General features: G+C 40.9%; 4 protein-coding genes, 2 long non-coding RNA genes and 1 pseudogene across 10 annotated transcripts in view; 3 read left to right on the forward strand and 4 right to left on the reverse strand.

Moving 5' to 3' along the window:
• The first annotated feature begins 4,666 nt into the window (after positions 1 to 4,666).
• Positions 4,667 to 6,409, forward strand: LOC143735455 (uncharacterized). Its single transcript, XM_077225631.1, has 4 exons — positions 4,667 to 4,848; positions 5,153 to 5,473; positions 5,575 to 5,991; positions 6,148 to 6,409. Exons 1-4 carry the CDS (start codon positions 4,806 to 4,808, stop codon positions 6,315 to 6,317), a joined length of 951 nt encoding a protein of 316 aa, XP_077081746.1. The 5' UTR covers positions 4,667 to 4,805; the 3' UTR covers positions 6,318 to 6,409.
• A 14,761-nt stretch (positions 6,410 to 21,170) lies between these two features.
• Positions 21,171 to 23,880, reverse strand: LOC143735478 (uncharacterized). 4 transcript variants are annotated; one of them, XM_077225677.1, is made up of 3 exons: positions 23,732 to 23,880; positions 22,735 to 22,922; positions 21,171 to 22,221 (listed from the first exon to the last, which is right to left on the reverse strand). In XM_077225677.1, exons 2-3 carry the CDS (start codon positions 22,787 to 22,789, stop codon positions 21,527 to 21,529), a joined length of 750 nt encoding a protein of 249 aa, XP_077081792.1. In that variant the 5' UTR covers positions 22,790 to 22,922; positions 23,732 to 23,880; the 3' UTR covers positions 21,171 to 21,526. The 4 variants fall into 4 exon arrangements, with proteins under 4 accessions (XP_077081792.1, XP_077081794.1, XP_077081791.1 ...); XM_077225679.1 differs by having other exon boundaries at positions 22,735 to 22,925; XM_077225676.1 differs by having other exon boundaries at positions 23,675 to 23,880.
• Positions 23,881 to 49,894: 26,014 nt separating this feature from the next.
• LOC143735498 (uncharacterized) lies at positions 49,895 to 77,870 on the reverse strand (annotated as a pseudogene). The gene is made up of 4 exons (XR_013203187.1): positions 77,649 to 77,870; positions 75,071 to 75,221; positions 58,215 to 59,135; positions 49,895 to 50,958 (listed from the first exon to the last, which is right to left on the reverse strand). The product of XR_013203187.1 is annotated as an uncharacterized LOC143735498 (transcript).
• Positions 77,871 to 79,631: 1,761 nt separating this feature from the next.
• LOC143735517 (uncharacterized) lies at positions 79,632 to 80,074 on the reverse strand. The gene is made up of 3 exons (XR_013203208.1): positions 80,035 to 80,074; positions 79,845 to 79,909; positions 79,632 to 79,763 (listed from the first exon to the last, which is right to left on the reverse strand). It is a non-coding gene; the product is annotated as an uncharacterized LOC143735517 (long non-coding RNA).
• Positions 80,075 to 92,970: 12,896 nt separating this feature from the next.
• Positions 92,971 to 105,542, forward strand: LOC143735522 (uncharacterized). The gene is made up of 7 exons (XM_077225711.1): positions 92,971 to 93,216; positions 93,341 to 93,396; positions 103,949 to 104,019; positions 104,187 to 104,290; positions 104,361 to 104,450; positions 104,667 to 105,018; positions 105,218 to 105,542. Exons 1-7 carry the CDS (start codon positions 92,971 to 92,973, stop codon positions 105,397 to 105,399), a joined length of 1,101 nt encoding a protein of 366 aa, XP_077081826.1. The 3' UTR covers positions 105,400 to 105,542.
• A 225-nt stretch (positions 105,543 to 105,767) lies between these two features.
• Positions 105,768 to 144,179, reverse strand: part of LOC143735414 (insulin receptor-like) — a 50,169-nt gene continuing 11,757 nt past the window's right edge. Inside the window, exons 3-8 of the mRNA XM_077225536.1 lie at positions 131,662 to 131,983; positions 123,205 to 123,347; positions 121,020 to 121,164; positions 120,605 to 120,819; positions 120,398 to 120,524; positions 105,768 to 106,567 (exon numbers count right to left, since the gene is read on the reverse strand). Coding sequence (XP_077081651.1) covers positions 106,291 to 106,567; positions 120,398 to 120,524; positions 120,605 to 120,819; positions 121,020 to 121,164; positions 123,205 to 123,347; positions 131,662 to 131,983 — 1,229 coding nt within the window. The 3' untranslated portion in view covers positions 105,768 to 106,290. The remainder of the gene's footprint in view (positions 106,568 to 120,397; positions 120,525 to 120,604; positions 120,820 to 121,019; positions 121,165 to 123,204; positions 123,348 to 131,661; positions 131,984 to 144,179) is intronic.
• LOC143735500 (uncharacterized) lies at positions 116,604 to 118,789 on the forward strand. The gene is made up of 4 exons (XR_013203188.1): positions 116,604 to 116,817; positions 117,371 to 117,438; positions 117,610 to 117,933; positions 118,218 to 118,789. It is a non-coding gene; the product is annotated as an uncharacterized LOC143735500 (long non-coding RNA).

Here is a 144,179-nt window from a genome sequence, read left to right on the forward strand (position 1 = left end):
ATGTTAACAACCAAGCATATCCTCGCGCAAGTACGCCCAGGAGATTGGTTTCTCTCAGTGGATCTGAAAGATGCTTACTTTCACATTCCAATAGCGCCTCATCACAGGCCGTTTCTGAGATTCGCTTTCGAGGGACAGTCGTACCAGTACACAGTACTTCCGTTCGGCCTGTCCCTGGCTCCCCGTACATTCACGAAATGTATGGATGCAGCACTTTCCCCCCTAAGGCGAAGGGGAGTGCGAATACTGAATTATCTCGACGATTGGCTGATTCTAGCACAATCAGAGAGTCAGTTAATAACACACAGATCTTGGATTATCAGCCATTTAGAATGCCTGGGTCTAAGAATCAATTTTGCAAAAAGCATACTATCTCCCAGCCAGAGGATTTCTTTCCTGGGAATAGTTCTAGACTCGATGCAAATGACAGCGCGTCTCTCATCAGAGCGCGCGCTCACCATCCGGCGCCTTGCAACATCATTCAGGGCGGGCGCGCTCGCCCCCGTCAAGCGGTTTCAGAGGATGCTCGGTCTCATGGCCTCAGCATCGGCCGTACTCCAGCTAGGATTGTTGCATATGCGCCCTCTCCAACGCTGGCTCAAGAGCCGCGTCCCTACTCACGCGTGGCGTTCGGGCCACCTTTTAATCAGAGCGAACCACGGCTGTATAAAAGCCCTGACGCACTGGAAAGCCGCCGACTGGTACCAGTCAGGCGTGAGTCTGGGTGTGAACACAAGGAGAAAGATGATAACGACAGATGCCTCCAAAATAGGTTGGGGGGCCCTTTACGAGGGCAGGCCTGTCTCCGGCTTTTGGTCAAACCCGGAGAAGCGCCTACACATAAACTGTCTGGAAATGAAAGCGGTCGCTTTGGCTCTCAGAGCCCTGCTCCCACAGCTGAGAAACGAACACGTCTTGGTCCGAACGGACAACATGACGGTAGTATCGTACATAAATCGCCAGGGTGGACTCAGGTCGAGCTCCATGCATTCAATGGCCAGGAGACTCATTTTATGGTCCCAGCACAACTTGCGCTCGCTGAGAGCAGCGCATGTGCCAGGTGCCCTGAACCAGGGGGCGGACATGCTATCCAGAGACAAAATTCTCCCAGGAGAATGGGCTCTCAACCCGCTGACGATTCACTGGTTATGGAAAACTTTTGGCAAAGCGGAGATCGACCTCTTCGCCTCCAAGGAGAACGCGCACTGCCCTCTTTTCTTCACGAAAAGCATGGATGCGCTCGCCCAGAGCTGGCCGAGCCGTCCCTTATATGCCTTTCCCCCGATCGCGATGCTACCGCAGGTCATCAGTCGGGTCAGAGAGGAGAAAGACGCAGTGCTGCTGATAGCCCCACTCTGGAAGAACCAAACATGGTTTCCAGATCTGATGCAAATGCAATCTGCACCACGGCCGATTCCACTGAGGCCAGACCTCCTCAGTCAGGCCAACGGGATGATATTTCATCCCCGCCCCGATCTGTGGGCCCTTCATGCATGGCCCCTCAACGGGTTCCCAGGAACCTCACGAGCGGAGCACTAAAAACCATCGCTGAGGCGCGGGCGCCCTCCACGAGACGCTTATATGCCCAGAAATGGAAAGTGTTCAGTGTCTGGTGTAATGCCAAGGGCCTGAACCCTGAAACATGCGAGATTACGAACGTACTCGCTTTTCTACAAGGGCTTCTGGAGGCGGGCCGCGCCCCCTCCACGCTCAAAGTATATGTGGCGGCCATCACAGCATCACACGACCCTGTAATGGAACGTCCATTGGGAAGAAACGACCTAATTATTCGTTTCCTAAGGGGCGCTAGGAGGATGAACCCTTCACGCCCCCCCTCAGTGCCGATCTGGGACCTAGCTACTGTCCTAGACGCTCTTAAAGGGCCTCCGTTCGAACCACTCCGAACCGTGCACCTTAAACAGCTCTCGCTCAAGACTGCGCTCTTGCTGGCACTCGCCTCGGTCAAGAGAGTGGGCGACCTGCACGCGCTTTCGACAAGCGCTGCCTGCCTAGAATTCGGACCTAACGACTGCAGGGTCGTCCTTAGACCGAAACATGGGTATATTCCTAAAGTGCTCACCACTCCCTTCAGAGCACAGGTTATCTCCCTAACTGCGCTATCGTCCCCAGCAGACGAACACGACGCTAATCTACTCTGCCCCGTTAGGGCTCTCAGAGTGTATTTGGAGCGTTCTGCCCTATTCAGACAGACAGAACAACTGTTTGTATGCTTTGGCGGCCGTACGAAAGGTTCCGCCGTTTCAAAGCAGAGAATCTCTCACTGGATAGTTGAAGCTATAGCGCTGGCTTATGAAGCTAAGGGACTTCAATGCCCCTGGGGAGTCAAAGCACACTCCACCAGGAGTGTGGCTTCTTCCTGGGCATGGTCGAGCGGGATACCGATCGAGGATATTTGTGCGGCGGCAGGCTGGGCCTCACCGTCCACATTTATCAGGTTCTACAACCTACAGGTCCCGACACTGCATTCCAATGTACTATCAGCATGATGCTAGTTGAACTACGAGTTCGTATCTAGATTATGTATGTGCTTGTGTCACACTGAGCGCCTTCTAGCCGCTCTGTATTCTTTCCCACATATAAAGCTCGCCTCTGCCGGCTAGTTGGATGATAACTTTGCTTTTTTAGCTCAGGCACCTGCCTCTGGCTATCATAAGGCGAAGTTCAGCACGCACGGCGTTTTGCATGGTGTTCCCATAGCGTAAGCTACTTACGCAATAGGAGAGACCTCTCGAAAGGGAACGACTCGGTTACTAACGTAACCTCGGTTCCCTGAGAGGAGGGAACGAGTATTGCGTAAGCTGCCGTGCTTGTGCTTGGTTAGTTCGCTTCAGTCGTTTTAACCTAAAGAACTCTCATGACGGGGCGCCCAATATATAGCTCTTGGCCACGCCCATCTTGGCGGGCTCTGACGCGCGCGGGCGCGAAGCGCGCTCATTGGTCGCGCATTCAGAGTCGCCCCGTCATTGGTTCGAGCAAGTTGCCGCAGCACAGCCAATGACCGAGCTGCCTTCGTTCATTGCTGTCAGCTGTGCAGCTGCAATGCGTTTTACATAAAGACTTCAATATTCTCGAGAAAAGGAGTTTTCCCATAGCGTAAGCTACTTACGCAATACTCGTTCCCTCCTCTCAGGGAACCGAGGTTACGTTAGTAACCGAGTCGTTTTCTTCTGTGTGCACATACATTTGCATGCCGTGAAATGCTAATTTATTGTGTTAACTAAGAATTTACGTGGCATCGGTTTTCACAAGTATCCCTAGCCTACCTATTTGGTAGGTACCTGTGCTACAGGAAACGTAAAACATCCGACACGGGACAGCTCGCCTGTTTGAAATCTGCAACACTGCACCATTTTACAAACACTCCCCATTTTACTTCGTAAAGACGCCTGGTGGAATAGAATTTTAATAGTATTTTCGCATCGTGGCTGTGGTGGCAGGAACATGTGTATGTAACCCCTCCACCCGGGTCCCACTCGACCCGCTCCGAGCGGGCCTCGAACCCGGGTATCCGGCATGAGAGTCAGGCGCTCTAACAAGGAGGCTAAAGACTGCAGCCTCTAGCATCTGTCGCTAGAGAGCCTTTTGAGATCAGAGGAGTGAGGTTTACTCACAAACGCGCGCTCCTTTGGGCTCATGCGGACGCATCGAGTTTAAACAAGGCTTTACGCTTTAGCCAGCTCAGCCACAGTAACAGCTCATATTTAGCCAGCTAAACTTTTACTGCCCTGTTAGAAAAAATATAGTTGCATAGTTTCATGTGGTTCTTCTCCCTCGCTGTATTATGGGTTTGCTATGTGGGGGGAAATGACACAATCAGCTGATTACTATTATTATATTATATATTAAGACCCTTGATCCTCACCTGACTATGGCTTTGTAAACTTTATCCATGATGTGGTTTATAATGGACTGTGGTACAGAAACAGTGACAATGTTACACACTCTTGGCTTACTCTGGCTATTCTCTGCTGTCTCAGAAGACGATATGTTTGTCCAGTTTCAGGCACCGTAGCTTCTTCGAAAGGGAGGGGTGAGCAGTGGGCTGAGCCCTTAGTGCAACTCGCAACCGAACCGCTAGATGTCGCTAAAAATCACACACTGCACCTTTAAGTTTCATTCGTTTGGATGTTGTCTCAAGGACAGCTCTGAAATATCATGAATATTTCAGGAACTACATATATTGTAACACCTGTGACTGTGAAGACAGGTGTTGAGCTGGGAGTGGCAGCATTTCTTGCAGTGTAGCAAACGTAGTTCTACAAAGAAAAAATATATACTATATTATTCCCATTTTTAATGTAAAATATAAAATCTAACATTTCTGGGGAGTTGGCCATTGATAATATGCATGAGGAGGAGGAACACATTTATATATCTCAACCAACTTAAACTTTGACAACTTTCTTCTTTTTCAATCTCCGTATCTCTCAAATTATCAAATGAAATCTAGTGCAACATTGGTTAATTTCACCATGGTGAAATGAGCCAATAGTGATAGTAACACAGTAATAGTAGTAACACAAGACCTTTTTTTGTTGTTTTTGAAAGTTGCTCAGAACAAGAAGTGGTTACTTTCAGTTGCAGTTTGTGAGTGATATTGATGATAACCTGAGATTAAACCTTCAGTCTGATTATACTCTGCAAATCAGAGACTGTTGCGAACCTAATTCTTCTAATCTTGTTGTAATTTTCAGTGGAAACCTTCTCATAACAGTAAGAGGGTTATCAGATATATTTCTGTGCTCTTCTGAATCTACTAAACTCTACCAGTCAGTCTTTCAAAAATGTTTCAGTGGAGCTTGTTGATTTGTTTTATATGTGTCCATGGTGAGTGTATTTTTAAATTATTATTAGTTATTCTGCTTCTAATACATTCGTTTTGCAAGTGCATTGATGAATCTCTTGGCTATCTGGAATCTCTCTTTGCTTTCATGCTATCTAGAATTTGTGTTCTCAGATTTATGTACATGCAGTGAAAAATTAGGGTTACTAAAATCATATTAATTCTGGAAATAACAATCAAACAATTACTGTTGATGAATACTTCCTTTTTAAACATTTTAAATGTTTTTATCCATCGACTCTCATGGCTCTCAATCCACAATTGTATTTACACTTTTTATATTAACAGATGTGGAAGCGGATGGAATAAAGATAATATCGGTGATGGAGGGAGATTCTGTCACTCTACACACTGATGTTACTAGCATACAGAGAAATGATCACATAACATGGAAGTTTGGATCTGATAAATCATGTATTGCTGAAGTCTATGAATACAGTATTCATACGTTTCCTGGTTCTGATGGGAGATTCAGAGACCGACTGAAACTGCATCCGACTGGATCTCTGACCATCACAAACACGAGACTCAGTGACGCTGGATATTATACAGTGTCTATCAGCAGCTCCAGAAGAACTTTGCGGGAGATATTCATGGTTATTGTAGATGGTGAGTTAAATATCACTGCCACATTGTCTTTTAACCTTTATTTGCCTTACTTTCATAAATGTTGTTGTCTCTTTCAATTGTTGATTTTTGTTTGAAAGCAGCTGTGTCAACACCTGTCATCATCACTGCAATCACACAAAACGAGGAGAGTGAAACTCCGAGTGATCGGGGCGAGTCTCACCTCATCGAGCTTCCCTCATCTTACAGATCTTTTCCAGCTCCTCTGCCTGTACCTGAGATTATCAGTAACTCTTCACAATGTTCATCATCATCTGGATCATCGGTGTCCAAATGTTCACTGGTGTGTTCAGTGTTGAATGTGAGTGATGTGACTCTCTCCTGGTACAAAGGAATCAGTGTATTGTCCAGCATCAGTGTGTGTGATCTCAGCATCAGTCTCTCTCTACCTCTGGATGTGGAATATCAGGATAACAACACTTACAGCTGTGTGATCAACAATACCTTCAGCAACCAGACCACACATCTGGACATCGGTGAACTCTTTCAACTATGTTCAGGTATATCAATGCATGTAATATGGCAGTGAAAACACCATAAAAATACATTTTCTAATAATATTTTAACATATTTTGCTTTTGGTGCAAGCATATTACGACCATTTATGAGGTATTGAGCGCACTAATGGTTGAGTGTTTTTATTTTTCTTCTCTCAGACTCTGTCCAGTGTTGTAGTTTTACTGAAGCTGTGATCCGATTGGTCCTCTGTGTTCTGGTGGGTGTGGCTACTGTTGCTGTATTGGTTGATCATTTCAGATCCATGAAAGTTGAACAGAAAATGAGGAAACGGACAGAGAACAGTCAATCACCATCAGTTCCTCAATGAATTATCATATATTCTACTTAATTAAACCTTACCAATGATACACTGTGAGTAGGTGTTGAGAGTTTTTCTGTATGCTTTGCAAATCAATGTCAATTTACAAATCATCATATTATATCAATAAAGTTCAAAACACTATTATATTTTGAAGTATTAGTTGGATTTTTTTGTGCTGTATGGAGAAATGTATATTGTAGTAATTGTGTTAAAAATGTCTTATTCTTTACCCCTCAACTGTATACGGGCAACCGAAATTTACTTCAAAATATTACTATTAAATCCTAATTTAATCATGACAAACTATATATCGTTGGAAAGGTCTAAGACTCCTTAATAGATATTTTAGCGCTGTTTTTTTTTTTTAAATTTTTTTATGAACAGTAATATATGCATTTATGACAAGAGTGCACCTCAAAAAATCGACTCATTACAGGAGTTTTTGATCTTTGTCACAAAGTCAACGCACACACTTTTAATAATTGAAACTTTGGTTTTGAATGCTAAAAGTTCATAATAAAATATAATCTAGTATTTGTCAATAAAAAAAGATACAATTATATTTTAAAAAGTAAAGTAAAAAGTCCTCTAAAAAGTATAATATATATATATATATATATCATTATTTTATTATTATTACATCACATATTTTAGACGTTATCATAAATTAGGTATCATTTCAAAGCTTACGAACTCAGAATTCATCCTGTAAAAACCGTTTTGAAATTGGATATTGCGTTACCATAGAAACGGTATTTTTTATTAGGCCCCTCCCCTTTTGGGCATCATCTTTCATAATTTATTATCAAAAATGTTCTAATCTTGACAAAACACATATTGTCAGAAAGGTCTGAGTCTCAAGGTTCCATATTTAGTGACAGAAGTGATATTTGGATAGAAATGTATTAATTTGTTATGGCAGAATGCATACAATTAAATTCAATGGAATGCATTGGCACCCGGTGGCTATTTTTGGTATAACGCCTAAACAAAATCTCATGGGAATTTCAATTTTTGTGATATCAACTTTAAATTTGGAACACAACTTGGTTAGATATATAGCTTTCATTTTATAGTAATTTTATAGTAGAAAATATTTTGTAAAATATTTATTTTATATTTAAAAAAATATTAATAAAGTATATTTGATTTACTGTAAATTTTAACTTCCATAACTTTTTCATACTTTCATTTTTTGAAGTGCTTTCACTTCAGTAATAATCTGCTGATTGTTGTCTTTAAAACAAGACCAAACTTAGGTCTATATTCCAAAGCATTCTTGAATTACAACCATTTAGGTTTGTATAGTGCATTTTAATGTCAATTATCAAAAGGGGGGCTGACAGTTAAAGGGTTAAAGCATATCTTCCTCCTCATTGTGGTTTCCAAGGCATCTGGAATGTTATAAATAAATAATTGAAACAATCAGAAAGCTTGGGGTAGGTAAGATTTTTAATGTTTTTAAAAGAAGTCTCTTCTGCTCACGAAGGCTGCATTTATTTGATTAAAAATACAAAACAAACCCAGTAATATTGTGAAATAATATTTCAATGTAAATCAGCTGTTTTCTATGTGGATGTACAGTAAAGTGTAGTTTATTCCTGTGATCAAAGCTGAATTTTTAGCATCATTACTCAAGTCTTCAGTGTCACATGCTCCTTCAGAAATCATTCTAATATGATGATTTGATGCTCAAGAAACATTTATTATGATTATTATTATGATTATTATTATTATTATTAGCTTTCGGGCACTTTTGGGGCCCTTAACGTGCTCGGAAACTCTCGAAAACCGGAAACCGGGCTCGAACTCGAAAACCGGGCATGGCAGGGGGGCTTGATAGCGCATTTCAGTTTCAGGCTCCATTGTCCTGTATGTTATTTGATACTTTAACCATGTTATTCCACAGCTCTTTTACTTCAGTAAATTCAGTTTTAATGAATTTAATATTCATTAATCCTAAATGACGAATCAAGAATAAACACCAACCTATTTGCTCTTTAATATCTTCATCTTCCATTCTGCAGGGTTCTGGATCACTCATGTTCTCCGTGTTCAACTGTCTTCTTCACTTGATGGGATTAATCCAGCATTTATAGGTGAACTGCTGTGGGAGGCGCTTCAAGTTCTGTGGTAGGAACAGCAGATCTGCTAAAATAAAAAAATAATCAGTCGGCAAACTGTGGTTCCCTTTCGAACGGTCACTTCGTATTGCGTAGCTATACGCAGTGGGGAAACTCCTTTTCCTCGATTTACTGAAGCCTTTATGTAAAGCGCATTTGCAGCTGCACAGCTAGAACATGAGCGTCTGGCTCGCTCATAGGCTGCGCTGCGGCAACTGCACATCCAATGGCGCAGGCGCCTCTGACGTGCAACCAATGAGATCACTCTGCGTCATACACGTCAGAGCCCGCCAAGGGGGCGTGACCTCAGTCTATAATAGTCCCCGAATTCGCCATTATAGCAGATTTTACTCCTTCAGCGACAAACTTCACGTCTCTGACCATTTATTGAGCCTTCGCCGTCGAACAAGCCTTCAGCCTGAGCGAGCTACAGTTCAGCAGACTACACATCTCAACCGTGTTTCTCCTGACGCCGTCTCTCCTGTGGCTATCCGGCGATATCCTTTTCAATATCTGTTTATTATGTGTTTATATCTGTATCAGCGTTGTTCCATATGCCTCGTGTTATGCGAGGCCTACGAACACGCGAGCTGCATTTCATGCCTGGGACTCTACCACGCAGAGAATGCACTCTCTGTCGGCGGATGTGCGGCCTGCGCGTGCATGCCTATCTCCGTGCTGCGAACTCGGCTAACGTTAGCTCTCTCTCGAGACGGCGGCGCCGCATCACCCGCGCTCCCTTCTCCGGCCCTACTTCAGCCGAGGAAGAAGAAGCGCCGCAGCCAACGGCATCCAGAGAGCACGGACGTTTGTGAATGCACGCCGGCCACGTCCCCGCGTGCTTCACTCACTCCAGCTCAGTCATCTCCGGTCCCGTTCGAGGGAGATCAGCGCCCCCCCACCACCACGTGGCGGGCCTCGTCTCTTTCGGCGGACCCAGCGAGGCAGGACTAACTCCGACGCTGAAATGCTTCGGATCCTAACACAGGCCGTCGCGGACCTCGAGCTCGAGTGGAACTAACCGTGCTAGCTGGCGCCGACCAGCAAAGCCCGCGAAACAGGCCTCTCAGCCCCGCCCTGCGGCTGATGCCGAACGCTTCCCGCCAAAGCCGTCCTAGCACGCAAAGGAAAGAGAGGGCACGTGTCCCGCGCTTGCCGGACCACCCTCAAAGAAGCCAGCAAAACTTCCCACAGCCCCCTGTACAGTTCAGGCGGCTGGGGATTTTATTATTGTAAACAGGCCCGCAGCAGTGAGCGCGTCTTTGCAAACAAACGCCGTTTTCACGGCGACCCAAATAAAGCACACGAGCACAACACATGGGTTCACGGTCCCCCTTCACTAGGCGGCCCCTCCCTTGTTGTAACACTGACTTCCCCACACGCAAATGCTTGTGCAGTCAGTCCAACATTCAATGTGTGCACAAATCACAATATATGGGTTCACGGTCCCCCTTCACTAGGCGGCCCCTCCCCTGTTTTAACACTGACTTCCCCACACGCAAATGCTTGTGCAGTCAGTCCAACATTCAATGTGTGCACAAATCACAATATATGGGTTCACGGTCCCCCTTCACTAGGCGGCCCCTCCCCTGTTGTAACACTGACTTCCCCACGCGCAAATGCTTGTACAGTCAGTCCAACACTCAATGTGTGCAAAAATCACAATATAAGGGCATCAGGTCCCCCTATGTTAGGCGGCCCGTCCCAATCAGTGTGTCAAGCCCTAGCCACACGGGTTATAGCCTGGCAAGCTATCCCCGATGTGTCGAGTTGAGTTATAAACGCTATAAAGCGAGGCAACTCGCTCCAATTCGCTCGCAGACCCCCAAAGTTTCAGGCGGTTCTCGAGACTTCGGTGAGAAGCAACGTGGGTCACATGCTTCGCACCGATGTACAGAATTCATTAGCAAAAGGGGTGATAGAATTAGTCCCCCCTGAGCTAAAACATACGGGTTTTTACAGCCGCTATTTTCTAATTCCGAAAAATGACGGCGGCCTCAGACCCACTCTAGATCTGAGACATTTGAACAAAGCTCTCATGAGACGGCCGTTCAAAATGTTAGCTATCAGTTTCACAAGCACAACACATGGGTTCACGGTTCCCCTTCACTAGGCGGTCCCTCCCCTGTTGTAACACTGACTTCCCCACACGCAAATGCTTGTGCAGTCAGTCCAACATTCAATGTGTGCACAAATCACAATATATGGGTTCACGGTCCCCCTTCACTAGGTGGCCCCTCCCCCGTTGTAACACTGACTTCCCCACACGCAAATGCTTGTACAGTCAGTCCAATACTCAATGTGTGCACAAATCACAATATAAGGGTATCAGGTCCCCCTACGTTAGGCGACCAGCCCCAATCAGTGTGTCAAGCCCTAGCCACACGGGTTCTAGCCTGGCAAGCCATCCCCGATGTGTCGAGTTGGGTCATAAACACTATAAAGCGAGGTTACTCGCTCCAATTCGCTCGCAGACCCCCGGAATTTCAGGCGGTTCTCGAGACTTCGGTGAGAAGCAACGTGGGTCACGTGCTTCGCACCGAAGTACAAAATCTATTAGCAAAAGGGGCGATAGAATTAGTCCCCCCCGCGCTAAAAAATATGGGTTTTTACAGCCGCTATTTTCTGATTCCGAAAAAAGACGGCGGTCTCAGACCCATTCTAGATTTGAGACATTTGAACAAAGCTCTCATGAGACGGCCGTTCAAATTGTTAACTATCAAACATATCCTCGCGCAAGTGCGCCCGGGGGATTGGTTTGTCACAATGGATCTGAAAGATGCTTACTTTCACATTCAAATAAATCCTCGTCACAGGCCATTCTTGAGATTCGCCTTCGAGGGCCGGGCTTATCAATACACCGTTCTGCCGATCGGTCTATCGTTGGCACCCCGTACATTCACGAAGTGTATGGATGCAGCGCTTTCTCCTCTGAGATTTCAGGGAGTGCGCATGTTAAATTATCTCGACGACTGGCTGGTGCGGGCACAGTCGAGAATCGAGCTATTAGCTCACAGGGATTTGATTCTCGGCCATCTAAAATGCCTGGGTTTCACAATCAATGTTTCAAAAAGCAAACTAACCCCCAGCCAGAGCATGATCTTTCTGGGCACAGTTTTAGACTCGAGAGCTATGACAGCGTGACTCACACAGAGCGCGCGCTCTCGGTGCGAGCGCTTGCAGGCACTTTCAGATTGCGCGAGCGCGCGCCACTGAAGAAATTTCAGAAACTGCTTGGTCTCATGGCAGCAGCATCGCCAGTACTCCGCATGGGATTACTGCGCATGCGCCCGATGCAGCATTGGCTGAAACGCTGTGTGCCAACTCATGCATGGCAGTCAGGCAGCTTGCGCGTTATGGTGAATCACGGTTGTTTAAGAACCCTGATTCCCTGGCGGGCTCAGAACTGGCACCACGAGGGGGTGACAATGGGAACAATTTCCAGGAGGAAAGTGGTTCTTACAGATGCGTCCAACCTGGGTTGGGGAGCGCTGCACGAGGGCATGCCTGCATCCGGCCTCTGGTCGAGCACGGAGCAGAGCTTAAATATCAACTGTCTGGAGATGAAAGCAGTTGGGTTGGCCCTGAAGGCATTTCTGTCGAACCTCAGAGGTCACTACGTCTTAGTCCGCACAGACAATACGTCAGTGGTGGCCTACATGAATCGCCAGGGGGGCATCAGGTCAGGGAACCTGCATGCGATGGCGAGAGACCTCCTCTATATGGGCACAAACCAACCTGAGCTCTCTGAGAGCAGCGCATATCCCGGGCGTCCAGAATGTGGGCGCGAATATGCTTTCATGGGACAACACTCCCCTCGGCGAGTGGTCCCTGAACCCACAGACGGTCAGTCTAATATGGAAGGTGTTTGGCGAGGCCGAAATCGACCTTTTCGCCTCGAGAATCAACACCCACTGCAAATTGTTCTTCTCGAAGAACAGGGACGCGCTGGCCCATGTCTGGCCCAAACGTCCCTTTTATGCCTTTCCCCCCCCCGTCTCGATGATTCCACAAGTCATCAAACGGGTCAGAGAGAGCGGGTGCCCAGTCCTTCTGGTGGCCCCTCTCTGGAAAACCAGATCGTGGTTCCCGGAACTAGTTCAGTTATCGGACACAATCCCATGGCCTGTCCCACTGAGGAAAGACCTCCTCACACAGGTGAACGGGACATTGTGGCATCCGAGACCCGATTTATGGGCCCTTCATGTTTGGCCCCTCAACGGGTACCCAAGGACCTTCCTGAGAAGGTTTTAAGCACTATATCTGAAGCCAGGGCCCCGTCGACTCGGCGCCTGTATGCTTCAAAATGCTCAGGTTTTTCCAGCTGGTGCTCGAAAAATCAGGCTGACCCAGAGTCATGTGTGATATCAGTGGTTCACTCATTCTTACAGGAGCTGCTGGACGCGGGTTGCTCCCCGTCCACGCTCAAAGTGTATGTGGCAGCCATAGCAGCACATCATGTTCTGACGGCTGGCCAGTCACTGGGAAGAAACGACCTGGTCGTAAGATTCCTGAAAGGTGCGAGGAGAATGAACCCCTCCAGGCCTCCGTCTGTGCCGCCTCTGGACCTCTCCACGGTCCTGGGGGCTCTGAAAGGTCCGCCTTTCGAACCGCTCCAATCGGTTGATCTAAAAACCCTCTCGCTGAAGACCGCTCTCCTTATGGCGTTGGCATCTATCAAACGAGTGGGAGATCTGCAGGCGCTCTCTGTGAGCCCTGCATGTTTGGAGTTGGGTCCAGATGACTCCAGAGTCATCCTCAAGCCCAGACATGGTTACGTTCCTAAAGTGCTCTCAACACTGTTCAGAGCACAGGTGGTGACATTATCAGCCCTCCCTCCTTCTGCAGAGGATGGAGAGGTTAATCTTCTCTGCCCTGTCTGAGCGCTGAGAATCTATCGGGAGCTTTCTGCGTCTTTTAGACAATCAGAACAGCTTTTTGTCTGCTTTGGTGGTAGATCCAAGGGGGATCCAGTCACTAAGCAAAGACTGTCTAGATGGATAGTGGATGCTATTTCTATGGCTTATTCCGCAGCGGGTCAAGTTTGCCCTATAGGTATCAAGGCCCATACGACCAGAGGTATGTCTCGTCATGGGCTTGGTCATCTGGCATTCCCATTAGTGATATTTGTGATGCGGCCGGCTGGTCCTCGCCTTCCACATTTATGAGTTTCTATAATAGGGAAGTGCCTTGCCTGCAGGCGAAGGTGCTTTCGGTATGATTAAGACCCGTCGGTGGCTGGTCTTGTCATATATTACTGTGCACTATCAAATTCACATATATATATAAAACCCGCTGCTGGCTGGTTGTATTCATGCATAAACCCGCTGTTGCCGGTTATATTTACATATATATAAAACCCGCTTTGGCCGGTTATATGACATATATAAAACCCGCTTTTGCCGGTTATATTCCATACATATATAAAACCTGCTTTGGCCGGTTATAATTTCATATATAAACCCACTTGACTGGTTATATGTTCATATACCAATAACCCCGACAGTGTCTGGGTTCATTGGTGTAGTATGTTGGGTTATTTCTAACTGATGTGTACTATTTTAGACCTGACGGTGTCTGGTCTATTTATACATAATTATGCGGTTATGGCTTGTTCTGTATGCTCAGGGGCCTGAGTTGCAGTGGCAGCCAGTTACTCAGTGCGGCGTTTTGCATGGCGTCCCCACTGCGTATAGCTACGCAATACGAAGTGACCGTTCGAAAGGGAACTACTCGGTTACTCACGTAACCTCAGTTCCCTGAGTTAGGGAACGAGTATTGCGTAGCCAGCCGCACTATAGTAACATGGCAAGTTGTCGCTTCAGTCGTTAAACCTGCTATAATGGCGAATTCGGGGACTATTATAGACTGAGGTCACGCCCCCTTGGCGGGCTCTGACGTGTATGACGCAGAGTGATCTCATTGGTTGCACGTCAGAGGCGCCTGCGCCATTGGATGTGCAGTTGCCGCAGCGCAGCCTATGAGCGAGCCAGACGCTCATGTTCTAGCTGTGCAGCTGCAAATGCGCTTTACATAAAGGCTTCAGTAAATCGAGGAAAAGGAGTTTCCCCACTGCGTATAGCTACGCAATACTCGTTCCCTAACTCAGGGAACTGAGGTTACGTGAGTAACCGAGTAGTTTTCGTTATTGCACACATTTTAATCATTCAATGTTTTCTTTTTTCATAGATGGATAAAGTTTCAAATAAAGTTATTTTATCTGTCATATGAACAAATGGACAAAGAAATAGAAAAATGGAAATAAATAGGGCCGAGCATAATTAAAAGATTCCATTTTCAAATATAAAAAAATATCAATAATACATAAAAATAAAACAGAAGAATAAATAAATATTTGAGCAACAAATAACACGCCAATTCGGTTCGACTTCATTTAGCTTAGTTTTTGTTAGATTTGTGTTGTTTTTGCATGAAATATAGAGTGAATTGAAATTATTTTTAAAGAGATAGCCTATGTTGTCGATTTCAAAAGTGATAATTTGTGTCAGTAGGCCTACCGATGAAATGAGCTTTAAGTGGCAGTTTACATGTGATTGAACTTGAAGACATCAGCATAATGAATGAGAATGAGGTGAAAAAACAGGAGCTGTGTTACATGAAATCAGCAGCTCTGTTACTGAAACAAGCCTTACACGATCAACAGCACAGTTCTGACTTTATTATAAGTGATTTTGGTATAAAAAGATTATTTGAGTCATATTTTTAAAGTATACAAAACTACTAAACTAATACTAAATGCAAACCTGCCACTAAATGATTATTCAGCTTGCAAACATCAGAAACGACGCAATGAAAACAATGCAGAAATGACCCGTGTGAGTATATAGCTACCGTGTGTTTTATGGTAAATGTTGCGGTGCAGTACAGACAATGCCCCATCTACTGGAGTGTAAAAACGCCCCTCAGTGCAGCGCCCAGGACCTGGCTGAACCGACCACATCAGCTGTGATCTGCGCCAGATATTGGCAGAACGACATTTGAGATTGCAACGGACTCGAAGAAGATGGTAAATGTACGAAACTCTGTAAACTGCACAATTTACCTCAGAAGACTAGCGAGCGGGCTGGAGTATAACGACAAAAACAATTACACAAAGAACAAAATAGTAATGATTGCACGCTGAGCAGTAAAAAAAAGTTTGTTTCGCCAGGTGTCGATGGTGACGTCACAATACATTGATGATCTTCAGCAACAGAGGAACTTGATTACTGGCTGGCTATGGTCAGTAAACTGGATAACTGAAGGTCGGGACCTTTATTGAACCATACGTGCATTTATTATACTTTATTAGTAGTTTATTAATAGAAGAGGTTTGACTTAAGATATTTAGAATAGGACAATGCAGTTTCTATATTCAAATATTAACTTGCATGCACGTACTGTTCAAGCGCATGCGCTGTTTGGTCCATCATTTAACGCCTTAATTTAACAATAGCAGGTTCATTAAACTGGGGTCTGAGCTCAGACATGCAGTTTAATCTGCTGATATGTGTATAAAGGGCTTCTCACAACAACAAACCACCATTATAATGAGAAAAACAGGGTGTAGGCTAACGAAGCATCAATCCGATTTTCTCCAGACAGCAATTGGTCAATGTAAACTTCATGCGTACTGTTCTGAACATGCCATTTGAACCGATAAATAAATATAAAGGCAACCATATGAGAAGTCTGTTCTAGAAGTGATGTAGCCTATTAGAAGACCTGTTTTGAGCTATTTGATATGATTGTGAATACATTCGTACATAATTATGTGAAGCCAATAGAACATAAGACCTTTTTGGCTTCTAACCACTGCATTCAAGAAAGTAAAACGTGCTTTTACTGCCACTCAGTGGACAAAACCGAGGGTCCATTTGAACAGACACTTTCATATTTCCTCTACATCTGTTTTCTCCACTGTGAATTTATATTGCTGTTATGTCATCCAGTAGCAACACTGTACCACCAAACATCTTCAGACTGCTTTAGAAGCTCTTCGGCACTGAACTATGATAAAGCTCGGGACACGGAGGGTGAAAATGAGAGAATGCAGAAGATTAGATGAGTTAACAAAACAAAAACACTTCGAAAAAGCTTGATGTTGGTGCAGATGCTATGCAAAGATGCAAATTTGTCAATTTTTGCAAACCAAATACTGATCCTGTAGAAGTTAGCATGACTTAATGAGAGAGCAATATGTTAAGTTAATTTGTATTGAATCACAATAATGTCTAATCGCACTAATTGCCATCCTATTTGCTGTATTATCTATGTTTTTCAAACACGAATAATTGAGAACATGAATCTCGTCGCGTGTGCGAAGTCAGAATCGCAACACACTCCTTCCAACTCCCAGAGTTATCCTTCCCGTCCAGATCCAATGCTAACAAATCTTTAAATTACTATTAGTATTATTTGAAGTTAACATTATAAAATACGTAGACCTACACCACAAAACTAGTTGAGGAATAATTCTTTAAAATTGAGCAATTCCGGGACGTAATCATTTGCAGTCAAAACTTGAAATATACATTATCAGAAAATGCATTTAATTCCAATATATTGAAATGTCTGTTTATATATCCATACTCCCTTAATAAAGGAGTCCAGACATTAGAAAGATATCTGTATACACATGCATTTTATATTTAATATGGGAAATAAACATGCGTGACACAAAAAATATTTAACTTTTAGTCCAAATATTTTTAATAGGCTACTTCTGTGAATTAGGCTACACTGCGAAAACCAAAAGTAAAACCCACACCGGATGAAGAAGGTTTGGCTGTCCACAGAACATAAAATATTCATTTAATTTAATTTTTCTTGTTCGCATTTATGAGGAAAAAACAGTGTTACGCGGAGGTGACCGCTCCGTAAAAGCGGCACTAAAAGACTGCTTTAAAACTTCCACAGAGACATCAAACAGATGCACAAAGCCTTTCTTTAAAGTGAATTTCGATTTGTATTAATTGTATCTAAATTTGAATCAATGTTTCATCAACCAATTGCCTGGATTTAAAAAATAAAAGAAGTAATTATAGCAGACGGACATCACGGCACGGAGGCGCCGGTGCGTGAACTGGGGCTAGTCTCATAAAATGAACCGAAACTTAACGTATAAGGTAGGCTAGCCTACTTGCCTCATAGACATGTCTACTTTTAAACAGAACAATTCATAACAAAAGTAAACAGACAGCTCTCTGTTTATGTAATCCGTATGAAATGTGCATTTCTCTCCGGCGCGTTCACTAGGCTGCTGAGATATATCCAGCTGCAGACCCGCAGCACCACCAGTTTCAGAACCCCAGTGCCAGAACCCCAGCGCCAGAACCGGAAGTGAGGGAGGGGCGGAATTATTTACAATGACACAAGCATGGTTATTTTTGCAAGTATTTAAAAATATTAAAAATTGTTGCACCTTTTAAATAATATTTAGGGTATGTTTTTATTACACAGTGAGTCACTGCTCGTTGTATGAACTATAACTGGTATGTGACAAATAAAGAGCAAGACAGTGCTCGTGTTGTTTGAAGACGTGAGAGTGCGCGCGCGCGGCCGGGGCTCTCTCTCTCTCTCTGCTCGTTAAGCGCCCTGTCATGCGCAGCAGTCATTCTATTCCGCCAAAAAGCAACGATCTGACGGGTTTTAGAAGATTTAATACAACCTGAAACTAAAAAACAGGCCCGACCTCTATTTGAGACCGGACTTACCCAGACCTGCAGCCACACCAGGCGTGTAAAGAGACAATCGTCTATTTGGGACTCGGCTATTATTTGAAGTACGGTACATTTTTATGGTTTCTTTTAAAACAATGCCGGATTTTCTCTCTCTTTTTAGATTTTTGACATTATTTTACATAAAGAAAAATGCATGCTGCACATGTTCTTGTGAAATAAAGTATATTTTATATAAAATGACCATAAGTTTCAAGCATTATTTTCACGATCAGGAAGTAACTCTCATAATACAATAAAACGGATAACTATATAGAATTATATTACACAAAATCAATGTTTTAAATGCTTATTGTACTATACCTTAATGTATCATTATAATAGGTATAAAGTATGACATTTCGTGTGTAATAATGACGTTTCGTGTCTAAGCAAATTACGCTCCAAAACGTTAGGTGGCGTTACTCGGTTTAGAACGTAAGCTCCGCCCCTCACTTCCGGTCCTGGCGCTGGTGTTAGAACGTAAGCTCCGCCCCTTACTTCCGGTTCTGGCGCCGGGGTTCTGAAACTGGTGGTGCTGCGGGTCTGCAGCTGGATACTATTGGAGATGCTGCGAAGATCGCGAGTCAGCATCGTCAACTTCATCTTTGCAGCCGACACTAACATATTCAATCATTACTTTTGCCGGTTCTTTGAGACAGCTTTTAGGTGCTTTATTGGCAGCGCCACCCTTACATGTTACATGAACGCGTCACCACATCACCGCAGCGGTGACCGCAATATACATTATAGTCTTTGTTCTTCTATAGCAAATTATAATATATTGCACTTTCAGGGAGACATGGGCCAATATAACACATTCAGCCAGTTGGAACATGCAGAAATACACACCAGCATAGGCCTGTTTAGTACGCAGGATGTGACCGCATTCCTACACGTATTCAATGCAATTCAATGTGGAAGTAATCCAAGCATATATATATATACAGTGCACATGGTGGGCAAAAGCAGTGATTGGTGGATTGAGTCTTACTGTGACAGTAATTGATGTGAATAGCATGGACCGATGGAAACACATTGTATTACAATCTCTACCACAAGTAGAGACACCATTGATGGTCTTGTAGGAACTACTTTCTTCCAATAACTCATGAACCATTTTATTTTCATTACATCCACAATGAGTTATTTTATCTTCATGGCATTTAGGGTGAGATGGTTGTCACTGAGCACTCAACTATTATAGATCTGCTAATTTGTTTTAAATACAAGACAAACAACAAGCAGAAAACAACTTATAAAAGTATAGTTAAAAAAAGTGCCTTAAAAAATTGATCACTTTTTTTTAACCCACTGAATTCTCAGAGATTTAATGTTTAAAGTTATATGGTTGGAACAACATTGGTGTGCAACCTACAGGCTGTTAAATGAGCAGTGTTCATTTCATCTGGGCAAACCCATGTGGGGCCCACATGGAAACCATGGACAAAAATGGCTGGGTCCCAGTTAGATAGCCCAGGTCAAACCCATGTGGGCCCCACATGGCTGTGCTGGCTGGGTCTCCTCATACTTGTACCAGTGATGCTTGATTCCACTTCCTGCGTCCTGCACAGATATCAACAACTCAACTGGGTTGTAGTGTAGGTTGCCAGGCTGTGGTCACATATGGATTGAATGTAGGATGTTTCATACAAGTTGGCAACTGGACAACCTTGGAATATGGCACCGTTGACGTACGCTCCAGCAGCCAATAGGGCGTCTATGTATTTATTATGTCTATGCTCAAGCTGCTCAAAATTCAGACGAAGTATCTGGGGCGGCATTGCGGCAAAGGCAATTATGAGCGAGGATACACAGGCATAGATATCCATAATAAAGGCTAGATGTCTTTCGGCGGAGCATCTATCGTCATCACCATTGGCAATCTTGTCACAGGCAAGCTTTCTGATGGGCTCTGTGGTACCTGATGTAAGATGAGTGATCAGCACGAACAAAAATAGTCTTATTTCGTTGAAATCTTGACGGATTTACAAACAGTTTGGTTTCTTACAAACGTTATTAATGTGGATATAATTCTGGATGATTATTTATTTATACACTTATTATTCATAAGTATACAGTGTGATAACTACATCTCTGACGTTTATAACAAACCAAACCGTTTGAAAATCGGTAGGAAATTGTGCAAGTTATGGTCATTTAAAAAGTGCATGCACCATTAAAACACAATGTTACGAGTGAGCGAGCTGCCTGTGGCAAGATGGCCGCCAGGTGCGGACGTCGACCTCCATTGGCCAGCAGCGCAGACGAGACATCTAGCCTTTATTATGGATATCTATGTACACAGAAGAGATTTATTGACTAAACGTGACGCACATACCTACAAATTCTCCTCCCCCTTCACATCAGTCACATTAATTTTAATTTACTTTACCCTTGCAGTTTATATAAACCACACATCTCGCATATTTCAACAGGGTATCTTGCTTAATTATTATTTATTATGAATTTCTTAAATAACCAAACTAATAAGGGCAGATCCTTTGAGCGCTGCTGATGACGCTGTGTGAAGCTCGAGTGATCAAGTATTCCAATGTATATAAAAAAAGCTTTAATTCGATTCCTCCATCCTCATTTTCTTTCCTTGCAGCCTTCCCTCGTATCCTACAGGGGTGGAGCTGAGAGAGAGGAAAAGAAGCAAAGAAAGGAAATGAGGATGTAAAAATAAGAATCACTCCAAACACTGAAATAATCATCCACACCAACATACACAATAAAACACAAATTCGGTCAGGTCTTAACATTCTAATGAATTCAACATTAGTTCCTTATATTATTGCCTGCTGTGCTAAATGTATTCCGGTCAGAAAATGCACAAAGAGTACAAAATTGAATTGAGAACTAATATAGGATTTACTTACCTGGAAATCCTTTGCCTGGACTACCGTTTTTAATGTAGAAATTACATTTGTTTTTTTTTCTGTAGCACACAGCAAAGAAACAACAGCTCAAGTGAGTGAGGGTTTAAGTAGTAACATAATATTCGTGAGCCGGTCAAAAACATGGCAAATTTTATTTGCTAAAGCTAAAACATTGATAAGTCAACATTACAGTTATTAAAAGATTTTAATAATAATAAAAAAAAATTGTTTCCATGAAAATTGAGTATATTACACAGGCAGCTAAAAGCACAAGGAATTTACAACAGTGTTCTCAGTGTTTTAACAATTGATCACTGACTGTTGATCCCTATGTACCTATGTGCCTTACGTGATCATTAAGGGCTTCTTTTCATGTGAAACTCTTCCCGCACTGATCACATCCACGGCTTCTCTCCAGTGCGGATCCTATTATGTTTTTTTCAGGTTTCCTGACTGGCTGAATCTCTTGTCACACTTGTCCCACAATCAAATCACATGTGATTCTTCACACCACTGTGTATTTTCTGGTGTAATTTTAAACCACTCAGTTTGCTAAAACTCTTCCCACACAAAGAACACATGTGAGGCTTCTCCTTTGTATGAACTTTCAGGTGGCTCTTCAGGGATGATTCTGAAAAATAAGTTTTCCCACACTGATCACAGTAAAACGATCTGTCTCCAGAATGAAAACGTAGATGTGATTTAAGACTCAATCCACGTTTAAAACTCTTCCCACACTGATCACATGTATGTGGTTTCTCTCCAGTGTGGATCTTCATGTGTCCTTTAAGGTTTCCTTTTTGTGTGAAACTCTTCCCACACTGATCACATGTGTGCGGCTTCTCTCCAGTGTGGATTCTTAAGTGTTCTTTAAAGTGATTTTTCTGTGCAAAACTCTTCCCACACTGATCACATGTGTGCGGCCTCTCGCCCGTGTGGATCTTCATGTGTTCTTTAAGGGTTCCTTTTATTCTGAAACTCTTTCCACATTGATCACATGTGTGCGGTCTCTCTCCACTATGAACTGTCATGTGAAGTTTAAGACTTGATTTATATTGGAATCTCTTTCCACACTGAGGGCAAGAATTTTTGGCTCTCTTCAAAGTTTTTTCTCCCATTGTGACATGACGATGTTTCTCATCTCCTTCAATCAGTTCTTCACTCTCCTCATTCTGTTCAATAAAGCCTAAAATGAATTAAAACAAAGTTTTATTTTCATTCATCCATTCTCCAAACCAGTTATTAGAGCCGTGAGGGAGTTTATTTACTGTTTATCCTTAAAAAATTAAAAAGAAATGTCATTAAAAAAAACTACTGTAACACCAGAACATAGACAACTGCAATATTATATATATAGGCAAAAATCTCATGTTTCTGACACAATCTCTCAGATATTTTAAAAAAATTATTTTGAAATGATCCCATTATAAGCATTAGTCAATTGAATCCAGTCTCCGCTTTTACAAAAAATGTAGAAGTGTATCAGTAACTTGTTTATGACAGTTAAAACTTTATTTAGTACCTTTGTTGGAAAATAAAAGATAGAAAAGAACATTTCAGTTTCAGGCTCCAGTGTCCTGTATATTATTTGATACTTTAACCATGTTATTATTCACAGCACTTGTGACTTTTCTGACTACAAGTATGATGAATTTAACATTCATTCATTATTAATGACGAATCAAGAATAAACACTAACCTCTTTTTTCTTCAGTATCTTCACCTTCCATTCTGCAGGGTTCTGGATCACTCATGTTCTCTATGTTCAACTGTCTTCTTCACTTGATGGGAATATTCCAGCATTTATATGTGAACTGCATGTGGGAGGAGCTTCACTGTTGAATTGCTGTGGGAGGAGCTTCAAGTTCTGTGGTAGAAACAGCAGATCTGCTAATACAAAAATGATCAGTTTAGCAAACTGATGTTTTCATTATTGCACACATTTTAATCATTCAATGTTTTGTTTACATTTTCATAGATGGATACAATTACAATACAAATAAAGTTATTTTATCTGTCACATAAACAAATGGACAAAGAAATAGAAAATTCGAAATAAAAAAAACATAATTAAAAGATTTCATTTTCAAATATAAAAATATACCAATAATACATTAAAATAAAACAAAAGGACAAATAAAGTTGTAAGCAACAAATAACACACCAATTCAGTTCAGCTTCATTTATAGCTTAGTTTTCGTTCGTTGGTTTTTAGATTTGTGTTGTATATGAAAGATGGTTTATTACAGACTGAAATGAAATGATTTTAAAGTGATATCCTATCTTGTCGATTTCAAAAGTGATAATGGTGTAGTTTATGTCAGTAGCCTACTGATGAAATGAGCTGATGAAAGTGGCAGTTTACATGTGATTAAAGACATCAGAATAATGAATGAGGTGAAAAAAAACAACTATTGACATGAAATCAGCAGCTCTGTTAAATGACACTCCAGATCTGACTTTATCATAGGCCTAAGTGATTTTGGTAAAAACAGATTATTTTAGTCATATTTTTAAACAACACAAACCTACTAAACTAATACTAAATGCAAACCTGCCACTAAATTATTATTCAACTTGACACATCAGAAACGACGTAATAAAAACAATGCAGAAATGACTCGTGTGAGTAGGCCTACCGTGTGTTTTATGGTAGCCTAAGTAGCCTACGAAACTCTGTAAACCGCTCAACTCACATCAGAAGACTTGAATCGCTGAATCAGAACGACAAAAACAATAACACAAAAACAAAATAACCAGTAGACTAATGACTGCACGCTGAAGCGACCGCTGCCAGCGTGTAGAAAAAAAAAGTTGGTTTCGCCAGGTGTCGGTGATGACGTCACAACACTTAATGATCTTCAGCAACAGAGGAACTTGATTACAAGTTAAGTTATTCTGGCTATGGTCAGTAAAGTGAATAACTGCTAATTTTGGGGACCTTTATTGAACCATACTTGAATGTATTATGATAACAGAAGAGGTTTGACCTAAGATTTAGAATAGGAATGCAGTTTCTATATTCAAAGTTTAATTTGCACGCAATGTTCAAGCGCATGCGCTGTTTGGTCCATCATTTAACGCCATTAAATTTAACAATAGCAGGTTCATTAAACTGGGGTCTGAGCTCAGACATGGAGTTTAATCTGCTGATGTATCGCGGGGTGTATAGTGTATAGAGGACTTCTCACAACCACAAACAACCATTGTAATGAGAACAACGGGGTGTGACGAAGCATCTATCAAAAGAATTTTCTCCTTTCTGCCTCTGTCTCCAGACAGCAATTTGTCAATGTAAACTTCATGCTTATTTTTCTGAACATGCCATTTGAACCGTTAAATAAATATAAAGGCAACCATAGGGGCCTGTTCTAGAAGAGATGTAGCCTAGATAGACGACCTGTTTTGAGCTATTTGATATGACTGTGAACACATTCATACATGTGAAGCCAATTGAACATTATTTTAAGACCCTTTTGGCTTCTAACCCCAGCACTCAAGAAAGTAAAACGTGCTTTTACTGCCACTCAGTGGACAAAACCGAGTACCCATTTGAACAGAAACTTACATAGTTCTTCTACATACTGCATACATACATAGTTGGCTTCACTGAGAGACACCTATGTGTCCCTGAGCAAGACACTTAACCCCTAGTTGCTCCAGAGGCGTGCGACCTCTGACACACTGTAAAAAAATCCGTAAAAATCCGGTACAATGTAGGCTACCATATAAATGTGAAGGATTTTTCCGTATTTGTATTTTACAGGTCTTTTACCCGTATTTTAAATCACGTGTTGCATTGTGGCAACAAAAACCTGGCGGCGCGAAAAGTTTAAGACGCAACCGCCGTTACACATGCAGATGACCGCGCCCAAAGCCGCTTTTTAAAGTCGATTTCGGGATTGTGGATGCCATTCCGACACTTCTGTGGTAAAACCCGAAAATTATGTTTTGCTATTTGATTCTAAAAGTCAAATTAGCCATTAACGTTATGTTATTTAACCCCTTAACGCCTGAATTTATATAACTGTATATAAAAAAAAATGTTGTATGTGTGTTTTTGCCTTTAAGTAGATGGTAAATAATGTTGAGATTATCAATTTCACTTTTGCACAACAAATAAATCAAAATTTTGGTATGTTGCAAATTTGCAACAGCGGGCATAATGGTCAATTTGGGGTCAATTTGGTATGTTGCAAATTTGCAACAGCGGGCATAATGGTCAATAATAAGATATATTAGACAATATTATTAATCTATTTCCACAATATTTCAGTTCTGTCGGGCATATGTCCACGCAGAATCTGTTCCTGCAAAACTTCTCAGAGAGCCTTGGAGATTTTATTCTAATAAATATTAGGGATCATTAGAAACATGCTTTCAAATATCAATAAGAGTGTATTAACTCGATGGAACTTGTTTTAATCTGCACAGAAAATACAACAAAATGTTAGATGTTTCTACGCATCCGCAGTGAGTGCATCACCAACATAACACCACAAAACCACAGGACTGTGAAAGTAACACACACTGGACGGTTGCAGTAATGAGAGTCATTGGCTGAACCTGCTCTTCCTCCACTAAACTTTATAGAGACTCAACTAAAGTGATACTAGTCAGTCTTATACAATGCCCATGTGGACTGTCATCTTGTTTTTCATCTGTGTCCATGGTAAGTTATTTAATATTACATTTACCATTAGTTATTTTGCTGTACTCTGTTAAGAGTTTTATCCTGATGAAAGTCACTCTGCTATATTTACAACTTGTTGCGATTAAAGAGGAAATAGAAACTGCTGTTTAACCACCAACCTCATTTGAATGTGTTCCAGATGCTAAAACAGATTAAATGATTCCAGTATCAGTGATGGAGGGAGATTATATCACTCTGAACTCTGGTGTTTCTGAAACACTTAGATCTGATTATATTCTGTGGTGTTTTGGACCTTCAGAGACTCGTATTGCTGACATTAATGATCAGATCATCACTATATATGACCAAAGCGTGAGATTCAAAGACAAACTGGAGCTTGACAGTCAAACGGGATCTCTCACCATAAAGAACATCAGAACCACAATCTCTGGACTTTATAAACTAACTGTTCTCAGCCAACGAGGGGTTTCACACAAAACATTCAGTTACTGTATTTGGTAAGTGAAATATACCTCCTCAATCACATTTTTGGTTTTATTTATCTTTCAGAGGGAAACTATTCTGGAAATGTGATGCAGTTAGTTCACTCACTCATTAATGTTACATGTGGTTTTACACTTTGGTGGTTCCTTCATCTTCCTTTTGTTTGTTTTCTTTTAAGCACCTGTTTCAACACCTGTCCTAAAGACAATCCCACAAGTTAGCCATGATCCAGGTGAGTCTCATAGCATTCAAGCATGAAGATTATTTATTTTAAAGGGGTCATCGGATGCAAAATTCACTTTTATATGGACTCGGCGCTTGACGCACTGGACTCGGCTGGGCTCACGTGAAGCTCGGGCTCGGCTGGGCAGACGAGAGTCGCGGGTTCGGAAGACAGAAACTCAGGCATGTCGGTCTCGGCGGGAAGAAGCTCAGGCATGTCGTGAAAAGCGGGCTCGACTCGGCTCACGTGAAGCGCGGGTTCGGCTGAGCAGACGTGAAGCGCGGGCTTGTGGAGCGGGGTCTCGGCAGGGCTGGAGTGATGCGCGGGCGCGACCTGGCTGACGTGAAGCGCAGGCTCTCGCAGCTTCTCCTCCACGCCCATGGTAAACGAAGAGCCGCTCCACAACAGGGCCAGGTCGATATACCACTCTAAAGACCCGTGCGAATCAGGTTCGGGCATCAGAGACCGGAGTGGTTCCGATAATCCCGCGCGGAAGAAGATCAAGCACTCTGTGCTCATTTGCGCAAGATGTGCCAGCTCGAGGAATTCTGCGACATAATCCTCGATGGCGCGATTCTCTTGGCGAAGACGGATGATCTGGACATCAGGACTCCAGGTAGGCATGGCTGCTGGATCTAGGTTCGGTGAGTTCTTCTGAAACGTGGTACGGTTGAAGTAGAGATGAGGCTTGATCCAAGTGCAGCACACGCTTTATTTAACAAACTCCAAACTTGACAAGGACTCAGACAGGGAACAGGACTCAGGAACAAAACAACCAACATGAACGCTACACATTAAACAAGAACTCACATAGACAAGACTGAACCACAGGGCTTAAATAATCAGAGACAAACGAGCAGACAGGATAACAAGGGGGCGTGGAAAATAGGAAACCGACTCGGTTACTAACGTAACCTCGGTTCCCTGAGAGGAGGGAACGAGTATTGCGTAAGTAGCTTACGCTATGGGAAAACTCCTTTTCTCGAGAATATTGAAGTCTTTATGTAAAACGCATTGCAGCTGCACAGCTGGCAGCAATGAACGAAGGCAGCTCGGTCATTGGCTGTGCTGCGGCAACTTGCTCGAACCAATGACGGGGCGACTCTGAATGCGCGACCAATGAGCGCGCTTCGCGCCCGCGCGCGTCAGAGCCCGCCAAGATGGGCGTGGCTAAGAGCTATATATTGGGCGCCCCGTCATGAGAGTTCTTTAGGTTAAAACGACTGAAGCGAACTAACCAAGCACAAGCACGGCAGCTTACGCAATACTCGTTCCCTCCTCTCAGGGAACCGAGGTTAAGTTAGTAACCGAGTCGTTCCCTTTCGAGAGGTCTCTCCTATTGCGTAAGTAGCTTACGCTATGGGAACACCATGCAAAACGCCGTGCGTGCTGAACTTCGCCTTATGATAGCCAGAGGCAGGTGTCTGAGCTAAAAAAGCAAAGTTATCATCCAACTAGCCGGCAGAGGCGAGCTTTATATGTGGGAAAGAATACAGAGCGGCTAGAAGGCGCTCAGTGTGACACAAGCACATACATAATCTAGATACGAACTCGTAGTTCAACTAGCATCATGCTGATAGTACATTGGAATGCAGTGTCGGGACCTGTAGGTTGTAGAACCTGATAAATGTGGACGGTGAGGCCCAGCCTGCCGGCGCACAAATATCCTCGATCGGTATCCCGCTCGACCATGCCCAGGAAGAAGCCACACTCCTGGTGGAGTGTGCTTTGACTCCCCAGGGGCATTGAAGTCCCTTAGCTTCATAAGCCAGCGCTATAGCTTCAACTATCCAGTGAGAGATTCTCTGCTTTGAAACGGCGGAACCTTTCGTACGGCCGCCAAAGCATACAAACAGTTGTTCTGTCTGTCTGAATAGGGCAGAACGCTCCAAATACACTCTGAGAGCCCTAACGGGGCAGAGTAGATTAGCGTCGTGTTCGTCTGCTGGGGACGATAGCGCAGTTAGGGAGATAACCTGTGCTCTGAAGGGAGTGGTGAGCACTTTAGGAATATACCCATGTTTCGGTCTAAGGACGACCCTGCAGTCGTTAGGTCCGAATTCTAGGCAGGCAGCGCTTGTCGAAAGCGCGTGCAGGTCGCCCACTCTCTTGACCGAGGCGAGTGCCAGCAAGAGCGCAGTCTTGAGCGAGAGCTGTTTAAGGTGCACGGTTCGGAGTGGTTCGAACGGAGGCCCTTTAAGAGCGTCTAGGACAGTAGCTAGGTCCCAGATCGGCACTGAGGGGGGGCGTGAAGGGTTCATCCTCCTAGCGCCCCTTAGGAAACGAATAATTGGGTCGTTTCTTCCCAATGGACGTTCCATTACAGGGTCGTGTGATGCTGTGATGGCCGCCACATATACTTTGAGCGTGGAGGGGGCGCGGCCCGCCTCCAGAAGCCCTTGTAGAAAAGCGAGTACGTTCGTAATCTCGCATGTTTCAGGGTTCAGGCCCTTGGCATTACACCAGACACTGAACATTTTCCATTTCTGGGCATATAAGCGTCTCGTGGAGGGCGCCCGCGCCTCAGCGATGGTTTTTAGTGCTCCGCTCGTGAGGTTCCTGGGAACCCGTTGAGGGGCCATGCATGAAGGGCCCACAGATCGGGGCGGGGATGAAATATCATCCCGTTGGCCTGACTGAGGAGGTCTGGCCTCAGTGGAATCGGCCGTGGTGCAGATTGCATTTGCATCAGATCTGGAAACCATGTTTGGTTCTTCCAGAGTGGGGCTATCAGCAGCACTGCGTTTTTCTCCTCTCTGACCCGACTGATGACCTGCGGTAGCATCGCGATCGGGGGAAAGGCATATAAGGGACGCTCGGCCAGCTCTGGGCGAGCGCATCCATGCTTTTCGTGAAGAAAAGAGGGCAGTGCGCGTTCTCCTTGGAGGCGAAGAGGTCGATCTCCGCTTTGCCAAAGGTTTTCCATAACCAGTGAATCGTCAGCGGGTTGAGAGCCCATTCTCCTGGGAGAATTTTGTCTCTGGATAGCATGTCCGCCCCCTGGTTCAGGGCACCTGGCACATGCGCTGCTCTCAGCGAGCGCAAGTTGTGCTGGGACCATAAAATGAGTCTCCTGGCCATTGAATGCATGGAGCTCGACCTGAGTCCACCCTGGCGATTTATGTACGATACTACCGTCATGTTGTCCGTTCGGACCAAGACGTGTTCGTTTCTCAGCTGTGGGAGCAGGGCTCTGAGAGCCAAAGCGACCACTTTCATTTCCAGACAGTTTATGTGTAGGCGCTTCTCCGGGTTTGACCAAAAGCCGGAGACAGGCCTGCCCTCGTAAAGGGCCCCCCAACCTATTTTGGAGGCATCTGTCGTTATCATCTTTCTCCTTGTGTTCACACCCAGACTCACGCCTGACTGGTACCAGTCGGCGGCTTTCCAGTGCGTCAGGGCTTTTATACAGCCGTGGTTCGCTCTGATTAAAAGGTGGCCCGAACGCCACGCGTGAGTAGGGACGCGGCTCTTGAGCCAGCGTTGGAGAGGGCGCATATGCAACAATCCTAGCTGGAGTACGGCCGATGCTGAGGCCATGAGACCGAGCATCCTCTGAAACCGCTTGACGGGGGCGAGCGCGCCCGCCCTGAATGATGTTGCAAGGCGCCGGATGGTGAGCGCGCGCTCTGATGAGAGACGCGCTGTCATTTGCATCGAGTCTAGAACTATTCCCAGGAAAGAAATCCTCTGGCTGGGAGATAGTATGCTTTTTGCAAAATTGATTCTTAGACCCAGGCATTCTAAATGGCTGATAATCCAAGATTTGTGTGTTATTAACTGACTCTTTGATTGTGCTAGAATCAGCCAATCGTCGAGATAATTCAGTATTCGCACTCCCCTTCGCCTTAGGGGGGAAAGTGCTGCATCCATACATTTCGTGAATGTACGGGGAGCCAGGGACAGGCCGAACGGAAGTACTGTGTACTGGTACGACTGTCCCTCGAAAGCGAATCTCAGAAACGGCCTGTGATGAGGCGCTATTGGAATGTGAAAGTAAGCATCTTTCAGATCCACTGAGAGAAACCAATCTCCTGGGCGTACTTGCGCGAGGATATGCTTGGTTGTTAACATTCTGAACGAGCGAATCATTAGTGCTTTGTTCAGGTGTCTGAGATCTAGGATGGGGCGGAGACCGCCATCCTTTTTCGGGACGAGAAAATAGCGGCTGTAAAAACCTGCCTCGCTCAGAGAGGGGGGAACAGTTTCCACAGCGCCCTTTTCTATTAGTTTGCGCACCTCGGTGCGTAGAACATGTGAGCACTCTTTTCTCACTTTCGTCTCGACCACAGTCGTAAAACGTGGTGGTCTGCGAGCGAACTGGAGCGAGTATCCGTGCTTTACTGTATTCAATACCCATTTCGGCATATCTGGAATATTTTCCCATGCCGCTGCGTGTACAGATATGGGCTGAATACAGGCTAGGGGCGGGCCGCTGTGACGCAGGGACCCGGCCAGCGAATCGCCTGAGCTCATAGCTCTCAGAGGCGCGGGCGCGCGCTGAGCAGCTGAGTGAATGGGCGCGTGTGTGATTACAGCAGCGCGCGCTGTGTCTGTAAAACTCGCAGCCTGGGCTGGGGTTGTGTTTGACACTGTAAGGACAGTGTTTATAAGTGGGGGTGCATAAACAGTGGTAGGCACACGCGTCACTTTTATAATGTGTCCCGCTTTTACTGGGGATGAATTTATAACTGTGTGAACAGTGCTTGTGTGTAGTGGTGCGTACATGACCGTAGGCACGTGATCTACATTCATGGGGTGCGCAGCTTGAGCTGGGAATGAATTTGGCACTGTTTTGACAGTATCTGGGAATGCACACTTTGTGGACATGTGAACCCTTAGTGACACAGGCAGAAAAAGACTCTTTTTGTGTTTTCTGTGCGTCGCCGTAAAAACGGCGTTTGTTTGCAGGTGAGCGAGCTCTGTGACTGGCCCATTGACTGCTGTATGAACATATCCAGCCGCCTGTAAGGGGACTGGGTAATGCTTGAGCTTTTGCAGAGAGAGTGGTCCGGCTTTTGCGAGACACGCACTCTCTCTTTTCATTCTTGTGGCTAGGACGGCTTTCGAGGCTCGGGGTTCAGCACAATCTTGGGCCGAGGACCCCGTCGCTCAGAAGGCGGCTTGCGGTTGTGAGAGCGCGAGCGGCGTCGAGCGTCAGCCTGAGGCGCGGGCTGAGAGGCGGTGGGGGCTGTTCTAGCCCGCTGCGGCTGCGGCGGCCTCTGTCTGCTCTGCGATGAGCTGGAGCGCTTGGGCAGGAAATGCCGCATAGCTTGTGAAGCATTCTGGGCCTCAGTGAAGCGTTCGGCGAAACCCTTAACCGCCGGTCCAAACAGCCCGCTGGTGGAGATAGGCGCGTCGAGAAATGGCGCCTTATCCGCGTCCTTCATCTCAGTCAGAGTCAACCACAGATGGCGCTCGAGAACAGTCAAATTAGCCATGGCACGGCCGATAGACTGGGCGGTGGCCTTCGTGGCTCGCAGGGCTATGTCAGTCGCGCTGCGTAGGTCCTTAAAGGCTTCGGGTTCGGGGCCAGACTCGTCCATAGAGCGGAGAAGCTTGGCTTGGAACACTTGAAGTACCGCCATAGAGTGAAGCGCTGATGCAGCTTGGCCGGCGGCGGCGTAGGCGCGACCGGCGAGAGCTGAAGTAGTGCGGCAGGGCTTCGAGGGGTGGGAAGCTTTGGCTTTCCATCCGGTGGTGGAGGGCGGGCAGAGATGATTGGCCACGGCCTCCTCGAGGGGCGGTGTTCCCTCGTAGCCTCTTTCCTTCGCGCCGTCCACAGAGGAGAGCGAGGAAGAAAAAGAAGGCTTTAGGCGCGCAGAGTGGGGGGCTTTCCACGACTTGGTGAGTTCGTCGTGAACTTCCGGGAAGAAGGGAGAAGGCCTTTGCCGAGGGGCCTGCTGGCGCCCCTGCAGAAACCACTCATCCAGTCGGCTCCGGGTTGGTTCTTCGGGAGAAGACCAATCGAGCCCGAGGTCTTCCACGGCCTTAGAGAGAACGCGGATAATCTCGCTATCCATGGTGGAGCCCCCGCTCGCGCTAGCTAGCGTCGACGGGGCGGGGTCGAGAGTGGAGCCCGGCCAGTCGTCCGATGCAGCGTCGATTGACAAGCTGTCATCCATTCCCCCGTCGTCCTCGGACGCGCCGAAAGTCACAAGGCCCACCGCTCTGCTAGAGGGGTGTGGGTCCGGCTGGGTGAACTGAACCGGCGGTGGGGAAGGCAAGAGCGGCGGTGAAGCACGCGGAGACTGGCTCGGCGTGACGTCACTGAGCTCAGGTTCAGGAAGCCTCTGTGAGCGGCGCTTTTTCTTAGTGCGCGGCTCGAACAGAGGGATGGCGGCGATGGGCTCGCTCACGGCGAAAGCGGCGAGGCGAGCCCGCAGTGCGGAGAGACCCAGGTCGTCACATTCGGGGCATCCGCCCTTGGTCAAAGCAGCTTCTGCGTGGTCCCGGCCCAGGCAGCTAGCGCAGATGATGTGACGATCCCCGTCCGGGAGAAGGTCTCTGCACGACGCGCAGGAAGGCATTTGAAACAACGCCTTGGAAAATTTGCTCTTTTACAAGTGTCGCAGAGCGAACAGATGTAAATACTTGCGTGAGCAGTACGCCGGATGGCTCAGTAGGATCGCGTTAGAAGGCGGCTGAAGGTGCCGACGTCCTCGTAGCAAATCCCGCTGGTATGCTTTTCGACGGCGAAGCTTCAATAATCCGGAGGATCCAGCGAAGAAGGTGTTCGCTGAAGGAGATTAAATCTAAAGAACTCTCATGACGGGGCGCCCAATATATAGCTCTTGGCCACGCCCATCTTGGCGGGCTCTGACGCGCGCGGGCGCGAAGCGCGCTCATTGGTCGCGCATTCAGAGTCGCCCCGTCATTGGTTCGAGCAAGTTGCCGCAGAACAGCCAATGACCGAGCTGCCTTCGTTCATTGCTGTCAGCTGTGCAGCTGCAATGCGTTTTACATAAAGACTTCAATATTCTCGAGAAAAGGAGTTTTCCCATAGCGTAAGCTACTTACGCAATAGGAGAGACCTCTCGAAAGGGAAACCTGGGATAACTAATAGACAAGACAGGGAACCACTGAACATGACAAGACACAAAACCCACACCGTAATATAAACAATGTTGGAAACATTTGGGATAATGTAAGCGCATCAGTCAACAAAATATATAATATTGTTTTTAGTGTTTTCTGGATATTTTAATCTAAAAATCTTACATATTGTGCTTTTAATGTTATCTGCATCATAACTCATCTGAAACAACAATGGGAACTTTTATAAATATCCATTAGTCTATTAACCATTAAAAATATGAGGAGCGTTTTTGCCACAAAAGACCCTGGCTGGTCAACGTCCTACATCTTTTCTCTCCAATACAGAAAAACAGTACTTTTAGGGCAATACTTTTTTTAAAAATAGGCAAATTGGGAGGCAGCACTAAGCCTTCATTTTTGTGCAATTATAACTATTTTAACAATAATGGAAGCCATTGGGAGACCACAAATGGCTGTCATTCACTGTATTGCATTAATAAAGTCAGTTAATATAAAAGAAAAAAGCCAGCAAGCAAGGGATTTAACCCAGAAGGTTTTGTTTTAAACACAAACAGTTCTTTCATAGTTCATTTCAAGTTAGACATGACTTGACACAAAAAGGGTTCGTATGGCTTGCGAATGCAGTAGGTTCAAAAATTAACATCTGAGAACATGAAACCCATTCAGTTCTGCATTTTTCATGGAATTTTTTATGAATAAGAACAAAAAAGTAAGATCAAATAAAATGTTGTACATGTATTACTGTACAGATTTAATGTAGAACCCAATATCATTTTAACTTGTTTTGTACTGATACTGCCTACACTGTAAAAAATTGCTGTAAAAAAACATCCAAATGTTACAGTAACATGCTGTTTTCCATTAAAACAGTAATATACCGTAGGAAAAATGCATTCGGGGTGATATTTATCGTTTTCGAGAAAGTAGCCTACAGTAATATACTGGCAACCCAGCTGCCAGTAGATTACTGTAAAATCAAGGAAACACGGTAAATTACTGTTAAATGTAACAGTCAGATGTATTAAACAAAATAAGTTCATTTCACTGAAATATTAGTGAAAGTTCATAAAAAAAGTAATATGAAGTCAATAACTGATAAGGAGAGTAAATATTAAACTGAAGTGTTTTATGTGTTTTGCACAGAATGATATAGGAGAGATCTGTTAGTTTAATGAATGAGTTTTGTGGGTCACCATTGTGCTGGAGAGTAGAGCCTGTGCTTCAGTCAAAGATGAGCATAGAAACACTGATGTTATGCTGCCTGTTGCTTTATTTAAAAGCAGGAACTGTAGTTGCTGATGCAGTGACAATCTCCTTGCTAAGTACTTTAACACATACATGTTTGCTATTGTTCGCTATACGAACTGCAAAGACTTTAGTTAAAATCATGTTTTTAATTAATTCACTATAACACAGTTTTATATAAAGAGATATTCATTTTCAGTGAACTCTAATGAAGGAATTTTATGGTACTATCAGTATAAATACTAGTTTTTGAACTCGAACTGTTTAAAGCAATCGGTTTCCCAAATGATATGAGTTACCTTCCATTGTATTTTTACGGTAACATACTGTAAAAAAGGAGAGCTGTAAATTAACGGTAAAGGGCTGCAAATTAACAGTACATTGCTGGCAACACAGCTGTTAACAATCTTCCCTTCTCTTTTCCAGCTCCTCTGCCCATTCCTGTCATCACCAGTGATTCTTCACAGTGTTCATCATCATCATCATCAGGATCATCATTATAGTCCAGATGTTCACTGGTGTGTTCAGTATTGAATGTGAGTGGTGATGTGACTCTCTCCTGGTACAAAGGAATCAGTGTATTGTACAGCATCAGTGTGTGTGATCTCAGCATCAGTCTCTCTCTACCTCTGGAAGTGGAATATCAGGATAAAAACACTTACAGCTGTGTGATCAACAATCCCATCAGCAACCAGACCACAGATCTGGACAACATCAGTCAACTTTGTCAACCATGTGAAGGTAAGTGAGGTGTTGCCATATTTATGATAAACAAGTACTGCCATACATATTATTTACTGTTATTATTACCTCTTATTATTATTATTACATATTATTATTACCTCTATAACTGCCATACATATTATTTCAGTTATTTAACATGTTTTGTTATATTTGTTTAATCTACTCATGGATATTGAGTGGTGATGTTAACTAGGAACTAAAGGACACTTTTTGAGGTGCAACAGGAAAAACAGACTTTTGGCAAAGAATGTATATTTACAAGAAGTGAAAGCCAATAGAACGTTCCATTGCAACACCAGCGCCCAGCAGCAGCGCTATGCTTCCGCCATTTTGGGGTGAAAGCCACTCGGCAGTCATATATTATACATGTATTTAGTCCAGTGCAGAGGTCATTTTTAGGTTGAAATAATTATATAAAAAGAGGGGGCAGCGCCAGATAATTTTTAACGCAGGTGCCGAGGGGGTGCTAGTAGATCATTGACAGGGGGAGCTGCGCACTTATAGCCTATATTGTATATACTATTATTAAATGAGCAAAACTTCAATATTTATACAATAATTTTAATTATCACAACTTAAGTTTTAATTTTACTAAATTGAATAAGCATTCAATCAAATATATTTAAAGATTTATTATTTATAATGTTATTTCAACATAATATCTCGTTATTTCGACATAATATGTGAGAGTGTGCAACATAATTAGAGAGTAGCCTATTTCTTTTCGTTCGGAATAGTTTCGTTTAAAGATTTAGTTGCAAGCTTTCTATATTTCTCATGTCTGAGGCATATTTCGGTTAATTTATGATGAGATGCGCTCAAGTTCACGAGCAATTAAGTGACCGCGCCGGCGCCGCATGTCATGATTATTGACTGCTATATTTGCTTATTTATTAAATCCAGGCAATTGGTTGATTATTATTTTTTTTAATAAGATACAATTTATACAAAACGAAATTAATTTTAAAGAAAGGCTTTGTACAAAACACAACGTAGGCTAATGAGTCAAAATCATGTATGACCCACTTCATGTCTCCCGATATCATATCGTACTCATGCTGTTCACTTTTCATAATCAACATGGGGAAAAAAACATTATAATATTTGAACAAATATGAAAATAAATGCGCTTATTTAATGGCTACAACAACACGTATACAGTAGTAGGCCTACATACTCTCTATTTGTACAACTATTAGGCCTATAGCCTATAACAGCAAAAGAAATAGCTTTACAGTAAACTTCTTATCGTATATTAATTACCGTTATATTTATATATATATATATATATATATATATATATATATATATATATACCTAAAGGATTATTAGGAACACCATACTAATACTGTGTTTGACCCCCTTTCGCCTTCAGAACTGCCTGAATTCTATGTGGCATTGATTCAACAAGGTGCTGAAAGCATTCTTTTGAAATGTTGATGGAGATTTGTGGGATGCACATCCAGGGCACGAAGCTGCCGTTCCACCACATCCCAAAGATGCTCTATTGATTGTTTGTTGAGATCTGGTGACTGTGGGGTCCATTTTAGTACATTGAACTCATTGCCATGTTCAAGAAACCAATTTGAAATGATTCGAGCTTTGTGACATGGTGCATTATCCTGCTGGAAGTAGCCATCAGAGGATGGGTACATGGTGGCCATAAAGGGATAGACATGGTCAGAAACAATGCTCAGGTAGGCCGTGGCATTTAAACGATGCCCAATTGGCACTAAGGGGCCTAAAGTGTGCCAAGAAAACATCCCCCACACCATTCCACCACCACCACCAGCCTGCACAGTGGTAACAAGGCATGATGGATCCATGTTCTCATTCTGTTTACGCCAAATTCTGACTCTACCATCTGAATGTCTCAACAGAAATCGAGACTCATCAGACCAGGCAACATTTATCCAGTCTTCAACTGTCCAATTTTGGTGAGCTCTTGCAAATTGTAGCCTATTTTTCCTATTTGTAGTGGAGATAAGTGGTACCCGGTGGGGTCTTCTGCTGTTGTAGCCCATCCGCCTCAAGGTTGTGCGTGTTGTGGCTTCACAAATGCTTTGCTGCATTCCTCGGTTGTAACGAGTGGTTATTTCAGTCAAAGTTGCTCTTCTATCAGCTTGAATCAGTCGGCCCATTCTCCTCTGACCTCTAGCATCAACAAGGCATTTTCGCCCACAGGACTGCCGCATACTGGATGTTTTTCCCTTTTTACACCATTCTTTGTAAACCCTAGAAATGGTTGTGCGTGAAAATCCCAGTAACTGAGCAGATTGTGAAATACTCAGACCGGCCCGTCTGGCACCAACAACCATGCCACGCTCAAAATTGCTTAAATCACCTTTCTTTCCCATTCTGACATTCAGTTTGGAGTTCAGGAGATTGTCTTGACCAGGACCACACCCCTAAATGCATTGAAGCAACTGCCATGTGATTATTTGATTAGATAATTGCATTAATGAGAAATTGAACAGGTGTTCCTAATAATCCTTTAGGTGAGTGTATATATTAATGACAAAGCAAGACTATGTAAACAAAAACACAGCCACTGTACAAAAGTGGCAATTATAGGATAAGGGACACAGCAATGCATCGTGTTCTATCAGATCATCATGTATGTAGCATGATCCAGGGGATTAAAACATACAAAATATATTTCAGGCCAAGTGGAGTTGGTAACTAATAATAGTAGAAAATGTGTAAAGTTGCATAAAATTGAAATATTCAATAATGCAAGAAAAAACTACCTAAAAAAACTACTGTGGTCTCTCCATCTGTGCTTCAGAAAAGCGCGGTCACGCCATCTACGCTAAAAAATATATTGCGCGTCTACACGAGGTTGCGTGGTAGGCTCAAGATGTATGCCCTTGGTGTCGGCAGACTTTAAAACAAATATATTAATAATAAAATAAATAAAATCACATTGTTTTCTGCAAATTCCACCAGATTCTTGTTCTACATCTCAGATACTACTACTGTGGTGATTTTCATGTTGATCTACTGTTTTATTATTTAATAATTGCCTGCCAAAATCATGAATATTTACATTGCTATACTAGTCTGGCTAACGTCAGACCCAATTCTCGTTGAGACTTGGGTCTGGGAACCACATGTACATTTTCTCGTATTTGAGGGGTGGTTTACAAATGCCCAGCGCCGTTTATTGGGTGCTAAGAATGTCTATCAAATGCGCCTGTACGTAGCTCATAGTCAACATAGATGTCGTCATCGTCTTGCTGCTCCCTCCCCGTTCTGTGATTGGTTCCCTAAATGAGGCGAAAATCTGGACCATGGTATCCATACTGCCTTTCAGCGTGAATAAAATCGCGCTGCGGGAAAGCAAACTCCAACAGATTATTGTTCTTCATCTCACTGACTACCACTGTGGTGATTTTCCCTGATTCGTTCCAACACTTGAGGCAGGAGTGAGACAGGGCGAAAACATATAGGGGACAGCGGTGCCAGATGTGGGCCAGCGTGTCTTTGGTTTTCGAGAAAAACTTCGGACAATGAGCATTTTCGTGGGACGCGAACAGGTCCACCTGCACTCTGCCGAACGTTTCCCACAGCAGTTGAACCGTCTGCGGGTGCAGCGACCATTCCCCTGCTGGGACGTTGTTTCTGGACAGTCTGTCTGGTCCCACATTCAGGTGACCAGGCACATGCGCTGCTCTCAGCGAGAGCAGGTTGTGCTGAGCCCAGACCAGGAGGCGTTCCTTCAGCCTGTGAAGGTTTCGGGGCCTGATGCCGTTGTCCGACCGGACCAAGATGTGGTGGCCTCTTATCTGGGAACAGAAGCGCCGTAGCGCTTTGTCGACTGCTATCATCTCCAAGCAGTTTATGTGAAGGAGCTTTTCCCGTTCTGACCACAGGCCAGCTAGCGGTCTGCCCTCGAGCAGTGCTCCCCACCCCGAGGTGGAGGCGTCACGCATCTGCGTGAATAGCTAGAGGTAGAATGAAATCCGGGCTCTGGCCGCGGCATGACGGCGGCTCGAGAGCCCCGGTGTGCTGAGAACTCAACGCTGTGTTCACAGCATGCAAGGCGGGGGGCGCGCTGATCACAGCGGGCAGCCTGGCCGCGCTCAGCTTATCTATGGCGGGTTGCGCAGAGAAAGCGAGCGGAGGGGATCCTGTGGGATTCGGCGTTGTCTGTGAGAGAATGTGGGCGCGGGACAGCGGGCACATTTACTGCACTGAGAACACTGTCGGCTCGCGCCGACTGAATGTGTGTTAGTTTCGTTTTTAGAGAAACAAAGGACATGCATCGTGTAGTGTAAGCGGGCACTGTGATATGGGCGCGTTCACTACATTTTCTGCATTGTGCAGAGAAAACGAGCGGGGCGAATCCCGTGGGATTCGGCGTATCTGTTAGAAAATGCGGGCGCGAGACAGCGGGCACATTTTCTGCACTGAGAACACTGTCGGCTCGCGCCGACTGAATCAACGCTGTGTTTACAGCGTGCGAGGCGGGGGCGCGCTGATCACAGCGGGCAGCCTGGCCGCGTTCAGCTTCTCTATGACGGGTTGTACAGAGAAAGCGAGCGCGGGATTCAGAGTGTCCTTGAGAGAATGTGGGCGCGGGAGAGCGGGCACATTTACTGCACTGAGAACACTGTCGGCTCGCGCCGACTGAATCAACACTGTGTGTTTGAGAGAAAGGACCACAGGTGCTTAGGAGGCTATAGTTCTCGCCCTGGAGCGTCGGTCAGAACGCAGGACAGGAGGCAGGAATCAGATTGAACGTTTTACTCAACATTCTTCAGCAGAACAGACATACATTAGACAGCAATTACAGGTGCAGATTTGAATGTAGTAGCTGCCTCTCAGCTTATATTACTGGAAATGGTAGGTTAACATTTTGTACTTGAGTGTATGCGTGTAGCTGAAAATAAACAAAACAGTAATAAAGGTTACATATAGGCCTACTGTATAAACTAGCATTATTGATTAAGTCTAACACCAGCTCAACCAGGTGACTAATAACTTGTGAGTCACCATTCCTTAACATAATCTGTACAGAACAAATAATGTAAATGTAATGATATAGCCTGAGTAAAACAAGCATAACACTTAACTCAGTTACAAACAACATGCATAAGCATACTACAATGACGTTCATTCTTTGCCAACTGCACGGCTTGACTCGTCATTTCTCTCGAGTGGATTTATGACCCAAATACTCAAGTATTTCTAGATATTCACATATATAATCGATCCTAAACAAGTAAAGGATAAATAAAACTCACTTTTCTCATAAGGACGTACACAGTTATTAATGTTCAACACAAACACTGCACCGCGACTTCTTGAACAGTCTTGCTGTGTGTGTATCACGCGCATTTCTCGTGCGCAATCACTTCCAGCCCATCCGCTAATGGCCACTAGATGGCGCCTTTGCGCTGCCTTTATAACAGCCGCCCCCACATTTGCTCCAATTGAATGTTAATCCTCCGTAGGCAATTCAGGCAGCTGAATTAGCTTCACCACAGGTCTGGTGAAGCTTTTGTCCTTGACTTTTACCTCAGCTGCTCTCACATGTCCATCAGCGCTTGGAAACACCTTTACCACTTTGCCTACTAACCATAGAGCCCTTGGTAATTGGGTGTCAACCATCATTACAACACACCCCTCAGTAAAGTCCTCAGTAGTCCTTTGCCATTTTTGCCTCAGCTGAAGTCCTGGTAAGTAGTAGCTTATGAACCTGGCCCAGAAATGATCCACCAGTATCTGACTTTGTCTCCACCGTCTACGACTTAGGCGTTCAGAATCTTGGTAGACAACTTGCGGCAATGAACTACTGGGCCGCCCCATCAAAAGATGATTTGGTGTTATTGGGTCAACATCTGCGATGTTAGCTGACACATACCCCAACGGTTTGGAATTCAAAATAGCCTCCACTTCAATTAAAACTGTTCTGAGTACTTCCTCAGGAACGCTTTGTGCTCCAATTGTGGTGCTAAGTGCTGCTTTTACAGAGCGAATCTCTCGCTCCCACACTCCTCCAAAGTGTGGAGCTGCTGGAGGATTAAAATGGAAGTTGATTTGATGTTTCGCCAGCAACCCTTGCAGGTTAGGACTCATGGCAGTGAAAGCCTCTCTCAACTCGTTCTCTCCCCCTCTAAAATTTGTCCCCTGATCAGAGTGAAGTTCAGCAGGGGTACCAAGACGTGCAGTAAACCTCCGTACTGCCATCAAGAAGGCATCTGTGTCAATAGAGGTTAGTACATCAAGATGCACTGCTCGAGTGGTTAGACATTTGAATATGATGCCCCATCTCTTTTCTGTACGCCTGCCAATCTCCACATGGAATGGCCCAAAGCAGTCCATCCCAGTGGAATAGAACGCTGGCTTGAACAAACGAAGTCGAGCAGGAGGCAAGTCAGCCATCTTCGGTGAAACAGGTTTGGATCTTAACTTCCGACACTCCAGACAAGCATATTGATGCTTTCGAACAGCCTCACGCCCTCTCAATATCCAGTACGACCGTCGGAGTTCAGCGAAGACCCGCTCTGGTCCAGGATGGCATAATCTCTGGTCAAAATTCTGGATTAACAGTTTGGTGATGCAGTGGCTCGGATCCAGCACAATAGGGTGCTTGAAGTTAGGATCCAAATCCTCTGCTCTTCGGAGGCGTCCACCAACTCAAATGACCTCATTTGTTGCATCAAACTCAGGAGCCAGAACAAGAAGGCGGCTACTGAAAGGAACTGATTTATTGGCTTTGAGAAGGTTATATTCCTCTAGGAAACTTTCCAGCTGGGACTGTTTAAGGAGGAGGGAGACTGCCTGCTGATAAGTTGCTGCACTAGATGGAGCAGCTTGCCCTGCTTCCTCAGGCTGAAGGGTGCTTGCTGTGGCCTCCACCAGTTCACTCCAAGTAGCATACCTGCTGGAATCAGGGACAGACCTATCAGAACTTGAGATGTAATGGCAGAACAAGGAACGTTGTAGCTCAGTAGGATCTTCTTCACTGGATCCTGCTGGAGCTTCTGGCCACTCATCAGGTGGTCGTAAAAGAAAAGATGGACCTTGACACCACCTATTTGGTTGTGCTAGTTCCACCAATGATTTACCCCTGGTCAGATCATCTGCCGGGTTAAGTGTTGATCTCACGTACCTCCATGACCGCTGATCTGTGAGCTCTTGGATCTCAGCAACCCTGGTTCCCACAAAGACCTTGAATCGACACGAGTTTGACTGGAGCCATGTCAGGACAGTGGTCGAGTCAGACCACAAGAAGGTATTCCTGATTGGTAAGGTGAGCTCACTGACTATCAACTTTGCAAGTTGGGCTCCAGTGACTGCTGCACAAAGCTCCAGTCTTGGCATGGATTGTTGTCTTTTTGGCGCAACTCAAGATCTGACCAGCAGGAATACCAAGTGAACACCACCTTCAGCATCTTCTGAGCGTAGGTAGGCCACTGATCCATATGCTCTCTCAGATGCATCACAGAACACATGGACATCTCGTATCACGTCTGGCTGATCCATAGTTGTTGGAACAGCATCTAGGTAAGGTGATGCGAGATAATTCAGGCAGTTCTGCTACCCATGTATTCCAGGCTTGGAGCAGCTCCTCAGGTAGTAATGGGTCATCCCATTCTCGTTGTTTATCCCAGAGTCGCTGTACAATCACCTTAGCCCGAGTTGTATATGGTAATATTAGCCCCAACGGGTCATACTGTCTGGCCAATGTACGGTACACAGTGCGCATTGTGGTTAGGCCGTAATCGTCCAGTCGATGTTTATAACCGATGGTATCTGTAGGGCAATGCCATCTTAGACCTAAGGTAGACTCTTGAACATCAGAAGAATTTTGGGTGAGCCACAATTCAGCGTTATCTTAGCGAGCTTCTTGAGGAAGATAGCTAAGGATGTCAGGGGCGTTGCTGGCCCACTGGCGGATCTCGAAGCCCCCTGATGCCAACAGGACACGTAATTTATCAAGTAAATCTTTGGCATTCGTTTTTGATGATAGACTCTGTAAACAGTTGTCTACATATAAACACCTGTCTACTGAATTCCTGACATCTTCTCCCTCGGTGCTGTGATCGTGCACGTGTTTTTGTAGGGCAAATGTGGAGAACATGTGGTACCAAACGGCAGAACCTGCCACTCATAGACCACAGGAGGCACATCACGGCAGAGATTCCGCCACACAAACCGAAGAAGGGGCTTGTCCTCAGACAGAAGGCAGACCTGGTGAAACATTGCCTTTATGTCTCCGCTTATTGCGACGGCATGCTCTCGAAAGCGAAGCAAGACCCCCAGGAGTGATGGGCCAAGTCGAGGCCCAGGAAGAAGAGATTCGTTGAGGTTGCAACCCTGGAATTGGTAAGAACAATTGAATACTAGGCGGTTCTTCCCATTATGTTGTACCAGATGATGGGGAATGAACCGTGATTCCTCACTCTGTGCAGCCTCCTCCTCAGTCAGCTTACGTACTGAGCCTGCCAGTTCAAGCTTGCTCATTTCTGTAATGTATGCTGAGGCTTTGTCCTCATCTTTAGCAAGTCGCTTCTCCGTACCTCGGAGGCTTGGTATGACAGCATCTTTGGTTGCATGGAAAGGGGAAGTATTTATCCTCCGTAGCAAAGGGGCCACATAGTGCTGAATCTTGTTATGCTCAACACGGATCGTCTTACTTTCCAGAAGTGAGAGTGCCTCTTGATCCTCTCGTGATCTAGTTACCTGTTTCTCTGATTTGAATGGTAGCGTGTCCACCTGCCACAGCTTCTCCACATTTCTAAGAAGTTCAGCTGTTTCAGAGTTTACTGAGGTCAGGTAACAGTTCTGAGATCTAGGATGCTGAGGTACACCCCTAGCTGGGCCCTGTAGTGTCCACCCTAACCTGGTCCGTATAGCGACCGGTCCTCCCGGTGGTCCATAAAGCACTGGTTCTGTTGGAGTGATCAAATGGGGCTGGTCAGCTCCAATGAGAAGAAGAGGGTGAACTTGATCAAATGGCTCAAGTGGCAAACCTCTGAGGTGCTTATACCTTTTCTGTAAGACGGTTAGTTGGTAGGAATGATCAGCCAGTCCCAGATTCTGAGCAGTGAATGCTCCACTAATGTGGTAATTCCGGTTTGGCTGTGAGGCAGGGCAAACACTAAAAGAGACAGATGCTCCTTTGAGTACTTGGGTTTCTTGCCTTATTGTTCTCAAAGCCAGTTCCTCAGGAATTCCACGCAGGCCAAGCTTATTTGCTGCCTCGCAGAGGAGTATGGTCCTCTCCAAACCATCGTCGAGTACAGCATAAGTCTCCAGAGTTTGTTCACGATACTGCAGACGAACCTTTACCACCTTCAGCAATACCCGGCTGCAGTCCGTAGGTCGATTTAGATAAGCAGTGCCAACTGCGGAGCTCAACATGCATATGCCCTCTTTACTTTCCTTAGAATTTACTCCATGCAGTATCTGGAGGTGTTTGTTTTGGCAAATGCTGCAGGGTTTCTTGAGAGTGCAGTCTGTAACAGCATGAGAACGACCACATTTATGCACCTCTTGTTCTCAATAATCCACTTACGGATCTGCTCAGGAGTGAAAGTCTGGAAAGTAGCGCACTGACTTAGGAAATGTTCAGAGCTTTCACAATATGGACAATATGGTTGCACTTTACCTCTTTTCTTGCCTGAGGTGAATTCTTTAGGTCCTGATTCTGGTCCCTTCATCTGCGAGGCAGCTTTGGCACCATGGAGAATAGTGGCTGGTCTGGTGAAGCGGGCTGGCTTTGCCCGGCTCTCATAATTTCGCTTGTTGGGTAGTTCAGTATGGCCCTGACACCATGCTTCGTACTGGAGCCACTTAGAGAATTCAGGTAATGTATACACTGAATCAGACTGATAATATAGGTGTCTGCGGAAGTCTGCACACAACTCTGGAGGTAGTTTACCCAGCAGTCTGGCGACGTGGGAGCCACATTTTAATTCCACTTCTCCCTCTACGCCAAGGGTTTCCAGCATCCCAACAAGTGCTCTGATCTGCAGGGCGAACCTTTGAAATGCCTCATGATCCCCTCGCTTGATGTCAGGAGCATCCATGACCTGTGCTATTCTTTTGAGTGCTAACTGATGCGGCTGACCAAACCTCTCATTTAGGGCTGTCATTGTGTCAGAGTATGGAGTGGTAGAGTTCAGGTAAGAGTCAGCGATAAGGGAGGCTTCCTCTAATTTAAGATGGTCGACCAATATTTGGTATTTGAAGAGCTCGGTAGCACCTGATGGCAGTAGGTTCTCCAATGACATCTTCAGCCTGGCAAATTCCGCAGGGTCTGGATGAATCAACATGGGAATTCGTGGCTTAGGGCCTAGATAGACTTTCTCCTGTGCTGGAAGCGATGAGGGAAAGATCTCGTAAGGTGAGGGTTGTGGCTGCTTGTATGGCATTTCTGGGTGTGTAAGCCATGGTTCAGTCTGTTTCATTGATTGTGGAGCATACACGGATTTTTGCTGAGGTGGCGAAGGAACGACCAACCAGGGTGCAGAATGAGGCGTTAAATATGGAGGATAAGTTGGAGGGCAGGTGAGGGAATGATACGGTGAACTGCCCTGACCCTGTGTATTGTGCAGCATGAGGCTTGACCTGATATCCCCTCTGTGAGGCCTGAATGAATGATTATGGAATGAATTTCCACTGACTGGAGCATACCGTCCATAGTAGGGCTGTGCTACTGCTCTCTCGGCAGCTAGTTTCACTGGGTTTGAATAACTAACAGAAGTAGCGTAAGTGACTGGGAATTCACGCTCTTTCCTAGCTATGTAAGGGACATCATCACATACCGGAGGTGGTGGTTCAGGCCATGACACATCCTCTTGAGGACCTTCTACTGTCGTTATAAGTCTCTGTGGTGTTAGGCGGGTAACTGAATGGGACTCAACCAAGGACACCGATGATACTTGGGACCGGAGTGGTGAGACTTGCGATGATGCAGAGAAGGAAACTGGTGATGATAAGTGAGCAGGGTGTGATTGTGGCTGCCTTGTTACAGGAAAACAGGCTCGGCCGTCTTCCAGTAATAGGTGAGTATCTGCACTTGAGGTTTCCTCAAGTGAAGTCCCACGGCATTTGGATAATACATGCTGACGCACTCTATCGCGCAAACTTTGTATGAGCTTAGTGTCTTGGCCAAGCTGAGCATGAATGTCCTCTAATTCAGTATAAAAGGCTCCCCACTCATCTCTTGCTACATACCGACTTCCAGATCTGGCCGGTGCTGGTCCCGCTGAGTACATCATTCTAGCAGTTTCATCACTCTCTGCATCGTACTCCTGGTCAAGTCTAAATGTAGTTTGTGCTGCAGTATCTTCTGTATAAGAGGAAGTCAGTTCTTTGTGGCCTGTTATATTCACTTGGTAGTCTGACAAACAGGTTGGCAGTCTGACTTGCCGTTTTGGCCGCACAGATTCTGAAAGGGCTTCACTCATTTCTTTAGAAGTAGCCATCCTTAACCAAGGTAAGCACTGATATCCGGCTCGAAGGACCAATGTTTGAGAGAAAGGACCACAGGTGCTTAGGAGGCTATAGTTCTCGCCCTGGAGCGTCGGTCAGAACGCAGGACAGGAGGCAGGAATCAGATTGAACATTTTACTCAACATTCTTCAGCAGCACAGACATACATTAGACAGCAATTACATGTGCAGATTTGAATGTAGTAGCTGCCTCTCAGCTTATATTAATGGGAATGGAAGGTTAACATTTTGTACTTGAGTGTATGCGTGTAGCTGAAAATAAACAAAGCAGTAATAAAGGTTACATATAGGCCTACTGTATAAACTAGCATTGTTGATGAAGTCTAACACCAGCTCTAACACCAGATTTATGACCCAAATACTCGAGTATTTCTAGATATTCACATATATAATCGATCCTAAACAAGTAAAGGATAAATAAAACTCACTTTTCTCATAAGGACGTACACAGTTATTAATGTTCAACACAAACACTGCACCGCGACTTCTTGAACAGTCTTGCTGTGGAGAATGCAGCTGTTTGTATCACGCGCATTTCTCGTGCGCAATCACTTCCAGCCCATCCGCTAATGGCCACTAGATGGCGCCTTTGCGCTACCTTTATAACAGCGTAAGGCGGAGTGGCCCTGGGTAGCGGGGGGGAGGTCCACAGAGCTCGCCGAAATCCTCACTGTCCGATGCCAGGAGAGAACATGCCTCGGTAGGTTCGTCGAGCTCAAGGGTGGACGCAGCGGCAGACGGCGGCCGCTGTCCATCTGTGAGCGACTCGAGCGATGCCGGCGAAGCTGGCGGGCGAACCGGCGAGCTTTGGCGGCCTGGAGAGAGCTCGGGGGGCACGCTCGGCGCGGCACCACAGCGGGCAGAAGTGCAGGCTCTGAGCAGGGTGCCAGGCGAGTCCTCAGAGTCACCATAGGCAACAGCTCACAATTAGGCCACGTACGAGCGACAGGAAGGCATCTTGAAAAATACGCAGCTCTTTTAGAGTTTTGGAGAAGTGTGAGTTGCAGCGGCAAACAAACACTCTCAGCAGAGTAAAGGATATAGGCGCCGGAAAGCGCAGCAGGTACGGCGGCTGAAGGCGGCGAGGTGAAGGCCAGCGACTTCAGGCTCAAGGGCTCATCCCGCTGAAGGCTTGCGTCGACGACGCGGCTTCTCACTCCGGATCCAGCGATGCGTGAGCTTCGCCGAAGAGATGAAAATCAGTTTGTATCAGCCTATCGAGCTTATTTATAGGGCGAGACCACGAGAGATAATTTTTGGCTTCAATATCTCGTGGAAAAGAGGTTTTCCCCATAGCGTAAGATATTACGCAGTACGAGAGATACTCTCGTAAGAGAACAATCATACAGACGAACAGACAAAAAATGACCAGCTACTACGCTAAATGTTTACAGTAGGCAGACGCCAAAAAAGACACAAATAGCATAGCACAAAATGTGATGGGTGGAAAAGAAAAAATGTTGCTAAAAACTTTGTTGTTGTTGTTGTTGTCAAGATTGTGTAAATAAACATAGCGCTGTGAATTACTCACCTCGACTGAGTGAGAGAACGCTGGTGGTGACGTCATCACTGCGAGACGATCACCCCTTTGCACCCTTTTCCCATAGACAGAAACGTTTTTTTCTCAATATATCATGTACTAACAACATTGCGACAAAAATATATATATATAACAATATGAGCAAAAGTGCATTACAGATAAGAAAATAAATTATCATATTAATAAATTAATAAAAAAAAAGGGAAAAAAAGGAAAAGGGACCTTGGGTACAATTTTCAAGTCATATTCTTCTATTGTTATTATAAGTGCATAGATATATATATATATATATATATTTTTTTTTTTAAGTATAGGACTGCTGCAAACTATATAAGCCTTGTGAGTAATGATTTTGCCTGGGCATTTGTTCATATATATAGTGACACCAGCAGACTGATTTGAACCATGATTAAATACCATATCAACCTCCCAAAAGGCAGACAAATAATCTGTTACCTGTAAAAACAAAAAAAAACAAAAAAAAAAACCTTGTTACTTTGGTTTTTGCAAAACAAAACAAAAATTGGCTTTCTTTAAACAGCATCCTTTCAATCCCCACAGTTCAAAGAACTACCCAATTTAAGTGTATAGGGACAATAGAAGAATATGACTAAGTATACCCTAGGTCCCTTTTCCTTTTTTTTCTTTTATTTATTCATTTATTTATTGTTTTATTTAATAATTTATTTTTCTTTTCTGTAATGCACTTTTGCACCTGTTCCTATTAACATGAACAATTAAACAGATATAACTATAAATTGAACAAAAAAATGAACAAGAATAAAGATTTGTCTCTTACAAACCAGCCTCTTCATTGATAATTAGAAAAGTTTTTTGGAGCAAACGGACATCCCTCCTGGGGTGGTGCCGCTCTTCTCTAGTTATATGGCACATAGTCTGAGTGTTAAAAATTGACTAACTGGGGCTCATCTAGCAGAAAGACGTATCACGTCACAGAAGTCAGATAAACCCATCACATAGAGATTCTTTCACATAGAAATCGTCATATAGAGACTGTGTCTGTTTCCAGAATTAGTAAATACAAAAACACTCAAACAACTTTAAGAGTAAAAATTTAATTGCTGGTCAAGAATAAAAAACAGATATAATACTGATGAACAAATGATAATTGCACTTTGAAACCAGATTGTGTTCTCAGGTCACCAAAAAGCTGCTATCATGTAAATTAATGGCAAGAACACATTAAACGTTTTTTCTTTTCTTTTTTCAGTAGAAAACAGTGTCATGTAGGCGGTCCCTGAGTTAATGACTAATGATTTAAATTTTTTAATGATTTTAATTGTTTATATTTTTACCAACCTATGACTCTTTACCTATCCTTGATCTATAAGATATATTTTTAGTGTTTCTATTAATTTTTTTATACAATATCTGAAAAAAACAATTTCAGAAAAATCTGAAAAACCATTTATACAAAATCTAATTTCCTTAGGTAAAGTCAGTTAAACTTAAAGTAAAAAAAGTACAATATTTGCCTCTGAGATGAAGTGGAGTTGAGTAAAGATCTGAAGATCTTCGGCAGCCACTGAATCTAGAGAGCTTTTGAGTTGATTTGAAATCACACTTGAAACCGCTGGTCTTGAAGAAGAACTCTGTTTACTATAACAACTTCAGATGATGTTTCCTTGTCCTGTCGCTTGTTGTAAAGAAGATAAATGAGTGAAACTCTTCCCTCGTGGAGGAGGGCAGTGATCCGGCTTCTCTCCAGTGTGGATCACTCTCTCATGTCTTTTCAGGTTTACTGACTGACTGAAACTGTTGTCACAGTGTGAACACTTGTAAAGTTTTTTCTCCAGTGTGGATCCTCTCATGTTTTTTCAGATGTGCTGACTGAATGAAACACTTGTCACAGTGTGAACACTTGTAAGGTTTTTCTCCAGTTTGGATCCTCTTGTGTGATTTCAGATGTGCTGACTGATTGAAACACTTGCCACAGAGTGAACACTTGTAAGGTTGTTCTCCAGTGTGATTCCTCTCGTGTGCCTTCAGGTTTCCTGACTGAATGAAACTCTTGTCACAGTGTGAACACTTGAATGGTTTTTCTCCAGTGTGGATCCTCTCATGTTTTTTCATGGCTTCTGACCATTTGAATCTCTTGTCACAATGTGAACACTTGTAAGGTTTTTCTTCAGTGTGGATCCTCATGTGTGATTTCAGGTTTCCTGACTGAATGAAACTCTTGTCACAGTGTGAACACTTATAAGGTGTTTCTCCAGTGTGGATCCTCTCATGTTTTTTCATGGCTTCTGACCATTTGAATCTCTTGTCGCAGTGAGAACACTTGTAAGCTTTCTCTCTGGTGTGGACCCTCAGATGTGTTTTCAGGATGCTTGACTGACTGAATCTCTTGTCACAATGTGAACACTTGTAAGGTTTTTCTCCAGTGTGGATCCTCTGATGCTGTTTCACTTCATGATATGTAATAAAGGTCTTTCCACAATCAAAGCACATGTGATTCTTCACACCACTGTGTCTTTTCTGGTGTAATTTCAAAGCTCTCAGCAGACTAAAACTCTTCCCACACAAAGAACACACGTGAGGCTTTTCCTTTGAATGAACGTTCAGGTGGCTCTTCAGGGATGATGCTGAAAAATATGATTTACCACATTGATCACAGCTATATGGCCTTTCTCCAGAATGAGAAAGCACATGTGATTTAAAACTGCTTACATGTGCAAATCTATTCCCGCACTGATCACATGTGTATGGCTTCTCTCCAGTGTGGATTCTCATGTGACTCTTCAGGCTATCTAGATACGTAAAACTCTTCCCGCACTGATCACACGTGTGCAGATTCTCTCCAGTATGGATTTTCATGTGTACATTAAGGCCTCTTTTTATTAAGAAACTTTTCCCACACTGATCACATGTGTGCAGATTCTTTCCGGTGTGTATTTTCATGTGTATATTAAGGCCTCTTTTTTTTGTGAAACTCTTCCCACACTGATCACATGCGTGTCGCTTCTCTCCAGTGTGGATTATCATGTGTCTCTTCAGGATTACATTTTCTGTGAAACTTTTCCCACACTGAGGGCAGGTGAAAGATTTTCTAAATAAACTACTTTCAGTCTGTGAGCGACTTGATTTTTCACCAGCGTTGACATGATGTTTCTCCTTTGCTTCTCTAAGTTCTTCACTCTCCTTGTCATCCATCAGATCTAAAAGGAAACAAGGTTTAATTTTCAGTAAATCATAAAGAACTGGAGAAATGAGAAGGGAAAGAACATGAATTTAACCCTGATATTTTATCAGAAAGAAACCAATAACTACCTTTACCAACAAAACAAAATCTGATATATTTAAGTTATTTCTTAATCTGATATCTATCCATTCCCAAATCACTTGTCTTTTTTAGGGTCACAATAATCCTGGAGACTATCTCAGCATGTGACTGAGAATCATAATTATATAATTAAAAATGTATTACAACATTATTATAAAAACTTCCTTATGTAATTTATAAATTACGAATCAATTTTAACCTAGAATATAAGGATGTCCCAACTGTGGTTCCCTGTATAATTTACTGCATTAGATTTGTCATTGAGGAATTTTGCCATGTTAATCAATATTGAATCAAAATTGGATCGCAAGCTTATGAATCAAAATCGAATCCAATTGAGAAATTTATGTAAATGCCCAGGCCTAGTATCAATAAATATTTGTCTTTATTTTTACTTGAAGCTAATTTTATCTTTTCCCTTTATTAGAGTGCACCAGAATGCTTCGTAAAAACACAAACATTTTCTCCTGTGGGATGATGCTCCCAGACGCCGTACAACTATTTACTTTGCAGGTATGTACTATGTTTCAAGAGTAAACATCACCATTCAAAATACTTCTCTAACATTTAAAAACTCAGCATCCCTAAACATAGCACTTTCTGCAACTAACGTTAATTGGTCATTTTCCAGGACAACAACAAGATTTTCCAAGACCATTTTATATTTCACATGAGCGCATGAGAACCTTCACACTTCTAATGACTGTTCTAACAACAACCATTAAATCTGATGAACTGCTACAAGTTTTATAACCTTAAAGGATTAGTTAACTTTCAAATAAAAAATTCCTGATAATTTACTCACCCCCATGCCATGCAAGATGTCTATGTCTTTCTTCAGTTTCTAAACGATCCAAGACGAGAAATAAGGGTCTCATCTAGCAAAACGATCGTTCATTTTCACAAAAAAATACAATAAATAATAATCTCTGAGCATCTTTGTTTTCTTTTTTTCGTAACCTTTCCAATGTGATGATGCAATGCGTGGCGCATCTCAGAGATGGTATAACACGGGCATTTGTGGTTAAAAAGTATATACATTTTTTGTTTAAGTGTGAAAATGACCAATCGTTTCGCTAGATAAGACCCTTATTTCTCGTCTTGGATCGAGTAGAGACTTTGAAGCTGCATTGAGACTGACATTTGAACCTTCTTTGAACATTGGAATAGTTGGTTGCCATTGAAAGTGAACTAATCCTTTAATGTTTTTAGGGTGACCAGATGTTCCGAAATCTAAGCTGTTATCCTGAATCCGGCCCTAATTGTCCCGAAAATTATTCTAAAGCGAAATCTTGAGTAGTTATTGTCTGATAAAACATTAAAACTGTCCGTGGAAGTTGACTCGTCCTGCAGCCAGCCCCCGCCGGCTGCTCATTGGCTGCAGCATCTTTTTTTTTCTTCTTTTTTTGATGTTCTACAAAGATACCGTAGGCACAAATTAATATGCATTTATAAGCGAGCGCAACTTGAAACAGCCGCAAGGATATGAATGTGCAGGCAGCCAGTCGTAAAGAGTTATAACAATTATTTAGTTTTCTTAATGACCGACAATTTAGTCGTAATAATACTTTTGGCATAAGGCTTATTAGCGTTAGGCTATAGCCTGAGAGGTCTGATTTACGCACTGTTACAACAGTCATTGTATTTATTTATTTTTTTCACAATGACATTTGAGTTCATGATTTTAATGTTGTTGTTTTTTGTGGCAGAATGACAGACTGTTGATCTTTGAATAAAAATATGTTTTGGTTCAGGTTTAAAATTCATTATCTTTTATTATAGGCTATGTATAGTCTTATATCATAGTAGGCCTAGCCCACCAAAGCAACCCCTCCATCCCAAATTTCAGCCAATCTCATCTGGTCACCCTAAATGTTCTTCAGCATCATTTATAAAGAATCAAGAATAAACACCAACCTATTAGTTTTTCAGTATCTTCATGTTTTATTCTGCAGGGTTCTGGATCATTCATGTTCTCTAAACTATTTCTTCACTTGTAAGTTGATGAAAATATTCCAGCATTCCACGGCCTATTGGTGAATTCCTGTGGGAGGAACTTCGCTGAAAGCTAGTTGCTGTATAATGGGATAATCAGATCTGCAAAAATAAAAAATAAATCAGTTATACAATTACACATTAAGCATTTATGTGTTATGTTTAACTATCCACTAACAATCTATCAAAATGTAAATAAATTAAATTGTTTTATATTTGACTCAACTTTTCAACTACCCGTATTTTGTTAGCTGGTTATTATTTATTTGTTAAATGTTTTAAACATGTTTTCCATCCCACATACTATAACAAAATTAATGAAGTTAAGAGAGGTTTATCTTTAAGATCTCAAAAGAATTCACTTCAGTCCGTTAACTTACACAATGAAATTATTACTTTAAGGAACAGATTATTATTTATGATTAAATACAATTTACGAGAGATCTAACAAATGATGAGAAAACATACGCTGTTGACATTAAATAAAGAGATAATCAATTTATATTAATAATCAGATTATATGAGTCAGTATTCTGAAAAAGACGATACAACTGCACTATTTCTCACAACCTAAACGAGAAAATATTTAATAATGCATCAAACGTACAACTTAGAGTAACATTGAAACACTCATACACACAAACAAACAAAACACAAAAAATCGCAAAAAGAAACCGTCAAATTGCCAGCTAAGTTACGCTAAATGTGTAACGTTATTCCAGTAGGCAGACGCCAGAAAAAGGCAAAAATATAGCGCAAATCAAATGAAAACAAGACAGAAAGGACAGCAAAAACGTTGCTTATACAAACGTTTTGTCATGATTTTGTTAATATACAAAGCTGTGAGTTGTTTTATTTTTATTATTATTATATATACAAAGCTGTGAGTAACTCACCTCAGAAGACGTCTTTGACTGAGTGAGAACGCGCCGGTGGACACGTCATCACTCCGAGACGAAATGTACATGTTATGGAGAGCTGAAAAGACATTTCTTTTACTGTCTTGTAAATATCCTAATCCAATCAGCCAGACTCTTCACCGACTTGGACAGTGGCTCGAGAGCCATTAGAACAAAAGGTGAGAGTTTCAGTAATCTGCCCGACTGTATCACCCATCTTAATGGCCCGCAAGTGCATACAGACAAAAGCTAATGTCCGACACCTGAATTGCTTGACTTACAATAGAAAGATCAGGACTGGCAATGAATCTCTTACTGATAATTCTGATATCATCATTTATACTTAAATGCTAAATTCAGTCTACTAAACTTTCTCAGTGTATATAATATTGTATTGGAACCTAAAACATTTAATAAATTTGTAACACTACAATAGCAAAGAATAACACCTTCTGAATTTATTCTTGCAAATCTCCTTGGTCTATGATGGAAACCATTAGACAATGTAGTAGAACATTCTCTCCCGCCAAAGTCAGCAACTGGATGTCTAGATTTGACCGTTTTCATTTGACTATTTGCATTAGCATTATTGTTGTAACACTGTGTCATTTTACCAATAATGTCATTGTATTCAGAGAGTGGTGTCACAAGCATTGTCACAGCAGACCGGGTGAGTGGGTCACATTTGTTAATCAAGTCAGACTTGAAACTGACATCATTCTTAGTAATATCAGGATTGCCACTGAAAGTTTTAAACATCTCCAATAATCGTTCTGAAAATTCTGCTGGATGCTCCCCTTTCCTCATGTGCATCTCAGATATTTTATCCCAATTAACTGACATCACACCTAAGACTTCAAGCAGTGCCTTTTTCCTCTGACTTATTAGCCTTTCTGTCCTTTACTTCCTGAGTTAAGGCTCCAGATAAAGTGTCAGGCAAGCACATTCTTAACAAAACGCACACATCACCTTCTGTTAAATTGTACACTTCAGCATATTCCTCCAAGTTTTTCAGAAAATCTAGTGGATCTTGTTTGGCAGGATCAAATTTACCAATATTCTTGATCACAGTTTCTAGTTCAGTTGGATTAAATCCGATTCCTCGGACTATGGTAGAGGTCATTGATTCTTCTCTTCCTTCACTAGCACATATAGTCGTAGTAGTATGGACTGGTGCCATGGGAAAACTGACTCTACAGTCAGAGTATTGGCTACTGAATGACTGAGAATCTTTTTCCCAACCCTCAGCTCTGTCTTCCTGCAAATCTGGCATTTCTGGAACTGGGTTACACAATGTGACACCTAATAATGTCTCACTACAGTTTTTCTCAGTTGTGCCATTCTTTATCATAAACTGACAAGCCGCCTTCGCTTCCTCCAAATTGTTGGACAATGTTTCCACAGATGATTTAAGCATACTATTGTTAGTTCTAAGAAGTGCGATCTCATTCTGCATCTTGACTTTTCTTCTTTCCATATCGTTTCACTAGCCAGGTAAATTTGTGTAGAAATTACAAACAAATTACAAATAACTACACGTTATAGTTCCTTTAAGATATCCGTTAGTCTAATTATTCACAGCTCCAGTACTTTGGACGCAAATGAACAAAATAGCCACACTACCTGAGGCTTAACTTAACCATGGCCACAGTCTGGACCTTAAATTTCACTACACAAAACAGTTAAAAAAAAAAATTAACACTTGTCACAGTACGTCGGACAAAACCACACTACGTCGGGTTTTATATTATTTTCTTAAAACAGTTTACTTATCCACAGTACTCCGGGCTTAAACAATATTTATCAAATTCAAAACACTGCCACAGTACGTCGGGCAAAACCACACTGCTTCGGGTTCTTGTTTTAAATTTCAGAGCCACAGTGTTAGATTTACTAATCTACTACACTATAAAACACAATCGTTGTGAAATAATTTTTACTTTAGAAACAACTGATCTAATATAATTGATGGATCGGATGGATAAAGTTGGATCGGAGCAGACTACAATTTCTTATAAGTCAAAGAAAGACTTTCAATTCACAATTCAAAGTATGAATAATATTCACTTATTATTCATCATTCTTGGTAAAGAATTATTTTATTTTAATCACTTACTAAAATCACTCCATATAGCAGTGGTTCCTGGAGTAAGTCATGAGAATATTTAGGAGCTCCATACACACACAGAATAAGGATAATTTTTTGGCTTCATATCTGGAGAAAAGATGACTTTACCCGTAGCATAAGCAACTTAGGCAATACGAGATAACCTCTCCTAAGAAAACTTAAAATTACCATATATATTTTACAGGTCTGTATGTTCTGTACAGTTCTTCCTCATGTTGTCATTAGATTGCTTTTTTCATCCACTTTTTTTATCAAAATTTGGGAAATTGCATAAAAACAAAAACAATACAAAAATAGCCATTTTCAAGTTTTAATGTTATTTAATAATAGTCTTGTACATATATCTGCGTCTTACTCGTCAGATGACTGCGATCTTTACAGTTTGCTCATTCGGGACTTTTTCATTAAGACTTTACTGAAAAGCTGACTTTTGACTATCCGTAAGGTTAATTTTCTCTAAGATACCTGAAATACCTAAGCTCATCATTGCATTAATGAAAATGTCTTTCGTTTGAATCACTAAATCAATTAAGCCAAATGGGGAAAAAAAAAAAAATCACAACTGGAAAACAAATGTTACTAATACATTGACAATGATATTGTGTAAATGGCTATTTCTGTTCATCTCAAGACCTTTGTTAACAGTTTCATTCATGAATAACAGAAACAAAGATATGTTGGTTTATAAATGTTTTATTCATTTACTGCCATTAATGTCACAATACATAGAAAGTTTTCAGAAAGCTTTAACTGCAGTTGAACACGCTCGTTGGTTCTTTCTGAGTCAGACGTGAGCTGTGCTCCAACTCTGCCTGCAGTTTGTTTTGTTAATTTCGATTCTTTGGTTTTATAACCGGTTTGGATGGGAAATGCGGAGCAGTAGGCAGTATATCCTGTATGCCCCTTACTGGCTAACGTATTTCATGATGACACCTGAATATGGAGCATCTTCCACCGTTTATGCATGTGTAAATGTACAATTTTTCCTACAGGAATACTGGGAATTGATGGTGGTGGTAAATATTCATGAAAAAGGACACGTTTGTGAACGGGCAACACAGATTTGAATAATGAACTAAAGCGTTACAAACTGGACCTTTAAAATCGTGCCTGCTACAGTACCTTCTAGGAGTCATACGAATAATGAGGGTGAGTTATAAGGATGAATGATGACGTGTGAATATTCATTTAAATGCTAAATGTTAACATACTAACATTTATGTAATTAAATTTGTTATGTCATTTAGTATTAGCCTAATAATAGGCCCCAAGTGTAGTATTTTGGTTTGATTTGGTCATGATTTATATGTAATGTTATTGCTCAACATGTTATTGAGTCACGTTTGATGAGGACCCACCATTGCATTTGAAAGAGCTGGATCTGAAGATGAATTCAAACATTTTATCATGATTTCAGACATTTGTTTTTTGTATGATAGAGTAGAGAAGCTGAATGAGTGAAACTCTTCCCACATGGAGAGCAGTGATACGGCTTCTCTCCAGTGTGATTCCGCTCATGTGATTTCAGAGATGATAACTGAATGAATCTCTTGTTACAGTGTGAACACTTATAAGGTTTTTCTCCAGTGTGGATCCTATCATGTGTTTTCAGAGTTGATAACTGAGTGAATCTCTTGTTACAGTGTGAACACTTATAAGGTTTTTCTCCAGTATGGATCCGCTCATGTTTTTTCAGAGATGTTAACTGAGTGAATCTCTTGTCACAGTGTGAACACTTATAAGGTTTTTCTCCAGTGTGAATTCTCTGGTGCAGTTTCAGTTCAACATTTGTAATAAAGGTCTTTCCACAATCAAAGCACGTATAATTCTTCACACCAATGTGTATTTTCTGGTGTACATTTAAATGACTCAGATGACTAAAACTCTTTCCACACAAAGAACACATGTAAGGCTTCTCCTTTGTATGAACTCTCAGGTGACACTTCAGGCCTTCTGTCCTAAGAAAGGTTTTACCACACTGATCACAGTTATATGGTCTTTCTCCTGAATGAGAACGCAGATGTGTTTTGAAAGCGCCTGCTTGTGAGTAACTCTTCCCACACTGATCACACTTGTATGGCTTCTCTCCAGTGTGGATTTTAATGTGATTATTAAGGGTTACTTTTTGTGTGAAACTCTTCCCACACTGATCACATGTGAAAGGTTTCTCTCCAGTGTGGATTCTCATGTGAAGTTTAAAACGTTTGTGTGAGAAACTATTTCCACACAGAGAGCAGGTGAAAGATTTGTTTGATCTTCTTTTCCGTGAGTGACTCAAATATTTATTTCCTTTTTTGACATGTTTCTCCTCCGCTTCACTCAGTTCTTCGCTCTCCTCATTCTCCTCCTGCAAGTCTAAAATGAAAGAAAAAGGTTCTGTAAATCATTTAATTAGGGATGGCCCGATACAGATACTGGCATCGAGCCGATACTGTCCTCATATACTCGTACTCATAAAAATTTGCCGATACCACACACCGATACTGCGTATATTTTGCGAGCACATCCCTTTCGGATGTCAATGGCAAAGAAAAGAAAACGAGGCACGTAGATTATTATTGATGTTAACTGACACGAACGAGAGAGAGAGAGAGAGAGAGAGAGAGAGAGAGAGAGAGAGAGAGAGAGAGAGAGAGAGAGAGAGAGAGAGAGAGAGAGAGAGAGAGAGAGAGAGAGAGAGAGAGACTTTTGACTTTTAGATCTTCTTTAATCTTTCAATAAATACATAAGAGCCTTCTTAAATAATCATATACACCATCTTACGTTACATCTTTACATTCATTGAGTATTTTTTTTTTTTTTAAAGATTAAACAGTAAACACTCATCAACATCAATATCACAAATACAATGATTTACAGCCCATTTTCCTTTAAACATCTCCATATCATTGACCAATTTATAATATGTAAACTCAATTTTAATACGAGATTTTAATAACCCTTTTAAAACAGACACAACATCAGTTGACCCAGCATCGTTCAAGCGATGTTTTCTTGATAGCCATATCGCCAATTTTGCCTGACCAAAAAGAAAATTTAATAAAACGTGTTCTTCCCTCCTACTTTTAATATACTTTGGTCCATAAATAAAAAGTACTGGAGTAAAAACTTCCCCTAACTTTTGAACCCACTCTTCTAAGATACCAAATAAGGATTGAAGTCTTTCACACTTTAAAAACAAATGAAAAACAGTCTCTTCCTCACTACAAAATGGACAACCTACCCCTACCTCTGGATCAAGGTGTGCTCTGTGTCTGTTTGTAGCTATTATCCCGTGCACTACTCTCCACTGAAGGTCTCCAGACCGTTTCTCAATGGGTAGCTTATACAGGGACCTCCAGCGTCCTTTAGGGGATTCACCTGGCCCCAGAACCTCCGTCCACTTGGACTCACTGACACTCTGCAGTGTGTTAAGATGCCACACTTTCACACACATAGTGTAAATGACTTTCTTATCAGCCTCTCCAAAAGCGGCCATATAAGGCATCTTAAAAGACAATAGGCAGCCCTCCTTTTCTTGCCATGTACCAGTCCTTGCTGAAAAAAACAAATCTGGAAAGTCACAGTTCTCAGCCTCTTCATCAGAAGTCTCCATTGCCTGTCGATAATCCTGAGGCAGAGACTCTAAAATCCGGGTCAACATTTTTCCTGCCATCCTGACTGATTTTATTCCGAGTTTTAATGCAAATTTTTCGGGGCTTATCCAACTTTTTTTATCTTTTAAGTGTCCAGTCGTTGTCATATTTGCAGCCCACATGGCTTTTCTGAAAGTGTCTGATTTAAAAACATCTGATTCCAATTCAGAATTGAAAAAAAGTGGTTCCTCCTTCAGCCATAATTTTTTTGTGCCGTCTGTACTCCGTGAAAACTTAAAAAGTGTCCATGACTTTAAGATTGATCTATAAAAGACACTCAGCCCACTTAAATTCAGTTTGTCAAAGTCCATCAAGAACAAATGGCGATCCAGCCCCATGTTTCCAGCTCTTCTTAGGAGGGCACAGGCTACTTCAGCCCAGCTCACATCTACTCCATATAGCAGTCTTTGTGCCGTCTTCAATCTGAAAGTCCTGAGTCTCGCTCTGATATCCACCAATCCCTGGCCTCCTTCTTGTGTGGGTAGATACAGTACCGCCGCCTTCAGCCAGTGCTGTCCCGACCAGAAAAAATCCACTAATCGCTTTTGTATTCCTTGTACTAGATCCTCTGGAGGTTCAAGTATTGTCATTCTATGCCAAAGTGAAGAAGCAATCAAATTGTTGCATATTAGGACCCTCCCCCTATATGACAACTGGGGTAGCAACCATTTCCATCGAGACAACTTTGCACACACTTTCTCCAAGAGGCCCTCCCAATTTTTCTTTTTAAACTCTTCTGTCCCCAAAAACACTCCTAAGTATTTAATCCCTGCACTTCTCCACTGTAATCCACCAGGAAGATTTGGACCTTTAGAAACACTACCACACCATAAAGCATCACTCTTTCCCCAGTTAACTACTGCTGACGAGGCTTTTCCATAAAACTCTAAAGCCTGTTTAAGCACCTGAATGTCACTTTGATCTCTGATAATAACTGTGACATCATCAGCATAGGCAGAGAGTTTAACAGCACAATTTAAGGTATTGACCTTTATCCCCTTTAACTCTCTTCTCATTTTACCTAACAAAGGTTCAATTACAATACTGTATAATTGGCCCGAAATTGGACAACCTTGTCTGATTCCTCTTTTAACATTAATTGGGACACTCAAACCACCACCCATTTTGATCATGCATGTCGCTTCAGCATATAAAAGTTTGATCCTTGAAATAAATTTTTCCCCAAAACCAAAAGCATTAAGGGTGTCAAACAGAAAACCATGATCAACCCTGTCAAAGGCCTTTTCCTGGTCCAAAGACAGCAGGCCCATATTAACATCTTTACAATAAGCATAGTCAACAACATCCCTGATTAAATGAAGATTATCCATGATTGATCTGTTTTTAACACAATACGACTGATCCTTGTGTACCACTTCATACAACACCTTATTTAATCTATTTGCAAGAACCTTAGACAAAATCTTATATTCTGTTCACAAAATTGCCACAGGTCTCCAATTCTTTAAAAGTGTTAAATCTCCTTTTTTCGGGAGCAATGATAGAACAGCTCGTTGACAGCTTGTTGGAAGAACACCTTCACTAAAACATTTCTGAAGTACTTCAAAATAGTCATCTCCAATTATTGTCCAAAAAGATTTATAAAACTCGGCCGGTAGTCCATCCAAGCCAGGGCTCTTGTCTGAGGAGAGACCCTTTACTGCCAGAGAAATCTCCTCAAAGGATATATCAGTCTCTAAATGCTCTTTATTATCCTCAGACAACACCGGTAAGTCTTTTAGCAGCTCTCTTCTGCAATGTTCATTAGATGATTCAGCAGCGTACAAGTTGGAGTAAAACTCAACAGCAATCTTTCTCATTTTCTGTGGATCTGAGGTCACATGTCCAATATTGTCCTTCAAAGAAAGCATCAATTTCTGCTGACCCACTTTATGCTCTAAATTAAAAAAGAAAGTAGTGGGAGCATCCATGTCCTTCAGGGTTAAATAACGACTTCTAATGAGAGCTCCTTTAACCCGTTCATCCAGAATTAAACTTAAGTGATTTTTCTTTTCAGTCCAACATTCTTTTAAATTGACATCATCATTAGCAGTCATTTCCATTTCAATATCAACAATCTCTTTTTCAAGACACTTTAAAGTATTTTTTAAACCCACAGAAGAATAAGCAGAAAATTTCTGAGAAAAATCTCTTATGTGCACTTTACCAACTTCCCACCACTGTATTATATTTTCAAAAGTATTCTTTTCTGATTGCCATGCTTCCCAAAAAAACTTAAAAGTTTCACAAAACTCTCTATCTTTTAAAAGTTTAATGTTAAAGTGCCAGTAACAGCTCTTCTGTGTGCTTTTAGAAAGTGTATTAGGAATAATTTCTGTACTAATAACTCTATTTTTCAAGTTGCAAGATATATAAAACCGATCCAAACGAGCAGCAGAAATCCTATCGTTACAGACCTTCACCCATGTATATAGTTTTACAAAAGGATTGTGTTCTCTCCATACATCCAAGAGATTCAGACTTTTTATAGCCCCAGCTAAAGAGGAAGCTGACGATGCATGAGATTCTTCCCCATTTCTGTCAAGAGTAAAATCAAGAGTGCAATTCCAGTCCCCCCCCACAACAATAAACACATCTTCATCCTCTTCATTAAGCACTTGTTCAAACTTCTTGAAAAGTAAATTCCTTTCTACTCCAACATTAGGAGCATAAATATTTACAAACAAGAATTTAAAATTTCTAATTTCAGCTTTAACGGTTAAAAGCCTTCCTTGCTCTACTTCATTTTTTGATAGGACTTTAACATTTACAGTAGGAGAAAAAAGAATAGCCACACCAGCACTTAGATTGGTCCCATGACTGAGAAAATACTCTCCTTTCCACCACAAACCCCAATTAACTTCATTACTACAACTACTATGAGTTTCTTGCAAAAACGTAACACTCAAGTCTTTCATATTAATGATTTCTGATAAAACCTCGTTCTTTCTCCCATCCCTCATCCCATTAATATTAAGAGAACCAACCCTTAAGATCTCCATAAGAAAAATAGAAAAAAGGGGAAAACAGATCAGATAGAGAGAGAAACTTTCAGCCATTGTAATTATTTAGATTTTCCCTTCGCTTTTCCCATCCTTTTTCCTGATCTAGCAACCGTTAAGTACTTTTTAAGACGAAATCTTTTCTGTTGTGAAAGTTCATCATAGCTACTTTTTTTCCTTGCCCACATTACTGAAGCAATAAACTTGTCAACATCAGGGAAATAATCTGTTATTTCAACACCTGCCTTTCCTTTTGTCTTATCCAGAAAAGAATTAATCTGCTCAAGGGGATATAAATCTTCTACACCCTCCTTAATCTCATCATTTCTCTTTCCATCCTCAGTGTACTGTGATAAATCTTCAGTCTCATCATCCATATTTTCCTCAGAAACACATTTCTGTACAATATCATCATCAGCATCACTCTGATCAACTTCATCATCATCATCACTCACCTCTTTATCTGGTGAATAACCACATCCAGGTTTCTCTAGGCCGCTCACCTCCTCCTGTTGCTCGTCTACTCCCTCTGTAACTTCTTTATCCTGCTCCTCGATTCTCTCCTTTTCTGTGTTGATTACCAGTACTTGACTAACTACATAATTTCCTTCACCACGAGATGTAGAAGGACGCTGTTCATCTCTATGTGGACACATTAGCCGCTTATGTCCCAAATCACCACATTCAAAACACTTCATACTCACTGTACTCGCATAAACCATGAAAGAATTCTCTCCGTGAGTAACACGGAAAGAAGCTTCCAAGGTCCTCTCCGGCGAGCTGAGAAACATATAGACATGTCGTCTGAAGGACAAAACGTGCTTTAGTGCTGCGTCTTTACATCCGAGTGGGACCGCTATTACAGGACTTGCTATCTTACCAAATCTCAGTAACTCTTTCACGATAGCTTCATTAGATATGAAAGGAGGGGCATTGGAAACTATTACTTTAGTTGCTGGAGCCGACAGCGGGGTTACCGGAACAAACGTTTCTTTCACCCATATTCCGCTTACAGTCAGTTCATTGACGAGTAATTCAGTTTTCAAAAACACGACTACCGCTTTATTCATCCGTGACGCCAAGACTATGTTTTCAAAACCATGCTTCTGACCGATAACTAGGAGTAAATCCTCCACTGTCACTCCTGCCTCAGGAACACACCTGCAGCCATTTCGGAGTGACAAGGGTGGTTTTCCCTGCGCGTGAGCAGTCGCCATCCCGGCGACTACAATCCGCGCACACACGAAAAAGACTTTCTTTCTATACTGATATTATTAAAATCACAGCGAAGGGAAAACTAAGTAAACACATAAAGAAGAAAAAGGAAACACCAAAGAACACCACAATCACTCTCGACAACACTCTCACCACGCGCTCCGCACCTCCACAACTCCCAGCATGCACCAGAGAGAGAGAGAGAGAGAGAGAGAGAGAGAGAGAGAGAGAGAGAGAGAGAGCTTCTGTTGAATGCTCTTGATTGCTGATCGTTCACTCAGCACGTTATTTGGATGAAAACTAAATTGTATGCAAGTAAAGTAAAACATGAACTGTTACCTTATTTAAGTGTAACACGTGGTTTCCTACATTTTTACAGGACGCGTGCAGGTCAAGAAGTTCCATGAACGCAAACACCCAAAGCGCGCGCCCCGCAAACCAGCGTCTCTGTGCGCGAATACCGAGTTAAATTGTCTTTCACGTCTTGCGGACAAATTCACACAAAATTATGTAATAACGCCCGTCTTGGCGACTATCCTATAGTACACAAAGTCGTTAGTTGGTTATATCTCAAATGAATGTAGCAGTGTTCAAATGTGGTCTGTGCGTTCGGTCATAAAGGGGCAGCGGTCTAATAAACCTGCTTCTGTGTTTTAATGTTAATCAAACAAAGGACAGAGAAATACTCGCTGCTCTTGAGTAAATACGCTACCGTTTTCAACTTTACAAAAATATCTATCTATATATTATTTATACAGCAATGAATATGCTTTTTTCACATTTGATGACTTTATACAAATTTCTGTACCTGTTAGATCTACCTGAAAATCTCAAAAAACACTGTTTATTTAATTTCATTTCTTTGTTCTCTTGTATTTATTTATCCTATTTGCCATTTGATTGTTTGTTCTTATTTCGTTACTGACTGCTTGTTTTAAATTCACATTAATTAGGCTGGTAGTTTTTGTTGTAGTATCAAAATTGGATTAAATAATTGGGATCAGTTACGGTATCGGCGAGTATCAAAAATTAAAGTATCGGTATCGGACTCGTTCTGAAAAAAAGTGGTATCGGGACACCCCTACATTTAATAAAAACATCAAAGAGAGAAATGTGAAGGGGGAAGTAAACTGATGTAACAGCAGAAAGTAGACAGACGCTATACAAAAGTTATAACTGCGCACAGATAACAGCGCGAGTCCTGATTTTCACTTCTGTGATAAAAATTTGCAAATTGGTGGGACAAAACACGTCCAAATTATACTTTTAGCAACAGGTATTTTCACTCTAAGATGGTAAAACTTAGCAGTTAATCCACGAATCACATGTGTGCCGAACCGTGGGGCCTTTTCCGTATGGATCAAAGATCAACTATACGATCCATTAATAATTAATGAACACACTTATGTAGTGATCTTTTTCTTTGTAGAAAAGTTAGAAGCTCAGACCAGGAGACGGTGGAAGTTTTCCAAGCAGAAGTTCTTGTCGTTGCTTCAGTCATTCCAACATCGTCTGACTTCTTGAGTCAAACATTGTAATATATATACATTATAAGAGGGAGGGATTACATTGTGATGGTAGAAACTCGTATACAGGTTTAGGAACCTGTATTAAAAGAGAGAGGGAAAAACCTATTCAAACCCTGAGACTCCAGAACAGGAATGACAGGACTCTCTCTTGCTAAGACAAAAGCTCGCGAGAGTCTCCAAGAGTTTCACTAACATGTTTCATTTAAAGGCCATGGTATAGGTTTTTTTATTTTTTGGCAATTTTCTAGTTGGTAATAAACATTTAAACAGTTATCCATTGTATTTGATGTTGTAGGGTACTCAAAAATTAAAATATAATACGGAAAAGTAGGTGATATGTTAGCATTTAGCTACAGCTAAGCGATGATTCTTATTTCTCCCACAATGCATTCCATGACGTCACATGAGGTACTCGCTGACTGTTGGACGACAGACGAAAGCCCGCGGCCCGCCTTACCATTGAGGGAGAGTGATACGAGGAGTAGCTAGCTAGTGAAAGACTGACAGTGACAGATTTATAAGTAAAGATAGATGGATAGATAGATAGATAGATAGATAGATATATAAGCATAGCATATATAGTGAGAGATAGCATAGCATAACAGATAGCTTAGAGATTGATAAAGAGTAGCTCATAAATAACGTTAGTCAAAATGGTTTATTACTGTGTTTGTGGCGGGTGCAAGAACTACAGCAAAACTGGACATAGGGTCCATTCCTTCCCCAAGGACAAAGCGATCTTCCGAAGCTGGGTGCAGTTTGTGAAGATTAGGCGGGCAGATTTTTCAGCTAGCTCTGTCACCGCCTACTCGAGAATATGCAGCGCGCATTTCAAACAGGAGGATTACAACTCAGGGGACGCCAAGATGGTCTCACTTGGTTTAAAGAGTGAGAGAAGTGCTAAATTACTTCCTACCTCCGTGCCGTCTGTGAACGCAAACCTCTCTGCTTGCCCTGTCCCGAGGTCGAGAGACACAGCCTGCCGCAAGCGAGAAATTGCCACGGTAAGCATCATGCTAACGTTAATGTTTACAAGCTGCGTGTTAGCTAGCTCTGTGTGTATTTTGTATACCGTGCTCCCTTTGACACAGCCTCCACTAATTTACAAGCACGATCACTCTGACACTAGAAGAGCATATTTCGTGATTCACGAATAAAAATTAGAATAATAACAAAATTGCCCTGAGGTAAAAGTCCATATCATCATGAGTGTTTGGATCAGATCAAGCGGCTTTCGCAATAGTGTGTTCGCGTTTTGTTTTTTGACTGCTACGGTTCTCTTTCACATATATTTTACCGTGACCATGTCGCCAGGGCTGTAGTGAAGGCTAAACGCAAGTAAAACATTTACTATCGCATATCTGGGTCCACAGTACTGCAATCTAAGTCAGTGGTTCCCAACCTTTTTTCTCTTGTGTAGCACCTAACAGTTACCCTCTTAGCATTTTTCTCACCCACTCGCACTGTTTTGATTTTGGTACGGCTGTGCCATAGGTTATTGTTTCCACTGGGAAACTAACGTTAGTTGTAGCACACACGTCCCATTTTATTTATGGACTTATGAAATGACTGGGAATATTTACTTATCGTCTTGGAATTTCAAAGATAAGTAAATAATTCTCAGTACTTCCAAGTTGAAAATAAATGATTAATTTAATGTGCTCCTGTAATGTGCTTGTGCACCCAATGTGCTTGCGAATCACTTCTAAGTATTCATAGTTTACCCACCTCTTATTTCACCACTACACCCTTGCATTTTGCTGACCCTTTTTCACATTTGTTTTTGCAAGATGTTGATAGACGCCTCACAGCAGGAGAATGTGGAGAGTGTCTATACTGGGGATCAGCCCTTGCCCTCCTCCACTTCTGACGCTGGGACACAGTGTTCTTTGAAGCAACATCATTCGTTATGCAACATCATTGATGAAGGCCGTCATGAACCTAAATGCAAATTATTAAAAAAAAAAAATTCCACAGACAATTCCAATGATTTAGTTGTAAGAATTTATTTTAATTTATTTTAGTAAGTATTTATTTAGTTATCTTATTTCCTTCTGACCCTGTCATCTCATTTGGTGGTGTTTTCCTGTATTTCTGCATGTTTTGTTTTCTCTTTGTGTGCTGTTGCTTTGGTTTTACTTTGCACTAAATCATTAAATTTTTTCGTCTTTGTAAGTGGCAATAATTGTCGCTGTACCCCATTCACGGGGTCCTGCATGCTGCATGTCTGCTCCTCTGTCTGTTATTTGCATGAAATTTGTTGTATGTAATTCAAAATAATTTACCAATCATTTTACCTGTGCCTTGTCAACGTCTGTGTGCGGTGTTGTCTGGGCTCACTGTGTGTCAGCTTGATGTGCTTTTGCATGTAACACTGCATATGCATTCATGAAAGAGTGTGTGTGTGTGTGACTGTGACTGTGTGTGCGTGCGTGTGTGTAAGTGAGTGTGAGAGTACGAGAACCATCAGTTGACCCTCAGGTAAGACCACACTTTTGAAGGCATCTGAGAAATACTTTTTTATCCTTGGATGATGCTAAGCAACTCATACATATTTTTATTTTCTCCCATCTTGATTACTGCAATGCTATGTACACTGGCAGGGTCCGAAATTAACTTTTTGGCTCACCTGCCACGGGGACTGGTAGATGAAAAAATCCACCAGCCAAGCATATTTTTTACCGGCCAAAATAATAAACAGCCTTTTTGTGTCACATATACATTCATTTCAGTACATTTAATTGAGATAAGTATTATGTTGAATGAATAAGAGTACATAGAAGTCAAATCAGAGCAACAAATATAAGACATGGAAGATGTGAGCATGGAACTAGTGCTCATAACAGTACATTTGAAGGTTTTGTAAAACTATCAGATACTTTACCGAAAGTAAACATAAAATTATGTTTTAAAATTATATATATACACACACACACACACACACATTTAGCTTTTTAATTGTTTGCTGCATGGTAAAAAAAAAACAGTATATATACCCTGTATTTGTTAAATCATGGGGTGCGTCGACACGCGCAACCACACGCGCCTAAAGACATATTTCGCTGAGCAAGCACAATGAAGCAAGGCAAGCGAAAAGAAGTAGCTACTGTGTGGGACCATTTTGACAGAAAGGGCGACGAAGTTACTTGCAAAATATGCTACGTGGTATTATAATAGCAGTAGGCCTAGTGCAAGTACAATACAATATCACTGGCGAAGCAAACATCCACAAGCAAATGAAAGGCGCTTTCCGAAATTGGCCACTCTAGCGAGACGTTATCTCTGTATTCCCGGGACATCTGTGCCATCGGAGATCCAGACTCACCCCACATCATGTAGACATATTACTTTTTTAAGTAAAAACTAGACAAGCTGTGGATTGAGGTAGGCCTGCTATTTTTATTTGACGAAAAAACGTAGTCTGATGAAAAAAAGCGTTTTTTTCAAAGCTTCAAACTGATTCAGTGTTTTATTTTTGTCATCTTAATTTGTTAATTCTTTAAGTTAAAATAATATATTTAGTGCTGGTCTATTTTGGGTGTGGAGAAGGTTCACACACGCTTCTTGAGGCACACACACACACAAGGTCTCTCGCTCTCTGCAGTGCGCGCGCTACACGGTTTGGAGCACAGTATGAGCGCGCTCTTTCTTTCTCGCTCGCTCTAGATTCCTGGAGATTTGAACTAATTTGCGAGCATCAGGCAGCCGCTATCAATATGCGGGAGACTCCCGAAACTTCCGCAAGACTTTGGATGTCTGGAACATCCACCCGCCAGTGTGGCGTATAGCCTTTTGAGATTTACTCGCCAAACGGAAAATCTACCCGCATTTGGCGCTTGGCGGGTGCTAATTTCGAACCCTGTACACTGGCCTTTCGAAGAGTTCTTTAGCGAAGCTACAATTGATACATAATGCTTCTGCCAGAGTACTAATGAAATTAAAGCGTTGCATTCCATGTATGAAAAGTGCTATAAAAATAAATGTAGTAACCCTTATAAGCAATTCCAATAAACTGTTTTTACTTATTTAAATTGTTCTGTGTACTTTATAACATTTTAAGGGCAATTGGGCGATCACAACAGAATATTTATTAATATTTATTTACAGAATTATTTTTATTCATTCTCATTCAAACGAGGCCATTGAAAGCCCTGATAGGTCTGGTCACCACTTTGGAAGTTTTGCCTTATGGTTGAAACCACACAAGAGGGTAGAGGCTTCCTTATACTCCTCCCTAAAACTCCATAAGCCCAGTGTATAGCCTGCCTGTACGCAGTGTACCGGTATTGCCTAGGGATAAGTAGGAAAGATTTGTAAGTTTTAAACTCTGTAAGTAGGTTGGAAACGTCATTTGAAGCCTGTCTCTTATGCATGTTTGTGCATGCAACACATGTCTTGTCACCTATAGCTGTTGTTCAAAGGACTCCCTGTAAAAAGATTGGTAAAGTAAACATAAACCATGAACATACTCGTGCGTGCTGGCTTGAAGGGGGCCATGATCCTGCCTGAAGTGCGAGTATGCTATCTGTAGCACAAACGGATTCAGGCAGCATGCCTCAAATCCAGGATGCTGCGTTAGGCACGTTACATTTGCTGGCCACGGGGTGAGATCCTCGACCAGAGACCAAAACGCGCTCACCTCCCTACAACACAAGCTCTCCACCACAGTTTCCATGGGACGACACTGCCCACACACACACCTGCCAAACACAGCGACACAGACGCTTACTACTCACTCCCTCTCCCGGTAAGCCTGACTGTGTCAATGACAATCAATCGCAAGGAACACGAGTTGGCACTATCAACAATAATCACACTGAAGACATGACCAGCCTACTCGGCGTCGGCTACGGTGAAACAACATTTTCACCGGAGAAAGAGGTAAAAGTTTAAAAATAAACACTCACAGGTGGGACTGTCAAGCTTGCATTATATTTATAGATCTTCTGACTAAGTTTAGGGTAACCTTACTTTTTTCTGAGCCAACGACATAATCACTGTCACTGGATAAAAAGAAAACGTTGACTTTCACTCGATGCTATTCACTGACAGTAAAAAAAAAATGTAATTGTATGCACTGCTGTTCATTGACTACTAGCTCCAGCGGTCATTGCTGCATTTCTAAATGGTAGCAACTCACCAGGACACTACACCAACTCTCCATTCATTCTCCTCTGACCATGCCTTTATTTGTCTTTGACGGCCATCGGCTCTCGGTATTTCCTCATTCGCCCTCTCACGTCTAAACGGTTCGAAATTGTATGGCTGTGGGCCATCATAAATGTTAACTGTGGGTCTTGCCACCTCTTCCTCATCCCAGTTAGACGCCATAGTAGTCAGTGCCAGTCTGCTAGAATTAGTTCAAGTAACTTAGCTGAGAACGGCTGAGGCTACATTCCACCGCGTCTACCTCGTGTGAAGTCATCGCCGAGTTGCGTAAAAAATAACCGTTACTAACCAAAAACTACAATAACTAGACTTTAACACCATTTTGGAGACATTTCTAACTTTATATACATATCTTGACTGCTTTATCTACCCATTAATCGACAGTGGTGTTTAACCTGCACCATGGCCTTTAACTTACAATAGAAAGAAAACCCGTCTGACAGCTGTATATAGAGACACAGAATAAGACAGGACTTTCGTGCTCCACAGCTGAATGCTAAATTCAATTTACAGAACTTTCTCAGTTTATATATGATAGTATTAGAAGTTAAATTAAACCTTTTAATACATTTGTATTCCTTCACTTATCATCATGATTGCTTACCAAAGATGGAGAAAAGTCCTACTCCAGTAAGGTACTCAAAAGCGCTTCCCTCCACGTTTTCTGATGCGCATCGATTATTTTTACCACATGTGCACCAGTTATGTATGTGCACCCCTCACTATAAACATTTACACTAAGGGTCTATTCACACCTGCCTTGTTTGGTTTGATTGAATCGAACTCTAGTTCGTTTACCCCCTTGGTGCGGACCTTTTGGGCAGGTGTGAATACAGCAATCGACCTCTGGTGCAGACCAAACAACCGAACCGAGACCCAGCTGAAGAGGTGGTCTCGGTACGGTTCCAAACGAACTCTGGTACGGTTCGTTTACGGTGTGAACATGAACCGACCCAATTGCAAGAAAGCACTGCGCCTTTGAGTTAACAGGCTTCCGTAGTCGGAGTTGCGTTATGGGAAAGTGATCTGTTGTAGCCTACTACATTCCATTCCGGCGCGCTGTCTGGCCACACGATACTGTTGCGCGTCTTTCTGCGCGTCCTGTGTGCATCATTGGAATGGAATGAATGAGTCACAGGGCTCTCAAGTGCCACGCATTGAGCGTGACAGTCACTCATTTCGGTCTTTTGTCACGCTCTCCCGCCACACATTGTATTTCTCACGCTGAAAAACTATTTGTAATAAATTTAATATGCCGCAGCGCCCAAAACTCTGGCCGCGCCGCTCTCACTGTGGAACCGGCAGGAATCAAGCGCGTCTCCTCTGGTGTTGTTAGCCAATCAGAAAATAGCACTATTGTATCTGGGTAAGATTTAACACAACGACCAATGACACCGCGTCGGCACGACACACGTGTGGTTTTGTTTACAAATTTTGGTTCACTTGCAAAAAGAGCAGTGTGAGAGCGAACCATTCCAAAAAAAAAAAAAAAATTTGTATTTGGTTCGGACCAAAGCAAGTGAACTATCGGACTTTCCTGGTGTGAATACACCCTAAATTTGCATTTCCTTACCCATTCAGGAAAAATGTATTTAGTTAAAACAAACTGTTTAATTTTTATATTTTATGTTTATTTCTAGAAATTAATAAAATCATGTGAATGTAAAAAAACTTTCAATTTTAACAACAAAAGTTCAGTAACATGGTTGCATAAATTGTGAACCAGATGTAAAATAAAACCTCTTGGATAGTATTTAGTTTGAGTTCCTGATGTTGACAACTAGGGATTCACCGATACCATATTTTAATAAACCATCTGATATACCAACTTCTTATTATCGGCTGATACCGCTCCGAAAACATTGCTGTTTTTTTTCTTGATAACTGTAGAATATCTATATAACCATAAGTGTTGAGGAAATCTGGTTAAATGTTAAAAAAATAAATTAAAAATAGCTTTTTGTATATCACATTCATCTAATCTTTCCTAACGATCCGCTAGCTGCCCGCCCCATAAGCATGCAAAACCTCACAACAACCACCCCCTGTCGGTGAATGGTTGAAACACTATTTGTTTTGGTTTTGAGTGGTTGGTGAAACCAATTGTTTTTGTGTGCGGATCTCAGAGCCTAGGCTGCCTACAGAGACACGTTTTTTGACGGCATGCTTATGGGGCGGGCAGCTAGCGGATCGTTAGGAAAGATTAGATGAATGTGATCTGTTTTTTGGGCCTGAAATTACTGATACAACCTTTACGATTTATATTTAAATACATCTAAGCTATTTATGACATTTATATATAACTCTGGCTGGAGTGAGTTTTACCGCGCTGACTGTCGTAACAACGTGACATACTGTTTAAATGCTGAATACAGGATGGCTGAGAAAGAGTTTCTGAAGAGTAAATAATAATCTGTGACACAACACACTGCACACAAACGTTTCAGGAGCTTTAATATGCTTTTTTACCAGTAACAGCCATGAGTACTGTAAGGCCGTCTAACTCGATCCAATGGCGGTATTCGAATTAGCGGTGAAGGTCTTTGCGTGTTACTGTCTTTTCTCGTGGCAAAGTATTTTTGGTTAAATGCAATACATTTTATCTTATGTATTAACTCGTTTCATCTGACTCCATAAAATGAAAAGGTTTTTCAATGATATCTGTGCATCATTAAATATACGTTAATGTTTGATTATTCCTTTTAACTCCAATCAAAATAAAGTCAAAGTCTGTTAGAATAATCAAATATAACAATTTATTATGTCAGGTAAATGTATTATTACAATTCCATAATCAATTGAAAGATAATCAATGCAAACCATCAAATGTTCTAGAACAAAGAGGAAAAGTTTACCCGACAAGAAATGCGTGAGGCAGAGAGACTCGCAACTCTCAGCCTCACGGGCCGATCTCAGAAATAGAAAAAGGCCCTGAGCTCTCGCTGCGTTTCATTATATACCCAGACCTCATTTCAAATCTAAACATCATTCACAGTGGAAATTTACCTGTAAGTCACCATTTGCTAGCAGTGGAAAATTAGCATTCAGTCAAATGGTCGAAGGTGTTAACTCAAAGACACACCCTCCAGTATTGGAGGGTGTGGAAGATATTTCTAAACTTCCTAAGAACTTTATTACCTTTTGGGTTTACTTCTTTGGGAATGAGACATTTGTACCAGTCGTACCGAGACATTTCAAATAATACCAAATATGTATAAAACTAGATCATAATCATTCACATTAAACCATTTAGATTCTTGTGTGAGTTTGGGAGATCTCTGCCAGGATGAAGAATGGGGGACAGAAATGTAGATTAGGATGAGGGAGGTAAGACCTTCGTCTCAGTAGTGAATGAGGGAGAGTTCAAATGTTAATTTCCTTTGTTTTCTCAGAGAGTGGCCCTCTCTTAAAGTCCTTCAAGTTTTTCCAGTCTTACAGTACGCAAAGTATTGGATTTGGATCAGTCCGGTCCAAAAATTGCAGTATTGGAGCTGATAGAAACTGAATATTGGATCAGTGCATCCCTATTGACAACCAATATAAATGTCTGAGTTTCAGGATATTTTCTACCCAGTTCATGGAAAGTGCCCTGTACGTTATGTTTAACTTTAACTTATTTCACAGCTCCTATAGCTTTTCTTATTTTTTACTACAACTACAAAATCTGCTGAACTGCTGCAAGTTTTATAACCTTAATGATCTTCAGCATCATTAATAAAGAATCAAAAATAAATACCAACCTCTTTGCTCTTCAGTTTCTTCATCTTTTATCCTGCAGGACTCTGGATCACTCATGTTCTCACTGTCCTCAATTCTTCTTCAGCATTTATTGGTGAGGCAGTGGGAGGAGCTTCACTGATGGGGAATCAGTGTGTGGTAGGAGGAGCAGATCTGACAAAATCAAAAATAAATCATCACATTTGTTTTCACAATTTTACACATTGTATGCATTGATATTCATCTATCAAAATGTACATTTGTACAAGACATGTAGAAAAACATGAATAAATGCCAGAATTAAAATAATCCAAATATAAAAAAATGTAAGAATATAAATACAGTAGGATAAACTAAACTAAAACTAACAGATTTATATAAGCAATAAATAACATATTTTTTTTATTAATTGTTTTAAGTTTGTAGTCGTTTTTACATAAAACATGGTTTATTACAGACTATAACAAAATACATTGTAGATTTCATAAGTGGTGATTATGCAGTTTGTCTGTCTGTTGACACCAATGAAATGAGCTTTAAGTGTCAGTTTACAGGTGATTGAAGACATCAGCATAATTAATGAGCTGAAAACTATTAAACTATAGACATTAAAAATAGAGGCTTTTAGCAGCTGTTAATAGTGACACTCCTGAAACAAGCTTTACAGATCAACAGCAGAGATGAACTAATATGCTGAACTAAAAAAAAAACTGATCAAATCAAATAAAACATCAGTAATACAAAAAAAAAAAATACAAATGACACCCATCTTTGCAGTAGTTTTTTCTGCTTCTTTTATAAATAACTAGCCTACCCCAACAGTGGGATAAGATATGTATTTGAACAAATTTAGTTTGATTTTCCAATAACTACATTAGCAATAAGGAAATTAGATCATTAATTTCTTACAAACTCTGTATAAAATATTTAGAAGTAACATAAAATGTGAAATGGGTATTCAATTTAATTTTAATGATGCAAAGTAGGGTAACTAAAGCATATTTTATGATTGTGTTAAAAAGCACTGTAAACTTCCAATCTTATTTCAGAAGAGTGAGTCAATGCAGTGCAGATTATAGACATCTTCAGTAAACACAAAACTCTTACAACTTTTCACAAAACAAATCCATGCGTGCTCTACACGCACTACAGTGTTGTTTGCTAGTTTCAGCCCGACTAGCATACGCCTAGATTGTTAAATCTGGATCTCAAAGTGCTGTGACACAAGCACTATAGCAGTGTATAGCACTATATTATATAGCAGAGTGATTGTTCTGCCGTGGCAGCTCGGAAAAAAGTTGTATAAGGAGTCTTTTCATTCCTCTTCTAATAAATCACCAATGTCTCTTATCATCTGCATTTTTCTGAGCCTTTTTAGTTTTTATACAGAGCAGTGAAGGAAAGTATTACAAATAAAATAGTATTACTGTTTTTCTTTAGTGTGGATCTTTCATGTTTCCTAACTGACTGAAACTCTTGTCACAGTGTGAACACTTGTAAGGTTTTTCTCCAGTGTGGATGTAACCCACCAAAAAATAAATAAAGTAGGACAAATATCTACAGAGTCTGAGCTCACCAAATACAGATAAATCACAACCTATATTAATATCTGGACTTCCGGGTTCGGGGTCTCACACCTTGCAATGAAAAAAAAAAGATTGAATAATCTTAAATGTGTGTCTGCACTTGTTTTAATGGTTGTCTACAATACTAACTGGGCAAAAAAAAAATATATATATATATATATATATATATATATAAAATAAACCAGTCAATAAAATAAAATACAAAATAGAATTAATTAATGAATAATAATAAAATTAATTAATGAATGAAACAATCAGTTCACTGAAAAGTAACTGTATTCACTGAAATCTTTTCTTTAACTTCAATTCAATGAATGTGCACACATCACGAGAGAATACTTTTGCCTCTTTACAAATCACCATTTGAAAACAAAATTCACCATTCACCAATGAGTTCTTACTAGGTCAAGACAATATGATAATATATCACCAATTCTATCATATCTACACTGGTTATCTATTAAGTTGCGTATCAACTACAAAGTATTACTACTGTACTGACCTATTAAGCCCTAAATGGTTTAGCTCCTGTGTATTTAACGGAACTTCTATCGCCCTACAATCTATCGCGCTCTTTAAGATCACTAAATTCGAGGCTTCTGATCATTCCTAGGATATCCAAGTCCACTAAAGGAATGAGGGCTTTTTCACATTTAGCTCCTAAACTCTGGAATGGCCTTCCTGATATTGTTCGAGGCTCAGACTCGCTGTCCCAGTTTAAAACTGCTAGCTATTAAGACGCATCTCTTTAGCCAAGCATTCACATAATATGTGGCATCCAGTCTATTGAAAAGACCAGAACTGATGGTTAAATGACTTTTATTGCAATCTGTGTCATCAACCAACGTAAGAGCAGGTTAAAAACAAATAAACCTTGCATTACCATCACATTTCGACCGTTAGTTACACAGCTCATTAACTTACATAAGTTTCAATCCGTTAGCATTACCAAATTATAAATTTTATGATAAACATTTCAAGTAGCTCAAATGTAAGCTTCGTTAACTTTACAAACCTTCTTCCTCAATTGACCACTAGTGCTAACGTTAGTGAATGAACGAATCTTTGTTTTCTTCCTCGTGAGTCTCAAACAGTGGAATCCAGCGCGGTTCTCCCCTGCGCGAATCCAACACGATCACGGAACGTTGAAACAATCCAAACTAATGCAATAAAAGAGTTCAGAGATCAATTTAGTAAAATATTGACATCGATGGTTTAGATTAAGGATAGCCACACATGTGACTCACCGCAGAACCGATCGCCGGTGATCAGCGCGAGATGCATGCCGGAAGAAATGTGTCCGAGTGTGCCAAATAGAGGTCTCTGCAGACGGTAATAGGAGTTACCAAATCAGGGGGCGAGGCCATAAACAGAGGGGCGTTGTCAACTGCGTTACCTGATTTGCCCACGTCACAGTGTGGGTAGGTCTTAGGGGTGGGGTCGGGAGAAGGGCATCATTTTCATTGCATGATTTATAAACACCCACCAGTGTGAAAACACCCACAAATCGAATATCATCGGTCTGCGGAACAAAAATGGGCGTTTTATCCGTAAACGGGAACACCCCCACTTTTCGGAACATAAATGGGCGTTTTATCCGTAAACGGGAAAACCCCCCTTTTCTTCTTCTCCTACAAGGAACTGTCAACATCCGGTCTATATTATGTCAAAATAAGGGTTGGGTTAGCATTGACGTTAGCATTGAACCAAACATAGGAAAGCAGGAACTTAAGTTTGAACGTAAAGCCAGCTACCGAACGTCGCAGTAGCAGTTGAAAATGTTGGGTTGTGCAGTGCATTGTTCTACTTGTCAAATAGCTTACATGCCCCTTATGATAAAAAATAAAATAAATTGTACTGCAGTATCAACACAGTATTTCATACAGTACAGTAATTACTGCAGAATAGCCTACTGCACCTCAACACAGTTGTAGTACTGCTGTAAGTGCAATAATTTGGATACGAAAAAAACTGCATTCATAACAAATATTACAACAGTGTTACCACTGTATACTTAAGATACAAGCAGCATTTATTTACAATCAGACAGCATAGTTCACAAGGGTTCCCTTATTTACACACACTAATACTTGGCTGAATATGGATATTTTCAGTAAAGACACAGACAATTTATTTTACGTAGCAAACTTAAAACTTTATTGTCATGCAGTATAAAATACAAAATAAAATACAGTAAAAAAATAAAATAACAACTTATAAATACAAACTCAAGTTATATCAACTAACTATACAAACTAATCAAGTGGGCTCCCCAAAGGACACGGTATAGTTTGAACGGTAAAGTGTGTGTGTGCGTGTTGCATGCATGTGTGTGTGTGTTGCATGGGTGTGTGTTGCGTGTGTGTGTGATACAAACTAATCAAGTGGGCTCCCCCAAAGGACACGGTATAGTTCGAACAGTGTGTGTGTGTGTGTGTGACATGCGTGTGTGTGTGTTGCATGTGTGTGTGTGTTGCATGCGTGTTGCATGTGTGTGTTGCATGCATGCGTGTGTGTGTGTGTGTGTGTGTGTGTGTTGCGTGTGTGCGCAAGAGTGTATCATGCCTGCACGTGTGTGTTTCATGCATGTGCACGCGCGTGTGTGTTTCATGCATGTGCACGCGCGTGTGTGTTTCATGCATGTGCACGCGCGTGTGTGTGTGTGATGCATGCGTGTGTGTGTCATGCATGCTTAAGATGTCTGAAAGGCAATGGGACCTACTTTGCAAACTGTACATCCTGTACCAAGTACCTTCCATAGCCTGTGTGTCTAAGCACCAAGCATGCCTTCATCCAATTTTTTTTGGAAGAAAACAAATGTGCTAGTCGTAGCACAAGGCCACTGCCACGGCCTGCCACCTTGTAGATTTTGCCAATGCTAATATGCACCAGATTACTTTCAATTTCAAGATCCTCAGCCACGCTATCATTAATGCTGATCATTGGATGAAAAGGCCTCGAAAGATCTCGAAACAATTTAGACACCCTATTAAATGATTCCAGCATGGTCATGTCCATTCTAAGGGTAATCCCAATGATCTTCTGCAAAATCTCTGGAGGGAGGTATGGCTGGTCCTGTTTCTGGTCCCTTTCCGTTGCAGCAGGTGTGACCACTGGTCCTTCAGTGTTGCTGAGAGATGGAGAGAGTTTAGCATATTGGCCTACATCCTCAAATGTAGGTCAATCACAAACTAAGGATACAATGTGATACCTTTCAACAGTAAATGTCTGCAACACTTGCGCACACCACCACCTTCTGATAGTTGTCATGTCCACCTGAAAAGAATTGTGGTCAGCAATACATATTGTGGTCAGCAACTTCCAAATAGGACGAGTAAATGACTGAACATATAATATTTAATATTATACATCGGATTAAGATTTTAAGATAAAAAACCCACCTCACTGAAGTCAAATGGTTTTTGGAGGGTAGCATACATAGCATACTGAAATTAAGATAAAAAAAAAAAGTTACTAATTCAGAAGAAGTCAATAAAAGACGTTACAGAAAACATTAGGCTACAACTCACCATCAGCATGAACACCCCACAATTATTGCTGAGATGCTGATGAGATGCACCCTAGAAAAATCATAACAGAGCATGGTAAATGATGATGATCCGTACATATTTGCATTCACTCTCCAAATCAAATTGCATTTAAGCCCGTTTGTTTGTTTGTTTCTTTCTTTCTACCACAATATGCTTTAATAGGTTTTTTAATAGGTATTTTTTTAACAGCAACTACGGTCAGCAAGTAGCAACACATGATTGTCTATGCTGCTATACTAATTGTAATGGATTAGAGCTCCATCCACACATGCCAATGTTTTACCTCATAGTCTGACAAGAAAAGGATGTTCCACTCTTCACTGGACACCATATGTGCGAGGTTACTGAAAATAATTTTGAAGAAATATTAGTTGCAATTCACCTCTTTCAAATGGAACACTGAGCCCTAATAAGGAATTGCCAAAACTCTGCCTTGACTACACATACCCACCTTGAGAGCACAGCTTATAAGTGTAATGAATAAGGTCTACACTATACCCATACTAGTAACTGGCCTAGGAGTAACAGCATTTCCTAATAGAGACTTAGGAACATATGGAACGTGTGAACAGTGAAAACAATTTATCTGAAAAAAAAAAGGAAGTTAGTCTAAAACAGAACTACTATACTTCCATTAAAAAAACACTCTGTTCTTGAAGCAGTGTTTTGAAAGCCCACATAATATTTCTAAAAAGTAAAGACTCTGATGTTTCCAGGGAAAAAATGATCAACTGTCTTCATTTTAATAAAAAAAAAAACTACATAACTATTCTCTTAAAGGTTTAGACATAGGAAAGAACAATGCTTCAAGACCCTCCGAGTTTTCCATGAACATAAAGAACCAGCAATCAGATTTCTAGGAAAAACCTGAAGACATCTAGGTAGCAGCCATCTCCAAAGCCACTAGGATCCCTGGAGTCAAAAAAGTGCATAGTCCTCTGTCTTGGTTTGAGAACCTGTTAAAAGTTTAATTTCATGGAATAGCAAGACATGGGTTGGTTAAGGACCCAATTACAACCATAAAGCTCTTTACAGCTGATGTTTCTCACTCAGCCATAATCTACCTCCTGAGCTTATCACCCCCATATCATAGATGTTTTATGACTGAGCACTTGAGTTACCCTAGGCAAGGCAACTGATGAAAGAAATAGGCTTTTAAATATATTAAATTAGCATTTTCTGGATTTTGTGCCCATTTCATATTAGAATTAAACATTCCTGAAACAAATTGATGCAGTACATGGCAACAAAGTAAGGATGATGGTTGTATAAAAATAGTATGATTTCAAAGAACAATATGCCAAGGTGAGATTACTCACACACAAAGTCCAGTGTCCTGGCTGCCAGGCCGGGAGAAGCACAACATCCTTGGATGCAAAGTCACACTGGAGGAAACAAAAACTTTTCAGAGAGGAATTTGAAGGATATGAGGTAAATACAAATAGGTAGATAGGACAAGGTAGATACAAATTATTTTACATCACTACTCACAATCATGGAATCAGCAGGGCAAGCTGATAATGGAGGAAGCCACGTCACTACCACATAGGCATCCACAGCAATGGTTGCTATGCCCTTTAATAAAAAATTTTTTTTTTTAATCATAGAAACAGACTTTGCCTACACTACATAAAATTCAACGGTTAAAAACACAAAATCAGAGGGCAAGGTCGTTTCGTAAAATGAATAAACCACTTACTTACATGTGCATTTGCAATGTTTGTGATAATGTTGAAACAACAATTTGCTATCTAAAAAGAAAGAAATAAGATTATTCATACTGCAAGTCCACATACAGATCAAAGAATAGACACTAAGTTTTTACTTACCGTTGCTTCTATATCTCTTTCTAGGCCAAGTGTCCAAAAGTCTGACCTTTTGAGGATCGGGGAGTTGGCTAGGACAATTGGCTCATGTGGGTCGGCATTAATGTCCAACACATAGTCTAGCTATGGGGAAATGTGCATAAAATGATATACATGCATGCATGATTGAAGACGCTGATTGAGAAATACTACTATTATAACTTACTGCTTGAGAGAGTCTTGCATGTAGTGTTTGTTTCCAATTTGCAACTGTGGAGTCAAGATTAGTGGGGTGAACAGCTGAAGAGAGAGAAAAAATAGAATGTATTATTGGAAACATATATACTGTATTGTATACAATCACTAGTGAAAACAGCTTGAAAATGTCTCTTACGCTGACATTGTGGTGGGAAATTTGGGTCTAATTCTGTTGTCTGTAAAGTGTCCATGACAACATGCGTGTCTGGGAGAAGATCACATTCTCTTGTCTGAGAAGAGGGCAAGAGACAGAATTCTGCCTGTCCATACTCATTGAGAGTCAGTGGAATGTCAGGGCTCACAAGCTTCCTTAATTCCTCCATGACTGTCTTGTTTTTCCGTTGATTGTAGTGATGAATGATATTTCGCATCGTGAAGACATGTGCAGAAGGAGAGAGCATATTCATGAAGTAATTATTTTTCTTCATGATGGAGAAGAGCTGTTCAGCTACTTGGCTGTTTATTCTTCCGGCAAGCTCTGGTACCAGCCCTAACCTCCGAAGGATATCTCTTGGGTCTTTCGTGTTTCTCTCGTGGAAGGTGTCATAAAGACAATAGTGTTCTTCCGACCCAGTCAAAGGATGGCCATTCGGGTCCGGGAAAGTTTTCTTGGTTTTGAGCCAGGGTAAACTGACTGTGCCACCTTTGGATGCCCACTGCAGGTTTTCAGGGCTGGGGTCCAGCAGTCGACCCTCATGAGGGCTGAAAGGGACCACCTCAGGTTCTCTCAGGTTAGCATGTACTGCAAGCCCTCGGGCAAAATCGTAGATGCTTATATTTGGCATATGTTTCCACGAGAGCAACAAGTCTGTGAAGTCTCGCGGACTTTCTGCCCTAATGTTGCATTTTAAAGAAACAACTTGTCCACAGGGGCACATAACAACAGCCCAACCACCTGTGGTAGAAAGAAAGACCTCAATGATGTCCAACTACATTACCAGTAGACAGTCCAAAAGATTAACACTGTTGTGATAAACACTTGTGTTGAGCCAGTTATTTTAACTTACCAGATGCACCCCAAACCTTCTGAAAGACTTTATCGTACTTGCTTCTAGTTGCCATCTCTTCTCTTAGACGCAAGATTAATTCCATTTTTGAGCCCCTGGAATCAATGCCGCACTCCTTACAGAGTTTGCGGATGGCATGGACCTGTAATGTATTAAAAAAAATAAGGTGTAATTGCCAACTGCTGTATTGTTTGAACAGAATAAAAAAAAGAGACACAAAACGTTTATGTCACATGCATAGTTTGCTCGGTGTATGCTGGAGGGGGTTGAGGTTACTGGTGAATTGGTGACTGGAGAGGTGAAGCAGTGTGCTGGTGTGTGTGAGGGGGGAGGGTGTGAGAGGTCTTACTTATAATGCCAGGGGATATAGGATAGTGAGGGTAGAGGAATATTATGCATGGAGATATGTAAGACAGGTCCATGAAATAGGGAGGGAGATGTAAAATATATATATATATATTTTCTTTCAGGTGTGTGTGTGTGTGGTGCAATGTGTTTGGATGTGTTCATAAGTGCTAAAGAGTGAATGTGTGCAAAGTCAGTATAGTACGAGTTTAAGGTTCAGATCATGTTCAGGAAATGCAGATAAGCTCACCTTTAAATTGGATATTTCGTCCAGTAACCGGTCCTCTGTTATGTCCATCTCCCTGCATTCATTTGGCTGCATGGACATGTGGACCTTCTCATGCTCTGTATTGAGCACCATATTCGACTTGCGAGTATGAGAGCCAATCCAAGGGGCCCAGTGGTTGTATGTGGGTTGAACTTGGAAAGGATTTTGCCTGTCACCTGAAAGAAAACAGTCTGTACTTAGGGTTTGTAAGGGCAATAGATAGACAGGAAGTGAAGTGGAGAATTGTATTTCAGTGGGTAACATGGCAATTATTTAAGATTAAAGCCACTTACTTGGAACAAAAGCCCTTGCGATTCTCTCCAGACATACAGAGTCCCAGAAGTCACCAATGTCCACCTTTCCATCAAAACCATCAGGTGGATTCTCTAGTTCACTGACTACAAGTTATAAGAAATATTAATATAGTTGACAATAAATGGGGGTCGGCATTTTCTAGAATAAAACCTGGACAGTACCTGCCATGCTAAAAACACAGTTCTTGTGAAGATCCATGACAACAATAGGTGGGTGATGTCCACAGCGAACACAGGCAAAATCATAATTATGATCTGTTAACGCTTCAAAATGAAGGTACCCATGTATCAGAGTGTTTTTGTTGGGATATTTTTGTCCTGAGGTCAGCTCACATGTTTCAATAGCTCGACCTAGAGCTGTGTGTGTCTGGAATAAGAGATTTTCAATAACAAATTATATGAAATGCACATGTATGCAATATCCAATTTCACATCTTGAAAACTGTACAATTACCTGAAGGCAGTTTCGAAGGTAAATACAAAAATGGAGAGTAAGAATGACTCTGTCATCGAAATTGTGTACACCATCCTTCCAATCTTGATAGCGAATTATCATGCCACATGAATTGCATTTTTTGGAATAAGTTGTCACACCTGTATTACATGAAGAAATCATTACAGTAGTGTCACCTAAAACTTGGAACAATAAATAAATACAACTCAATGTTAATTTTACATGACACTTACCCTCAACGACTCCCTTCAGTGAGATTATTTTAGCTGATTTGGTTATGATGAAGGGTTTACTGAGAGGAACATTGGTACATTCTGGACAAAGTTGTTCCTTTGGGATCAGATGCATTGGAAGTTCAGCCTCACTCGCCAAACCACAAAACTCTGAGGGCAAGTCCGCAGGAAGCTTTTTTTTCCTGTGTATGTATTTAACTACTCTTTTTAAGTTTTCTTTTTGAGGAGGGTACCTGTATTCAAGAAAACAGGGTTCAGTTTCAGGCTCTTCTTCTTTTTCTTCTTCTTCTTCAGCCTCATCATTTGTATTTTCAAAATGCTCCTTCATTGTTTGGAATAGGTCCCACTTGGCAATGCACTTGTGAATACAAGCCTGTTTTCCTGTAGCACAATGACAGTGCCATGTGTTTTTGACTAAGTCAAACATTACCATCATTCTGCCAAACTGGTTGCAGTAGGAGAGGTGTGGCTCATAAACAGACACAAATTTCCTTGTGGAAGAGCTTCCAACTTGAACCTCAATACTGAAAGGGATGCCTTCCTCACGTGCTGCTGCTTGTTTCTGGAGACATATTTTTTTTTTCTCTTCACTGAACCACTTGCTGCTCACAATTTCTCTGAGGACATCTTCCTCAAGCTGGATCTTAGAAGTGAGGGGTGGTGGACAGTACTTCAATGACTGAATGTGGGCACAGTCATATGTAACGAAACCACTCCTGTGCATTACCTCTGTGTTTCTGATACAGTCGTCCAATGCGCACCTAATTTGGTGGTTCGTGCCAGAGGTTTTTTTCTGGACGTGAATGGGCCCACTGTTACTGTTAAATGACTTTAAAACAGCATATATTCCCATATCAGTGTCCAGACATTCGCACGCTAAATGGCGATCGACTCTTATATCTTCTTTGAAAATCGGGTGTCGTCTCCTCATGTGTTGTTTAAGATTTTTTTTGTTCAACACAACTGCACATTTTGTGCACTGCACCCGTCTCACTTGAGAAGATCTGCCAACTGTTGTCGTTGTTGATGTTGGTGTCACTTCATCCAGCACAGGGTGAGCCTGGGGCTGGTGCTCTGGCCTCTGGTTTGCCCCCTGTGAATTCTGTGATTGGCAGGTGCTGAGGTGTCTCAATAAATTATTCCTCCTCGGAAATGTGAGGCCACAACCACAGCAGTGGTAGTGACTGTCCTTTCTGCAGCCCAAATTGCATCTGTACATTATAAATTCTGGACAAAAAAAAAAATCAAATAGTTGGCCCACGTAACATGAAACAATGGCTTGGCAAATATGGCAAAGACAGCTGACCATCAGTAACTTCACTAATAACATTATTTTTGTAATTTTATAACAAATCAATAGAAGATTTCATAGAAGGCCATGATACAGGGCATAGTGCAATATATGCGACAGGCTGTGTACAATATCAGTGTGCAACATAGGTCAAACACTTTTTATAACTTTATGATCTTCTGATTAAGTGATGCAGATTTGTGTATTGTGCATAACACAGATGGGGAGAATCTTATGATGCGTAATTGGTGGAGGGGTATGTGGTCTGTGTGTGTGTTTATGAGTGTCTGCATTCATTTATTTATTTAATATACTGATGGGACAATACTTTAAGGAAGGCCATGATATAGGGTAGGATGCAATACATGTAGGCTGTGTGCAATACATGAGGTAATGAGGCAGTGTGCAATAGAAGATTGTGATTGTGATGCAGATTGTGAACTGTGCGTTAATTGAATACTTATCATGGGGCTATTTTATATGATATGTACTTGTAATGGGGAGGGGAATCTCTCCATGTATGCATGTCTATGTGTGGGTGTGTGTTTTTTTTTTTTAAACATGATTTTAAGTGTACCTGTGCCAGCCTCTCACTTCCCAAAGATGAATTTCTCCACTCTGGAGACAACAAAGGCTTAACTATCTATCTAAAACATACCTCCATGATGCACCACCGTCTTTAGATGGCTCTGCATGTGGGTTTCCACCCTCGCATAGTCCCCTTTGTACTGAGGACAGAAAGGGCAGTGGAGCAGTGTGCAGCCTGGGTCTGGGCATCTTTGGTATTGCGGCTTCTGACCGCTGGACAGGACTGAAGAGTGTAACTACAGTGGAAGGAAGACATATGGAGAACATTAACCAAACTCAAATGTATTCTTATACCATCTTGCTGCTGCTTGAACTTGATGCGTTGTCTAACGTGTTCAACAAACAAGCAACACGGATGCATAATGTTTTTTACTTCTTTACTTTGAATGACATTTAGATGGAAAGAAACAATGTGCATTGCTGACATGTTTTTAACGTTGCCACAAAAACACGATGACTAAGTTAGATTTGTCAGTATTTAACTTACGTAAGGCTAAGCAATCATAGATTGTATATAAAACCAAACAATCTAACTCCGTTCTGGCTAGCTGCCATGACATCGTTAACTAACTTGCTTGCTTTCGTTTCGACCACATTCTAACATGACGCTGGAATTGCTCAAACTGTACAAATAAATTATACTTACAGACATAACTTCTCAAGAAACAAATAGACCTACGCTAACTCTTTGCCATAGCTACTACCATAGACTCGTAAAGACTTTTATCTAGGACTAAAAAAGCGGAAGCCAAAAAGCGGAAATTACGCCTTTCCCAGAAGGCAGTGCAAAACTCTTTCTGATTGGTTTATTAAACGCTACAGGAATGCCCATTGGGGAGTTTCTGTGGCTCGTCTGGAACGCCCATGCCGCAGTCGGACCCTCCTCCACAAATCCGCCTTGCTATGATGTCATGCTGAGGTATGTCAACAAAAACTCTCGCGATCGCAACGCAGATGTGTCGGTCTTAATTGGAAAAAAAATCTGGTCTTTACAGCAGAAATTCTTTCTCACAAATAAAAGTGAAAGAAATCACATGCTGATGACACAGCTTAATGCTGATTGGTTTAAACAACCGTGATGTATTGTTCTCTTTTAAAACGTTTGAATTTAAAACTCTGATATCATGTTTTTATGTGGATAAATTATGTGAGAGTATTCCCAAACTCTCTGACAGTGATCATATTGGTTATTTGATTGTTGTCATATTTATAATATATTTTTATATATAAGTGTGTGTGTGTGTGTGTGTGTGTGTGTGTGTGTGTGTGTGTGTGTGTGTGTGTGTGTGTGTGTGTGTGTATGTAGGCCTATGTATGTATAGAGGGAATGCGCGTGACGTCACCGTCAGCTGGAGTGATTGAGGCCACGCGAACTGAGTGGCAAAAAGACTGAGCGACAGCATTGGTTTTCAGCGTGAATGCTACAACTACATTTGACAAGAAATCTGAGGTATATTTTTACAGACTGCCGAAAGCTACAGAACAGAGAAGCAAATAGATCGCTGCAATTCATAGAAACAACTGGACTCCAGGCAGCGAAAGGTGGATTTGCAGTTATCATTTTTGTGTCATTATGCTGAATTTAGTGGTAAAATCATTCTCTATATATTGTATTGTTATATATTGCAGTGACAACTCATCAATCAAATATTTACCACTGTATATTCTGTATAATTTGACATTTTTAAATAAACACTGACAAAAAACTATACAAGTTTTAAGTCTAGACGATATGATGATATATATAACATTGATAAGTGATAACCTGGATTTAGACCTGCCTATATTGTATTTATATAAAGCGTTCACAGGCAAATTTGGGTATTTCCCCGGTGTCAAAATCAGGCACATATAAATGTCAGGAAACACGATTCCTGCCTGCATGTCAATATCCATGGATCACTGGATCTTTAGTAAGTTGTAAGGAACACTATATTGAGACCAATCTTTAGTTTAAACTGATAATTGTTTGTTTTACTTGCGTTTTCGCAGTTTCCCCCTATTAAATCCAGTCACGCAGCTGCTCTTCTGCCACTCAGTCCGGCTGAGGGGGCGTGTTCCGGCGGGAAAGTGACGTTAATGCATTCCCTCTATAGGCCTATACTGCTTCCTTCACGTACTGTTTTCGCCTACTATATAGTAGGAAAGTAGGCATATTCGAACGCACTTAAGTCCGAATCTCGCGATAATTAGTAGGCTACGTCACCCAGGTAATTCTCGCCTACTCTTTTGGATTCGTACATACTTTTTCACTCGCCTACGTCTTTTTAAAGTATGCGGTTTCGAACACAGCCTCGATGTAATTTAAGTTCTGTTGCTTTTATATGAAAATGCAACATAATAGGCTCGTTTGAGATGCGCCTTGCCTCGCCTTAATTGTAGGCGAGAGTAGGCGGCTGCAGTGAGAGGAGGAGTGAAAAAAGCGCAGGCAAGACGGACAGATCTCGCTTCTCGCAGTGGATCTGACACCTGTGAGATCAATGATGGATATCGCAGGATTCACGGGATTCACGCTCGTGCACAGTGTTGCTAATAAACTGGATGTAATTTAAGTTATGTTGCTTTTATATGAAAATAAATATAATGAACAAGACACCCAAAGTACTTGTTATTTAATTCCATTCCAAATAAGTGTTTATCAATAATTTTTTCTTTAATACAGACATAGGCTATGTGTTTTTTTTATATATAATAAAATGACATTGCATAACCCATAGAGATCGCACTGTCCGAGAGTTGAATATGCACACATAACAAATACACATAAAACATTATATCCGAGCTTTAAAATCAAACATTTTAAAACAGAACAATACATCACGTTTTTTTAAACCAATCAACATTAAGCTGTGTCGTCAGCAAGTCGTTTCCCATCATGCTTTTGATGAGCGCAGTCGGTGGAGAGCAACTGCGCGCGACTGCAGAATCCGACACGTGCGGCTTGCGCTCGCGAGAGCTTTTTGACACACGTCAGCATGACATCAGAGCAAGGCGGACGGCTCTCGGACACATTTCTAACCGGACTGCATTACGCGCTGATCACCGGTGACCGGTTCTGCGCAGATTTTGCTCATCTCAAACAAGCCTATTCTCACACCCCAACTCGTCACATATGGACGCTTGGCCAGGACCCCTTGGCGTCACTTTTTAACGCACTGGGTATACCTTTGGCGTCATTTTTCAACGTGTAGGGTAGTCCGATAGACTTCTATAGAACTCTGAACCGGAGCCTGTAGCGTTGAAATTTGACGTCTTGGGTAAGCTCACCGCAACCCGTTGTCTGCTGCGAATGGATCGAGACTACAATAAATAATTATTAAAAGGAATAGGATACAATAAATGACCAATGCCAGGGCTAGTATAACGGCGGCCCTCAGATCATCTTTATCTGGCCCTCCAACAGTTTTTTTTTTATGTTTAAACTTTAAAAACCCTCGCAATCTGATATCAAAGTGCCATCTGCGCAAAGTTTAGCGCGTGCACAGGAAACGGCATTCAGCGGTGAGTTTAACAACGCTCAACTGCAGGAGGTTTGTTAATGTTAATATATATATATATATATATATATATATATATATATATATATATATTATGATCACACACTCGCTTATTCTGCATCTGGTCCTCACTCTCACAATTCCTGACAGTTTCACCCTCGAAACTTCTTAAACACACAGTGTCCCTCAGCCACACTCAAACCAACCAAATCAGCACTTCCAAAATAAACAAAGTCACAAATCTTACACACCTCTTTTCTCTCTGCATCACTCACCCTGTTCACTTTAAATAAGGATTTTGGGTGATGCGGTTTACAAATGCGAAACAAGTATCCTAAGCTATACTCACTTTGGTCAAGTAAACAAAAGGACAGCAGAAATAACCAAGACAGAGTGTCCATTTTCATCTAATCGAGTATTAAATCCGTGTGCAGCTTTCCTTTCAGTGAGCGCGACTGCTACTGTCTGTGGCTCGGTGTCTCTGCTTGAAAAGAGGGAGAAAGGGGGAGGGGGGAGGCTACATGCACGTCAGCATCCTGACGCTACACACTTTTACTGTCTGCTGGTGATGACTAAATGAGCCGGACATTCCATTCGCTTCTCAAAGATAGGCTAGGCTTATTTCATGCTTTTGTCTGCTGCAGTTTGTATTTTAGCAAATCCGTTGTTCTGTTTATCCATGAATGACTTTGCCAACACATTGCTTGTGTCATTCGTTGAACATTTCAGTAAGTTGTATGGCCCAGAATTTGTAGTGTACAATATACATGGATTGATTCACTAGTGGAGATGTCAGACTTCATGGTCATTTAGACCTAATATCTGAATTTCCTTTTGAAAATTACTTGCAGAAATTGAAAGAAAAAAAAATGATCAGAAAACCACACAGCAGTAATTCGAAGGCTGTCTGAAATGGATGCCCATACTATAGACTCAAAAAGCAGCAGTGAAGTAGCCTACAACGATTGAAAACACAGACAAAATTCATGCACATGGATGGGCCAGTACCACAGATGTTCGATGGAACTATTGGGCAGTTCAGAGAATTAAGTGGGGATTGTGTGCTCATTAAAATGTCAGAAGGTGATAACTGTATTGACATTAACAATGTTGTTCTGGTACAAAACATCATTTTGTTTAAAGGTAGCACGTTTGTTGTTTTTAGGGAGTATTCAAAGAAAGAAAGCTTGTTTGACTACCCAATAGATTCCTGTGAATAAGGAATTTTTGTTGTTTCAGATCTGTCATTGGAGCTGAAACGTTCTAGCTTAGACAAAATAATGAAAATATACATACATACAGGTCCTTCTCAAAAAATTTGCATATTGTGATAAAGTTAATTATTTTCCATAATGTAATGATAAAAATTAAACTTTCATATATTTTAGATTCATTGCACACCAACTGAAATATTTCAGGTCTTTTATTGTTTTAATACTGATGATTTTGGCATACAGCTCATGAAAACCCAAAATTCCTATCTCAAAAAATTAGCATATCATGAAAAGGGTCTCTAAACGAGCTATTAACCTAATCATCTGAATCAACTAATTAACTCTAAACACCTGCAAAAGATTCCTGAGGCTTTTAAAAACTCCCAGCCTGTTTCATTACTCAAAACCGCAATCATGGGTAAGACTGCCGACCTGACTGCTGTCCAGAAGGCCATCATTGACACCCTCAAGCAAGAGGGTAAGACACAGAAAGAAATTTCTGAACAAATAGGCTGTTCCCAGAGTGCTGTGCATTCCCCAGGTCAAGCCACATTTGAACCAGAAACAGCGGCAGAAGCGCCTGACCTGGGCTACAGAGAAGCAGCACTGGACTGTTGCTCAGTGGTCCAAAGTACTTTTTTCAGATGAAAGCAAATTTTGCATGTCATTCGGAAACCAAGGTGCCAGAGTCTGGAGGAAGACTGGGGAGAAGGAAATGCCAAAATGCTTGAAGTCCAGTGTCAAGTACCCTCAGTCAGTGATGGTCTGGGGTGCCATGTCAGCTGCTGGTGTTGGTCCACTGTGTTTTATCAAGGGCAGGGTCAATGCAGCTAGCTATCAGGAGATTTTGGAGCACTTTATGCTTCCATCTGCTGAAAAGCTTTATGGAGATGAAGATTTCATTTTTCAGCACGACCTGGCACCTGCTCACAGTGCCAAAACCACTGGTAAATGGTTTACTGACCATGGTATTACTGTGCTCAATTGGCCTGCCAACTCTCCTGACCTGAACCCCATAGAGAATCTGTGGGATATTGTGAAGAGAAAGTTGAGAGACGCAAGACCCAACACTCTGGATGAGCTTAAAGGAACACTTCGACTTTTTGGGACTTTAGCTTATTCAACGTATCCCCCAGAGTTAGATAAGTCCATACATACCTTTTTTTTTCTCCGTGCATGCTGTAAGTCTGTTTGACACACCCACCGCTAGCCTAGCTTAGCACAAAGACTGGATGTAAATGGATACTGCTAGCATACTAATCCCAATAAGTGACAAAATAACGCCAACATTTTCCTATTTACATGTTGTGATTTGTATAGTCACAGTGTGTACAAATAACAAGGTAATATGAGACACAGCCACTTTTTAAACGTTTAAATACTGGGAACTATTTTCTCAGAATGCGAAGCACTGCTACTTGGGCGGAGTGATTACCGCAGCACCCGAGAAGCGCCGTTCTGTCAACAAAACCAACGTGACTAACTAGCTAGTAGCGAACGTGATTCGTGATCATGGCTGACTTTGAGGAATTGTCAGAGGATTTTTATTTGGTATCAAACCAAGATCCAGAACCATATCGTTTTGAGCCAGAATACACAGATGAGGAGTTACAAACTTTGGAAGCTGGTAGACAAGATGCCGAACAGACTGAGGTCGAGGAGAGAATCAGAACGAACACGGACTGGTGGTGTAAATGTGGAACATGCCAACCTATGCCGACAGAAACCGAGTGCCTTTGTTGTAGTGAATGGGACCGGGTATTGCCATCGATGTCAAGGCTTGATGACAATGAACATCTTTGCGTCACTAAGTTACCACAGAAGATTTCTCTGCCCTACTACACCCGGCAGTTGTCGATTTTTTTTTTCCTGTTGTGACAAGATCAACTGGAAGAAACACCCCATGCCGAGTGAACATAATGGACAGCTGTCCACCAAGTAAGTGATTTTGTAATAATCATAATGCATAGTTCAATGTAATTGTAGTATAGCCATACCATACAGTTTGTCAATACACGAAATATGCACACATGCCTGCAATAGTAGTGAGCACCCTATTCATGTAATAGTGTCACTAAGGTTACATTACATCTAGCTAATGGCACTGTAACTGTAGGCTAGTCATCTAAAAACATAACGGAACACTTACCGCGGCCGCAGGTGATCCACTTTGTCCTGAATTTACTATCGATGGGATGGCCGCATCCTTCAGCACACGTTTCATGGTCCCTGTGGCATTTTTTCAAAATAGTGGTCCTCAGTGAAATGTTCTGAGCAAACGAAATAGTCCTTGATGATGTCTACAGGTGTGTTTGGATCTATATCCAGAGCAAGTAGCAATTGGTTCATCAGGTAAGCGTTTTTGGTGGGAATTCTATGAAACATCATGGTATTACCTGGTCTCCCCTGTTTATTGTCGCAGCCCTTCACAATACAGCGAAAACCCATGATTGTAAACTTTGCATTTACTAGTAATTGCTGACTCTATTACTCCAACTCTGCGCGAACTCTCTGCTCCTCACCACAGCGCTTCTCGGGTGCTGCGGTAATCACTCCGCCCAAGTAGCAGTGCTTCGCCTTCTGAGAAAATAGTTCCCAGTATTTAAACGTTTAAAAAGTGGCTGTGTCTCATATTACCTTGTTATTTGTACACACTGTGACTATACAAATCACAACATGTAAATAGGAAAACGTTGGCGTTATTTTGTCACTTATTGGTCTTTGTGCTAAGCTAGGCTAGCGGTGGGTGCGTCAAACAGACTTACAGCACGCACGCAGATGAAAAAGGTATGTATGGACTTATCTAACTCTGGGGGAAACATTGAATAAGCTAAAGTCCCAAAAAGTCGAAGTGTTCCTTTAAGGCCGCTATCGAAGCATCCTGGGCCTCCATAACACCTCAGCAGTGCCACAGGCTGATTTCCTCCATTTTTGCAAAAGGATTCCCGACCAAGTATTGAGTGCATAACTGAACATAATTATTTGAAGGTTGACATTTTTTTTTTTGTATTAAAAACACTTCTTTTATTGGTCGGATGAAATATGCTAATTTTTTTAGATAGGAATTTTGGGTTTTCATGAGCTGTATGCCAAAATCATCAGTATTAAAACAATAAAAGACCTGAAATATTTCAGTTGGTGTGCAATGAATCTAAAATATATGAAAGTTTAATTTTTATCATTACATTATGGAAAATAATGAACTTTATCACAATATGCTAATTTTTTGAGAAGGACCTGTATGTGAGGTTGCCGCTTGAGCGGCAGGGCAAGTTTGCTGTTTTCCCCCTTCTACATTTAAGATGAAGTGTGTGTGTGTGTGTGTGTGTGTGTGTGTGTGTGTGTGTGTGTGTGTGTGTGTGTGTGTGTGTGTGTGTGTGTGTGTGTGTGTGTGTGTGTGTGTGTGTGTGTGTGTGTGTGTGTGTGTGTGTGTGTGTGTGTGTGTGTGTGTGTGTGTGTGTGTGTGTTCGTTCTTCTTCTTCTTCCCCAGAATTGTAATAAGAGATGTTGTGCTACGCTTGGACACAATCTACACAGGAAGGTTTGACAGAGTCATTATTGACTTTCTGTATTTGCCTGTGTCTTTTTAAAATAACTTATCCATGTTTGTGTTTTGCTTGCAGAAATCATGTACCACATAGTCACTGAGGAAGTGGAGGTTGTGCTGGCAATCTGGGTGAAAAATGTTGTGTGTGTGTGTGTGTGTGGGAGGCTCCTTACAAGGGTAAAGGAATTCAAAGGGCAACCATGTGTTAGGAGCAATCCCACAAGTCTTTGTCTATATATTAAGTTAAAATTCTGTATACTGCAAGTATGTATAAATCCTTTTTCAATACAATACATTCAGTTAAAAAGTTTAAATGGTAAACAACTTTTTGTTTTGATGTTTGAATTCTGTTTTTCATGGAAAATTATAGTTAAGCACGTCGGAAGCTGCCTCTTGCTGAACAACAGACCGATCTCCAGTGAGAGGCTGAGCCTGACTCCCTGAGGTCACCAAAACGGAAGATAAAGTAAGATTGCGTATATTTTGTAATTCATTAACATAGACCTTTCTAACGAGTCCTTATATTTTTGTGCAGTGTAAAAAATTAACATGCACATTTCTTTTTGAACTGCAAAAATGGAATTTGTCACCTAATAGTGTCTTTACATGAACATACCACCCTTTCTTAATCAAATTTAGTAATCCTTAAAAAATGTCCCCTTTCCTAAAGACGAAACAGGCGCCTAATGGATGAATATGACACTGATGAGGAGGCTACTGCACCCATAAAAAACAATTTGCCACAAGGCCCTAAAATACATCCACTATCCAACAGGATTTGTTCAGCTTCTTATGAGCTACAACCAAGTCCTCAACGACAAAGACAAAACCACCCCTCTGTATGGCACCTAAAGTCTCCAGATGTAACACAGATCACGGAAACTTCAAGACCATCCTTGTTGGATATCAGTTCTGCCTCTGAAAGGCATGAAATAACTCTTGTCTTGGGCCAGCATTACGCCAAGCAATTGACTTGCCTGACTTGCAAGAAATTCTTATGGAGCAGCAGAGGAACATTATAAGGATGGTACAAGATCTCAAAGCAAACTATGTTTCGGGAGATCACAGAGACACAGAACCAAAGTCCAAAACTGTTTCCAATTGAAGACTTAAGGTCATTAACTTCTCTGGAAAGTGATGTTCGATCCTGTCCAGTAACAAGACAAAAATTGTATAACACTGTCAGTAATGCACAGGTGTTATCACAAGTCTGGTTGTAATTACTGTTATAATTAAATGGTGTGTGTGATCAATCTAAAACATGAAACATCTAACAACAACAAAAACTATTTATATTTGTCTAATTTGGAAAATATAATATCGATATTAGAAACAAAAATGCAAAACAATTTGCATTACTTCATAAAATTTAGATTAAACCTGGATTACTTTAATGATGAGGCTGTCAACGGAGGGACAGAAAGCTCTCAGATTTATTCAACCAGATCTTCATTTGTAGATGAAAGAAAGTCTTATGGGTTTGGAATGACAAGGGTGAGTAATTGATGACAGAATTTTCATTTCCGGGTGAAATAACCCTTAAACTGGTCTATCCATGTAGATATCACACCTGAATGTCCCTCAATAAGACCTTGGTTCAGTTTTAGCAGAACTGTCTTTTAAAGGAACCATTCAGCACTTTGCACTTCACAAATTGGGTTTCTCAAAGTAAACAATATTGAGGCCCATAGTATTTATTCCAAATAATAATAATAATAAAAAAATCATAGTTTTTCCTATCCTCTACTCACCACGTCACCCCATCTACCTCCTCCCTCCATTACTTGTCCTTTCTTCCTCTTTTCCATGTTTCTGCTTCTAATACCCTGCGTAGTAAACTAGAACCTGAACTATCATTTTAAATAACTTTGGGTGATTTTTAAAAGTAGTATAAAATACTAACGTGCCTAAGACAGTGTGTGGACATAGGACTATTTTTTGTCCTGCACCTGTGCCTTACTTGGGTTGAGGATGTGCTGTACACTTTTTGTAATTGTCATACCGGGTTAGATGTGGTGTTCTTCATCCATTGCTTGCCTAAAACTGTCATCAGTTCTGTGCCTTGCATTTACATCAGGAAATGTCATTCTGTTCGATTTGTTTGTTTGATGGCACTTGTCACATCCATGCAGTGTGTGACTTCACACCTCTGATGAAGGCTCGGGCTGGAGTATCACACACAACAGAAACAACATTCATAAAGAAACTTTTCTGCTTGAACAGAAACCCAAAATTTTCAGCTCTTCAACCAGATTATGAAGATACTCAGCCGATGAATTTGGCTTATAACTAAGAAGTACCAAAAAACAGTCCAATCAACACTGGTTTCTTAGTGTATCCTTGCAACAAACCAAGAATTGGCCAAAACTGTGTACTAGTACTTTTGAAGAGGGGTAGACCATCAAAATTCAACTATAGTTTAAAGGCATGTCTGGCACAGTAGATCACTTTATCTAGGATTTTCCAAATAGAATTCAGAATCCCCACAATAATGAAACACGCAGCTACACTGCTAATGCTGTAGCTTGTTTTTGTTTTCACCAATGTTCTTCCACCCTTTGGAAGAGAGGGATGATAGACTTTGAAGCTGCTGAGAAGCGCTGACAGAGCCATTAGAGAAATTCCTAATTCAATCTGCCAGTGAACTCCACAAATCTCCATCTCTCTGACTACACTGTTCTCCAAGATCAGGCAGGTCCTCAACAGAAGCTACTGTTTCAATTACAAAAACAAAAACAAAACCATAAGACTTTACTTTAAGATTCACATTTTACTGTAGTAGTACACTAAACTGTGTAAGAGTCTCTGGGAAGTACACAGTAGCTACATGTAAGAGTCGTAAAGAGCAAAGCTTACATTTTCTAAACTAAAAACAAAACCCCACTAAGATAAACAAAGGGAAAAGCACACAAACTTAAACACAAAATACAATGATATATGACAATATGACATAGCAGAAGATACAGATAAGAACTGTATACCAATACCTGATTACAATTGTATAATGCAACAACAAGAGCTTATTGTTACATGAGCGCTAGAAGCCTGTGCTATCAGATAGAGCTTTGCATGATACAAAAAGCTGAAGTAATTTGTAAAATACATCTCACATAATTGGTTAGTCATTATTTAGATGACAAAGTCCACACTTTCTTCAATGGAATGTTGACAAACTGGTCATTCTGAAATGTGTAATTATCCTGCAACGACCAGAGATAGACAACAAAGACAAATATTACCAATTATAATATCAAAATGATGAGCTACTGACATCTGGGATCTAGTCTTTAAAAAGAGTTATGGCCCTAAAAGCAATAGCAAAGATATGTTATTCCTGTTCAAAAATTCTGAATGAATATAAGTGTCCATCAGCATTGACTAAAACAACATTATTATTGACCCAATCAGGGAAAAAAAAGACATGTTTTTGTATTCAGAATATCACAATTATTCAAGGGAGGGGGTGTCTAAACTATAATGAGAAAAGAAACATATGTTCACTGTGCCTGAAATGGTTAATATTCTTCCACTTTTCTTTCCCTGTTCCTGGTAACTGCAGGTTACCACTAAAGTACTACATATTTTACCATGTTTTGTTTTGGAGCGGTCAAGTTACTTGGCTTTTACTGTATTACACCTACAAATGTTTTCTAAATATACTTTTGCAAGATCATCCAAAAGTAACTGCTGAAAATGGTTCAACCAGTCTTTATTAACTATATGGCCCCATGGTATTGTTTATTCCTTTTAATTGTCATATAATCATATTCAAGTTGGATCAAACTTTCCCTCATTTTTGAAACAGAAATTAATCCCCATTGTCTATTGAGAAGCATGAATCATGAGTTCTTTCTTTATATTCAGCAACTAACAAATAACATTTATTAACCTGTACACTCTCCATGGCAACAAAAAGGAATTAGGCCTACTCACCACTAGGGGTGGGGGAAAAAATCGATTCTTAGATGCATCGCGATGCGGACGTGGACGATTCTGAATCGATTCACAAATGTCAAAAAATCGATTTTCCAAAAAAAAAAATTATAATGACGTAATATTGACGGAACGCAAAAGACGGAACTCTGCAGCGCGGAAGTGCAGTGCCCGGACCGTCTGTCTGTGGCGTGTGCACATAACAGAGACGCGATGGCTGAGCGCGAAATCCAAACACCCTCCTCGTTAAAAGCTGGCGTGTGGAAATATTTTGGCTTCCATGAAGTTGAAGGGGGAAAGGAGCTGGACAAGAGCCACAGTAGTTGTAAGCTTTGTAGAATAAAACTAAAATATTTCGGCAACACGACAATCGATCACAGATAATGTTGATTCATTCTCTATTGTTTCCATAATGGTGTAAATCTCACAATATTATGACATCGTTATTTCATTTTAATCAGGGTAAGTGTATGGGGAGCATATTTTGATATTTTAAATGAACTAGCAATTATCACATTTGATATAACAAGTAAAAATGATATTATATGAAATCAAATTATAATAAAATTCGAAGTTAAGAGTACAGTATAATGTACTGTTTTTATTTTTAAAACGTGTGAAAAGTAAAAATTATCATCAAATATTCATCTTTGACCTGTCAAAGTTTCCTACAAGTCTCCACAGCAAGGATGCATAGATTTATGGGCGTGATAAGCAGAAGAAAAATGAGTCTGCACATGCGCATAACCAGTAAGTAGCACATCTCGATGGGTAGCATGAATCGTCAGAACACCTGTTGTTGTTATATTATTAATTTACTACAAGTATGCTGCTAGTTCAGGCACACATTTATTTTCCTGTTGGTTCTTTGCAATGTTAATAAAATATATTGTACGTTAATTCTTTATGGGTCATTACTTTGTACTTTTAAAGCAAAGTATTTATATTCACACACACACACACACAAATATTCAGATAATCGCTTTAGAATCGAATCGCAGGCCTCTGAATCGTAATCGAATCGAATCGTGAGGTGCCTAGAGATTCCCACCCCTACTCACCACTGAACCACATCAACACTAGTCCAGAGGTAAGGTCTTTAGGATATATATATATCCAACAAATTCCACGCTCCATACATTTATATGAAATTATGACGCAACAATTATAATACCCTTGACCAAATGGGAAAAAGTTTTAGCTTTCTCCCTCAACAATGACCTCTGGAAGAAAATCTATGCAATATGGCTACACTGCAATTTTCAACTTTTTGTAATTTATACAAGATTCAACCTTTTTTTAAGTCTGTTTAATGTAATTTAAATTGAAATGACTTAAACATCCAAGTTGATTGTAAATCTCCATCATTCGGTTTAGGCTACTCGGTAACAGCAGACCCAGTCAACAAACCCGCTCGTCATTTCTGTCGCCAACAAAGACATTTTGTTAAACTGGAAATCCAAAACTTGTATATAGCCTATGAGTCACTGGATAATAGGGATGGGAAAAAGCTTTGGACACAAAACATCAGGATTGATGATAACAGCGTCATATTGTGGCAGGTCAAAGTTATAGCAGCCATAAACTCGAGTGCGCGTCTCCTGTTTTATCCATTGAGTTGAGTACAAATAAAAGCCTGACAACGCTAAATGTGTTCCATTTACTCATAATATAATTCACATATTATAGTGTGTCAAACAAGACAAAAATTTGCAGAACTTGTAGCATGTAGCTTTTGTGATCGCATAAAAACAGCTGGGAGCTGTTTGTGCAAAAAAAGCTTATTTGTTTATTTTTTGGTATGTCCTGCCACCTAGCTGTGAAGATTAGTAATATCTTACCCACAATTTAACATTTATTCTGCTTTTCCACAAATTAAAACACCCGTATACATACAATATCACTGTGTAAAAAATGAATAAATAAATAAAACGTTCCTCTCTTCACCAAAACAATACACAAGATACCAGCACTTGTTCTACAAAAAAGTAGCACATCTGTTTATAATGTAGGCCACTTCCTACACATAAAAAAAAATACATAGCTTAAATGAAGTAATAAGGTATTACTGAGCATATATTTTTTACTCAAATATAATTCACTGGTATATGTTTCGAAGACACTTTTTTTTTCAGACACACACAAATTATTCATTATATTTAATGATTAATCCAGCAAACTCACTATCCCAACAAAGGTCTATGAAACTTCTCCCAAAACTAACATCCCAAAAGAAGCTAACCCACTGGCAGAACCCGGTGTCCTGTGACAGGACACATTAAGACTGACAGGAACTTGCAAACTTCGCAAAGAGTTGTGACTCTCACTTAATTCTTTCTAAAAAGGAGAAATAAACCATTTTAATCCTATAAATTCTATATAAAATGTATAAACATGTATCTAATTTTCCCATCTCATGATTTTCCTTTTATGTTTGGCGTATGTATTCATTCTCTCATTTAAACTCTTTTGGGTTAATGTTTCAGACTTGCATACTATGGTTAACCAAAATCATATGTGTGTGTGGCATAAGTCTATAAACTCCAATCTCCATCCCCCATTTGTTAATTTACATTACATTTAGCTAACTTTGTGACACATTAGTATTATAAGAATCTTGAAGATTATTTTGTTATACACCCAATCAAATGACATATTCAAATGCCCAGCAAGAACACAATGGGTCATAAAACCTTTTGATTGGTTTCACACTTTAAAAATCACTGATCACAAGATCACGTCTCTTAGTCCTTCCTGAGACGTCCTGATGTGAAGATGCTGCTGAACTAGAAGTCCCCCAAGGACACCCAAGCTTGTGCCAGGCTGCGGCCTCGTCTTTCCATTCATCAAAGATCCTCTGACTCACACTGGTTTTCTCTCATCAAGACTACATTATAAAAGATCGCCTGGAGCCTCCACAAATTGCATCAGGATTAATCTTACCCCTTAGAAGGGTGTGTTAGAACTAAACTGATGGTTTGCTCAAGGCTGTTGATCTGCTTTAAATACTTCCATGCATGCTAGCATGACAAACTTTGTGTATTTACTAGTTGCCATATCAACGATATAGAGAAAAAATTGTGCCAAAATGCAGAAATTTTTGGAAGATATCACTGAACATTTATTTAACCATAGCAAAAGTCAACACTGAGTTACAATGAGCCCCTATTATAACTGTGCTATTCTATTCTATGAATTATATTGAGAAAACATGAGAAAAAGGTGAATAAAGACTGAGAGTCAATGTTCAGAAATGATTAAGTATTATTATGTTTTGAACTATGTGTGTTCATTGTCAAACTCAAAAATTAGTTTTAATTATAAAAAAAATGCCATTATATGAAAAAAGTTAATAATGGTGTTATATTGAGAAAATATAATATATATTTTTTAATTAGATCAGATAGCATTTTAAGCTGTCATATGGCCATGTAACAATGTATCCCACCTATGGGTCATGTTGTCACATTTCACTTCTATTCTTTCAGGCTATATCAAGAAACACGTATACACTGTGTTAATAAAACAAAACCACATAATAGTACTAGACGTGTGTGAAATTAATGTGGGATCAAATAAATACTCTGAACCCTCAGTAGATTTACACAAACTTATATGTACACCTATGGTAGCAATACCTTTGAGGTACTAGTATTAACTCTTTAGGTACAAATGTGTGCCTTTTGAAAGGGTAGCCTACCGCCCAGTGACAGCTTTGTAAAAAAAAAAAAAGGTTCTGAAAGTGCGCTCAAAACAGTAGAAGTCAAAAACGGACTCAAATTGCTTTCTTAAAGCCGCGACAATAGTGAATCCGAGAAATTCACCATTCAGTTATAATAAAAACTAGTGGTCGACCGATACTGTTTTCCGATGCTGATATCTTAGAGATTAGAAATAAATAATTAATCAATAAATTAATAAAAAAATACTCTCTTTTTGAACTTTTTGATTCTGTACTCATATTCTAGTATTTTTCACAAATAAAGAAAGTGTTTGAAAACAATATGGAAGTAAGGAAGTAAACACTAACCAACAGGGCACTCAGTAGCTTAATCTGGTAAGTTTGTGCGCACGGCACTGGCAATCATATTTTTCAAATAAAGACAAGGTAACACTAATTTTATATAGCACACAGTAAAAATGACATGAATATGACAGTGGGCAACTGAATATAGCATGGTCCACTAACATAACACTGTTTTAACAGAAAACTCTTAAAGGTGGGGTATGTGATTTGGAAAACGACCGGCAGATTTTGAAAATACACAACTCAAATGGTCCTACCTTCTTTCCTCCAACGCTGTCTCTGATTCGCGCGCTGGGGATGGGGGAGGGGGGTGTGGTATTCCACAGATGATTAAATTGTTTAATTTTTATTTTTAAGTGCTTCTAACTCAGTGGCTGTAAGTGGGTTAGGAGGATTTCGAGTGAATTTGAAAAAATGGACAAAAAAGAGAATCACATACCCCATATCCAGAGCACTTTTGCAGTTTGCAATAACATAAAGTTTCACAGACAGGGTTTAGATTAAGCCATGCTTAGACCTTAGTTCAATCGGGGGATTTAAGTAGCTTTTTTAAAAGTGCATTGAAAAAATGGTGCATCTTGAGACCAAACAATGACACTGACTTATTTTAATCAGTGCAAGTTGCTTTCAGTTAAAACATGTCAAACATACATTTTAGTCTGAGACTAGACTTAAGCCGAGGATTAGTGTTTTCTTTATGACAATAGTTGTACCTGTAACTGTCTATAGGTTCTTTGAATGCTGTGGAAACGCCTGAGCCATAATAAGGACAGTTGTGCAAGAGTCCATACAGAGAGAGAAATAATAATAAAAAAAACACACGTCTTGACAGATACACAGTGAGAGTTTCTGAAATATTAAGACGATGATGAAGAATATTGAACTTCGTCTGGAGAGTGAGACCAGTTGGCTTTAGATTTAGTAATCTATAATTATGAAATAACTGCACACTTTAATCATAAGTTGCTCTTCTGTGTGTGAAGTGTCTCTCGGCTGGATGTTTCTGTCACGATGTCTTCTCATCTGTGTGTTCTGATCCTGTTTGTTCTGAGCGGTGAGAAACTCTTAACACTTTTAATCAGCAAATGTGGAGCATTTATTTAAACACTAATGCAATAAAATGCATGTTTTACCTTTTAGAAGTGCATGATTAAACTCCAGGAAATGAGATTATATTATGTCTCTGTCTTATAATAATGTATTAATGTATGTGTTCTTCAGGTGTGTGTGTGTTTGACACTAATACGGATGAAATGAAGTCAGTGACTGAGGGAGATTCTGTTACTCTACACACTGGTTTTACTGAAGTATTGAAAGATGATCAGGTACTGTGGACGTTTGGACCTCGTGAGACTTGCAGCTGAAATATACAATCAGAACATCTATATGTTTTAGAGTGATGAGACATTTGGAGACAGACTCCAGATAGACAGTCTAACTGGATCTCTGACCATCAGAAACATCAGATCTGAACACACTGGACTTTAGGAAGTACAGATTCACAGATTCAGAGGGATCTTCCTCAAGAGATTCAATGTTACTCTTTAAGTAAATCTATAGGTAGAACCATTAATTTTCCAATTAATTTAAACACACATTGTCTTAATATCTTGTAACAATTATTATGGAAAATCTTGATGTGTTTAAAATTATGAACAATCTTTAGAAATGTATTTTATTAGTAATTGGTAGTCCTAAAATAATATATTTGTTCTTGTGTTTCCAGCTCCTCTTCCCATTCCCGTCATCACCGGTAACTCTTCAAACTGTTCATCATCATCATCATCATCATCATCATCATCATCAGGATCATCATCAGAGTCCAGATGTTCACTGGTGTGTTCAGTGTTGAATGTGAGTGATGTGACTCTCTCCTGGTACAAAGGAATCAGTGTATTGTCCAGCATCAGTGTGTGTGATCTCAGCATCAGTCTCTCTCTACCTCTGGATGTGGAATATCAGGATAACAACACTTACAGCTGTGTGATTAACAATACCATCACACACCGGACCACACATCTGGACATCACGCAATTCTGTCACACATGTGCAGGTACTTCAATATATGTACCAGGGTAATTTACAGGCAATGGAGCATGATATAGGAAAATCACATATATTATTTTTTTTAATAAAATGTATATTTATATAATATATTTTACTTCCTTTTTGCTTTTGGTAAGATTATGAGCTTTTATGAGGTATTGACCGCACGCACTAATGGTTGAGTGTTTTTATTTTTCTTCTTTCAGACTCTGTCCAGTGTTGTAGTTTTACTGAAGCTGTGATCCGATTGGTCCTCTCTGTTCTGGTGGGCGTGGCTGCTGTTACTGTATTGGTTGATCATGTCAGATCCATGAAAGTTGAACAGAAAATGAGTAAAAACAGTCTCAGACAGGAAACAGTCAATCACCATCAGTTCCTCATTGAGTAATCCTACATTCTCCCATGTGGTCACTAGATGGCGAGGTTAAACAACCCAATGATACACTGTGAGTAGGTGTTTTTCTCCATGCTTTGCATATCAGTGTCAATTTGCATATTATATCAATTCAATTTAAAATACTTCCATGTACATTAAAGCATTGGTTTGATTTTTTGTGCTGTATTTAGAAATGTATAGTAGGCTAAGCCTTGTGTTGCAAATATCTTTTTCTCTATTAAAGCATATTTTCCTCATTGTGGTTTTCATACATTTTTTTTTAAATAATGCAAAATACAGAAAACAGAATATTTTAGTATTCTGTTTCCAAAATGTTGTAAATCATTTCATATAATGTTTTTTAACTTTTTTTATTTGTGTTTAAAAATAGCCAGTTTACATTAGCCTACAAAACTTAACATTCCAAGTAGAAATGTTCCAAGACACCTTGGTCCAGAATCACCAGACTCACCCTGTTTCTGGGACTATAGTATGTCACAAACGCAGATGCAATGTGAAGTTCAACTATCACTGCAACTAGCATTAGAACATTTGAAGATACAGATTTAAATGCAGCTATAATAACCTACTTGAAACCTGTATCTATACAAAAAGTAAATCTTTAGTAAGACTCAGTTACTAATACTAATATGCAGTTTTTCAACTTGTATATGTATTTATTACAATTTATATATTTATTCACTTATGATTATAATGAAATTTAAATTTCATTATAATTATAATACAATTATAATGATAATTTATTTAAAAATGTATAAATGTATAAAATTAATATGCATTTTTAACCTGTATAATATGTATTGTGTGTGTATATATCTTATTGCTTATTGTTGCTTAAGAACCAAAACAATGAGAAGAAACTGGTCCTGATAAAACACGTCCTCATGTCCCAGACAGTTGCTGTAACGTACGTGTGGCGTTGGTGCGGACGTAGATGATCTTGCTCTTGGCCCCGTGGACCTGGTGCTCGTAAGAGTCGGCGAGTTGGGTTTTGACCATGATGGCGTACTGGGTCCAGGGCTTCAGATGCATGATGAGGTAACCCGGCTCCACCTGGTTGCCCTCGGTGACGCGCTGTGGAGGCTCCACGTCAGCTATCGCCCAACTGTTGGGGCCACAGGCGTCCTGTCCGTCATATTCAGTCACGTTCCTATAAAGACTGAATGGGACAAAAGACCATATATTTTGATGCTTTCATAGATGATGTAATTTATACATACAGCACTTGGAGCTTTTTTAATGAACTAATTACTGTTAAATATAATAATATACAATTATTTCAACATTTGTATTAACTAATTATAATGAAAAATACAAAAATGTTATTAATTTAAGTAATTACATTTTAAGTTTATTAATTGATTATTATTAAATGATTACTTTTATTGAGTATTAAAATAGTTTACAGTCTTTCAATGGTTAAAACAATTTACTCAAGATTAAATATTAAATAATATTACATCTTATATATATATATTTTGTATAATATATAATTATATATTTTACTAAGTAATTATAATTAAAATGTGCTTTAATGCTTTCAAGCTTTAAGCAATTTTAAAAATGTAAAAAAAAAAAAATTATGAATCATAATTAAATATATAATAATGAATTTTATTATCCAATTCTAAAACATTTATTCTGCCCTGCCACGGCAAAATACCTTAACTCGCTAGATTGTGAAACTGAGAAAAATGATTTTAAAGTTTCTAATTTGTCCAGACAAAAGCATTATAGGTAGGACTCCCAAAATTTGACAACTAGTTGCTATAATGAAGAAATGTTTGTATGCAAAAAATCTTAAGCTCAAAATTGACCTTTGACCCTTGTTTGGCAGTTACTGTACTCTGCCTTTGTATCATGTGCCAAAAATAAGGAGTCGTGCAAAGGCAAAAGGCAGTAACTGACATATAATCAATATTTGCTTGCTGTTCCCCATACTTACATCCATTATAAGAACACCTAACCAAGGTCTAGTCATCATGGTATGTGTTTTAAATTATATAGAAGACCTTTGGTTGTTCCTATTTAGTGCTATAATGATCAGGATAGTGCGGCAACACTAATACAGTTAAACAGTATGACAGATAAGTTACTTTGCAGTACAGTATGTACAGTATGAATAAATACAAGAAATATTTTCACAATAAAGCTAATTTAATTATAATTAAATACAAAGGTATATTTATTTAAATGCAAAAGTCTGAATAAAAAGTCTTTTTTTATATATATAAACAAAAATATTATGGATTCTCGATTTGTGATGCGGCTGCCAGCTATAACGCACATATATGCTCTTTTTATGCATTTATTAGAGGTTGAATTCAAATCAAATACTGCCAAACAACTCATACTACTTCTGAATAGGATGTCTACTTTATAAATTGTATGAAAATTATGGAAATACTTGGTTCAGATCACTCAAAGCATATGGAGGCGCCCTTATATGGTCAGTAAGGAAGCGGCTGTCCATCTAGTGACAAAGTTTGTTACTGCGCCCAAATAAAATCTTACTGAAAGCTAATTTTTTTAGATATCAGCCTAAAATTTGGAACATAACTTGTCCATAGGTCTATTACAAAGCATTCTTGAATTACAACCATTTATGTTTGGATAGTGATTTTCATGCGAAAAAAGGGAGGTGGTGACAGTTAAAGGGTTAAGGGCCACGAAACTGCTCAAGATGCACAGTCAACGAACTCGACTTGGATTACTGCTTTTTAATTCTGATATAATAGACAGAGTCAACCGGAAAAAAAATTGGAATTACTTTTACCATTTAGGTTAGCCTACTTTGTACGGACGTCAGCGATAACTATGGATTAAGATCTGACATGAACACCTGCAAGAAGGAAATATGGCTCAAACACGTATGGATTGTTGTGGATACAGCAGAGGACGTGCATTGCTATGGATTATGGATTATGGATCTTCCATGGATTATATCGGATTGTATGGAAAGGTAGGATGCCTGTGTATTTAATAATTGGTTTTCGCCGTTTTATGTGAGAGGCGAGTGTCAGCGTCAACGTTAGCGCTAATTTAGCTAGCTCCGGGCTGTCACTGACATTGGCAGATCTGAACCATCGCCCTGAACGAAAATAACAACATTTATGACAACCTATTAGCTTGCATACCATCTAAGTATGGCTTGCCCTTGTGAAAAAGAAGTGTGCTTAATTGTATTGAAAGCGTACTTTTTGTGTGCTTAAACTCATAAAAGTATACTCAGGGCTGCCAACTTTTGAGTTTAGCTTGGCGTGAGACTTCTCCAACGAGAGGGGGGGGGGGTATTCCGTGAGACTTCTCCAACGGGGGGAGGGCTTGTAGATTGGACCTTGCGTGTATGCTGTCTGCACGCGGAAGGTCTCTCGCTCGCTCAGGTCTCTGACCGCCGTGCGCGCGGTTTGGAGCACAATATCTGTGCTCTAGATTACGGGATATTTTAACTAATTTGCGGGATAACTAGTCGATCGCGAGTGGCTCAACAGGTAGATATATAGATAAACTCATCGTTCAGGCATTTTAAGTTGACACTTAAGCGTGAGAAATCGGGGGTGTGGCGTGAGAGCGTGAGAATTGGGTCAATTGCGTGTGTCTCACGCTCAATGCGTGAGAGTTGCCAGCCCTGAGTATACTTGTTGAAAAGTGTACTTGCAGATAATATAATATAATTAAAATTAAAGACCACTTAAGTGAACTTAAAGGGAATACACTTTAATGACAATATTTATTAACTCACTTAAGTGCACTTTTTACAAATGCACTTTGTAATAATATCTAATTAAGTTTAACTTAAAGTAAGTACGCTATCATCACAATATTTATAAACACACTTAAAGGGTTAGTTCACCCAAAAATGAAAATTAAGTCATTAATTACTCACCCCCATGCTGTACCAACCCCGTAAGACCTTCGTTCATCTTCGGAACACAAATGAAGATATTTTTGATTAAATCTGTGAGGTGGATCACTGCTACATAGGCTGCCTAAGGGAATGAAACTTGACGGCCCAGAAAGTCATTAAAGAACATGTTTAAATATTCCATGTGCCTACAGTGGCTCAAATATAAGTTTATCAAGAGACAAGCCTATGTAGCAGTGATCCACCTCTCAGATTTAATCAAAAATATCTTCATTTGTGTTCCGAAGATGAACGAAGGTCTTACGGGGTTGGTACAGCATGGGGGTGAGTAATTAATGACTTAATTTTCATTTTTGGGTGAACTAACCCTTTAAGTGCACTTTTAAAAATGCACTTTGTAATAATATGTAATTAAGTTTAACTTAAAGTAAGTACACTTTCATGACAATATTTCTAAACACACTTAAGTGTACTTTTTAAAAATGCACTTTGTAATAATGTCTAATTAAGTTTTACTTAAAGAAAGTACATTTTCATGATCATATTTCTAAACACACTTAAGTGCACTTTTTACAAATGCACTTTGTAATAATATCTAATTAAGCTTAACTTAAAGTAAGTACACTTTCATCACAATATTTCTAAACACACTTAAGTGCATGTTTTAAAAAAACACTTTTTAATTGTCTACTTAAGTTTTACTTAAACATACATTTTAAATAATTATGATTTTATAGTGTTTTAAAGTTATTAAAGTTATAAGTTATTAATTGAAATTTATTTTGATGTATTGACTAATATACTAAATAAAATAATAGTTTTAATGGAAAACATGGAAAGTAATTCACTTTAATTTCAACTCAAGTGTGTTGTCCAAAAATAATTTGTTCATGTATTTTAAATGTGTTTAGTCTATAATATATACTGTGTGCATGAATGCACTTGGAATGTATTTTTCCAATAAATTTGCAATACAGTATAATCCAGGACAACTTATTGTTGACATTTTTGTCAGTTTTCTACATAATATTTGACAATAAAATGTAATTTATGAGAGGAGTCTTAGCATAACAGTAACGTTGTCACGGGTTATGGTGCAGGATGAAGGAGAGGCTGACACAAAGACTCCAATTCAAACATTTACTTATATAATCAAAACTCAGGTACAGAATGACGGTCATAGGGAAACACTCAAGCATCACACCATGTAACATAGACGAGAACCGACCAGGAATGAGGGAGAACGTCCTGGTTGCGTATGCAACCCACCGTTCCCTGAAGGAGGGAACGGAGGACGTAGTCGACGCGACTGAAATGGGATCACGCTAGGCAGCCTATCATCTTCGAGTACTATTGAACGAGCCAATGTAATTGGCGTGCGTGATTCGCATCACACACTCCGCCCCCGCGGCGCGGGTATAAATACGGAAGTGGATGCACGCACTAGTTGCTTTTCGCTGAGGAGCCGAGAGTAACCCGGGGTCAGCGGTGGTCCAGCGGTAGTGGCAAGGGGACTACGTCCTCCGTTCCCTCCTTCAGGGAACGGTGGGTTGCATACGCAACCAGGACGTTCCCTTTCAGTCGATAACGTCGGACGTAGTCGACGCGACTGAAATGGGATCAACCATTGAACACGCCACTAACGCTGCCACCTTCCAGTGCCTAAACCAAAGCCTCCTGATGCCCCCGCAAACTTAAGGCGGGGAAGGACAGGGCTTAGGCCAGGGAAGTCACTGCTGTTCCTACAGGACCACTGGGAAAGCGTTCCCCGTACGTTGGAAGGAAGGGACGCTGCGGAAGCCACATCCAACCCAGAGGGAGGTAATGTGGAGAATACACATATGAACTGGGCGGAAACCGGGCAGTCTAACATATGGAATGTCACTGGGGTGGCTCCAGCCTAAGACGGGGGGAGACACACCGGACAGTGACGGCAGAGAGACTCTGCCGAGGGAAGACACGGGCTCACCGCAGGGAGCCGTATCGTGGAAGAATACACATATGGGGTCACCGAAGGGACCGCAACATATGGACCCAGCCTAACACAGGTTCCACACTGCTTACGAGTGGTAGGCCTAACACCAGACGTTCCGCACGTCCGACGTCGGAGGGGTGTGGAGGAACTCAACAGGGTTCAATTTTAAGGGAACTCAACTGGAGTAGAAAGGCGCACGTATCCAGTCCATAGGAGGGGAATGGCGCAGCAAGCCGACACTTGAACCGGGCTCACGGTGAAACTGGCTTCATGAGAAGGGAGCCCACGGGAAGCAGCGGTTCAACCAGGTGTCGTCCAGCCCCCAACTCTAGAATCTGTTTAGCAAAGTATATCGTCAACGCCCAGGCGGAGCACTTTACACTCATCATAGAGGAGCTCAACACCTAAGTGGACATGTTGCATCTCGGATCTTTGCCGAAATGAAGGCAAGCACTAAGTGCAACTTTGCATGGAAACAGCCTTCCCTCTCTGCTGAATTCCAACAGATATTTGAAGAGCTGGTCTGAGGTCTATGACTTGCATTCTGTACACGTCCAAGCGAACGGACAGAGAAGCCAGGGCTGGATCTGCCTCCTCCAGGGCAGCGCTTGCAGGCTCACCACCTGCTCCTATTACGGGACAGGTAGGAACCTTGGGCACAATCCGAGCCGGGGTCTCAGCTTGTGAGAGTTAGCCGGCCCAGACTCCAGGCACAATACGTTGACCGAAAGCGAGCAAGTCCCTACCCTCTAGTAGAGACCACGCGAGCAGGAGAACTGATATAACAGAATTTTTAACTCACTACCTGCAGTGGCTCAGGGGCGGTCTCTGCAGTGCATCGCACCAGGGACAAGGCCCAAGAGGATAAAGAGGGACACAAGGATTTACAAGACCTTGCTCCTCAGGAACCTGACGACCAGAACGTGCATAGGGGCAACTATGAAGACCTGTTCCTCTCCTGACATGGCACGTAGGTGCAAGTGACGGGCGCAAAAGACAGGAGCATTGCTCAACACAACATGTGAAGATCACTGGGCTTCAGGAGCATTTTCTGCTCAGCACTTGGGTGTGATAAACTCACCGAGCTTCAGGAGCATTTCTGCTCAACACTTGAGTACGAAGAACCTCACTGAGCGACAGGAGCATTTCTGCTCAGCACTTGAGTGTGACAAGTTCACTGAACTTCAGGAGCATTCCTGCTCAACACCTGAGTGTGATAAACTCACTGAGTTTCAGGAGCATTTCTGCTCAACACTTGAGTGCGAAGAATTTCACTGAACGACAGGAGCATTTCTGCTCAGCACTTGAGTGTGACAAGTTCACTGAGCTTCAGGAGCATTACTGCTCAACACCTGAGTGTGATAAACTCACTGAGCTTCAGGAGCATTTCTGCTCAACACTTGAGTGCGAGGAACTTCACTGAGCACCAGGAGCATTTCTGCTCAACATGAAGAGTGATGATTTCACTGACTTGCAGGCGCAAGGCGACCATGAGTCGCAGTCACTTTTAGAAGGCTCACTGGGGCTAAACGCATTTCTGCGGGCCCCTGGGGCAGCTGAGTCCCAGTGTTTGTCCAAGGGTAGTCCGCTCGGTTTACCCAAACACTGGCGGAAAAATAAAACCGGGGGGGCAACTGAGCGGCCCCGGAATGGTCATGACCCAGCCGGACCCAGGGGATGGAGTATCCACTTGCCCTGGCTATAACTGTCGTGAGGCTCGATGGCGGCACGATTGAGTAAGCGGGAGGAGTGGAACAAGGCGCCCTCAGAAGCGTCTGACTCCAAGGAGGAGGTGACGGGTGAGTTTGTGACATGCAGGGGAAGCTTGCGCCACGGTCGCAATGTCTAACAACTCGAGGCACGAATGCCCGTGTAGTCGGGGGTCGCCCAGGCCCCCGTTAAAACACGCCCTTTGTACATGGCCCCTCTGTTGAAGAGGGTTTGGCAGCAGACCGGGATGAACTATAGTCACACAGGGTGAGCTGCTCTGCCACGGTCACCTCGGGACTCGATCGTGAAGCTAGCGCTGAAGCGGTCACATATGGAGGGAGCCAAAGGCTGCGACTACCATATACCCCAGGAGCCTCTGAAAGTTCTTTCAGTGGGACCCTTTCTCACTTCAACACCAGCTGAACACATTCTCATTGGAGAGACATGTTGGACCGAGTACCTCTCCAAAACTAGAAAAGAGATACTCAGCCTGTGGGCGAGATTACTCTCTTCCAGTTTGACCTGAAGACCCAACGGGCTCTGGAGCACTCGAGGGGAAGGACACTGTACTGATACTCCACCCTTAGACGCAACACACAGGATGGCCTGCGGTGCGGGAGGTAGAGATCTGAAGCACATGTCTTTCAGGTCAAAGCTGCAGACCAATCTTGGGCCAAGATGGTCACGACCCACCACCTAGTAGCACGAAGAACGAGTTTACAACTGGCCTTCGTACCGGCTGGAGGAGCGGCTATATCAAATCCTTCACCAGCAGGATAAGATAAGCACGCACAAGTCAGGAGCACTGCTCAACACTCGGTGTGATGAATATCACTGAATTTTCAGGAGCACGTCTGCTCAACACCTAATGTGATGACTATCACTGACTTGAGCGGGGTAGCCGAGCCTGAGGTGGGGCAGCAAAGTAGAGAGAGTGGTGTTAGTGTGCTGTGCAACACTTACCTGTCTCCACAAGCGGCAGGGGGCGCGTGAGAAGGCGGATGACCGGGTCCTCGAACGCACCAAGCTGCCTGCTGGCGACCAAGGGGGAGCTGAGGGGTGTAAGGCTATACAGGGTCACACCCGCCAGACTGGCCCTCTTGGGACCCAGGAACAGATGAAATTGCTCTCTCTTTGAAGCGTGGGTACCGCTTGCTCCGCTTTTTTTTTTTTAGGGAGCCAGCGGCGGAACAGACACACACACAAACAAAGGCTCCACCCGGCCCTCACCCGGGGGGAGGGAGTGATCGTGCCACTCCAAGAGCATCTCAACCATTCCTGGGCGGCCCGCTCCGGAATGCTTTCGCTGTCGCTTGCCACCTAGCTTGGCAGCGCCTGGAGCGGGCTGGGCGTCTCTACTGCGGCCGGCTCCCTGCTGAGGCCTGGGTGGAGGCTGCTGCGGAGGGCCAGCAGGAGCGGCGGCCGGAGAACGCCCACGGCGACGAGCAGGCGGAGGAGCTGCCACCGGCGGCGGGTGGAGGCAGCAGCTGGCCACCGGGGCAGGATGTGCCGGATGACCTCCGTCTGCGCTTGAGCGGCAGATAACTGTTTGATGCAGTTCTCCACCGCGTCGCCGACCAGCCCAACCTGGGAAATTGGGGAGACCAGGAACCGAACCTTGTCCGCATCCGCCATACCAACCAGGCTGAGCCAACGAAGGCGCTACTGGACCACCAAGGTGGACATCGCCAGACCGATCACGCACGCTACGACGCCCGTTTCCCGGAGGGTGAGGTCGGATGCAGTGCGGTGCTCACCTATGAGAGCAACGGTCTGGATTATCCTCGTGCATGCCATGGGTGCCCTAGCCTGCAGCAACGCCATGGCACGCAAGAGGAAGGGGCTTGCCCACAGGCTTTGTAAGCTCTGCCCGTCGGAACGGACGAAACTCACAGGCCCTAGGGGGGAGACGAGGATCCCCCCAAAAGGCAGCGGCCGCCGGACACAGGTGCACCTGTGTCGACAGACCGCTCCAATGGAGGGACACCTCGCAACCCTTCACCGTTCCTCCATCAAGGGTAATGAGGGGGAAAAACTATTCAGGCAGTTTCTGGCAGAGAAAGATGCTGTTCACCACCTGATAAGCTCTCCATGCATTTCGGGAAAGAAAGGCACTGGGGCGGCGAGCTGAGAACCAGCGCGGCCCGCCCCAAGATACCAAACTCCAGATTCCAACCGAGACTGAACGGGACACGGTGGAGGTTCCACTCGAGCCCGGCAGCCTCGGCGGCCCGTTTCAGCATAGCTGATAATTCTGGATCCGGCTCGGGCAACATTGAACTCCCGGAGGGAGACAATGCAGCCGAGTCATCATCTCTAGAAGTCAGCTCACCCTCCGATGCTGCAATCGGCGTCCTGTCCTCCAGGGGAGCCCCGAGTGAAACCGCTGGCCCACCCATTACAGATGGACCAGCAGACAACACAGGAGGCTCCAGTGGTTGCAGTGGAAGGGAGGAGTGAGGAGCCCACAGGGAATGGTTACCGGGCGGGACATCCAACACTATCCTCCGGTCACCCATCCCACACAGCACCCGAGGGTGGGGCATGGTAATGGGGACTCGCTCTCCGCGAACGAAGGCGAGTCTCGCCCTCAACACTGCGACAGTCATGTTCCCACAGTGAAAACATGAGCTGTCCACAAAAGCTGTCTCAGCGTGCTGTAAGCCAAACACGTGACACAACAGTTGTGACCATCAGAGAGAGACAGGGAACGACCGCACCCAGAAACGCACGGGCGGAATGACATCTTGGAAAAGACGCAAACGCACCCGTGTTGCTCTTTCAGAAAATAGGACCGTCACCAGTGCCGGAGCACACAGGGGAATGACCGCGGCAACACTGAACAGAGAACTGAAACAGTGAAGCACTCACTTTTCCGCCCTCTAACCAGCCATCAACACACACAAACATTTAGAAATTTGTTGCTGTTAAAACAGCAGTTGAGAGCTCAAAGCTCACGATCACCGCTGCACTCGCGCTGTAGAACACCAGCACTGGGAGAGTCTTCCTGAAGAACACCGACACACTCGCTTGTTGTAGACAACAGCACTCTCAGAGACATCAAACGATCGGCTCCGAAGCGAAAGGCAACTACTGCGTGCATCCACTTCCGTATTTATACCCGCGCCGCGGGGGCGGAGTGTGTGATGCGAATCACGCACGCCAATTACATTGGCTCGTTCAATAGTACTCGAAGATGATAGGCTCCCTAGCGTGATCCCATTTCAGTCGCGTCGACTACGTCCGACGTTATCGACTGAAAGGGAACACAGGGTTAAAATACACAGAGAACAGAATAGGGAAACAAGGCACAGGTGGGGCAAATCAACTCAACACAGGTGAATAAACTGAACACAAACGAGGAGCGGGAAAACTGGAACACAGGACTGAACCAAAAACACTAAGCAGGGGGAAACACAGGACACACATGTAACAAACGTGTTGTACTTTACATCTGTGAACAGAATACTTTCAATATCATTATGTTGTTCTAAGTCAATTAAACACATTTAATTGCAATCTACACTACACTGAACAAAAATATTGACTTTTAGTTAGGTGAAAGAGTAAAGTTTTGTGAACTTGCAGAGTCTAAAAACACAATGAGTTAGTACAACTTAAACTTAATTAAACAGAAAAGCTGAAATAAAAATATACGAACATGGTGTTTAATGCGCATGCGCCAGAAATACTACGTCACGATGACGCACTACTTCACTAGAGTTTGAAAAATGCGCTGTTATGTGCCTGTAATCGCGATGCATGAGGAAACTGAAGCTTCCCAAACAAGAAGAGAACAAAAGGAGCGCCACGTTTGGCTGTTTGCAGATGAGATGTTATACTGCAAATAATCAGTCAAGTAAGTAGCCTATATACCTTGATGCTTTCTTTATTGAATTTTTTTTCACCGCAGTTGATATTGCGATTAAGAGTGCTTTTTAATCGCAGATAGTAACGTTGCTATACGCAATAGATTCGGGAGGTAAATTAATCATGTTTCCAATAATTTATCTAACGTTATGATTGCATTCTAATAATGTCTTACATCGTAATGTGCTCGCGTGTGTGGGCGTGTTCGAGGAATTTGTCTACTGAAATGTGTTTTTTATAAATATATTTATTCATTTATTTATTTTTATTAAACCGACTTTTTAAATAATTTTAAACAAACTAAATGACTTAAAGTTAAATTTGCATGCTGAATGCTTATTCAATATTGTAACTCTCGAAGACATTTATGTATTAATCAATCTTAACCACCATACATATTTAATATATCACCAACCTCTAGAAATAATGCTTGTAATGTATTTAATTTTGTTTTGCATTTGAAGAGTGAGTTGTTCAGTTACTATTTGTTTTGGAATATGTAATATTTTTGTGCATATCTGGATTAAACATTCATTTTGCAGGATCAGTTCACATTTGTTATTGGAGATACAGAGTAAGCGGTGTGGAATCACAGACCTGTATTGATGAGGTGATGTTACAAGATTTATTATGAATTTTTGCCCATGCCAGCACACCAAGCTAAAACACTGCTATCAAGTCACCAAGTATCCCTATAGCTTTTAATGCTTTGTATCTTTTCCATTTGCAAGTTATACATTCCCACCTGTGCATGCCCCTATAATCATCATATATTTTACAGGTAACAAACCAAATGAAGAAGGCTGCCGCATTACTGTGTCAACCGTGGTAAATACAGGAACATCCTCCATGAAGATACATGCTTAAAATTCAAGATTACCTTCTCAATTTGCATGGGTCTTGGGTTTGCATGGGTCATTAACCTATATTTGTGTAATTGATAAAGTTATGTTTAATTCCTTGTAAAGTAGCAAAATAAATGTTCTCTATTTTTAATGACTTTAAGCCCAGTGTCAGTGAAGATGGCGTGGTCAGTGCAATCCTGTTGTTAGTGGGAAATAGAGGAACCTTGCCCAGCTTTCTACTACGGTGTGACCCTGATGAGGTAATTCATCACATCACACATTCATCAACAGTTAGCAGTCAAAAGTTTACGTACACCTTGCAGAATAAACTGCTTCATCAGGGTAGTACTAAATAAAAAGACAACATATACATTTTGGTGTTCCCTCTTATTGCTAAAATTACTAACATTTTGCAGATACTGCAAGGTGTATATAAACTTTAATGGGAAAATATCTATCACTTTCATTCATTTGAGCCAAATATAATAATGGACTGGATCTGTTTTATAAACAAATGGTTTCCTTCACTTTTATTTTTCTCAAGGTATTTTTTTCTGACTTTCCTGCCTCTTTGGAACAGATCCATTCACATTTACTTTGGAGAGCACCGGGACATTGACATAAACAGCACTTTCCAACTACTTCAAAACATTTGGTGGCAAATGATTTTGGTTTTCTTGTTTTTGTGCCTTTAGATTTCTTCAGTATTTTTTTGTTTTTTTTTGACAAACTTATATTCACTGTAATGCTGGAGTAAGCATTTTGTCCTGTTTAATGTTTGTGCTATTAAAAGGTTTAAGAGCTAAAATTAACAAGGTTCGGTAACACTTTAATTAGGTCTCATTTGTTAATATTAGTTTATGTATTAGCCAACATGATCTAAAAATGAGCATTTTTTTACAGTATTTATGAATCTTTGTTAATATTAGTTAATTAAAATATAGTTTGTTAAAGTTAGTTAATACAATTTATAGTCATTGTTCATGCGAGTTCACAGGGCATTATAATTTTAATACACAACTTTTTGAATATAATAATGCATTATTAAATGTTGAAATTAACATTAACTAAGACTAATAAATGCTTAAAGTATTATTCATTCTTAGTTCATGTTAACTGAAGGAGTTAACTAATAATACCTTTTTTTTTGTAAGTACACTTTTACCATATTTCAAAGTTCATATACAAATGTATTAAAATCCCACTTAATTTGTTCCAAAAAATCACTCTTAATGACAACTTATTGCATTTTATTTGAACTTAATATGTGATATATTTGAAATCAATTACATTATAATATGCAATAAGTTTGTCGAAAACATTGCATTTAATTCACACTTAAGTGTATTGTTAACTGACATTAAAGTATATTTTAAATCACATTAATTGCGTGTCATTATATTGTGTAGTGCACTTTAACTATATTTTAAATACACTCGAAGCAATTATGAAAGTAAATATAAAGTTGTATTAAAGTACCAATTAAGTTGTACCAAAAAGTCACTCTTAATGACAACTTATTACATTTTATTTGAACTTAATATATGATATATTTGAAATTAATTATACTTAATGTGCATTCAGTGCGCCGAAAAAATTGCATTTGATTCACACTTAAGTGTATACCTTAAAAGTATATTATTTTTGTAATAAGTACACTTTATAAAAGTACACTAAAGTGCACTTTTTTTTTCACAAGGGTGTTCATCTTGCTTTGTTTCTGATTGCATAACGTTACTTGGAGCAGTCTACACTTTATTTATTTCAAAGATGTGTCGTGTGTATGTTACGTGGTTTGGTGACAATTAAAGAGCGGTAAACTTTGAAAGTATGACAAAGCCAGAGTACAGTAACATCACAGCGGCACCGTAACATCTCTGTTGATGCCAGGCTAAACAAAGTCAGAACCCCTTAACTCAACGATCAGCGTGCTGGAACAAAGGCAAAGAGCGGTAACAACTGTTTCAGCGTTCTGCTGTGGTTTCTCGTACAGTTTTGGAAGTTACGGTTGTCATAGCCCTTTATTTTCTCGTTAAAACAATCAAATTGACTCACGATATTTATTCACAGGATAAAGGAGGTCTCAAATACCTCAAAAATGACACTAACTCATTTTTGACCAAACATGATGTTACGGCGTTTTGCCTTTGTAGGGCAGTATTAAAAATAGCAATCTCAATGTTTAAAGCAGTTTACAAAAGGGGGACATGGTACAACACTTTTATTAGCGAATTCAAATGTAATATATTAATATATACTTTTACTATTAACTAATAATAATTAATATTTTAATAAATAAAATAATAGAATTTTAATGATTTCAATTTCAAAGCAATTCATTTTATTTAAACAAGTATGGCATAAAGTAAACTTTTTATTATTTAATAATAGTTAAATAAATAATATATAAATAGTATTTTAATAATACTTTTGAAAACAGTCATATTCCAAACATACACGTAAATTAATTCTATGTATATATAAAAGTAACAATTCCAACCAAACTGAAAATCAAAATACAACCCTTAATTAAAAATGAAAATTTGTGACATTTTCAAAACTATAATAACATTGTTTCTAATAGGGTCAGTTTATGGTTAAGTTAACAGACCAGGAACAACATAGGATGGCTTCAGGTAGTTCAGATGTGACACCTTTTAAATTTCAGGCTTCAGTTGGATCAGATCAATATGTAAGAGTATAAAAGAGAAGGAAAAAACTCACGCTTCCTTATAGAAGACCAAGAATCCCAGCATGACTCTGAAGTCTGAGGGCCAGAACGGCTCCCACTTGATGAGGATCTTGTCATGGGATGTGCGGATGTGTGTAAATTTCAGAACTTGGTTTTCATCTGTAAGAGAGGTTCGATATGAGGTCTGGTTTGACATAAAGTTCAAGCTCCAGTGAAACCAAAAGCACTGTGGGTCTTACAGAAGGCTTGGTCTCCATAAACCGGGATGCTGATATCGTTTTCAGAGATCATGTCCTTGGTCCCGGTCACCTCTTCCATCCGGAGGATCTCAGACTTGCAGAGTTTGGCGTTTTGGAGGAAGAACATCCTGCCGTTGAGGATGGTGAGGTTGTGTTTGGACCAGTCCCACAGTTGACGCAAGTTCTGGTTGTCCACGGCGACGAATGAAAAGTTCCTAGAAAGAAAGACAGTACACAATGCAAATTACTAGTAGTCGACCAATATACATAGCATTTTTTTAAACCATCGATATTGGTCGGTATAATTTTTTGTTTGGCCGATGTTCATTTTGACAACGTGCAAAAATCGATCACTACAAATGACAAAGTCACTTGTAACTCCAAAAACACAGCTCAGCAGTGGCGTCTTACATACCCGGCTTCCAGCGTTTCCCCGTGAATAACACGCAGCTTGCGGAAGAAGGAGAGGGAGACGAGAGCGTAGGCTCTGTGGATGCTCAGGTAACCCGTGATCTCCTCCAGCTGACCCAGACTGGACTCCAGCTCCGCCGCGATATTGTCTGAGGAACAGAACATGTGTTTTTATGCGCATGAAACTTCTCACTATTTAATTTCACACATACTGCTATTTAGATACATAGGCTATTACACAAAAACAAACTACTTGTACGGCTATCTGAAATACTTGACTCTAATTGGTCAATCATAGCAATCAGAAATTTAAAACATTTTTGTATAATGATGCTCAATTGAATGATTGACTTGGGTATTTCTAAATACTTTTTTTAAAAACATTTTTATAAATGTATAAAATTACTTATATTCTATAAATATTTTATATATATGGATTTATTTCGCCATTTATTTTTAATATATTTTTTGTCTAATAATCTATATATATTTTTTAAAGATTTTTTGGAGTTCAAATAATTGGCCCAATAAGCATTTTGAATGGTTTTATATAAATATAACATTAAAATTATCAGCATAATGTAGACGGCAACACCTTTAAGACATTCGAACAACTCAAGAGACAATACAAAGTAGAGAACAGAGATCTATTCAAATATTTTCAAGTGAGACATTTCTATAACAGTGAAATAAGAAGAGGTATTTCTCCTGAAGGCAATGACATTGTTAAAGTTTTTAGTAATGCTTGAAGCTCCTGCCAAGTAAAACTGTCTCTAAATTGTATAAAGCACTGCAGAAACAAAATGGAAATAATACCTTGTATATTAAGTCAAAATGGGAAAAGGAGCTGTGTATGGAAGTGTCAGAGGGTGATTGGCTTTCAATGTGTGTGACACAACAGACGTCTACTAGTTCTAAAAGATGGAGGGAATTTGGGTGGAAGAGACTGGTCAGATTTTTCATTACACCTCATATTATTAATAACCAAAGGGGTGAACAACAGCAATGCTGGCGACAGTGTGGACATCGGAACGCCAATCACTCTCATATATTTTGGACGTGCTCAAAGTTATAACAATTCTGGGACAGTATCGTTTTAATTACTGGGAGGATAATGGGTTATGTCATCCCTAAAGACCCTAAGATTTTCTTGTTAGGTCTACTACCTGGTGAGGTGGTCCAAAAAGACGACATTTATCTTTTTAAAATTCTATTGATTGCATGTAAAAAGGCTATCACTCGTCTTGGTTAAAGATTGACCCACCTTGGACTGAACAATGGAAAGAAATAGTGGAGGAGATACACTCAATGGAGAAGATGACATATTTTCTACGCATCAAAGGACACATATATAATAAGCGCTGGACAAAATGGTTTGCATATAAAGAAGCAGAACAATTTTAATACTTTATTTTGTTATTATACAAAATAAAGTATTTATTGTTCTTTGCCCCCTTGTTCTTTGTCTTTGTATGTTGTGTTGTAAATAAGAAAAATGCCCCAAAAAAAAAAAAATTCTTAGTATTCTGAAAACTGTCAGAAATTTGTCTGAAGGATACAACAGGCTAAAATAAACCCAGTACAAAGATTTATTTTAAACATTACAAAATATGTAATAATAAAATAAAAAACTGACAAATAAAATCTTGTTTTTATCTATAAAAATCATTTTTATATAGGCCTATGTATAAATACATACTATTATAAATAACTTTATTATATAAATATTTTACGTATTTGGATTTAATTTTTACATCCATTTAATTTTATTTTCAGCTATCTAGTTATTAAGGATACATTTTTTATGTTTTTATAATTAATGTGTTTAAAATGTTATGTTACATTATATTATATCATTATAAATATATACAATTATAAATAAACTGTATATTTTAAATTGCATTTTATTTACAAATATTTTTGTATTTGGATTTATTATTATTCGTTACACAAATTATTATACAAAAATATAATAATAATTATTAGCCATTTATTTTTATATTCTGTTATCTAAATTATATTTTTTATTCATTATTAATTGCTATTTTCTGTTATTTTTTAACTTAATGAATAATAAATTAAAACTAACAGACAAAAAGTGCAAAGGATTTTGAAGAAACAGACAAAATTCATGTACGTAAATGCAATGAGTATGCTTACATAGACATTTCAAACTGTCCAATACTCACTTCCTCCGCTGATCTTGATGATCAGACTGCCGTTGAGGACCGTACAGCCCCGCAGAGCCTGAGCGGCGGTGACCGAGTCCACCGTCTTCACCCCTGTACACCCCTGTTTGGGACATTGACCGGCACATGGCATGCAGTTCAACCTGAAAGCATGACAGCCATGTTTTTTATTAAGAGCAAAGACACGTCTTGACTGTTGCTTTAAAAATGCATTTGCGATGATGTCACCAGCTGGCACGACTTTTCACGATTGCGATTGTCTCAGACCCAAACATATTGTTCCCTCATGTCACCTGCGCTGTTGTTGTGTTAGGAATGATCCTAAATACGGTGTAACTGTATCGTGTGCTCCATTCATGCTGCAATGCATCTGAATTGAAAGGGCCACTGAGGGCAAACGTGAAAACACAATCCCACTGAGAACAAAACAAAATACCACAGATAGTTGTGTTGCCCTTGAAGTATGCAAGCTCCGCATCCCGGCAAACACCCGCTCTGTCTGTCCCATATAAAGAGACTATGAAGACGAGGCCTTTTGACGCAAGAATCGGCAATTGCACTGAAAGATACAGTGGAAAGAAATAATCGCGTTATGAATCCCTGCGACACAGCTGATCTGTAGAATTCTGGTGCTTAATTTGATCAATTTTTGACAAAACAAGAGAGTAACGTTATGTAATCTCACACAAATCTTGCTAAAATGCAGCAATGGGTGGGAGAGGAATTCACTGCTATTTTTCCAAATTAATTTAGAGCTTTCATATTCGACTTTACACCAAAAAAACAGGTCAAGAATGCCAGACTTACATACATAAAACACATGTAATAATATATAGGCCTTTATATTATTACGTGTGTTTGTGTTTATGTGTGTATGTAAACACATGTATGTGTAGCCTATATACAGTGTATATTATTTATAAACAGTGTGTGTGTGTGTGTGTATATATATATATATATATGTATATATATATATATATATATATACACACACATACATTTATACACGATACACACACACACACAAATACTTATATAAACACTGTAAATATCATTTACATTTGTATATTTACATATAATTGGCCTTAAATATACATTACACTTAACAAACAAAAATGACGTTTTTGAACTTAAAGTTGCATTTATATCCCATACTATTCCCATTCAGGAATCAGATTACACTAGTCATAGGCCGTACACCTGGTATTAAGATGCAATTTGGTCGATCGGATCACAAGTGGACGATGCTAAATACAAGTGTAAACAGGGTGTCAAACGTTTTGAGCTTGTCCACTTTCGACCACTTCCAGAGTTAGTCGAAAACTCATTTGACAAAAAAAAAACAAAAAAAACTCATTCGACCAGATTGCTTTCGTAGTGGTAACATCATGTGGTCAAATGCGTTCGATAAGACACAAAAGACCGCCTACTCTCCGCCTACTGACCTAACGAGTAATCATTATGGGAAACTGTTATGTTCTGTTTATTGTACTAGCCCTTTAAGAAATGGTACAAGTGCGCGGGTAAAAGAGAGCGCGCTGTACAAGTTACTGGCATGCGCAGAACAGTTCAGTAAAGTGGATTCTGGCTTACAATAATGTCTCTTTATTGACTTGCACAAACATTACAACAAATTGGGGACGAGGATGGGTCTTCTTCCATTACATCCACCATCACCGTTCCTGGAATGCCCGGGTGAGCCAAAGCTGACTTTTAGTGCTTGGAAGCGGCAATTTGACAATTATTTGCTGGCTATCGGTGGTGACAAGTTTCTGGATGAGCGGAAAAGAGCGTTGCTAATCCACTGCTTAGGCACGGAAGGACAACGCCTGTACAATACACTGCCACTCGAAGAAGATGAATACAGTGGGACTGTGACTGCATTGACAACCTTCTTTCAACCCAAGGTTAACGTGGTAGCAGAAAGGTACCGGTTCAGACAACGAGCTCAACATGTGGGTGAGTCAACGGATCATTACGTAGCTGCTCTTCGCGAGCTAGTTGCTACTTGTGCATTCGGTACATTCGAAAATTAAATGTTTCGCGATCAACTGATTGAGAAGACATCTGTACCGCATATTCGGGAGAGACTACTGCTTGAATCCGATTTGACTCTTGATAAAGCTCTGGACATTGCCAGGCAAATTGATACTGCTAGCGCTGAGGCAAAGACGATGTTGGAAGGAGAACACAAACCCGTGAGTGCAGTAAAATTCAAAACTACTCAAAAACGAGCGGGACAACGAAATAAATGTTTCACCACCAGTGAAAACAAATCAACTCATACTTACTGCTATCGTTGTGGCTCTGCCAGTCACATGGGAAATAATGCATCTTGTCCTGCCAAAAATGCTAAATGTAAATCCTGTGCAAAAACTGGCCATTTTGCTAAAGTATGCAAATCCAAAGAAAAGTCAGTTAACGAACTTGCGGTGCCAGAAGTAACTGTGCTTAGTGTGCAACATAATTCAGGAAAACAGGCAAAGCTAATATGCACTGTTAAAATAACGGCACAACATAATCAGAGCTGTGTTCTTGACCTACTTATTGACACAGGCTCAGCAGTGTCCATCCTTCCTGAATGTGTTTACAAGACAACATTCTTTAAATGTCCTCTCACTAAATCAAGACTGCAGTTAGTAACATATTCGAAAGAACAACTGCCAGTCATTGGATGTCTGAAGGTGGATGTTTCTCATCAGAGTGTGACTGCATCATCAGAGATTTACATTGTTGAAACAGGAACACCCATTCTAGGAATGGACCTAGTGACAACACTGAATCTGTAGATATCTGGTGGTCAACTCTTGCCAGGAAATCAGCCTACCTGTGCGATGCTTCAGTCTGCTGTGGAGCCAGTCGTTGAACCCTCTACTGATTTTGGTTGTGCAAAAGGCTTCATCCATAAAGTGAAGACCCGGCCAGAGGTAAGACCAGTCCAACAAAAACTCAGACGATTACCGCTGTCTCTCCGTGATGCAGTGTCCGCAGAGCTCCGCTACCTAGAACAACATGGAATTATTAAAGAAATTGACTCCTCTGAATGGGTATCACCTATAGTAGTCACCCAAAAGAAAACAGGAGATATACGCATGTGTGTAGATCTGCGGGAGCCTAATAAAGCGGTAGTGGTAGACAGTTACCCACTTCCTCTGATTGAAGATATTCTATCTGAACTGAGAGGTGCAGTGATGTTCTCCACCTTAGATCTGAAACATGCATATCATCAAGTTGAACTGCACACAGATAATCGAGATCTGACTGCTTTTGTTACACATGATGGGCTGTACAGATACAAAAGGGTACCATATGGCTTGAGTTCTGCACCAGCAGCTTTCCAGAAAATGATGTGCACTATCCTACAAGGCTTAAAATGCGTTAGGGCTCCACACAACAGGAGCATGATGAAAACCTGAAAGCTGTCTTGCAGAAAATACACCAATCTGGACTGAAACAATGCAGAAAAATGTTGTTTTCAGCAGCAGACTAAACTGCAGTTTTTAGGACACACTCTATCCCCAGAAGGTCTTCTTCCTGACGATACTCACATCACAGCAATTCTGAAGGCGCCACCACCAAATGATGCACCTAGTTTGCGTTCTTTCCTAGGCCTCACTGCATGGTACAGTAAATTTGTGCCAAACTATGCAACAGTGGTTGAGCCACTCCAAGCACTTTTGAGGAAAGACAATGCTTTCTCGTGGCCCACCACTGCTCAAGCTAGTTTTGATAAAGTGAAGCACATGATTGTAAACAGTTCTGCTTTAGCTTTGTTTGACCCCAGACTGCAGACTATTCTTTCCACAGATGCCTCACACTATGGCTTGGGAGCGGTCCACACACAAGTCACAGAGCAGGGGACAGAACAGACTGTTGCATTCGCATCGCGAAGCCTATCAGAAGCTGAGAGGAAATACTCCATTGTAGAAAAGGAGGACTTAGCCTTCGTCTGGGCTGCAGAGAAGTGGAGAACCTGGCTGTGGGGAAGAAAGTTCATACTCCGAACAGACCATCAAGCTCTCACAACTCTCCTGACCACAAAAGGTAACAACAGACCTGGCCTACGGGTGGCGAGATGGTCTGCCCGTTTGCTTGAATTTGATTATGATATTCAGTACAGAAAAAGGAACTCTGAACCAGGTCGCTGATTGTCTCTCAAGACTACCGCTCTCTGATGCAGCTGAGAACACTGACAGTACAGTGGAGTCTGTGGCAGCAATATTGACTTAACTCAGTACAGTTTCAAAGGATGATTTCAAAGCTGCATGTCAATCGTGCCCAGAGCTCACAGAACTTTGTACCTAACTGCAGACACAACAGACATCATGGAAGTCAGGTAACCAGAATGTCAGAGCATATTACCTGATCCGAGATGAACTTACTGTGGTGGATGACTTTGTTGTCAGAGGTACTCACCGCCTGATAGTTCCACTGGTGATGAGGAAAAGGATGATAGAACTTGCCCATGAAAGCCACCAAGGCATTGTTCGCACAAAACAACGCCTGAGAGAGATGTACTGGTGGCCTAAAATGGATGTAGAGACTGAAGCTTATATCAAGCACTGCTCTATCTGCAGACAACATGATAAGACCTCAGTTACTCATACTGCTCCACTCACCCCTGTACCTCTTCCAGATGCAGCATGGGAAAAGGTGAGCGTGGATATTGTGGGAACTTTTGACATAGCTCCACATGACTGCAGATATGCAATCAGCCTGGTAGATTACTATAGTAAGTGGCCGGAAGTTGCTTTCTGCTCAAAAGCAGATACAACCGCCATAATCTCTATGCTTACCTCAGTCTTCAGTCGAGAAGGAAACCCATGTGAACTTGTGTCGGACAATGGGAGCCAGTTTGTTTCACATGAGTTCTCAAAGTTCCTACAGAAAAGGGGAATACGACACATCAAGTCCTCTGTGTACTATCCTTGCTCTAATGGTGAAGTGGAAAAATTCAACAGAGTGTTAAAAGATTGCTTACAAACGGCTACTCTTCAGGGACAGCCATGGAAGCCCTTTACTCTTCAGTTCCTCACAGATTACAGGTCCACTCCACATGCCACCACTGGGATTCCTCCATCTAAACTACTTCATGGGAGACAAATGAGAACAAAGCTTCACATAATAAACCTTCCTAAGTCTGATGAGGATGAAAATGACCTGCATGGGAAAGGGAAAATGAAACAAACCAAGGTGAAGGAGTATACAGATAGACACAGGAGTGCTTTGCAGTCTAACTTTCAACAAGGTGATGAAGTGAAAGTGAAAAAACCCTGGATGATCAAGAAAGGTGAGCAGAGATACACCAAACCACAGAAAGTGATAGAAAGGACGGGGCCAAATACTTACCTCCTGGAGGACGGCAGAAACTGGAATGCCTTATGCCTTTCAGCAGTTCCAAACTCTGTTCCTGTGGAAAAATCAGATGAGGCACAGAGAGAACCCCCTTTATCCTCTGAGCATGTGATTGCTGACAATACGGACAGAAGAACCATTAGACAAAGGAACCCTCCTTTATGGATGAAAGACTTTGTGACTTAAAGTTATGAGTACAAAAGAGAAATGTATTATTAGTGAACGTAAAGTGATTTATCCAGTTATTGATAGAGGTAGAGTAACAGCTAATATTAAATGTTCTTCTTTAAGGGTGGTTTTGATGTGGTTAACGCTACAATGTTCACAAAACATGGTTAAAAAAAAAAAGAGGGAAAATGTTATGTTCTGTTTATTGTACTAGCCCTTTAAGAAATGGTACAAGTGCGCGGGTAAAAGAGAGCGCGCTGTACAAGTTACTGGCATACGCAGAACAGTTCAGTAAAGTGGATTCTGGCTTACAATAATGTCTCTTTATTGACTTGCACAAACATTACAACAGAAACGTGTTAGCGTTACATGATTTAAACGTTGTCAGCTGGAGACCCAAGTTTGGTCTGAGGATGAAAAATGTTCCGAGCACAATGTTCTCTCACCATTCCTGATTTCTAACACACTCTCGTGGCTGTCAGAGCAGAAACTAAAGCTGCTCTCCGTGTTTTTCCATCGTCTCCGGGCGCATTCATATGTAAATGTGTCCATTAGATTGAAAGATCTGAAAAAACACCCATACATTTACCGCCCATAGACCCTCCCCTCGAAGAAATAGGACAGAAGTGGTTGAAAGTGGACAAACGAGACGGATTAAAACACCATGTGTAAACAGGAATGTGTCTCCCTTGTCTACTTGTGATCCGATCGACCAAAATACATCTTGATAGATGTAAACAGGGCTGTACGTTTGGATTCAAAGAATCTGCTCATAAGAGTCATTTTGAGGAATCAGATTACACTAGTCGCATTGTATGTTTTTGATTCGCTAAAAAGAATCAGGTTACACTAATCACACTATTTGGATTCAAATAATCGGCTCATGAGAGTTATTCGCTCAGGATCGCACTTAATGTTGAAGTGCATTAGTTTGCTATTGCGACACCACTGAATACTGGGGAGGAAACTGCCATTTTATGTTTTAGTGCACAGTTTTGTTCGCAACGATGAAATAATCTTCAGAGCTAACTGAGCTAATCTAACTGAGCACATCAGGTCATCTCACTTAGGTTTTTTAAGCACATAATCCCATTCTTTAATTCCAGTTTTGGAGTTGCACTCCACACAGATTGCAGTGAACCCACAGTTTGTGCATTTTAACCCCTTCATATTACATCCAGTTGCCAGTGAATTTTGGTTCGCGCTGCTCCCTCTTCTCATTTGGAAAATAACAGGGAAGGACGGGATTGCAAATGACTGTTGGAATAATCTAGGTGGCATTTTATCACGCTCTTAACACTCGACACCGGCCATTATAATCTGCTCGTTTTCAATTTACCGTGACTGACGAAAAGACTAAACGATGTTATGATACTTCCACAACAGTTATATCTTCTCCCGGTCAAGTTGAGCGTGACAACCGGTTCGTTAATTTGCTAAACGACCAAAAACAAATCACAGCCTTAATCAGAAACTGCAGCTTCATGCCTGAAGCACATGATTTAGTCATTTATATAAAGGGGGGGGGGGGACACACACAAAATATGTCAAAAACATCAAATTTAAAGGTGCAGTGTGTGATTTTTAGCGACATCTAGCGGTTCGGTTGCGAGTTTGCACTAATGGCTCAGCCCACTGCTCACCCCTCCCTTTCGAAGAAGCTACGGTGGCTAAAACGGGACAAACATCGTTGTCTTATTACATAACATAATAATAGTAATCAGCTGATTGTCTCACAAACGTAACCAGCACATTTCTCCCCACATAAACCCATAATACAGCGAGGGAGAAGAACCACATGAAACTATGCAACTGTATATTTTTTCTAACAGGGTAGTAAAAGTTTAGCTGGCTAATATGAGCTGTTACTGTGGCTGAGCTGGTTAAAGCGTAAAGCCTTGTTTATACTCGACGCGTCCGCATGAGCCCAAAGGTGCGTGCGGCAAAAATGACGTGATTGTAACAGCGCGCGCGCCTCCGCATCCCCTAGACACCATTTACTACACACAATAGGCTTTTTTCCCTCTGATTTTGGAAACTGGATCGACTTAAAATGCTTCCAAGATCGACTTGTCGACCGCGATCGATGGGTTGGTGATTCCTGTAACTGTTTTACGGTCAATGACAAGAGTAGCCTACTAATCAGCTGTCTCACGAACGTAACCAGCACATTTATCCCCACATAGCAAAGCCATAACACAGCGAGGGAGAAGAACTAAGTTACATGAAACAATCCACCTACATATTTTAGTTGGATTACACCACTGACAAGGGAAAAGTCACTACTCACTGTGTCTATGGCTAGCTTCTAGCTTTCTGCGGCTTCTCTTTCAATGTAGTGACGAAACGCGCTCTGTAGTGCTGTTTGTTCGCTGTCGGCTACGGTAGAAACATGACGTCACAATATGTCGACCTTCATAGAAGGGGATTCCCGCGGTTATGTAGATATAAATGCCTCATTCTAAGGTAATAAAAACATTACGGTTTATTAAGTAAGTTCTTTATACACCACTGAACACATAGTTATGGATGTCATATTGCATTTCTGTTAATAGATACTCAAAATTTTTTACACATTGCACCTTTAAGAAAAAACCAATAAAAAAAACCAATTCATTTTCCTCAGTCGTTCATTTAAAATTTAAATAATTTTTTTAAATCATTTACTATTTTAATAATTCAATCATTACATTTTTCATTGAATTGATTTTAATAAATAAATTATACAGTAATGCAAATCACCATTAATAATAACAATTAAAAAAGTACCTCGGAGTTCCTAAATCTCATTCTGTGCTACTGAAAAGTCTCTGTTCCTCATCAACACGCGTCGAAATCGGAGCAAAATCTGATTCGAGTTGATTGTAAAGTGTAATGCTGTTTAACGGTTGTCAGTCTTGCTCCAGTAGTTAAAAACAAAAAGCTAGTACGTACGTGGTGGAATTCATGGTGGTGTATCCAGACGGGCATTCTGGGATACAGGCCCCGTTGTGGATGACGTACTCGTGGCAGTCACCGCTCTTGCCCTTGCACTGGTTGTGGAGGTCCTGGCAGAATTTTAAGGACACGCAGCGCCATCCCTTGAAGGTGTAGTATCCCAGCGGGCATCGCTCCACGCACGCCTCGCCGAACAGGAAGTTGCGACAATCTACGCATTTGGTAGCGTTCTCTGGCAAAGAGCAGCCGCCCAGACACTGATCGTGACAGCACTCCTTATGGGGGGTACAGGCACCGTGGGCACATTCGGAAGGACAAACTGTGATGGGAAAAAGGGAGAAAAGAACAAAGATAACTTATTAGATTAATTTTACTACAGGCAAATGCATTGCTTTCCATGCACTGGTCAGAGATATTGGGCTTTCCATAACATGTTTAAAACTAGTGGAAAGAAAACATCCAAAATACACTATTATTGTTTATTTTATTGCACTTTATCTTTTTGCATCAGTAGATTTTATCTACAATACATTAGTTTAATGTTGCCTATGCTTTGTCAATGTTTTAATATGGCAATAAAAATACTGCCGCTTTCTTCAGGTCTTTATCGCTTTATTAGAATTAACGGACAAAACTAGCCTGGGAAAACCCAGACAACTTCCGGAAAATTTAGATTTGCTCTGCAAGTGGGTCTGGCAAAGAGCTCATTCAAGCCCATTTCCAATCCGTCGAAATCGAGGCACCAATCAGAAACGTTGGGGCGGGCTTTACACGATGACGACAGCGCAGCAACACTGAAGCAGATTTTGTACATTACAAAGATGGATGCCGCCGTGGAACATCACTCATTCGAATCAGTTATCGCGTCTGTTTTAAGCGATTTAAAATGTTCATTTTCGTTAAAACCCGAGCAAAGAACAACACTCGAAGCCTTCATGTCTAAAAAAGATGTTATCGCTGTCTTACCGACTGGATTCGGCAAAAGTCTGATATACCAGTGTGGCGAGCAGGACGAGGCCGAGGGACGTGAGAGAATGGCGCGAGTGATAATGAATGACACCTGTGTGACGCACTGGTCTCGCATCTCTCACGGAGGAGCGGAAGCATAAAAGGAGGAGTGACAACGGTGAAGATCGAGAGAGGACAGGCCTGGATTTTATTTGATGTTTTATTATGTGTGGCGGCAGTCGACCGTGGGGGACTGCCGTCTTTACTTTCGTTTTTGTATTTGTTTTATTTTGTTATTAAAATGTGTGAATGTTCGCCGATTTCCGCCTCCTTCTTCCCATAACAACGAACCCCGTTACAACCAGCTTGCCCCGTTGGTGGCTAAACGAATGGGTGGGTCTTAGCGAGAGTCCTCTGCATACGCCATCTCCTTCATCGCTCTGATTGGTTTTAGGTCTATCTAATTGCGCCAAGAGGCATTTGAGCGACGTCCGTTGGTGACGCCCCTGTGGAAATGATTTGTCTATGGACCTTTGCCAGACCCTAACTCAGTTACAACTGAGAATGGTCTGGTTTTAACCAGGCTAGGACAAAACTTTTTTTTAAAGAAATTAACGGTTCAATTGGAATTGAACTTCGAGGGTTGTTGATGACGTAGTACGAGAACACAAGGACGCAAGATCCAAATTGAAGAAATTTAGGATCTGTACTTGCATGACTGAAATAGCTGCAGTGATGCATTTCAAAGATGGCCGCTGAGTGAAATTACTTGCCTTAAAGGGACTGGTTCAGGCGCTGCCAAAATAAAAGTCCCGTTACTGTCAAAATAAAAGCCCACTTCTGACACTTAACGGCCAATGGCAATAATTTAAAAAAATGCAAAAATCGGCCATGGGGACATATCGGTTCACCACTTGTGATGACCTCTGTAAAAACCTTTGACTTTGACAAGAATTTTGTCTTTACCCAATGTTCAATGTTAGATAATGCCTCATTTGCAAATTGAAACATTTTGTATCAAGTTTTCTGAAATATCAATCAACTGGGGAAGCATGGCAATATCTATTAGTAATATTTGTACCCTATTCACTGGTCTTGCCTTAAGGAAAACATTATTTCTTGATTTTTACATTTGAAGCTCACATTTTTGCTCTTTCCCATAATGCAATACAATTGACTTTCAATTTCTAGTATGTTGAATCGGACCAGAAGTAATTTGTAATGTTTGTTCCCTACACTATTTTTTAAAGGAAATATTGTCCTGCATACAATATATACTCCACAGTATGGAAGATATAGAAATGTTTTTTTATACTTTATATATAAAAAATAATATTTAAAAATTATTAATAATAAAACAATATTTTTAATTATTAATAAAAAAACAGTGTACTGGTCTACACACATTTAAGATTCCATAAATGGGCTTCCGGTCTGAGCGGCGCCATGTGAGGACGTGGTTTACCGAACTCCTCGCCAACACTAGTAAGAAATATAGAAGCAGCAATTTAATGTAAATACCTTGAGTCACGCTCATTATTGAAGCCAGGACGTCGCACCTGGCTTGACATTTTGACCTAACGCTCGCTGAAAATGTCTAAAAACCCCCAGAAAGCGCCTGATACAAGGGTTAGCTTCAAGGCTAGCCCAGAGGCTAACGCTGCACCGGATGCTGTACCTAACGCCGCATTTGACCGCGGACCCGGACATGAGGCCATCCTCCTAGCAATCGCCGAGCTGAGGACTGAATTGCTCACCAAAGCAGAGGCACAATCCGCTGAAATTCGGAACCAGGTTGACCAGCTAAGAGCAGAAATTAAACAAGCCAACGATAATGCTAACACCAAGAGTGAAGCCCTAGATAAACGGGTGGTCGCACTCGAGTCTGCAGCCAACAGCCACTCCGATCTGATTGCTGCTCTGGAGCGGGACATGGCTAACGTGCAGAGGGAGCTGGCTACCCAGAATGCACGAAATGAGGACTTGGAGGCACGGTCGCGTCGTAATAACCTGCGTATTACCGGGATAAAGGAAAGACGGGAGGACGGGAAGCGCGCGACGGATTTTATATCTCAGTGCCTGAAGGAGACGCTTGGTCTCGATAAGCCCCCTTTACTGGACCGGGCACACCGTACGCTGCGCGTGAGACCGGGTAACAGTGACCCGCCGAGAGGCTTCGTCATCAGATGCCATTATTACCAGGAGAAGGAGGAAATACTAAGGAAAGCTGGGCAGATGAAACAGCTGACGGCGATAAGATCAGCATCCAACCTGACTACACACAGGCAGTGTCCAAGCAGCGGGCAAAATTTAATAAAGTACGGGGCCTGTTAAGGAGTTGTGAGGGAATCCGCTACGGCCTGTGGGACCCGGCGGAGCTGAGGATAACGACGCCAGATGGTGTACGCACAAGCTTTAAAGACCCAAAGCAGGCCAAGGATTTCATAATGGAAAACCTGAAGCGCGCAACCTCAAGATGTGACCGCGTAGATCGAGTGACGTACTTTCCGTGGTTTCTTACATCCGGTCCAGAGGTATGTTTGACTAACGTTATCCGGACTACCATCCTGATACAGACTTTGTTTAAGCAAAGGGGGTTTTAATATATCCAATCACCAGCTAAAGACCGTCAGCAAAGGCGCAAATTTACGACAAACTTTCTGTTTTGGGCTGATTTGGCCTTGATAACACATAACGGGTTGATTTAAAATGTACATTTCCTTAAACCTAGAGCTTCACTGTTCATTTTTGGGGCCTTGTTGGCCTTGTTGGCATGACTGGACGGTTTTGAAACTCCATCGAAAGTTAATGTTATTCTACTGTGTCCATTATGCACCAGTAGAAATAAATAAAAAAATGAATTTTTTATTTATTTTTTTTTAACTGTCGGGCCCTGTTAACGCATGACTGGTTGGCTCGGAGATTTTGTTTATGTTGGTTAAGGTTACTCACATAAAGTGTAATATAAATAAGGTGCTAGATTGGACATTTATGGAGTGTGTACTATATTTGATTAACGTTACAGTTAAGATTAGCTGCAACATGTTATTCTGTCATTAATATAGTTTTGGTGGGACTCGGTCTCACAAGGTAAGCTTTATGTTGTGCGATAATGTACGACTGGGGGAGTATGCAGCCTTTCGTTTGGGGAGAGGCCAGAAATGGGGTTATGTGAATGATGTGTTTGATTTTGTATTTTCTGTTGTTTTTGTGTTTTTATTATTGGTTTTAATTACACAATGTCTAAACAGAGATCTGTCACTTGTGAAAAGGCTTTACGATCAGGTTGTTTCTAGGCAGGCTGCTGTCAGGTCATTTCAGATACTAGAATACGGCGAGAAATAAGTTTAGTGGTTCGGGGCGGGCAAACACTAAATTTACGAACTGGAATATCAAAGGGCTTAATCACCCAGTAAAGCGTAGTAAGGTGTTTTCTCATTTATCAAAGCTGCAAACAGACATAGCATTCAGGCTATCTCCTCTCTCCCAATCTCGGCCAACGCACTCTTTCCACCCTCACTCATGGATACAGTATTTAAGTCATGGTTCAGGAATGGTCTGAAACGGGTGAAGGATCTTTTTAAGGATGGTGTGTTCATGTCATTTGAGCAGCTGGTAAATGAGTATAATATCCCCAGTTGGCATTATTTCAGGTATCAGCAGGTGCGTGTCTTTGTTCGGAAACATTTCCCTTCCTTTCCGTTACTCTCGTCAAATAACTGGATAGAGGAGTGGTTGGAGGGGGATCTAAATCAAAGAGGAGAAGTGAGCAGATTATATGAGGATATTCAGATGATCACCTCGCTGTCACTTAGTCATATTAGGGCAGGATGGGAGGGAGAACTAGGATTTAGACTGTCGGACGACTCCTGGCAAAGCGCAATCAAGAGAATACATTCAACTTCGATTTGCATCAGACATGGTTTGCTTCAGTTTAAGGTGCTCCACAGGCTTCATTTATCTAGAAGTAAGCTTGCCAGGATATATCCAGATGTCGACCCGACTTGCTCCCGATGCCGTCAGGCTCCGGCTACCCTCTATCATATGTTCTGGGCTTGCCCATCCTGATCAGAAACGCCTCCTCCTGACACGAGTTCGGCGGAGATGTCGGACACAGCCGGCCTTCCAGGTTACAGCGCAGAGGCAAATCTGTTGGACTTCATTAGTGCCATAAAACACTCCATCATGTGACACTGGGCCGCCCCACAGGAGCAAAACAACATGGACCCTTCTGCCTGTCAGCGACGGGGCGGACCGCATCACTGCCTGACTGAAATATGATGGGGCACCCGAAAGGTGACGGGGATTATGGGGGGGAGGGGGGCAGTCTAGAATGCATTCAAAACGGTTGAGAAGCCGAAAAAGGAAGAATAAAAAAAAAGAAACAAAAAGGCAGAATTCCTGAAATTTTGCAAAATATGTCAATCTGGGGCGTAAAAAACACCCTAAGCATATTAAACCACTGTCTGGCATTATAACCACAAACCAAAATCTTGGCCTTCAAAAATATTTCAGCAAACTAGGGATGTGTAGGAATAATTACACCAACTAATACTGTGAATACTGTCTGATTCATTTTGTAAAACATTATTATACATTTTTTTTTTCAATTTTGCTAGCGATATTAATTTCAAATCAGATTAAAAAAAGAATGACAAATACAAAAAAGTAGATCACATGTGGCATTTTTAATTTTATTATACTTAAGCTATGTTCCAAAACCTAGTGAGCTGCCTTGGTCATAGTTGGTCTGCAAAAACATGAGATTCGATTTAAAATGAGTTTAAATAGAGTTTAGAAATGTTGCCAAGCTTAAACTGGGATTCACTAATAAGCATAATTGATTATTTTTATATGACTATTGTCATGGAATATGTTATTATATATGTGTCACGATAGACGTATTCTCTGGTCTCTTCTAGTCTCGTGTTTATGTTGTTGTATGAGTGCACGTGCGTGTGGGCGTGAATGATTAGCATTCCGCATCCGCACCAGCTGATCATCATCATCATCGCACCAGCTGCACGCAATCTCAACACTCCATATATAGAGGGAATGCATTAACGTCACTTTCCCGCCGGAACACGCCCCCTCAGCCGGACTGAGTGGCAGAAGAGCAGCTGCGTGACTGGATTTAATAGGGGAAACTGCGAAAACGCAAGTAAAACAAACGATTATCAGTTTAAACTAAAGATTGGACTCAATATAGTGTTCCTTACAACTTACTAAAGATCCAGTGATCCATGGATATTGACATTCAGCCAGGAATCGTGTTTCCTGACATTTATATGTGCCTAATTTCGACACCGGGTAAATACATACAGCAAATTTGCCTGTGAACGCTTTAGGCTATATAAATACAATATAGGCAGGTCTAAATCCAGGTGATCACTTATATCAATGTCATATATATCATCATATCGTCTAGACTTAAAACTTGTATAGTTTTTTGTCAGTGTATATTTAAAAATGTCAAATTATACAGAATATACAGTGGTAAATATTTGATTGAGTTGTCACAACAATATATAACAATACAATATAACTGCAAGCAGTGATTGCGGGGCCAAGCACCTTTTGACCATGTTTGACATATTTGGATTTAATTTGAAAACTTATTCAACTTACCAATTGTTCAAATCAAAATTCCCATTGTTAAACAGTTGCTACATATTAAATTATTAGAATTTCTTCAAAGCTATAACCTTTTACACAGCATGGTAGTCATACACAGTGGTTTGTTCTATTTTTTTGGAGACTTGATTTGTTAAAGGTAGAACTGCAGCAATTGGCTCCAAATTACACAATCATCTAAAGTTGTATAACATGGGGCTCGAACCCACTATCTCTGTGTCAGAAGCCTGTCACTCATCTCATTGCGCCACTGTGAAGTTGTGTTTTTGCTAAGATGCAGAAGGTCCATAGTTCAAGTGCATAAACCAACAAATATAATGACATAAAGCAATCAAATTTTTAACTATGATTTCAAAAGTTATTAGGCGTTTTGGCAAAAAAAACGTATATCTCTAGAACACTAGGTGGCGCTCTGTTCAAACTTCTCATGTACCTTCAGGACATGGTGTTGATGATCCATACTAAATTTTGGTATCTGTAAAAATCGGTATCTGCGGATTCAACATGACACAAGGAATGCATTGATACCACATTTATGATTTTCTGACAAACTGTTCAAAAGTTATTGGCCAAAATAGCCATTTTTACCAGATCTCATGACCTGTAGGTGGCGCTGTTCCCAACTTTGGCATGGACACTCAGATCATGGTTTCGATTAAGCGTACCAATTTTCGTTTCGATTGATTAAACTTTGGCTGAGATACAGCCTCTGAACCAATTTTGGGTCAACCTCGTTAACTTTGCAACATCATGACTTTTTTTTAACCATATGGCATGAAATTCTGTTCAGTCATTTCTGTGCAGCTCAGTCCAAAGATCATTTGAGCAAATGTTTGGACAAAATTAAACAAAATTTGAAGGAGGAGTAGCAAAAAATCTGTTTATCATTTGCTCCAATATGGCGGAAAGTCACATTGTTGGAAAATGACAAATGAGATATTGTCTGAATCGGCATAAACCAAGGAACATAATGACATAAAGTAATCAAAATTTGAACAATGTTTTCAAAAGTTATAAGCGTTTTTACAAAAAAAACGTATATCTCAGGAACACTAGGTGGCGCTGTGTTCGAAATTTTCATGTCCCTTCAGGACATTTTGTCGATCATCCCTACCAAATTTTGTGCTAATATGTCAAATAATTTAAAAGATATTGCAATTTGTGACAAAATTCAAAATGGAGGACATGTGGTACATCCAATCCTGGAAAAATTGATATCCACAGAATCGACATGACACAAGGAATCCATAGATACCATATTTATGATTTTCTGACAAACTGTTCAGAAGTTATTGGCTAAAATAGCTATTTTCCATATTTTATGACCTGTAGGTGGCGCTATTCCCAACTTTGTCATGGACCCTCAGATCATGGTTCCGATGAAGCGTACCAATTTTCGTTTCAATAGATCAAACTTTGGCCGAGCTATAGCTTCTGAACCAATTTTGGGTCGACCTCGTTAAGTTGCGACATCATAACTTTTTAACAAAGATGAATTAAAAAAATCTGTTCAGTCATTTCTGAGCGGCTCAGTTTAAAGATCATTTTAACAAATGTTTGGACAAAATTGGACAAATTTTGAAGGAGGAGTAGCAAAAAAACTGATTACTGTACTTTTCAAAATGGCCACTACTGTAATGGGCGGGGTCTTAATGTAAGGTATTGGTTGTAATCAGCATGATGAGTGGAATCATGTGTACTAAGTTTCATGTCTCTAGATCAAAGGGTTCAAAAGTTATAACAATTTCAATGTTGAACTTTTGAACTGGTGGTGGCGCTATAGAGTTGGTCCTAGAGGGTCAAAAATTGGTCCAATTACTATTCATTAGCATCACTATAAGTGTGCCAAATTTCATCATTTTCCTATATACGGTTCATAGGGCTGCCATAGACTTCCATTGGCGGAAGAATAATAATAATAATAATAATAATAATAAGAAAACTAACAGATACAATAGGTGCTTCAGCCCCTTCGGGGCTTGGCCCCTAAATATATAGAGAATGATTTTACCACTAAATTCAGCATATTGACACAAAAATGATAACTGCAAATCCACCTTTCGCTGCCTGGAGTCCAGTTGTTTCTATGAATTGCAGCGATCTATTTGCTTCTCTGTTCTGTAGCTTTAGGTAGTCTGTAAAAATATACCTCATATTTCTTGTCAAATCTAGTTGTACAGTCAGTCTCTTTCCCGTTTTAGACGCGTTTTGTGTGTTTTTCCGCAGCATTCACGCTGAAAACCAATGCTGCCGCTCAGTCTTTTTGCCACTTGTGGGCGTAACCGCAGTCACTCCGGCCAACGCTGACGTCACATGCATACCCTCTATACTTACCGCTGTTTCCTCATCCTTGTCAGATCGTTGTCTTGATGTCCTCGTTCCTGGTGTTCCTGTGTCCTGTCCTGACTGGTGTTCCTGTTCTTCGTCGTCGTCATCGTCATCATCACTGTCGTGTGGATTTGGGTTGTCGTTTGTCGTCACCTCTTCACTGCACTTCACGGATACTGACCATCGAAGTCCCTGCGTCACTCCACCATCGGCTGTACTGTGTGTTCCTTAATATTTACATCATTAAAAGAGTAACTTGCATTTGCTTCCTGTCGTCCATACCGCATACATGACAATATGTTGATTGACAACCTATCCAGGGAATAGAATACCGGAAAAGAAGAGGGGGCGGGTCTTCGAGGCTAGGGGGCAGATACATAGGTAATGTGACTGTGTCTGTTCGGCTCTTTTAAATAAATAAGTTCTTAGCAACAAAGTCGTTGTAAGTGAGACTTATTTGACAACTATTTCATCTATTCTTTACAGAATAAAACAAGTTATAGCAAACGTAAGTTTAAAATTGTGAAAATATTTGATCATATTTTTGGTTGTAATATTTTTATATTTTAATTATTTTATACACTAAGCATAATTGATTAGTTTTATATAACTAATCATATATTATGATCGCAATAGAACAACAAACAAGTTATATACATTTATTGCCGTATAATTTGAGCTATAATTTTTGGCTGTATTTTTGTTTTTGGGTGCATTTAATTTTTTTACACTAATAAACAATATTAAATGTAAAAAATACAAGTAATATAAGTTACATGCATAAGTTTATAATTGTCATATCATTTGAGCCATTATATTGGTTGTGATATTTAAATATTTTTATAATTTTTTTTAATTATTACTTTTTTGTATCTACACAGTTCAGAATAAAAGAGAAGTTAATCATTTTTTGTTGTAATTTTGTTTTGCGCATCACATTTTTACAGTAAGCAGAGTTTATGATGTTTTTTTATATAATTATTTCAACTATGCTTTTCAGAATAAAACACGTCTATACGTTATAAGGTTATAATTGCAGAGTAATGTGAGCTATCGTAATTTATATTCTTTTTATAATTTAATAAAAAATAAATTTAATTGTTTTTATTACATTTTATGTATGTATGCATGTGTGTATATATATATATATATATATATATATATATATATATATACACACACACACAAGGCAGAGAGATTTATAAAAAAAAAATCTTCACAGGAAATAAACATTCTCTGAGAAACAGGATGAAGTGTGTCCATGTTTATGCTCTTGTTATCAGCTACACTACCACAAAAGACCAAATAAACCAAACCCTAAACATATCGGTAACGCTTCCTTTTACAGTCCAGTTACCTATGTAAATACTATGTACTTATTTTAGTAACTACAATTACTGGGTAATAACTAGTACTAACCCTGAACCTACCCCTAAACCTACCCCTGTTCCATGTACTTACCTTATATTAGCCAGTACTTTCTAGGTAAGTACACTGTAAGTACACTGTAAGTACTGTACTGTAAAAGGAAGCGTTACCAACATATCATACTTCAAGCATACTGAGGTTTTTTTTGTCTAGCTAAGAATGGAAAGCGACGCTTACAGAAGAACCTGCACAGATTGTATCTTTGCACTCAACCTCGCGTCTGCATCCTCCGCCTGAACTCCAAACGGTTACTGACACTAATGCCTGCTTTCACAGAAAACAGTTTAGTGCATTCATAAATGGATCAAGCACTTCGCCACGTTAATTCATAAATGGATCAAGCACTTCGCCACGTTAATTCATTTGGTAAACATTTATAAAGTTGAATCAGTGCATCACCAAACAGTTAAGCATTTAAGAGTCAACATGAAACCGAATTTGCAATTTCTTTGGTTTTATCTATTGAAGTCCCCATGTAGTCAATCATTTAATCCCTTAAAACTTATCTTTGATCACCAAAGTGACATATTTAAGTGTTATTTCCTTCTTCATGTCTCAAAATAGCTTGAATGTATCTACACCCTTCTCTCATTTAGTAAAGGTGTTCCATGAATATGCAAATGAGCCCCGCCTCCACTCTCACACGTTGATCTGATTGGTTACAAGGTAGTTTGTGATGTCAGAAACACCAGCGATTTCAAACCGCGTTTTTGAGACTGTCTTTGGTTCACTGCAGTTTTAAGGACAAAATACTCAGCAATGGTGTTGACTTATGAATTTGCACATGGTTTGTCTTAAAGCATATTAAAAACACCAAATAGACATAAAACAACATCAAAAACTGGATTTTCACCACAGGGGGACTTTAAGAATTGATTGGAAAAGTTGTTTGTAGGTGAAGCTTTTGTTTTTGGAATAACAAGTACTGATGAATGAAAATGCAAAAGATCAGAAAAGTAGAGGGTTGAAAAAAAGAAAAGAAAAAAAAATCACATAAATAATAATATTATGAAAATGAATCATATAAATACATATTATAAATATGTATTAAAGTCTCGAAAATAAGTGCAAAAGAAAGTAAAAAAAAAAACCTTCCACCACGAACACAAACTTTTTCCTCTCATTATTTGTGGAAAAACAATTTCTTGGAGGAACAGAAAACATGAATGTCAGGCTAAACAAACAAACACGGACAGGTCATGTTTATTTGGCATGACAGAGCGCGTGTTTCATTGGGGATATGGTATCTTGCTGTAGGGTTACACACTCGCTCACCCCAGCGTTTGCCCAAATACAGCGCCATTGCATCATACTCCAGAAATGGGGTTTCACTTTGACATTATGCCCGACTAAACTTTCACCTATCACATGACAAAAAGTGGGTTGCTTCATGCATGCATCCCTTTGAAGAGCACGGGACACCTCCCAGTTACCAACGTGAACCTTTATTTGGGCCGAGCACCGCTGGTCTTATTAAAGAACCTGACTTCATCCATACGAATGCTGTTGTGATATCACTATATATATATATATATATATATATATATATATATACACTATATAGTACACACTTTTAAACCAACCAGTCACTGTTATTCGCGGCTAGCCAGTCTTCCCTTGTGTTAATTCATTGATTAAACATAAACATGATCACATCAATTCCAGCAAGCTATTATGTTTCCTTTTAAAACGAACCACACACCCTGTTCTTTTGTTTATGGGCTTCCCTTCCCACAATGCACTGGGCATGTTGCCGTCCAAGGCCACTCCCACCAGTCTGCTATGGATACGCTTGACCAGAGTCAAATACAGCCTTGCTTTAGTAGGAAATATTTCTTGGCAAACTTTCGTAAATACGAATGCCACGACGACGGAAAATGTAAAAAAACCTCTGTGTTTGTAGTCAACATTTCAACTGCACGACCATGAACACACAGTCCTGGTGTATTCTGGACTTGATCATAATTAAAAGTTTTTTTTTGTTTTGATTTCATTATTGATAATTTGGTTACACATCTGGGATTTAATTTGTATATTTAATAACAAACTCTTGTAGTTTCTGTCTAAGCTGCCCTGTAACAAAAAAAAAAGAACTATTTAACACATATTAGCAGATTTTAACTAGTATCGACACAATAATATGTTAATTACAGTTAAATAATTAAAATAAATAAATA

This window comes from Siphateles boraxobius, unplaced genomic scaffold (assembly GCF_051911475.1).
Source record: "Siphateles boraxobius isolate OS27281-9 unplaced genomic scaffold, OSU_SipBor_1 13, whole genome shotgun sequence".
NCBI classification, from domain to species: Eukaryota; Metazoa; Chordata; class Actinopteri; order Cypriniformes; family Leuciscidae; genus Siphateles; species Siphateles boraxobius.

Excerpts from the sequence above, each read along its gene's own strand:
- LOC143735455 (XM_077225631.1), top strand. The coding sequence starts at position 4,806 with ATGTTTCAGTGGAGCTTGTTGATTTGTTTTATATGTGTCCATG. Across the intron at positions 4,849-5,152 it reads TTGTTTTATATGTGTCCATG|ATGTGGAAGCGGATGGAATA; the intron begins GTGAGTGTATTT and ends TTATATTAACAG. Across the intron at positions 5,992-6,147 it reads ACTCTTTCAACTATGTTCAG|ACTCTGTCCAGTGTTGTAGT; the intron begins GTATATCAATGC and ends TTCTTCTCTCAG.
- LOC143735522 (XM_077225711.1), top strand. The coding sequence starts at position 92,971 with ATGGCTGACTTTGAGGAATTGTCAGAGGATTTTTATTTGGTATCAAAC. Across the intron at positions 104,020-104,186 it reads GATCCTGTTTGTTCTGAGCG|GTGTGTGTGTGTTTGACACT; the intron begins GTGAGAAACTCT and ends TGTGTTCTTCAG. Across the intron at positions 104,451-104,666 it reads GATCTGAACACACTGGACTT|AATATATTTGTTCTTGTGTT; the intron begins TAGGAAGTACAG and ends TAGTCCTAAAAT.
- LOC143735478 (XM_077225677.1), bottom strand. The coding sequence starts at position 22,789 with ATGAGTGATCCAGAACCCTGCAGAATGGAAGGTGAAGATACTGAAGAA. Across the intron at positions 22,222-22,734 it reads AGATACTGAAGAAAAAAGAG|GCTTTATTGAACAGAATGAG; the intron begins GTTAGTGTTTAT and ends AATTCATTTTAG.